Source organism: Microchirus variegatus (assembly GCF_963457635.1).
Source record: "Microchirus variegatus genome assembly, chromosome: 5".
NCBI classification, from domain to species: domain Eukaryota; kingdom Metazoa; phylum Chordata; class Actinopteri; order Pleuronectiformes; family Soleidae; genus Microchirus; species Microchirus variegatus.
In genome coordinates, this window is record NC_139806.1 from 32,756,819 (window position 1) to 32,900,997 (window position 144,179).

General features: G+C 41.8%; 10 protein-coding genes across 12 annotated transcripts in view; 8 read left to right on the forward strand and 2 right to left on the reverse strand.

Annotated features, from left to right (window-relative positions):
- The first annotated feature begins 13,186 nt into the window (after positions 1-13,186).
- On the forward strand, positions 13,187-108,342 carry LOC310927150 (collagen alpha-3(VI) chain-like). 3 transcript variants are annotated; one of them, XM_083889429.1, is made up of 44 exons: positions 13,187-13,410; positions 22,095-22,198; positions 27,400-27,993; positions 28,377-29,009; positions 29,095-29,685; positions 83,011-83,622; positions 83,806-84,423; positions 84,513-85,112; positions 85,476-86,081; positions 86,166-86,500; positions 87,243-87,321; positions 87,456-87,601; positions 87,688-87,780; positions 87,870-87,923; positions 88,102-88,173; positions 88,295-88,321; positions 88,421-88,465; positions 88,607-88,660; positions 88,764-88,826; positions 90,253-90,318; positions 90,463-90,516; positions 90,604-90,639; positions 90,741-90,803; positions 92,144-92,206; positions 92,303-92,365; positions 92,661-92,723; positions 93,116-93,166; positions 94,237-94,272; positions 94,406-94,468; positions 94,658-94,720; positions 95,396-95,428; positions 95,532-95,568; positions 95,678-95,689; positions 95,801-96,294; positions 96,469-96,571; positions 97,486-98,187; positions 98,292-98,394; positions 98,499-98,569; positions 99,076-99,336; positions 100,731-100,793; positions 101,912-102,097; positions 103,579-103,638; positions 106,020-106,205; positions 107,500-108,342. In XM_083889429.1, the coding sequence occupies exons 2-44, from the start codon at positions 22,108-22,110 to the stop codon at positions 107,538-107,540; spliced, it is 8,286 nt and encodes a 2,761-aa protein (XP_083745555.1). In that variant the 5' UTR covers positions 13,187-13,410; positions 22,095-22,107; the 3' UTR covers positions 107,541-108,342. The 3 variants fall into 3 exon arrangements, with proteins under 3 accessions (XP_083745555.1, XP_083745556.1, XP_083745557.1); XM_083889430.1 differs by lacking the exon at positions 101,912-102,097; XM_083889431.1 differs by lacking the exons at positions 13,187-13,410; positions 22,095-22,198; positions 27,400-27,993 and having other exon boundaries at positions 28,405-28,513; positions 28,884-29,009.
- Positions 22,617-23,375, forward strand: LOC310926674 (collagen alpha-3(VI) chain-like; the record flags this gene model as incomplete). The annotated part of the gene is made up of 1 exon (XM_083888857.1): positions 22,617-23,375. A coding segment is annotated over one exon (759 nt), but the record flags the coding sequence as incomplete, so codon positions are not given.
- LOC310926675 (collagen alpha-3(VI) chain-like) lies at positions 32,870-42,356 on the forward strand (the record flags this gene model as incomplete). The annotated part of the gene is made up of 8 exons (XM_083888858.1): positions 32,870-33,362; positions 36,707-37,306; positions 37,614-38,213; positions 38,384-38,977; positions 39,285-39,884; positions 40,055-40,648; positions 40,955-41,554; positions 41,725-42,356. The coding sequence occupies 8 exons, from the start codon at positions 32,870-32,872 to the stop codon at positions 42,354-42,356; spliced, it is 4,713 nt and encodes a 1,570-aa protein (XP_083744984.1).
- Positions 42,600-44,026, forward strand: LOC310926676 (collagen alpha-3(VI) chain-like; the record flags this gene model as incomplete). The annotated part of the gene is made up of 2 exons (XM_083888859.1): positions 42,600-43,224; positions 43,395-44,026. 2 exons carry the CDS (start codon positions 42,600-42,602, stop codon positions 44,024-44,026), a joined length of 1,257 nt encoding a protein of 418 aa, XP_083744985.1.
- Positions 44,271-45,697, forward strand: LOC310926677 (collagen alpha-3(VI) chain-like; the record flags this gene model as incomplete). Its single annotated transcript, XM_083888860.1, has 2 exons — positions 44,271-44,895; positions 45,066-45,697. The coding sequence occupies 2 exons, from the start codon at positions 44,271-44,273 to the stop codon at positions 45,695-45,697; spliced, it is 1,257 nt and encodes a 418-aa protein (XP_083744986.1).
- Positions 45,941-52,378, forward strand: LOC310926678 (collagen alpha-3(VI) chain-like; the record flags this gene model as incomplete). The annotated part of the gene is made up of 8 exons (XM_083888861.1): positions 45,941-46,565; positions 46,736-47,329; positions 47,636-48,235; positions 48,406-48,999; positions 49,307-49,906; positions 50,077-50,670; positions 50,977-51,576; positions 51,747-52,378. 8 exons carry the CDS (start codon positions 45,941-45,943, stop codon positions 52,376-52,378), a joined length of 4,839 nt encoding a protein of 1,612 aa, XP_083744987.1.
- Positions 52,724-55,718, forward strand: LOC310926679 (collagen alpha-3(VI) chain-like; the record flags this gene model as incomplete). Its single annotated transcript, XM_083888862.1, has 4 exons — positions 52,724-53,246; positions 53,417-54,010; positions 54,317-54,916; positions 55,087-55,718. The coding sequence occupies 4 exons, from the start codon at positions 52,724-52,726 to the stop codon at positions 55,716-55,718; spliced, it is 2,349 nt and encodes a 782-aa protein (XP_083744988.1).
- LOC310926680 (collagen alpha-3(VI) chain-like) lies at positions 74,433-81,914 on the forward strand (the record flags this gene model as incomplete). The annotated part of the gene is made up of 10 exons (XM_083888863.1): positions 74,433-74,955; positions 75,126-75,719; positions 76,026-76,625; positions 76,796-77,389; positions 77,696-78,295; positions 78,466-79,059; positions 79,366-79,965; positions 80,136-80,729; positions 81,039-81,638; positions 81,874-81,914. The coding sequence occupies 10 exons, from the start codon at positions 74,433-74,435 to the stop codon at positions 81,912-81,914; spliced, it is 5,340 nt and encodes a 1,779-aa protein (XP_083744989.1).
- A 28,841-nt stretch (positions 108,343-137,183) lies between the features above and the next one.
- The window catches only part of cops8 (COP9 signalosome subunit 8), a 14,480-nt gene continuing 7,484 nt past the window's right edge, over positions 137,184-144,179 (reverse strand). Inside the window, exons 5-7 of the mRNA XM_083890468.1 lie at positions 140,336-140,443; positions 138,979-139,041; positions 137,184-138,159 (exon numbers count right to left, since the gene is read on the reverse strand). Of these exons, the coding sequence (XP_083746594.1) occupies positions 138,080-138,159; positions 138,979-139,041; positions 140,336-140,443 (251 nt within the window). The 3' untranslated portion in view covers positions 137,184-138,079. The remainder of the gene's footprint in view (positions 138,160-138,978; positions 139,042-140,335; positions 140,444-144,179) is intronic.
- The window catches only part of trim63b (tripartite motif containing 63b), a 1,601-nt gene continuing 406 nt past the window's right edge, over positions 142,985-144,179 (reverse strand). Inside the window, exon 1 of the mRNA XM_083889022.1 lies at positions 142,985-144,179. This exon is cut by the window's right edge and continues 406 nt beyond it. Coding sequence (XP_083745148.1) covers positions 143,393-144,179 — 787 coding nt within the window. The 3' untranslated portion in view covers positions 142,985-143,392.

Here is a 144,179-nt window from a genome sequence, read left to right on the forward strand (position 1 = left end):
ATATTATCTGATAAAATAAGACAAAGTAAGATATATTACAGATACATTATACAGTATTCAAGTTACCTTACTTTGTAATATAATATATATATATAAATATATAATAATGCGATTTGAAAGTGGTTATTCATTTTCTGCTCCATTATATTATCAAAGAGACCATGGATTATACTGTAGTGCAAAAACTAAAACACTGCATGTTTCACAGTGGCATCATATTCTCATGAGTCATGAGGGTGGTACTGAAACAAAATCATTCAGAGTGGAAAGTACAACTCATGAGTCGGTAAGTATTATACCATGTGCATGACAGCAGAGGAATGTTACCATGGTGACTGTGAATGTATTTAAGTTAATCATGGACGCATATCAAACACCAAACAACTATTTTGTTGAAATAAAGCCAAACATCTCACCTCATTTCAAGGTTAACTGTAATGTTAGGCAATCAACCTAAAAAAAAGCACATCCCTTCACTGGAAATGTCACTGACTCAGGTTTAATTCAGGGGTGTGGAACTCAAACGACCAGGGGGCCAATGCGCATCTAGTGTGGTCAAGAGGGGGTCGGTCTGGAGGAAAAAAGTGGGGAAAAAAACAACAACTGCTCAGTAGCAAATGGGCATTATGTACTTAAAATTAAAACACAATATTCCATCATGATGTTGCAATAAAGATATTCATGTTGCTATTTTACAGAAAAAGTAAAAGTAAAAATGCTTGATTTGAAATTGAATGATGAATGGTGTTAAGTTTTGGTGGTAGGAGTAAATACATTTTTAATTCTTCCTACTCCCTTTCAAACTTGTCGGCAAGAAAGCTAACTTTTTTTCTTTCATTTTTTTGTTGAGAATTATTATATATCTTTAGCGCATTTTCTTTTTCTGTTACTGTTGGTTGTATTATTGCACATTTGTTCGAATAAATACATTTCATTCATTCATGTACGCTTAATGTATATATATTAATAATATTAAAGGGGAAATTAGGTATTTTTCAACCTGGACCTGGTACGTGAATAGTACTTGCAAAAAGTTTCATAATTGGTCCAGTAGATCGCTTCAGCAATGGCTGCAGTGTACAGGGAAATCAAGGCAGAGTTATATCTGAGTTATTATTGTAAGAGCCAGACATTGATCTATGGTGCTTACAAAAAAAGAGAAATAAGACAAAAGGATAAAAAAAAAAAAATAAAAAGTGAAAAAAAATAAGGCATCACAAAAAGGTCTATAAAAATAAGTTTTAAGAAGTGATTTAAAAGAAAACTGATTTAGCTTAGTCTTATCGCTCGAAAGGGCAACTCTGTTCTCTGGTTCACACAAATGGTGATGGCCATCGAATTTAGACTTTAAGTGATACTCTGGTAATAACAATCCGAGCCATTTATTTGTTATGTAATCTTATGGATACAACTCCGTAAGATTACTCCGCAGCCATTGTCGTAGCTGCAGAGTCTAATGGACCAATTCTGAAACTTTTTGTAGGTACTATTCACGTACACGCCCACATTTACAAATAAAAAAATATATCCGAAAAATATCGGAATTCCCCTTTAATATCAAATACAGAGAAATTAATCTAAAATTAAGTAAATAATCTAGGCAATGTAACTACGCACCAAACAAGCTCATATACAGTACATGTAATTTAATGTTGAATAAAATACATTTAATAATCACAACTAAATGTCTTGTTAGTACTAATATAAAAATCCATCCATCTTCTACCACTTTATGCTCCACATGAGGGTCAGGGTTAGGGTTCTCTTGCAATCTCAGCTGACATAGGGCACTGATAGGCAGGGTACACCGGTTCACTAGTCCATCGCAGGGCCACATAGAGACAAACATTCATTCACTCTCACACACAGGGAGAACATGCAAACTCCATGCGGCCCTTGGCAAGAGGGCTAACCACTACACCAACCGTGTGGCCCTGATATAAAAATATTACTAGCAAATATATTTACATTTATCTCCTCACATGGACTGTTTAAAGGAAAGAGGAGGTCGCAGGCCATGCTTTTATTACAACATGATATCAAGTGTTTTTAAGCCTGATGTTTTGTTGCATGTAATCGATTGGGGGGCTGCATTTTGCTTGCGGGCCACCAGTTTGACACATGTGGTTTAAATTATCTGTAGAACTTGTGTACTTTTGAATCGGGCCAAGACAACAATTTAATATTTGTCACCTGACCCCCTGAAGGGCCACCCTGAACTGTTTACTCATTCCTACTCACATTTCTCAATTGTGTACTCAAAACTTTGGTTCTGAATTTATGACAGTAGATCTTGCATAAAGGGTTTTTTTACCAGTCTGTCTAGACGACATTTGTATCGAACACTAACCTAAATATAAGTCCTTAAAATGTCAAATGAGTTCATACAATGCTGACCACAGTGCAGCAGAGTTTAGATCTTTAGACCCAGTGACATTCCCGTCCTGCATACAAATAGGAATTTGTTTTATACCAAAGCAGATGGAGGCAACAGTATGATTGAAAACACAAGGACGCAGCCACAGAACGTTTCAGAAGTTAATTCTGCTCCTCAAAAAAAAAACTCAGTTTTCAGGATAGTTTGACAGGATAAATGTACTACTCTGCAGCTGTATACATACATGATCCCTCAGCTAGGTCTGACGGTACCGTTTGAGTGTTGCCAACACCATGAGACAAAACCTTGTTCATCCTAAGGACAAAATCCACTTATGCAGTGCAATGTAATGAGGAGAGTCCTGATCTCTACATTTGGGAAAACCAAACAACCTCTGCATAAATGCATGTCACTTTTACATCTTGACTCAGGTGAAAACAAAATTCTGAAACTGGGTCAGGGGGGTGAGCGAGCTGCATTATTCAACTTAACAACTCTACAGGTTCCAGCTTCGGAGGCAAAATAACCGTTTTTTCACCAGTTAGTTCGAACTAAAGACGCCTCTTAGAAGAGAGGTGAAACATCTTCAACTTAATGGCAAGCCAGTCCCGTCGCCGACAGCGAACCACAGAAGATGCTTTACATAGCCAATTTTCTGATGAAGGACGAAGCATACAAATACAAAGTACAGTTTTTCTGTTAAACTCAAAATTATACCATAACACTTTCACAATGTACATAATTTCCCAGAGTTTTCCTCAATACAGTAGACATACTTTTATTTGCACACACAATTTGTGATGGCGAATTTGACCTCTGCATTTGACCCATGTGTTTTACACACCAGTAAAAAGGTAGAAGTGCTCCAGTACATTTCCAGTACATGCACAAACATAGACCAACAGCCTGTCTCTAGGTTGCCAGTGACTCAGCTTTTATAAGGATGGAGCAGAAATGCCCACCCAACAACTTAAACACAGTTCCAGCACACAGGGGACAAATCAGGGGACCATGACCACTGAGGTTTGATGATGATGATGATGATGATGTGTATTTTAGTGAAACAATTAAAAAAGCACTACAGGGATCAAAAGAACAAAAACAGATGACCCGGATCTTAGTGGTGGATGAAAAGAACAGACATCTTACCGGTAGTTACCGGAGTAAGATGTTTATATCCAGTTATCTACGCTCAGCTGTGGGCGGTCGTTGGGCGCTAATTGCTGCACCCCAGTATTTTCCTATCTTTTGTTTTTGGAGGGGGTGTCGCTCACTGAGCTCTCCCTGTAAAATGCAAATGCACAGGGGAACCAAACAAGACATTACCACTCATTACAACCCAAGATTTGCAGAAGACCATCCATCCATCCATCCATTATCTACCGCTTTATCCTGCACCAGAGGGTCGCGAGGTGTCTCAGCTGACATTGGGCGATAGGCGGGATACACCCTGGACAGTTCGCCAGTCCATCGCAGGGCCACATATAGAGACAAACAAACTCGCACTCTCACACCTACGGTCAATTTAGAGTGACCAATTCACCTAATCCCCCATATCGCCGGAGAACCTGTTGTCCCAAACGGAGCTCAAACCCAGGAACCCAGGTCTTCTTGCTGCAAAGGCAAGAGTGCTAACCACTACACCAACCATGGGCTGCAGAAGACCATCTCTGAGCAAATCAAACCTTGAAACATGTGGGCAACAGCAGCAGAAGACCACACTATGATTGACTCCTGCCTCTTTATTTACCTCAAGAGGGCATTTGTCGCCAGTGAGAATATGTAGCATGCTTGTGATATGCCTGAAGAGAGGCAGCTTTAAAATACTCATTAGAGCATTTCCTTCTGTTGAACATCTACTCTAACTATGAGGATTAAGACTTTCCCTCATCAGAAACGGCAGGAGTGAGCTAAGGCCATTCCACCTCCACCCTGTTATTCATTTATGCTCCAATGGAAATAAGTAGGCTAGTGGAATCAACATGAGCATTTTCCTAAAACTGACCAGTGAACAGTTTGTTCCAAATGGTAACGTCTTCACTGCCGAGAAAAGCAACTTCATGAAACCAGGTTGAATGCTTCAGTTGTGTGGAGGGTGGGAGTCAGAATAAAATAAACACTGAGTGTGTGTGTGTGTGTTCACAAGGCTTAAGGATACATTTCCTAAGCTTTTTCATAATTTCCACATGCGACATTAAAGCCACACCCAAAATATAATCAGCATTCTGAGGAGAAATGACTGTTTATTTCAGGTTTGGAGAATGGTTCTCATCTGTCCTGCATCACATACCAATTAGCGTTATGAAAGCTGGCAGTTATCAATGAGAGGAACAAAAGTCAGGTCAGCTTTAAAAAGAATCACAGGAAAACAATCAGCACTTTTAGTCACCCACATGAAGTCACCTTGTTGGCATGCATCAACAAATCCCTGTAGTGCACATGTGCCGCTTTGAACCTCAACAGCTCAGGTAATTGTGAAAAGCTGTAAACTTCATGTTTACGTCACCCAGCAGCTTTGATTGTGAATGCTGTGTTAGGCCAATGCTTAATTCGACTAAAATATATGCAAGACATATTTTATAATGATGAAACACTATGTGGATTTTGTGAATTAAGCTCTGTTTTAAGTCTTGTGGAATGGTAAACTTTCTGTCAAACATTTCACCCCTTAATTGCCCCTAGCACTTAGCCCTACCCCTCCATTTTGCACATATGTGTGTGGCCATATGTTGTAGGTCAATGGGCATTGTCAAGTGTAAAGGCCACATTATACTTCTCCGACTGCGTATGCGTTATCCGTCTGCGTCACCACGGAGACGCCTCGAGCATTTATACTTCTGCGTACACTCGCTGCAATTTCCCGCCCCGATCAGTAGGGGTCGCTGCGCAAGGTTGTTGTGCTTCTGGCTACAGTGAGCAATGGCGTCCGAGAGAGAAAGAGAGAGAAAGACTGTTGTTGTTGAAACAGTGGCCGTTTCTCACTTTTCTGTGTGACGGAACGCAGTTTTAAGATAATTTGAGGCGAGAAATTGGCCATTTAGGGTCTAAACATGTGCTGTGTGTGTTAAGATATGACGTATTTATAGTTCGGCAGCGGCGTTATCGGCGGGGATCAGCTCCGCCTCTGTCAGGACGCCCGGAGCGCACTGAGAGCCGGCACAGAGCAGCTTAGCTCGGCCTGTCCTGAGGACCAATCGCAGCTCTTGCCGTCTCCGTTGTCCCTTGACGGAGTGACGGACACTTAAAAAATATTTTGTGCAGACGGAGACGACGCAGAGGCTCTTCGACAGGCTCTGCGTCGACGCAGAGTCTCTACGTAGCCTACGCAGAGCACTTTACGCAGAAGTATAAATTGGGCTTAAGGGTGATTCTCTCCCTTGAAGATCTTTCAGGGGAACATTTCAAACAGGGGGGTTGTGAGATATGTTTTAGATTAGCCAGATTTTAGTAGGCTGAGAGCTGCGTGTAGGAGGGTAGGGAGGCAGGGAGTGTAGCACAGTGTGGGGGCACGCCGCTAGTAATGCAGTTTAGCGCCTTTATTAACATCACTGCACTAAACTGTGAACATTTGCACCGAGATAAGTAAGGGTACATTTACACTAGCTGGATATTTTCTTCCCTCCGTTTTCCAAAATAACTTTGTGCACACATCATCGTTTTCAAGAAAGTTTCTGTTTATATTAACCCGCTTAAAGGTACAATATGTAGTATTTATGGGTTTATATGACCCAAAATCCACTTTTTTATACATATTATGTGCTCCTGCATTGTCTAGTCGCTGTATAATAGTTTTTGTTTCATTTTCGTAGTGTTTAAAAAAGTCATGTTAAATAACATGACCGCGGACCGCCGTTCCATAGCCACTGTTAGCAGAGAGACGCCATGTTTCTACCGGAGCCTGTCAGGACAAACGCGAGAGAACAAAACAAGCGTCTCTTTACTTGTAGCGGAAGTCCCGCCTCCACTCTCTCCGCTTCGTCTGCTACGGCCGCGGTAGCTCCGCCCTCTCCCTCACCTCACGAACCTCATCTGCTGACACGGAGAAAGACGACGAGGACGACATTTGACCAGCTGCGGATACCGTAGCGCTCAGGGAAGGGAGGGGGTGAGCAGAGCAGCAGATCTTTGTTGTAAATTTCAGCCTCTCCTCTAGATGGCACGATAAACTACTTATTTCCCCTTTAAATATGCTGTCCAGAGCCATCATAACTACGCCAAGCCTGTGGGCGGCAGTAAAGGAAGAAGGAGAAAGCCATACAAGCCAATCAGAATCTTCATCAACAACAACGACTGACCTCTCACCCGTGATGTATGGACGTAACTATTCATGTGACAGAGTGACAGCAGCGATGGTCGCGACATCCTAAAATTGGCCAATTCCTTTCCTCTTGACCATGACCACAAATACCTAACATTTTTAGGCATTTTTGATGAAAATCTAAAAAAAACCCCAGAAAAACTGATAATTTAGGCCAAATGTTGCATCCCAAGAATTTTTTTCAAAATCCAGCCTGCACTTCTTCAGCTATGCTGCTCACAGATAAATGAAGCCAAACAATTTTGTAATCAGTCATTATTTTGAACCATTCAGCTGCTGATTAGATCTTCATCTCCTAAACATGAACAGGCAACAGCTTGAAACTCAATGGGACATTACACCAGCGGTTGCCTAGCACCATCATAACACTGCAGCAGTTCACAGGAAATGGTACTGGTGTAATGACCCACAGACAGCTGAACACGGATGCATTGTGACGAGTGATGTAAATACTTCCATATGGTCCCTGTCTGTCTTTTTTTTGCATTTGATGTGTTGAGAAATGATGTAAGCGCTGCAGGAAGTACAGAGACAACAAAAAATGTTCACCTTTATGCACAGACAGATGTGAAGGAGTGAAGTTCATCTCAATACACACGAATGACCTCTGGGAGCAAAGCGTGTTTTTCCTCTGTCACACAAAAATGCTGCAGAAATCCTCCTTCTGTGAGACATGGACTTCAGAGTTCAACAGCCAAGTGCTGCTTTCCATGAATCGTACAGTTCATTTTATATTTTATCCAACTTTCCAATTCTATACTAAAGATTTGAATTATAAACCGATGCAGTAATGTCGGCAGTGAAGGACGTTGTATGTAAATGTTACACATTATGAGCACAGCTGTTCCACCATGACTTTGGAAAACTGCGTAAGAAGGAATCGTTCTCTTTTTCCTGGCTGGACCAAGCTGACAACACATTGTCAACGCACGTTTTATTTTCTCCAACTGAAAGCCACTGGTCCATCATGTCTGACACAGCACATGATAAATCAAATAAGATCCCTGAATATTTACAAGCTATACTTCAGTGTGAATTCGTGAGGGCTCGTATACAATGATACCTGTTAGACTAGACACGGACTGTTCAGCGTAAACTTCATTTCAGACAAAAGAAGAAAAACAATTACAGAAAAAGTAAGAGTTATAACTATTACCATCTTACATAAGCATGACAAATTGATCCTGGTTTGCTAAGATGTAGCGGAGATATGCATCTGAATGTATTTGTGAAATGGGACTTCCCATGTTGAATTCAAATAATTGAATTGCCACAAAATCTGTAATCTGGATCAGATCCGGATTCATTTGATGGTAGAGTGTCTAATCCTGCATACACATACCAATTTCCATTTGAATCAGATGTGTTTTGACAGTTTTACCCATGATAAGAGATAAATAAGGATTTCTTGATTTTTTTTTTGTGACACCATCAGAGGGTAGATTCTGAGCAAAAGTTAATGGGAACATGCTTGGGTGATCACCTACCTATATCAAAATATTCATTCATATTGATCTGTCCAAAACTGAAGACAGGAAGTTGCTAAAATGACAAAGGGGTAACAAAATCTCATGGTTTTATTACTTATCTTCTTAAAATTCTGGATTCAAGACATTTTTGGTTCATTTAATTATTTTTTATTTAACATAGTTAAAAACTCATTTGTTTATATTTTAATGTCCACTCACGACCCAGCACTGTTCTGTGGTCCATACTTTGGGATTTGCTGGCCTATAATATTTGCTATTTATGCATTAACAGTTTGGACAGAAGCTTGTGCACAGAGCTGTTAACATTTTTTTGGCTTTTCTACTGCTACAAATTAAACTCTTGGCATAAGTTTTGTTTATGGTCACATTTTTCCTTGTCCTTGTCCTCTTGCCTTCTCTTTCTTTTATGACTCTGTGAATGTTACAGTGCGTCTCTGTGTCGATTATGTTACTCTTCCTTCCAACGAGAACTGCTTTCATGGCAACAGCAATGTCAGGAAAGATTGTTGATAGGCACCAAAATCCATCAAAAAAATACACAAAACCTTGAGGTTACATATTATGTACGTGAATCACCACCAAAACCTGGAAAATGTCATCATTATCTACGGTACACAACCAACAGACAAACAGACAACATCACAACCTCCTTAGGGGGATAAAAGAAGAAATACTGCTTAGTGCAGCTTAAAACCTTACTTTTTATGTCAAATTGCTTTGGTCTTACTTAAATCTTATCTGACTTATCTTACTTAAATGTAGCTGGGACAAAGCTAACATCTCTCATGAAATCCTTTAAGACGGAGCTGAGGCCTAACGCATAAGCAAACTAAGTGGCTGCTTATGGGTCGCCATGGCCAAAATGGGCCCCCCAACAGCACTTGATATAATATAATATATCAAGTGCCAGATATTGCAGATGACCAGATATTAAGCCCAATTTATACTTCTGCGTAAAGTGCTCTGCGAAGGTTACGCAGAGTCCTCTGCGTCGACGTAGAGCCTGTCGAAGAGCCTCTGCGTCGTCTCCGACTGCACGAAATATTTTTTAAGTGTCCGTCACTCCGTCAAGGGACAACGGAGACGGCAAGAGCTGCGATTGGTCCTCAGGACAGGCCGAGCGAAGCTGCTCTGTGCCGGCTCACAGTGAGCACCGAGCGTCCACAGACGCGGAGCTGATCCCCGCCGATAACGCCGCTGCCGAACTATAAATCCGTCATATCTTAACACACACAGCACATGTTTAGACTCTAAATGGCCAATTTCTCGCCTCAAATTATCTTAAAACTGCGTTCCGTCACACAGAAAAGTGAGAAACGGCCACTGTTTCAACAACAACAGTCTTTCTCTCTCTTTCTTTCTCGGACACCATTGCTCACTGTAGCCAGAAGCACAACAACCTTGCGCAGCGACCCCTACTGATCGGCTGGGAAATTGCAGCGCGTGTCCGTCACCACGACGCAGAAGTATAAAGGCTCGAGGCGTCTCCGTGGTGACGCAGACGGATAACGCATTACGCAGTCGGAGAAGTATAATGTGGGCTTTACATGATGTCAAAATCTCCAAATAATGCTTAAACAAACACTCATTCATTCCCTCTAGCAGCTGCCGTTCAATGTGTGAATGATCCATCATTAACGCTAAGTAATTTTTACGATCCAAAACTGGTAGCGTTCAAAAGCAGGCAATAGTAATAAAACAGCAGGTAAAAGGGCAACAATTGTGAAGCAAGCCACATATACAAATACAACAGGTGCTGAAGAAAACTGCTGTGAAAATGGCGGAACAGGTCAAAGATGAGCTAAACAGTACACAGGTGAACAAGACTCTGTTGTGGCATGTAATCAGTGAAGTGGGAAACCAGAACAGGAAGTAAAAGTGCCTGAGATGAGGAAAAAAAAAAGTGTCAGTACCAAAATAAAACAGGAAATGCTAAACAGTTTACTGAATGGCTACACAGCTTCTGCAACACACTTCGAAGGGAGGGGTGAGGTGAACAATATTGAGCTGCAACATGGAACTTGTTCATGTTGTCCAAATGAACAGGAAGTCCCACAGAGGCAGACACGTACACAGTAATGTGTGCTTTCTTATCTGCTGCATCTACAGTAATGTGGGCTTGTATTTTCTGCGCCTGTGTTCACATTTCCAAAATCTGTGCTGGAGCACACTGTCTTGCACATTCCTTCGAGGGAGATTTAAGAGTTTATTTCTGTTATTGGTGAGTCTTTTCTCCTAGACAACCCAATAGATGATCCATCAAATTTGTCAGCCAGCTTTAACAATCAATCACCTGAATGCTACATAATTTAAGCTGCAGATTTAAATTATTTTTCCTTTTCCCATTTTCATCCACTAGTGTTTTTTGAAAAGAAATTTGAAATTATGACCATTATGTGTTATTGTAACACATTAATTAACAATTACAACAAACAATCACCAACTATAGAGTCTTACAAAAAGACAAATAAAATAATATATTATAATTGTTTTCACTTAAGTTAAATCCTAATTAAGTAATTGGCCAGTGAATCTTAAAACAAGCCATGCAATGTTGGTCACATTTAAAAGTAAAATAAATCAATATAAATAAAAAAGTGGTCCCAGCTCATCTGGTGCAGACAGAAGGCCCTTTTTTTTTTCTGCGCACCCCCTCTGCGCTGTACTGTTCTCCCTCTTTTCCAGCATTTCAATATCCACTTCCACTGTTATGCTGACGACACCCAGCTTTACCTTTCTTCCAAACCCACCTCCACCTTCCCGCCCTCCTCCCTCTGTAACTGTCTACAAGAAATCAAAACCTGGTTCTCTTCCAATTTCCTGAAACTCAACAGTGATAAAACCGAGGCTCTCCTCATAGGTTCCAAATCCACTCTCGCCAACACTCAAAGTTTCACAATCCCCATCGATAACTCCTTTGTTTCCCCCTCCCTACAGGTTAAGAGTCTGGGTGTCGTCCTTGACGGCACTCTCTCATTCCAGACCCACATCAATAACACCACTCGGTCTGCCTATTACCACCTACGCAGCATCAACCGTCTCCGCCCATCCCTTACTCCCAACTCTACTGCTATCCTGGTCCACTCCCTGGTAACATCCCGCCTGGACTATTGTAACTCCCTTCTTATTGGTCTTCCCCACAAGTCCATTTATAAACTCCAATTGGCTCAGAACTCTGCTGCCCGGATCATCACCAGGATCCCTTCTATCAATCACATCACTCCTGTTCTGCAACAGCTTCACTGGCTTCCAGTTAAATTCCGCATCGATTTCAAAATTCTGCTTCTCACCTTCAAGGCCATCCACAACCTCTCTCCCCCATACCTCTCTGACCTCCTTCAGACCAACACCCCTTCTCGGACACTAAGATCTGGCTCATCTATCAGCCTCATTGTGCCTCCTGCCCGTCTGACCACCATGGGGGCCAGAGTGTTCAGCCGATCTGCCCCCCGCCTCTGGAACTCCCTCCCCCCCGGCATCAGGAACATTGTTTCATTTGCCATCTTCAAATCCCACCTGAAAACCCACCTTTTTAAACAGGCCTACTCCCTCTGACTCTTTAACCCTCTACCCGTTGCTCTTACCTTTTTTTGTTTTGTTTTTGTTTTGTTTTTGTACGGCGACCTTGAGTGTCTTGAAAGGCGCCTTAAATATAATGCATTATTATTATTATTATTATTTAATAGGTGCTGTTCCACAGTGTACTCACATCTTGTTGGAACCGGCTTATTGGTGGTGAATTATCGGCCAATATGTTTCGGCCGCCGAATTTTCGGTGCATCCGTAAATATAATATCTTTATCGACAAGAACAATGTAACTGTAATAATGACGTATTTGACAGTGTGACTCGGGGTTCAATCGGCACCTGGACAAGGGGGCGCCCGCCAGGCTCTGGGGGAAACCCTGGTGTAGTTATTTGCAGTTCAAGTAGGAATAACACCAAGATAACCAGCCCCTACTGTTCAATACTTGGGGCGCCCTTCCGTAAAATGGTACAGAAAGATCCACCCACTACAGACAGCTGATTGGGTGACTACATCACACAGACTATTCTCATACGAATCATTCATTGTCATTGCACCAGTACAATCATGCTACATATCTTAGCAATTGGGCACAGCCCACATCCCACCTACCAAGTAGGCTAATGTTCTCAGTCCAAATGCAAGCCTGACCCATTCCAAACCACACTTTACCATACCAAACAGAACCATATCATGATGGAAACAAAGCTAAAGTGATCACATTTGTGTTCAGCAATGTTAGCAAAAAACAATATTCATTATTATTAGTATTGATGTTGTTGTTGTTGTTGATAAAGGTAAAATAGACACTTTTTGTCTTAAACTTGTCATTATGATATTAGAATTAATTACACAATATAATTGGGAAAGACAATGAAACCAGCCTATTTACTAATGGTCCCCAATAGGTTTTTTGCTTCCATCACTTTGTCTCCAGGACAGGGTTTTCACAAGAAATAATAATAATAAAATAAACACCCATTAGTTCTCTTTAAAATTATATTATACATATTTTAACGTGAATGTTTTTGCAAAAAAGTGATTTTAATTAAATGACACAAACACAAAGTAACTTTTTTCTTCATAGAAATGTCAAATAATGTAGCTGGAAAATAGCCACACAGAGGTAGAGGGAGAAATCACATGATGTAGGAAAAGGTAAGGAATGATTTTGTCTCCAGTTTTGTGACATCATCCTCCCCACTGCTCACATCCAGACCAAACAGGGCTGTGTCTGGTTTTCATTTACTCCAATTCACCCTCCTGCTCACCCTCGCCTCCTCTTTCCCTCCTCATTTTTTCTTTTTTTTTCCCTTTGCTTCAGAGAAAGTGGGAGGAGGAATAGAGTGGTGGCAGAACTCCAGAACTTTGGAAGTTTCTCCCATCCTGGACTTGAACTCATCACCACAGCTCCTCTGGTTTGAGACCGGGAGGGTGTCTGTCTCTTTTCTCTCTCTCTCTCTCTGTCTGTCTCAACCATTTCTCCCTTCACCCAGGACCCCTTTCTCTGTTACACCTCTTATCAGGGACCTCTTAACTGCTTTGATCGGCCAACTTCCTTCGGGAGGTGCTGGAAAAAGCCAGCAAGAGGAATTTACCAGGAGGATAATGACCAAAAGTCCAGCTTGCAGTCACTTTATATAATTTTTTTCTCTCCAAAAGATAAAAACTCATTGGAACACAACAACTTCAGCTCAGGGTAAGTCTGCATTTTGCTATGTTGCAGGAAGATGTGGTCATGATTCTTGCATACTTCCATTTCTTCATTTTCTCAGATTTTCCTCCACATGTGAGCTTATGCTGGGTGTCACACGGCCACAGCATTGCACAGAATGTTTGTATTCTAGCTCATAAATATCAGAAAGCATTGCATTTAGCAGCGTGACTGAAGCCTATACTTTAGTGGTGAGTGGCCGCTGGGGCAAGAGGTGAGCCACAGTCAGGGTGAAGGAGGCGTCGTCCAGCATAGTCATGTTGTAATCTACTGCACATTGCATTTGAGTGGAGAGGCGCATGTGTTCTTTTCAAAAGTCTTTTTTTGCAGACCTAACCTTTCTGTTCCATGTGCATTATTCCTGCCAAGCCTGATTTATTGAAGTATGGAGAGAGGAATGAAAAAGGAAAATCCTTGAGATGCAACATCTGTTGTTTTTAGCTGTGAACACAAATCAGTCTTGGAGCTGTGAGCAATTAAGTCAAAGAGATTTTTTTTTAATTTTGATGTTTTGCATCAAAGGATGAGAGACGCCACAGGTTGAGCAGTTTTGTGCATTCGGAGTTTTGTCTTTCAGTAATTTGTTTAATATGAAAGTATTTCGTTCGTTAATTGCTCAGCATTCAAACTGATAAATCAACACACCAAAAAAAAATGAAAGCTCCAGAGGAGCAATTGGAGGGATGGATAGATGTTTCCACTGCAGCAATAGTCCAAAACCACACCCTTTGAAATGAGTGCAGGAGTGGAAAAGTGTGAAGAAAGTCTTTTCCATACTACTGGCCAGATGAACCAGAAGGGTTTTGGGTCCACTGGACAAAAGAGTTGGAGTGTGTGTGTGTGTGGAGGTGGTGGGCAGCAGCAGCAGCAGGGCTTAGTGAACCAGGTGTAGGTCATTAATCTTCCTTGTCTCCTGCAAAACTGCCCAAGTACAGACAGATGAATCCAGCCGTGCAGCACTTCTCCGTGTACATGTGGTAATCCGGTGCACAAATTAACTTATTATACTCTTCTGACTCACATCATAATGGAATTATGGTGGAAATTTGTCATAAATATTTATCAAGCGACCACTGCTCCCACATAGCTATGTTATGTTTGCATATAGACCATTGCTATGATACAGAGGGGAGAGCTTGGCCACTGTTCAAAAAGCAAAGAGGGGAAACTTGGTATGCGCTCCAGATTTGGCTTTATTTGTTTGAAGTACGTTCACATAATTTATGAGTGGCATTACGACAATGAAGCTCCCCTTGGAAGCTGAGCCGTTACTGGCAAAGATGCAGTAGAAGAACGCGCTGCAAAGCCTTTCAAGACATACAACATTAATCAGAAATCCTATGTTTTATGGCTAGTCTGCTCTCTCCAGCGTTTTTGCCTTCTCTGCGTGATGCGGTGCAGATGTCTGGAAGGCTGGAGGAGTTTTTTTAAGATCTAGTTTCAGAGAAGAGCTGGTCTTTTTTATTTTTGAAAGAAAACTGCCACCTTTTAAAGTCCCCGAAATTATCTGCTGCAAAATGGGTTTTGGAAATGAACTCACCTAACTGACTGATCATGCTCAGCTGTTGACAATGATTTCCTGGCTATGAGCTGATTTACCAACTGTTGCTCTAACCACTAATGCATGAGTGTTAAGCCGAACAGTTGAACTCAGCAAGTCTGCAGGTTCCTATTAGACATCGTGCTTGAACACACATCTGCTGTGTCTCAAATGGGGTAATACACATCAGCTGTGTGGAATTGCCTGCACAGACTGCACCACCCCTCATCCCCTTTAAGATCATTGATCCTTCGCTCATCTGTGCCACAGGCTGCATGTCGCATCCTTCCACCCGAGGGGTGGCTGGTGATCTCACTTATTACACACATGCCACAAGACATTTGCTGTCAAAGTCACACGCTGCTGCCTACTCACTCACTCACTGGCCTCTGCTTTATCTTCCACATGAGGGTTGCAGGGGAGCCAATCCCAGCTGACATTGGATGGAAGGTGGGGCACACTCTGACAGATTGCCAGTCCATCACAGGGTCCAATATACAGATATACAAGCATGCACTCTCACACAATTAACCTCTGCATGTTGTTGGACTGAGGGAGGAAGCTGGAGTATCCGGAGAACACCCATGCGCACAGGGGGCAGAACATGCAAACTCCATCTGTGGCCCCACACTGCTGCTGCAAGTGATATATCATAGGTGGCAGTCACTGCATGAGGCCAGTGAGTGGTAGTGTTGAGCTCTGTTACTCTCACAAGCAGCTTTGCAGCTTGTCTCACCCTCTAACAGTCTGTAGTGTAGGGTTTCAAACTGTATTTGGCTACTGCCTCTTTATAGAGGAAAACATTTTCCAATGACTATTACAATTTTACTACTTTATTATACTCACGGGGTTCCGCATGGTTTGTGTAGTTGTCAGCACTCTTGCCATTGCAGCAGGAAGACCTTGGTTGGAACAAGGGCCTTTCTGCATGTTCTTCCCGTGTGCACATGGGTTTTCTCTGGGTTCTTCGGATTCCTCTCACAGTGCAAAAACATGCAATATGAGGATTAGGTAAATTGGTCACTCTAAATTGACCATAGCTGTGAGAGTGTGAGTGAATGGGTGTTTGTCTCTATATGTGGCCCTGCAATGGATTGGCGAATTGTCCAGGTTGCACCCCGCCTATCCCCCAAAGGTCAGCTGAGATTGGCACAGCTCCTCCCACGACCCTCCTGTGGAGGATAAAGGGGTAGAAAATGGATTGATGGATAATACTAACTCAAGCATGTGCTAAATGCCACTCCAAAATGCCATAAAAACTGCAGAAAGTTTACGACGAGACACTCATCACACTTCAGAGTGATCGGTTAGTGTGTCATGTCTGCTACTCATACCCCCTGCAAAGTTGTCCAAACAAACATGATTGCTGTCACAGCTTTGTTCAAAGCAGAGTGAGTGATCTGCTAATGCAACACACCATGTGTAGCAATAACATTTGCAAACGTCCATCCATACTAACTCGTCTTGTTTCAGTCATGAAAAAAATCAGAAAACATTTTTTTTTTGTCCCCAAATCAAAGTTGTTCAGTTTTAATGATTTTCTTTTGTTATATAGAGCAAATGAATCAGGGAATAATTGCATTTAAGAAGCTGGGAAAAAGAAAAAAAAAAGCTTGTTATACTAGATTAGATGGATAGATTAGATTGCAAACTGAAAAAGAAACATAAGACAATACAAAATAAATAATTAATGAGTTAAATGAAACCCCAACCACATTTATGATGATCCCTTGAAGCCTTGCTTTCACTATGCTTTTCTCTTTGTTAATGGAAACAACTCCATTTGTTTCACAAATGGATTGAGTTTGTCAGTATTTTTTTTCCGTGGGGTGAAGAGGAAGGTCAAGCATTATTGCTATAAATGAGCTAAGTAAAGGCTAAATGTACAAAATCTGAATTGGATATGCATATACAGTACTTTGTATGTATGTATATATATACCCTGTTTCTTTCCCTAACTCTATCCGTCACATAATAGTAACCGTAACGCGAGGTAGAGACCTGAAAAATCTCCATAATAACTGAGAAACGGAAGATAATCCGATTAACCGAACACATGCGCAGTTGTGCTTCAAGCGCACTTCATATTTTTTTTCACCGAGGCGCAAGTGTGCATGCATGCGAATGCCCTCGTGTCAAAAAATATTCATTCATCAGTGCAGTAGTTGAACAGTGCAATTAATGACATCATCTGTCACTGCAGTCAACGGAACTGTGCACTGCTGTTTAACTAGGTCGAGGTTAGTGTGTGGTCTTTGCTATAAATGAGTGTGTGAGGTCCAGCTGCCATCATGCTTTACTTTGCTCGTGGGCAGAAACAAGATTCCCATTTTTTTTTTCTTATACAACTGTGATGTTACCCATAAACAACACCAGCGAGTTCAAGAGCAGCTTGTTCTGCACCGTGGAGAACATATACTGATCATGTTATAAATCAAACAATGCAGCTGAAGTGAAGCCTAGCTTAGTGAAACACATAATATGTGTGTGTCTGTTTGGGGAGGGGGGGCACTAATATAGTACCAGCACCAGCTATTACTTTGAATAATGACCATGGCAGTGTTCATACATGAAGATTAACATAGCAACATCACATTGCACATAGACTGACCCAAAGATTCCATGTTTGTTTGTAGCTCCCTTAAATCTTATATGTTCAACATTTCAGACTTTACCAATCCCTTGGTAATAGTGGTAACGCATCAGTGAGCCAAAGAACCTGCTGTTGCATCCCACCACTGTTTTTTTGCATTTTATATTACAAGTCCTATATCATAAATGTGATAAATCTCAAAAAGTAAAAGGCTAGAAAAAAATCTGCACATTTAAGAAGCTGAAAATAGCAAATGTTTGATGTCCTGCCAGTCGAATTCCAAGCTCCTTTCCTGCAGTGTTCTCTCAAACTTTTTGTTAAGTGAGTTTTTTCCCCTTCATCTTCCTTCTGTTCTCCGTGACTCTCTCTACCCCTTTCTCTCTATTGGGCTCCTCCAATTCTCTCTCACACTTCTATGTATCAAGTGATTCAAAACTCTTTGGGGCACAGCAAATCAGTGCCCTGAGAGATCCTCTCTCTTTTTCATAGAGAGGAGCAAACTGTGCATTAGTGTTGTGTCGGTCATGAGTGATTCGTTCGAAAGAACGCATCATTTGAGTGAACGAACTGACTGGGATCTTTTCATGAACTGATTCGTTCCTTTCTTAGTTCAGCTGAGCTCAGTAGCGATCGTGGCGGCCGGGAGTGGAACTGCCGCGTTCTGTGAATCACTCGTGAAGTCGTTTGCCGGCGCCGTCACTCACTCGTGAATCTTTGGCAAACGACGCCAGCCAACGTGATTCGCGAACGAACTGAGACACAGAGAACTGGAGAACTGTGGCTGACATGTGGACATGAATCTCGTTCACGCTTTCAACTCAATCTATGACCCACGGTGCGAACGTACTTCACTCAGGGAGGACATGTAGTTACGTAGCAGGGCACTGGGCTCCTGCTAAGCACTGAATGATTCAGTGAACGAATCATTTTAATGAACGGATTCTAGTGATTCAGTACACTCAAATGCACTGCCGATCCCATCACTACTGTGCATGCATCACCTCTCAACTTCAGCAACTTTACACAATATAGAACATTTTAAATCTATATTTTGCTGAAAATTATACTTACTCGTGTAGCATTTGTTTAAATCAATGATAATCTGTGATTATCCGTCATTGTATTTACAGTATTGACAAGTTGCCACAGTAATGCATGCTCATTTTTTCCTTTCCTCCTATGGATCCCATCCAGAGACAGTGAGAGATCTATCTATCTATCTATCTATCTATCTATCTATCTATCTATCTATCTATCTATCTATCTATCTATCTATCTATCTATCTATCTATCATTAACAATACATTGGAGATCCAAATGTTTACTAAAATAAAGAGACATAAATCATCCATTATTTATGCAATACTTTGAGGGTTGCAGTTGGAGCCAATCACAGCTGACCTAAAGCTGAAATTAAAAATGTAATTCCAAAACAATCCAGTTTCAAACAGGCAAAAGCCAAAATACCGTTACAGTTTAAAAAAAAAAAGAAAAGAAAAGAAAAAAACACTCTCACAAAAAGGTTGGCCAAAACACATAAAAAGTTGTCACTGCTACGATGACCAGAAAATGAATGAATGTGACCTGGCTTAAGTTCTGAACTTACTATATGATGGTGTTTTGGCTGCTGCGGAGAAAACAAGACTCCACTGTGCTACAATGTTTTCCTGTGTGGCGGTGAAGGGAAACCATAGTGTTGACACACTGCTTAGCCAGTCTGGCAACTGTGCATAGAAGTGGCTTCTGAGTGACCTGAAATCACATGAACATGAGAGAAGAAAAAGATCAATGTGGCTGCCAAAAATGAACAAACTGCACTTCAGTGAAGATAAAGCAGCAAACCTATTCTTCTTCCCGTCGCATGCAGCGACAAACACGTCATAAAAACAAAGGTCAGAAACTCTGCTAAAATCTCACATTCGTATGCTCACCAAACACAGTTTAAACACCAATTGATCAAACCAGCAGGAGCAGAAAACGTGTAGCGTAAACATTGAAAAGTGTGATTATGTGGCTGGTCAGCAGAGACACCACAGTTTCCAATGGTACCATTTTTTTTATTATCACTTTTACGAGCAAGATTCACGGAACCAGCTGCAAAATGAGAGCAAAACAACAACAGACTTTGAAGAAATGCAACCAGAAATGTATTAGCTTCGCTGTTTATCAAAATAGCTCAAAATATTTCCACCAGAACAAAAAAACTTCTAATGAAGAACTACACTTCCCAGCATGCTTTGGGAACTATTCCCGGTCCGATTGGTCATTCCAGAGCGACATTAGATGGTTCTGATTGAAGAAGGGCGAATGTCCATCAAATTGCAACATACGCATTATGCGTCCTTTTGACTAGCTAATGAAGTGATTCACAAACATTTGGAGACTCGAGCCCCGATTCTATTGGTTTAGAGGATTAAAACAAGCTGTCAATCACCCAAATTGACTAAGGTATGCCAGAGCTATGGCGCTGCGTAATTGAACATGCTGCAGAGTCATAGAGTTGTCTTTACGCTTTTCTTCCTTTTTTAAAAAAATAAATACATTCAAAACAGGTGTTTTTTTTTGTATGTAAATAAAATGAAATGTGTTTTCATAATTTGGCACCTAAGAAATCTCAAATGGCACAGATGGTGTCAAACTGTGCCAAAAGAGAGAACGCCTACACATTTCTTCACTAAAACCTCTGTAATTTTACTCTGCTTCACTTCAGAAGCATCAGACTTTGCACAGCTCATGTCCACCTTACATGACATCCACGAGTTTTCAAGCTCCTACTGCATATTTTTGAAGGTGATTTTTATTTTAAAATGCAGTAAAAGTAAAAGTATTTCATTTATGCGGAGTTCCATCTGCATTTACTCTGACACAGTCATTTGCTTTTTTTCAGACACAATAATTTCCTTTTTTTTTCCTATGAGTGCCCCATAAACTACCCTTGAATTGTCTTTTTAAAGTGGTTTTGGTAACTTTATCAGAGCAGAACTGTATGCTAAAATGTCATTACTGTGCACTTTTCTACAAATCACCAGTATGATGCTCTAGTTTCGGATGTGCCGCTGAACAACACCCAACTGCTCAATGGCCAAACATGTCACACCATTTTCCTTTATTAGCTGCTTATTAGTGGCAATATTTGTGAGCGTGTGTTGTTTAAGTTATTCACAAACATGATGCATTTGATGTCAGTTGTGCTGTGGGGACACACAAATCAGATCATTATCTGAACTAGAACTGAGAGGCAAACTCTCTGGAAAACATCGCAGAAGCTTCACAGACGCTTCACAGCAGACACACTTCCTGCATGAGACACAGCAGATCAGTGTTGCAGCCACCTTGAACCCAGCCTTTGTTCAATGACGCACTGGTGGACTGGTTGTGTTGTGTGTAGCATGTCAGAGAATTTTAGTTGTCAGGTTTGTGTTTGTTTACTGGTTTGTGGAAAATCCACCCAAATTGCACCACAGTGAATCTGCCAGATCACAGTTGGAGGTTCTGTGTAATTTGGGTGGTGTTAGTTTTTCTCACATTAGATTTTTACAATTAGAAGTTTGCGTCAGTGTGTTAATTGCTCTCCTGCTCTGGCAGCTTTTTTTGTACTGCTGGACTCACATTATCACCTCAGGGTGGTCTCCACTTCACTTGGTTAGGTGTGTGTGTGGGGGGGGGGGGGCCGAAATGGAAACTATTGTAGTGAATTTGTGGGTGAGATTTAGCTCTAGAGGACAGCACACTCCTCCATTGTTGTTTGGCTTTGCTGTGCTGCCTCTGCAGGTCACTGGTAATAATGGGTGGCAAAAAACTGCTTGGTTTCAGATAACACTTTTGTTACATGTTTTGGTTCTTGGACCACATTTACATCTGAATCTGAATTCCATCTGAATCACACCAGTAGAAAAACAAAACAGATATGGGTCACTTCAGCCTCGTAATATGAACACAGTATATCACTTAAGAACATATTATTCTGTGAGCCAAGCAGAGTTAATTACTAAAGCACACGGACTGGCAGTTTGAACAGGTGGTTTTGATCAGTGTCACTGCTGCGACTCTCACCAGTACTTTACCCAGGTGGTCATCCACAGTCTGCATATAAAACATTAAATAGTCATTTGTTTCCTTGTTAATTGTATCCAGTAAAACACATTTTATGTTTTCTGTTATTACTATATTATTGTTGTTGTCCTCTCATGAGAAGAGATGTGTTAACACTTTAACTTCTTAAAAAGCAAATGCAAAATATAGCTTTAAGTAGAAATAATAAGTAGAATGGTTAAAGGTTACTGACACAGCAACCTATAACTGGAGAGAAGGCACTTGCCACTGATGACAATTTGACCTCTCGTGTTCTTACATCGTTTAACAATTTTTAAAAATCTCTTGTGCGGTGTGTTGAAGATTAAATGTTCGACTCATGACTCAAGAACTGTATGATTTATGCTTAAATGCGTAAATGTTAAAATAAGATATAAAAACAGGCCCCCTTTGGGCAGGAATTTGATTATAAAAGATTAATTTTGTCATGTTTGGTTTTTGCAGGTGTCCCCTTCTTATGAAGATGAGGAGACATCGGTTGTTACCGCTCTGTGCCCTCCTGGGTGTCCTGTTTGCAGGACTCCTCCCAAAAGTTGATGCTCAGGAAGGTAAGTTAAAATAATAGATCATGTCAGCGGCAGTTAGTGGTGTATGCCAGTTGCAGAAGTTCTTACTGCTTGTAATCATTTTCCACTTTTCAGCAATGCTTAATGAGATATAATTTTTTTATTGTGTTTTTCTGTTACAAAATGAATTTAATGTCCATCTGTACTTGATGAAATATTTGTCAAAAACTGGAATTTTACTTAATCTAACAAAAACAAAACCACAAGTATATGAAATAGAATATGTTTCCATTAAAATGAACATTGTGGTTGAATTTAAAACTATTATTATCTAATCATTAAAATGTGCTTTTAAACAAAAATAGGTCTAGAATGCCAATCAGGGCCAGTAAGATGCTTTCAATAAGAAAATAATACTATGCAGTCCAAAATGTGAATCTAACCATCACAGTTGTATTAATGTCCTGGTACCAAAAGAAAACTTTGTTACCAAACGCGAAGCATCTTTTTCACTCGTTTCAATTCTCTCCTCCAAGCACTCTCTTTTGAAGATTGCACACATGGGTTGCCAGCTGATATATACTTTCTAGTGGATTCATCGAGGAGTATCGGACAGGAGAACTATGAGCATGTCAGACATTTTTTGTACAGCTTGATTGAATCGATGCACCAGCTTGGAGGGGACAGATTTAAATTTGCCCTTGTGCAGTACAATACAAGGCCTGAGACTGAGTTCCAGCTCAACAGCTATGCAACAACACAGGAAGTCCTGGCACACGTCAAGGCCATGTCCTATCGTGGTGGGGGCACCCGGACCGGCTTGGGTCTGGAATTCCTGATACGTACCCACTTGAACACTGCAGCTGGCAGCCGTGCTGCTGAAGGAGTGGCACAGGTGGTGGTGGTGTTAACAGATGGGCGATCCCAGGATGACGTGTCCGAGCCAGCGCAGGTGCTGCAGCTGGCAGGCGTGGATGTGTTTGCAGTTGGAGTTCGGGATGCGGTGGAATCGGAACTCAGGGAGATGGCTAGTGAACCACATGACATTCACGTGTTCAGTGTAGACTCTTTTCTCTCCTTGCGGAAAATAATCCAAGATTTAGTAGTGCGGCTTTGTGGCGCGGTGACCCGGTCATGGGGGGCTCCTGTGGCAAATGAGGCCCCTATGGCTGGAGGAGGGACAGGTAATGAAATGGGACCAGCATCACTACTTTACTAATATGTCTACATGTGCAAAAATATAAAACTGCACATGTGGTCATGTCTGGAGTTCACTATTAACACAGTCAAATGATTTTGTTTTAACCACAATAACCTTTCACCATCTACCTGCAAAATTAACATCACTTGTTTTGTCCTATCACATTTAATATTACCCCATTGCCTTAGAAATCATGTTAGAATGTGCATGATTGACACCCCCACTATATCTTTGTATTATTATTAGGGTGCTCAGTTTTTAATACAGTCACATACACTGTAGTTACTTGATCAAAGCAACATCAAATTTGGTAAAAGTTAAGGACAAAACATTACCATCCCATATATGCTTTTAAATATGGTCTTTATTTCAGTGCTGTTATGGCATTAGCAATAATCTGTCACAGATCACAGATTAAGACATGATGCCTGGGTATAATACAGCTGCAGGAGACAGAGGACAAGAAAACTAAGTCATTCACAAAACCTTTGAAGATAAACAAGGTCTCAAAGACACCCTGCCTTTAAGAAAGGTCACTCAAAATCAATGAGCTTTTAACAACAGCTAACCACGCACCACCGCTTTTGTGTCTTGCATATGTGTTTTCTTTTTATCAGTCACAATGTCTTTCTGTGTAAAAATGTGCAAATATTGTGTATTTAAAACGGTGATGAACCTGCCTGCAATCATCCTTGAACTGCAGAGGCACTAATTTGAGAATGTATTTTATGTCCAGATATTGCACATCTAACTTTTAAAAATTGTCCCGGAATCACTGCAATTGACGGAAATCCAAAGCAGCTTCACGTCACGTGATTTAACTAATTTTGATAAAGATTACATGCAATACATTCTCAAACAGTGCAAAAACTGTGTACGTCAAGGATGGGCCACAGGGTCATGACTGGTCAAGTTATTTGAGGTCTGTAACAAGAGTCTGCATGGAATGGCTGAACTCAGTGGAGATTTAACAAGGAACATATAGATCAATAGTTTACAGCATTTATAAATAACTGCAACTAGAGTTAAAAACAGGTTCTAATATCCACATTAAAAATATTGTCCCCATTTTCTCCTCCCCAGACTCAATGTTGCCAGGTTTAGGAAACAATCCATGAATCAACAATATCTAACTATTAGGAGCTACAAATTAAAATTTGAATTGTGAATAAACTGGCTGTACCATTGTTGTCATTGAAGGGTTAGGGTTTCCATAATGTCTGAGAACACATCATGGTGATTTTATGACATAATACAACACATTCATCATTTACTATTTATTTAGTTTATTTCAAAATTCAATCATGTATTATCAATTATTATTATTATTTTTTTAGATATCAGTTTATTATCATTCAAAGTCATTCTCAGCCCTAGTTTAGCCACATCTATAAATGCTTTAGTTTTCAGATATCAGTACTTATAGTATAAAATTAAATTACATCACTATAGGAAATCTCCTTGGTTCAGCATACATGCAGTATGATTTGTTTTTCACTGTTGTTGATAGATTGGTTTTCTCTGAATGTTACTTTGCAATGTCATGCTAGCACGAGTTCTTTACCTCTGTCTCACTATGTTAACGCTTTCACAAGTTCCATTTTGTTTTGTTCTCTCTCTCTCTCTCTCTCTCTCTCTCTCTCTCTCTCTGTCTCTCCCTAAAGCACAAGATTCAGCTGACCTAGTATTCTTAATTGATGGATCACAGAATGTTGGAGCAGCAAACTTCCCCATTGTGCGAGATTTGGTTTTGAGAATCATTCAGAACCTTGATGTGGGCAGGGACACTGTTCGTGTGGCCTTGGCCTTATACAACTCCTTTCCAGAGATAAAGTTCTATCTTAATAGCTATGACAGCAAATCGTCAGTCCTGGAAGCTGTGAAGGGCCTCACCTACTCAGGGGGCGACGATTCTAACCTGGGGGCTGCCTTGGAGGAAGTGGCCACTAGCCTTTTGAGCCAGACAGCTGGGGGAAGGGCAGATGAGGGTGTGCCCCAGATGCTGTTGGTTATCAGTGCCGGGCCATCCACTGATGATACCGGTGCTGGTGACCGGGCTCTTAAGAGGGCTGGTGTTATCACATTTGGCCTGGTGATTGGTGACACTGCCACTGAAGATCTTGAAGCAGTTGCTACAGACAAAAGTTTTGTCATGTCAGCCCGTGATTTCAGATCAATGGCAGACATGGGTGACCAACTGCTCCCATACATTAACGGGGTGGTCCAGCGCACCATTATTATTAACACTGAGTTCACAGAAGGTATGTAACTTCTCTGTAAATGTTGGCAAGACACTGTGGAAGGGCACTTATTTAATAAAAAGCTAACAATGTATGTAATATAATGCTCAAGGTAAGATACAGTATCATTATTGCTCAGTTTGAAATAACGACGGTACGTTCTTGCAATAAGACAAAATTGTATTACTACAGTAAAAGATACAAGTATTATCTCTAATGGTGCATTCCCACCATCAAAACATTATCATGAGGTTATTTTTCTCATTACGTTACTGGCAAAATTTGCATCACTGCATCATTAGTGTTTACTCATGTTACCTGTACAAGTAAGGGCCAAGTCATACTTTCCATGCTGCATGTCCCCACAACCCCCCTTTGCTATTTTTGCATGTAGGTACATGACCATGGGTCCGTTTACTCTAAAGAGTGGATGGATGAGACTGTACTCAGTCTCACATTCAATTCCATGAGTAAACATTTGCAATCAGGATGTTGGCCCCGTTTTTATGGGTTTGGGTTGTTTGAGCCCTGAATAGTCCATCTTTGAGCACATATGGGAATCCGTTTTAACATTTAATAGCTAGACTGGATATGTATTACAGATATCTGTAATTCAATTCTTCCTAGTCAAAAGAGCATTTCAGATATCCACAGTGACATTCTTCCTATCCACAATTGTCATTTCAGATATCCACGACATCATTCTTCCTAGGACAAATGACATCACTTTTGCCATTCATGTGTATTGGGTTTTCAATTTCAGATATCCACAACGTCATTCTGGATATCTGCAATAGAATTCTTACTAGGAGAAACTCCCGGTTCAGATATCTTCAATCCAATTGTTACTAGTCATAATTTTCATTTCAGATATCCAATATGAAAAACTTTTCCAGATATCAACAATACTTTTATGGATATCTGCAATTGTGTTGTTTCTATTAATAATTATTTTGCAGATATCCAGAATGTTCATTCTAGATATCCAGAATGCAAGTGAAATTGAAAGTCCAATACACATGGCAAAAGTGACGTTATTTGTCCTAGGAAGAATATTATTGCAGATATCTTTAATGACCATTCTGACTAGTGAGAATACAACTTTGACGGAGATTAATGCTATTATGGCTATCTAAAATGTAATTACAGATAGGAGTGTGGTTCGATTAAATGTTAAAACTGCTTGCCATAAGCACATGTGGTCCTCCTAAAGTAAGGGTCCAAGATTCTTCTTCGTTGCCTCTTCTGACCCAAACTAGAGCATGCTCCCAACTAGACTAGAAAGTCTTGTGATCCAGGGAGCATGTGCTGTTAATGTGGTCTCAAAATGTGGAGGTGCTTTGCTGTGCACGGTCGTGGACATGGGCATCACCCATACCTCTACAGACAGGTGGACGAGGAAAGCATGACCCAGGCCTAAACATAGACAAAAACAGCAGTGCCAAGAACAAACTTGAAGTGCATGGCTCCACTATATTTGTGAAATTAGAGGAATACAACATTTTTAGTGTTTGTGAGTTAAGAATGATTTAGTTTTAGGGGAATTATTTAAAACAAATATTCTATAAAGCAGCCAATATATACAGTATATAAATTACAGAATGATTAAGAAGGAATCCCTCCGTAGGTCATTATTAATGAACATAAATTCCAAATAAATAATTAAAAAATATATCACTCTAATTACAGGAAGAAAAGTTGGTGGGCTTTGTTAGCGTTTAACATTTAGAGATTTATTTTTAAAAAGATTATATGAAAAGCTTTAATTCTCTTACTAATGCCTTTTCCCTTTTTCGTTACAGTCTTGGCAGTTGGAAAACGAGACATCATTTTCCTCATTGATAGTACAATGGGCGCAACTCTCATCAACTCCATACGTGAATTCATCAAAAAGTTTGTTGACACCATGCCTATTGGTCCAGATGAAGTACAAGTGGGTATAGCCCAATTCAGCAGTTCCCCCCGACTTGAGATGGATCTCAACACCTATGGATCCAGGGAAGACTTGTTGGCAGCACTGGGCACCATCAAACCAAGACCCGGACAGACAGTCAATATTGGAGCAGCATTGGACTATGTACGCACAAATATGCTACGACCTGATAAGGGAAGTCGTCTTTCGCAGGGGGTACCCCAGGTTTTACTGTTGTTGACCAGTAAAAAATCCAGTGACAGTGTGATAGAACCTGCTAGGGCTCTGCAACAAATGGGAGTATTAACTATGGCTGCGGGCTCCAAATCAGCTGACGAGCAGGAGCTAAAACAGATTGCCTTTGCTGACAGTGTTGTGTTCATACTGAGGGACTTCCGTGGAATGGCTCGCAATCCAAAGCAAATTCTTACTGCACTCACCACTCTAGCTGGTGTCGTGGTTACTGAAATACCCACTGAGCCAGGTAATACTTTGTCTGCAAAACATATTTCATCTATCTATCTATCTTTCTATCTTTCTATCTATGAGAATCCAAATGCAAGTTTTAAATAATTTAAAATTAGGTCATTAAAATCCTATAGGAATATGATGTAAAAAAATGATTTTGATGAATGATTGTATTTGGAAATTACTTAAATGTTTGGTGAAATTGAAACTATGTCTAATGGCAAAAGTAAGGGATTTTCCAGAAGTACAAAGCAAAGACAACACAAGAGATTGGGACTAAACATGTATAGGATTAAAAAATAATCAATTTTCATCTGGACAGAAATATAAACTTTTTTGCCTGGGTAGTGTACATTCATGTTTTTACAAATGGCATTTTTTTTCTCTGCTTCCCCTTAGTGGTGGAGATAACTACAGTGGAGGCCCAAAAAGTGGTCCGAGACTTTGTCTTCCTTGTCGATGGCTCGAACTACATTGGCAGTGCTAACTGGCCCTATGTGAGAGACTTCATCATCAACGTGGTCAACCAGCTAGATGTACGTCCTGAGAGGGTCCAGATTGGTCTTGTACAGTTTGCTCAAGATCCAAGAATTGAATTTTATTTGAACAGCTACAACAATAGGCAAGATGTTGTGAACAAAATCTCTCAACTCAGGCTGACTGGAGGTTCAGTTTTGAATACAGGAGCAGCCATGAGACATACCCTTTCCAAAATGTTCCAGCCATCAACTGGGTCACGTAGAAGGCAGGGAGTCCAGCAGGTGTTGGTTCTGATCACAGGGGGTCCTCCCAATGATGAGATTAAAAGTGTAGCTGATCAGTTGGCTCTGGGTGGCGTTTTGACCTTTACAGTCAGCTCTGGGCAAGCAGATAGCGACCTTCTTAAAACGGTTGCCTTTGTTCCAGATCTGGCTTTCCATGAAAGCAGCTTCTCTCAAATACCAGCTATGGCTGAAATCATCATGCCAAAATTAACATCAGTGGTTGGTGATACAGATATATCATACATCCCAGAGGAAACTGAAGAAACTGGTGAGTTGCCATTTGTGTTATTTAAAATGTATTTATAATAAACATGTAGAACACCCTGGTAACAATAACTTTTGTGTTCTCTCAGTTGTTTCAGGAAATGAGAGGGATGTTGCCTTCCTTATAGATGGAACAGACAATGTGCGAGCATATTTTCCCTATGTCCGGGATTTTATCACCAAAGTAATCGAACCACTTGACGTTGGGATCGACAAAGTACGGGTTTCAGTGGTTCAACACAGTGAGAGGCCAGTACCAAATTTCTACCTTAACACCTTTCAAACCAAAGATGAGGTGTTGAGAGCTGTCAATGCAATGACACCTGCTGGGGGACGTAGTCTAAATACAGGATCTGCTCTAAGATTCATGAAGGACACAATCTTGGCTGGACAGCGTGGTAGCCGGGCTGCAGTAAATGTCCCACAATATCTGATTGTTTTGACTGGAGGCAAATCCAGGGATAGTGTGAAGGAACCTGCTGGTGCACTGAAGACAGGCGGAGTCGTACCATTTGGTGTTGGTGTCAGGGATGCAGACCCAAAGCAGATTGAGGCCATTTCACACAACCCTTCCTTTGCCTTCAATGTGAAAGAATTCAGTGAGCTTAACACTGTACCATCAAAGCTCAATACCTATGTGAGTCTTCCAAAGGAACAGCTAGCTATTGTGCTTCAGCAAGGTAAGGAAACTCGCATGAGCATGTTAAAAATGCTGTTCTTCTACTGCTTGGTGCACAACAACTGATTATTATGTGTTATATCTCAGAACAAGGTGATGCTGTTAAAAGAGATTTTGTGTTCCTACTGGATGGCTCTGATAACACAATAAATGGATTCCAAGAGATAAAACTCTTTGTCAAGAGAATAGTGGAGAACCTCTCTGTCAGCATGGGTCAGGACAGAGTATCTGTGGTTCAGTTTGCTGATAATCCTGAAGTCAGCTTTTATCTAAATTCTCATAAGACAAATAATGACCTTGTGAATGCCATCCAAAATTTGAGGCACAAGGGAGGAAAGCATCATAATATTGGGGAAGCTCTCCGATTTGTGAGACACAGTGTCTTCACTTCTTCCTTGGGAAGTAGAAGACTAGAAGGAGTTCCCCAGATTTTAATTCTTCTAAGTAGCAAACCATCTACTGATAATGTACGAAGCCAAGCAGTTGCTCTCAAAGAGCATGGAATCATGTCAGTGGGAGTTGGAGTGGGTGATGCCAGCCTTTCAGAGTTGGAAATGATTGCCTTCAAACCTGGTTTCGTGTACAAGGTTGCAGATTTCTCCAACTTGTCCTCAGTCCTGTCACAGCTTGTTATTACAGTGAACATGAACGAAAAAACTGAGAAAACAGTGACTGAAACCTCTGATTTACTAGGTAAGAACTGCACATACATTTATAATGATTGATGATGGCAAATGTTGGTACATCATTCTATTGCTCAATTATGAATACTGCTATCTATCTATCTATCTATCTATCTATCTATCTATCTATCTATCTATCTATCTATCTATCTATCTATCTATCTATCTATCTATGCATTTTTATACTTATCTCCACTTGTCACTTTGATATTTTGGCAAAGATTAATAGTCACACACTTCACTTTATATTTCTTTAAACTATTTTTAAGCAATTGTTTTTCAAAAAGCAGCTTCACAGGTCATTTGTGTTCTTGCATTGCATTTTGTCTGAGATTCTCATTGGTCATGCCAATGAGACACAAGTGTACACAAGTCTTCAATGTGCAGTCCATAAAATGTCTTTCTGTCTATACATGTATCACCTTGATAATGCAGAGAGCAAAAAGAGGGACATAGTGTTTCTCCTTGATGGATCAGATAACTCCAGAAATGCACTCCCTGCTATTCGTGAGTTTATCAGAAGAATGGCAGAAGAGCTCGTCACTGATGAAGATGAGATTCGAATAGCAGTTGTGCTGTATAGTGATGATACCACAGTTTACTTCAACTTGACAACTCACAGATCCAAAAAGGCTGTCATCTATGCAGTCAGAAGTCTTCGTCATAAAGGAGGAAGACGTCGGAACACTGGGGCTGCTCTTCAGTATGTGCGAAACCGTGTTTTTACAGACTCATCTGGGAGTAGACGACTAGAGGGTGTCCCTCAGATCCTGATTTTACTGACTGGCGGCAAATCTAATGATGATGTTAGAAGAGCTGCTTTAGCGCTTAAACAAATCAGTGTTCTCACTATTGCCATTGGAATGAAAAATGCAAAACAGGAGGAGCTTCAACAAATTGCCCTCTCCTCCACATTCCTTTTCAATCTGCCTGTCTTTGGTGAACTTCTGTCCATTCAGCCAGACGTAGCTGCAATTGTCCAGTCAGAAACACAAATTGAACCACGTACCGTTGTAGGTAAGATGTGTTTCTAATTCGTAGTTGAATCACACTCCTATTTACCTCTTCAGGTCTTTCATATTATCTTTCATATTTTGAAGTGCTGCAAAGAAACTGCATCATCCTCTGAAGAATGTCGATCAGTTTCATGAACTGCAATGAAACTGGATCATCCTGTGTGGAATGCCAATACATTTCATGTTCTTCAAAATGTCTCCGCTGGGTAGACAATTTCCTTTATACTTTTTCCGTTACACCTTTTCTTGTTGGGCTCTTATCCCATTTCTTCATGTACTTTGGACAGTCGGATGTGGAGTCAGTTGGAGTTCCTTGTCTTCCTTTTATTCTTATGCTCTTTCTTGAGCCAATGATAACTACATCATTGCCTGAATTTTCAGAATTAAAGAACACAAGAAAAGTCCTTTTCAGCCTCTGCCATCTTTTCTTTGTGAACAGGGACTGTGCACCTTTTGATTTAACTTTCTTTGTTAGTTATTGCTTTAGTCTTCAATTTTTTTCACATTTTGTCATTCAAACACCTCGCTTGTTGCAATAGCTTAAACTATAATTTCAGTATAAAAGTATAATGATTGCACTGCTGTTTGATGGTCTGTGATTATTAAACAACATTTTCCGATTCTTTTCTAGTTGAATTAGTGTCCCCCCAAAGGGACATAGTGTTTCTATTGGATGGGTCAAATGAAACACGGGCAGGCTTCCGAGCAATGAAAAGCTTTGTCCAAAAAGTGGTAGAAGCACTCAGCATTGCTGAAAACAAAGACCGTGTTTCTGTGGTCCAGGTCAGCAGAGATCCACAGACACATTTCAATTTGAACACCCACATGGAAAAACAAGATGTTCTTGATGCTATCGAGCAGTTGAACCATAAAGGGGGAAGTCCCCGCCACACTGGGGCAGCTCTGGACTATGTGAGAGAGAATGCCTTTGCTGACACCTCAGGGAGTCGGCACCAAGAAGGTATCCCACAAATATTGATTCTATTGAGTGGCGGAAAATCTGAGGATGATGTTGAAAGTGCAGCTGTGGCTCTAAAACAGGACAAGGTTGTTGCATTCTGTGTAGGTACAAGACATGCAGACATACTTGAGCTCCAAATGATAGCACATAATCCTTCCTATGCTTTTACTGTGCTTCAATTTGATGATATTGGGAGCATCCATCAACAACTTATGTCATTCGTGAAACGGGTGCCTCGACAGCAGCCAAGACTAAAATTCCATAGTGCATTAGGTAAGACTATCTATCTATCTATCTATCTATCTATCTATCTATCTATCTATCTATCTATCTATCTATCTATCTATCTATCTATCTATCTATCTATCTGATAATTCAGTGTGTAATTAACTGAGCACCAATTCTTTGTCTATTAATGGTTCTCAAGGTCAAACTGGATCCATTCAGCGCGATGTTGTATTCTTGCTGGATTCCTCAGATGAAATGCAAATTGAATTTCAAGGAATGCTTGGCTTTGTTGAGAGAATGGTAGAGAAGCTCAACGTGGATGATGGCAATGACCGTGTTTCAGTGGTGCAGTACAGCAGGATCCCCTCTGCAGATGTATTTCTCAACACATACAAAACACAACAGAATGTTGTGGACAATGTGCGACGTCTCAGGCATAAAGGAGGCAGACCTCTCAATACTGGTGCAGCCCTCCAGTACGTCAAGGACAATATTCTTACAGCCTCTTCTGGAAGTAGGCATGAACAGGGAGTTCCTCAGTTTTTGGTTCTCATAACTGGTGGTCGGTCCAATGATGATGTCAGAAATGCTGCGGAAAACCTAAAAGAAATTGGTGTGATCGTGTTTGTCATTGGGATAAAGAGTGCAGATATCCTTGAGGCTCAGACAATTTCACAGGAATCAAGTCGAGCTTTCTTTGCAGCCGATTCCGGTGATCTTTCACAGATTGAACCATTATTGACCGACACCAAGAATGGTGAAACCCCAGCTCTCAAACCAACATCATATGGTAAGATTGTAATGACAAGATCTTACACATCACATAACACATATAAAGCATTAATAATGGAACCCTTGGTAGTAGTGCATATAGGATTAGTGAACATTTGCAACACATAAAGACTTTTCACCACAAATGTAATCATTGTAAATTTCTTTACATATCTGTCTGATTCCAGATTCCAGCAGAAGAGATGTTGTATTCTTGCTTGATGGTTCTGATGATTCTCAACAAAGATTCCCAGATATTCAAGACTTTGTGGAGAGAATAGTGACAGATCTAAACATCAATGCAAACAATGATCATGTGGCTGTGGTTCAGTACAGTAACACGGCAGAAATAAATTTTGATCTGGGACGTTATTTGACAGAGGATGATGTGCTCAAAGCAGTCAGAGATCTAAGTCATAAAGGTGGCTATCCTCACAACACTGGAGCAGCTCTTCAATATGTGAGGGACCATGTATTTACTTCTGAGTCAGGTAGTAGAATCCAAGAAGGAGTTCCGCAGATACTTGTACTGCTGAGTGGTGGAAGATCTGGAGATGACATAAGAACCCCAGTCAAAATGCTGAAAGACATTGGCATCATCTCAATCGCCATTGGAACAATTCATGCTGACACCTTAGAGCTTCAGACAATATCTCGTGAACCCACATATGCACTCTCAATTACTGATTATGAGGAACTTCCCTCTGCTACACGGGATGTGTTGTCTTTGATGAGAGAGGCATCCCACCGTATAGAAGAAAGGGTTTCCACAAATGGTTTTGGTAATATAACATCATTTTATCTTTTCACTATTGTTTTTCTTTACAATTAAAAGAGGAAAATGGGCAATTGTGGTTATCTGTCATTGTAGCTGTTTACTTGTCAGAAGCAGAAAAGTTAATCTCCACTTTCTTTTCTGTTTTTTTGTTTTTTTGTTGTGTTTTTGCAGATTCTAAGAAAAATGATGTAGTGTTTCTTATCGATGGATCATATGACTCTAGGAATGGCTTTGAAGACATACGAGGATTTGTAGAAAAAGTTGTTGAAAATTTAAATATAGGTGAAAATCGAGACCAAGTGGCTGTTGTTCAATATAACCGTGATGCCACAGTGAATTTCTACTTGAATTCCTATTCATCCAAGAATGATGTGCTGAGTTCTATTAGAACAATGCGGCACAAGTTGGGACGGCCCCTCAATATTGGCAAAGCACTGGCATTTGTCAGAGAGAATGTCTTTGCTGCTTCTGTTGGTGGCAGACGTGAAGATTCAGTCCCTCAGTATCTGTATGTTTTCAGTGGTGGCCGATCGGGGGATGATGTCAGAGGACCAGCACAGTCACTCAAAGAAAATGGAATAAAGACTTTTAGTATTGGAACAAAGAATGCTGATACCTTGGAAATGCAAACCATCTCTTTGACACCTGCACACTATTTTCATGTCACAAACTTCAACAATCTCCAAAGTTTACATCCATCTTTGGAAACAGCACTGAAGGGCACTCAAGAAACCATGCACATTCCAAGTGTTATTGGTAAGAACAATAATGCTCGCTTAAACCTCACATAAAAAGTCAATGATTATGTATGAGATATTTTTTTAAATGTTTCTGTATGCTGCAAAGACATTACTATTGTAAATATGTTTGTATCCATTTCAGACAGAATTGCAGAATTAGAACTTCAGAGTGCTGATATTGTTTTCCTATTGGATGCATCTGATGAAACACAAGCAAGTGAAGTACTTATATTGGATTTCGTCAGAGATTTTGTCAAGCAAACAGAAATTGGTCCAAACAAAGTACAAGTTGCTTTGGTTCAGTACAGTACAGAACCCACAATTAATTTCCTACTGAACACATACTCACTGAGAGATACCATCATGAGTCATTTGAGCAATGTGAAACTGAAAGGAGGTTCCAGTTTGAACACTGGACTAGCCCTGGATTATGTGAAGAACAACGTGTTGACTGTTTCATCTGGAAGCAGAGCCCAGCAGGGAGTCCCACAGATATTAATCCTTTTAAGCGGTAGAAAATCAGAAGATGATGTCTTGGCTCCTGTTGACCGGCTGAGAAAGGCTGGGATTGTCCTTTTCAATATTGGGGTTAATAATGCAGACAGAATGGAGATGGAGCAATTAGCTCAGAGTCCTCAGAGTAGCTCAAAGGCACTGTTCTTTATCAAGGAGAAGTCTGACTTTCCTCTTCTGAAAGAACATTTGCTCTCAACCATTGCCTCTCTCAAAGGCACATTCATTCCTGGTGTAGGTGAGTAAAAATATGCATTCATGTTGTGTGCACGTCTGTATGTTTTTCAGTTAAATTGTAATCATATTCCTGTTAAATTAATACAAATAATATCATTGTATGTTTGTGGGCTTTTCCAGGATCAAGCTCAGGAATGAATAGAGATATTGTGTTTCTCATTGACGGATCTGATGATGTCAGGAGTAGATTCTCTGCTATACGAGAATTTGTTGCAAAAATGGTTGACAACTTTGACCTGGATCAAGGAAAAGATAAAGTTGCTGTTGTACAGTATAGCAACAATGCTGAACTCAGTTTTAATCTGAATACTTACAACACAAAAGAAGATGTTCTTAAGCATGTCACAAATCTGAAACTAAAAGGTGGGAGGCCACATAATATTGGAGCAGCACTCCATTTTGTGAAGGATCATGTCTTTGTTTCAAATGCTGGAGGTCGACATCATGAAGGTGCAAAGCAAGTACTTGTCATGTTAGCTGGTGGAAGATCTAGAGATTCTCCACAAGGACCAGCAAGTATGCTAAAGGATGCAGGAGTTGTCACATTTGCAGTTGGATCAAGAATGTCGAATTTAGCCGAAATGCAAGTCATTTCCTCAAACAGAAATTATACGTATTCAGTTCCAGACTTTGGTAATCTCCCTCATATTCATCAACGTTTAATGAATCATCTAATGCAAGTGGGAGTTGAGGAAGAAACAAAAAATGGTAAGAATTAAGATTATTTAAAGAATGAATTAAATCAATCACCTTAGCTAATGATGGTTGAATACATCTAATGTGTCATTAAACAAACTGATATTTTAAATTGGCCTAAACAAAGATTTGATTAAATTGAGCAATTCCACAATGGCTGACTTATTTTTGAATGAATGCTCTTTATTATGTACACCAACAAGTGACACTGTAGATTTATGATGTACCAAAGCAAGACATGATACATGGAAAATGCCACGACAAAATTAATTTAGCTATTGACATCTTCTGCATATGTAATACAAATATGTTTAATGAAAGAATATTTTTAAAATCAAATAATTGAAAATGTCACCATCATAATGTACCTGAACATGTTTGTAATTTCATGTTTCATAGTGGAGATTAAACCAGCTGGGCGGGATGTTGTGTTCTTGTTGGATGGATCTGATGGTACTAGAACTGGATTCCCAGCTATGCGAGACTTTGTGCAAAGAGTAGTAGAGACACTCAGTGTGGGTGACAACAAAGACCGAGTCTCAGTGGTTCAGTACAGCAGAGAACCAGCCGTCCAGTTCTATCTGAACACATACAAAACAAAAGGCGAGATCCTTGACACTGTCAGAGGCTTGAGGCACAAAGGTGGACGACCCCTCAACACTGGGGCAGCCCTCCAGTATGTCAGGGACAATGTCTTTACAAACTCCTCCGGGAGTAGACAACTGCAAGGTGTCCCACAGATGTTGATCCTGCTCAATGGAGGAAGGTCTTTTGACAGTGTCGATGCCCCAGCCTCTGCTCTTAAACAGCAGGGCATCTTTGTGATTGGCATTGGAACAAGGGGCTCTGATGTTGGGGAGCTGCAGAAGATATCATATGACCCTAGTGTTGCTCTAAAAGTGTCTGAGTTCACCGACCTCCCCAGTGTCCAAGAACAGCTCTCCTCTGTAATGAACACAGTGCTAGTAAGGGCCACGGCCATGACACCAACAGTAACTGGTAAGAAAGTGACTCATTTATTCAAAGAAGTAAAGTGAAGATAATTGCAATCCATCCATCCATTGTCTCCCTCTTTATCATCCACATGAGGGTTGCGGGACTGCTAGTGCCAATCCCATCTAACATATACAATGTTTTTAACACTATAAAAAACAACCAGTAACACCTTGTCAAAAGATGTTTTTTTTTACCAACTTAGCTATAGAAGGGTTGTATGAACCTTGAGGTAAACATTTACCATCATACTTTCACTTTGGAAAAGTTTAAGATAAGAACCTAATCATGTCTGAAATCTTATGTTTCTTAGTGGAGAAAAAACCAGCTGGGAGGGATGTTGTGTTCTTGTTGGATGGATCTGATGGTACTAGAACTGGATTCCCAGCTATGCGAGACTTTGTGCAAAGAGTAGTAGAGACACTCAGTGTGGATGACAACAAAGACCGAGTCTCAGTGGTTCAGTACAGCAGAGATCCAGCCGTCCAGTTCTATCTGAACACATACACAACAAAAGGCGAGATCCTTGACACTGTCAGAGGCTTGAGGCACAAAGGTGGACGACCCCTCAACACTGGAGCAGCTCTCCAGTACTTGAGAGATAATGTCTTCACGGCCTCTGCTGGAAGCAGGCGCCTGGACGGAGTTCCACAGGTGCTAATTCTGCTAAGCGGTGGAAGGTCTTTTGACAGTGTCGATGCCCCAGCCTCTGCTCTCAAAAATCTGGGTGTCTTGACCTTTGCAATTGGAACCAGGAGCTCTGAAATCAGAGAACTGCAGAAGATAGCTGATGATCCCAATCGCGCTATGTCTGTGTCTGAATTCACTGACCTTCCCAGTGTCCAACAGCAGCTTCAGTCCTCCTTGGAGACTGCAGTTATTGACGTCAGCCCAGAATCACCAACAGTACTTGGTATGTTAACTAGCAAGACCGCTTTCCAACAGTGTCAGGTTTCACCTACACTTAGGGAGATAAATAAAAAAAAGAAAGAGAATATAGCCCATTCCTTAACAATGATTAGGTCACAAACATAGTCTTTTAAATGGTTGTTTCATTCGTTTGCTCTTTTGATCTTTTCTCAGTTGACACTACCAAAAAGGACATCGTATTCCTTCTGGATGGTTCTGATGGCACAAGGAATGCCTTCCCTGCCATGCGTGATTTTGTTGAGAAAGTGGTGGAGAAACTGAAAGTGGGAGAAAACAAAGACCGTGTGTCTGTGGCCCAGTACAGCAGAGATGCAGAGGTCCATTTCTATCTGAACACATACAGCACAAAAGAGGATATTGTGGATTCAGTCAGGGGGCTCAGACACAGAGGAGGTAGACCCCTCAACACTGGGGCAGCCCTCCAGTACGTCAGGGACAATGTCTTTACAAACTCCTCCGGGAGTAGACGGCTGCAAGGTGTCCCACAGATGTTGATCCTGCTCAATGGAGGAAGGTCTTTTGACAGTGTCGATGCCCCAGCCTCTGCTCTTAAACAGCAAGGCATCTTTGTGATTGGCATTGGAACAAGGGGCTCTGATGTTGGGGAGCTGCAGAAGATATCATATGACCCTAGTGTTGCTCTAAAAGTGTCTGAGTTCACCGACCTCCCCAGTGTCCAAGAACAGCTCTCCTCTGTAATGAACACAGTGCTAGTAAGGGCCACGGCCATGACACCAACAGTAACTGGTAAGAAAGTGACTCATTTATTCAAAGATGTAAAGTGAAGATAATTGCAATCCATCCATCCATTATCTCCCTCTTTATCATCCACATGAGGGTTGCGGGACTGCTAGTGCCAATCCCATCTAACATATACAATGTTTTTAACACTATAAAAAACAACCAGTAACACCTTGTCAAAAGATGTTTTTTTTTACCAACTTAGCTATAGAAGGGTTGTATGAACCTTGAGGTAAACATTTACCATCATACTTTCACTTTGGAAAAGTTTAAGATAAGAACCTAATCATGTCTGAAATCTTATGTTTCTTAGTGGAGAAAAAACCAGCTGGGAGGGATGTTGTGTTCTTGTTGGATGGATCTGATGGTACTAGAACTGGATTCCCAGCTATGCGAGACTTTGTGCAAAGAGTAGTAGAGACACTCAGTGTGGATGACAACAAAGACCGAGTCTCAGTGGTTCAGTACAGCAGAGATCCAGCCGTCCAGTTCTATCTGAACACATACACAACAAAAGGCGAGATCCTTGACACTGTCAGAGGCTTGAGGCACAAAGGTGGACGACCCCTCAACACTGGAGCAGCTCTCCAGTACTTGAGAGATAATGTCTTCACGGCCTCTGCTGGAAGCAGGCGCCTGGACGGAGTTCCACAGGTGCTAATTCTGCTAAGCGGTGGAAGGTCTTTTGACAGTGTCGATGCCCCAGCCTCTGCTCTCAAAAATCTGGGTGTCTTGACCTTTGCAATTGGAACCAGGAGCTCTGAAATCAGAGAACTGCAGAAGATAGCTGATGATCCCAATCGCACTATGTCTGTGTCTGAATTCACTGACCTTCCCAGTGTCCAACAGCAGCTTCAGTCCTCCTTGGAGACTGCAGTTATTGACGTCAGCCCAGAATCACCAACAGTACTTGGTATGTTAACTAGCAAGACCGCTTTCCAACAGTGACAGGTTTCACCTACACTTAGGGAGATAAATAAAAAAAAGAAAGAGAATATATCCCATTCCTTAACAATGATTAGGTCACAAACATAGTCTTTTAAATGGTTGTTTCATTCGTTTGCTCTTTTGATCTTTTCTCAGTTGACACTACCAAAAAGGACATCGTATTCCTTCTGGATGGTTCTGATGGCACAAGGAATGCCTTCCCTGCCATGCGTGATTTTGTTGAGAAAGTGGTGGAGAAACTGAAAGTGGGAGAAAACAAAGACCGTGTGTCTGTGGCCCAGTACAGCAGAGATGCAGAGGTCCATTTCTATCTGAACACATACAGCACAAAAGAGGATATTGTGGATTCAGTCAGGGGGCTCAGACACAGAGGAGGTAGACCCCTCAACACTGGGGCAGCCCTCCAGTACGTCAGGGACAATGTCTTTACAAACTCCTCTGGGAGTAGACGGCTGCAAGGTGTCCCACAGATGTTGATCCTGCTCAATGGAGGAAGGTCTTTTGACAGTGTCGATGCCCCAGCCTCTGCTCTTAAACAGCAAGGCATCTTTGTGATTGGCATTGGAACAAGGGGCTCTGATGTTGGGGAGCTGCAGAAGATATCATATGACCCTAGTGTTGCTCTAAAAGTGTCTGAGTTCACCGACCTCCCCAGTGTCCAAGAACAGCTCTCCTCTGTAATGAACACAGTGCTAGTAAGGGCCACGGCCATGACACCAACAGTAACTGGTAAGAAAATGACTCATTTATTCAAAGATGTAAACTGAAGATAATTGCAATCCATCCATCCATTGTCTCCCTCTTTATCATCCACATGAGAGTTGCGGGACTGCTAGTGCCAATCCCATCTAACAAATACAATGTTTTTAACACTATAAAAAACAACCAGTAACACCTTGTCAAAAGATGTTTATTTTACCAGCTTAGCTATAGAAGGGTTGTATGAACCTTGAGGTAAACATTTACCATCATACTTTCACTTTGGAAAAGCTTAAGATAAGAACCTAATCATGTCTGAAATCTTATGTTTCTTAGTGGAGAAAAAACCAGCTGGGAGGGATGTTGTGTTCTTGTTGGATGGATCTGATGGTACTAGAACTGGATTCCCAGCTATGCGAGACTTTGTGCAAAGAGTAGTAGAGACACTCAGTGTGGATGACAACAAAGACAGAGTCTCAGTGGTTCAGTACAGCAGAGATCCAGCCATCCAGTTCTATCTGAACACATACACAACAAAAGGCGAGATCCTTGACACTGTCAGAGGCTTGAGGCACAAAGGTGGACGACCCCTCAACACTGGAGCAGCTCTCCAGTACTTGAGAGATAATGTCTTCACGGCCTCTGCTGGAAGCAGGCGCCTGGACGGAGTTCCACAGGTGCTAATTCTGCTAAGCGGTGGAAGGTCTTTTGACAGTGTCGATGCCCCAGCCTCTGCTCTCAAAAATCTGGGTGTCTTGACCTTTGCAATTGGAACCAGGAGCTCTGAAATCAGAGAACTGCAGAAGATAGCTGATGATCCCAATCGCGCTATGTCTGTGTCTGAATTCACTGACCTTCCCAGTGTCCAACAGCAGCTTCAGTCCTCCTTGGAGACTGCAGTTATTGACGTCAGCCCAGAATCACCAACAGTACTTGGTATGTTAACTAGCAAGACCACTTTCCAACAGTGACAGGTTTCACCTACACTTAGGGAGATAAATAAAAAAAAGAAACATAATATAGCCCATTCCTTAACAATGATTAGGTCACAAACATAGTCTTTTAAATGGTTGTTTCATTCGTTTGCTCTTTTGATCTTTTCTCAGTTGACACTACCAAAAAGGACATCGTATTCCTTCTGGATGGTTCTGATGGCACAAGGAATGCCTTCCCTGCCATGCGTGATTTTGTTGAGAAAGTGGTGGAGAAACTGAAAGTGGGAGAAAACAAAGACCGTGTGTCTGTGGCCCAGTACAGCAGAGATGCAGAGGTCCATTTCTATCTGAACACATACAGCACAAAAGAGGATATTGTGGATTCAGTCAGGGGGCTCAGACACAGAGGAGGTAGACCCCTCAACACTGGGGCAGCCCTCCAGTACGTCAGGGACAATGTCTTTACAAACTCCTCCGGGAGTAGACGGCTGCAAGGTGTCCCACAAATGTTGATCCTGCTCAATGGAGGAAGGTCTTTTGACAGTGTCGATGCCCCAGCCTCTGCTCTTAAACAGCAGGGCATCTTTGTGATTGGCATTGGAACAAGGGGCTCTGATGTTGGGGAGCTGCAGAAGATATCATATGACCCTAGTGTTGCTCTAAAAGTGTCTGAGTTCACCGACCTCCCCAGTGTCCAAGAACAGCTCTCCTCTGTAATGAACACAGTGCTAGTAAGGGCCACGGCCATGACACCAACAGTAACTGGTAAGAAAGTGACTCATTTATTCAAAGATGTAAACTGAACATAATTGCAATCCATCCATCCATTGTCTCCCTCTTTATCATCCACATGAGACTTGCGGGACTGCTAGTGCCAATCCCATCTAACATATACAATGTTTTTAACACTATAAAAAACAACCAGTAACACCTTGTCAAAAGATGTTTATTTTACCAGCTTAGCTATAGAAGGGTTGTATGAACCTTGAGGTAAACATTTACCATCATACTTTCACTTTGGAAAAGCTTAAGATAAGAACCTAATCATGTCTGAAATCTTATGTTTCTTAGTGGAGAAAAAACCAGCTGGGAGGGATGTTGTGTTCTTGTTGGATGGATCTGATGGTACTAGAACTGGATTCCCAGCTATGCGAGACTTTGTGCAAAGAGTAGTAGAGACACTCAGTGTGGATGACAACAAAGACCGAGTCTCAGTGGTTCAGTACAGCAGAGATCCAGCCGTCCAGTTCTATCTGAACACATACACAACAAAAGGCGAGATCCTTGACACTGTCAGAGGCTTGAGGCACAAAGGTGGACGACCCCTCAACACTGGAGCAGCTCTCCAGTACTTGAGAGATAATGTCTTCACGGCCTCTGCTGGAAGCAGGCGCCTGGACGGAGTTCCACAGGTGCTAATTCTGCTAAGCGGTGGAAGGTCTTTTGACAGTGTCGATGCCCCAGCCTCTGCTCTCAAAAATCTGGGTGTCTTGACCTTTGCAATTGGAACCATGAGCTCTGAAATCAGAGAACTGCAGAAGATAGCTGATGATCCCAATCGCGCTATGTCTGTGTCTGAATTCACTGACCTTCCCAGTGTCCAACAGCAGCTTCAGTCCTCCTTGGAGACTGCAGTTATTGACGTCAGCCCAGAATCACCAACAGTACTTGGTATGTTAACTAGCAAGACCGCTTTCCAACAGTGTCAGGTTTCACCTACACTTAGGGAGATAAATAAAAAAAAGAAAGAGAATATATCCCATTCCTTAACAATGATTAGGTCACAAACATCGTCTTTTAAATGGTTGTTTCATTCGTTTGCTCTTTTGATCTTTTCTCAGTTGACACTACCAAAAAGGACATCGTATTCCTTCTGGATGGTTCTGATGGCACAAGGAATGCCTTCCCTGCCATGCGTGATTTTGTTGAGAAAGTGGTGGAGAAACTGAAAGTGGGAGAAAACAAAGACCGTGTGTCTGTGGCCCAGTACAGCAGAGATGCAGAGGTCCATTTCTATCTGAACACATACAGCACAAAAGAGGATATTGTGGATTCAGTCAGGGGGCTCAGACACAGAGGAGGTAGACCCCTCAACACTGGGGCAGCCCTCCAGTACGTCAGGGACAATGTCTTTACAAACTCCTCCGGGAGTAGACGGCTGCAAGGTGTCCCACAGATGTTGATCCTGCTCAATGGAGGAAGGTCTTTTGACAGTGTCGATGCCCCAGCCTCTGCTCTTAAACAGCAGGGCATCTTTGTGATTGGCATTGGAACAAGGGGCTCTGATGTTGGGGAGCTGCAGAAGATATCATATGACCCTAGTGTTGCTCTAAAAGTGTCTGAGTTCACCGACCTCCCCAGTGTCCAAGAACAGCTCTCCTCTGTAATGAACACAGTGCTAGTAAGGGCCACGGCCATGACACCAACAGTAACTGGTAAGAAAGTGACTCATTTATTCAAAGATGTAAACTGAAGATAATTGCAATCCATCCATCCATTGTCTCCCTCTTTATCATCCACATGAGACTTGCGGGACTGCTAGTGCCAATCCCATCTAACATATACAATGTTTTTTAACACTATAAAAAACAACCAGTAACACCTTGTCAAAAGATGTTTATTTTACCAGCTTAGCTATAGAAGGGTTGTATGAACCTTGAGGTAAACATTTACCATCATACTTTCACTTTGGAAAAGCTTAAGATAAGAACCTAATCATGTCTGAAATCTTATGTTTCTTAGTGGAGAAAAAACCAGCTGGGAGGGATGTTGTGTTCTTGTTGGATGGATCTGATGGTACTAGAACTGGATTCCCAGCTATGCGAGACTTTGTGCAAAGAGTAGTAGAGACACTCAGTGTGGATGACAACAAAGACCGAGTCTCAGTGGTTCAGTACAGCAGAGATCCAGCCGTCCAGTTCTATCTGAACACATACACAACAAAAGGCGAGATCCTTGACACTGTCAGAGGCTTGAGGCACAAAGGTGGACGACCCCTCAACACTGGAGCAGCTCTCCAGTACTTGAGAGATAATGTCTTCACGGCCTCTGCTGGAAGCAGGCGCCTGGACGGAGTTCCACAGGTGCTAATTCTGCTAAGCGGTGGAAGGTCTTTTGACAGTGTCGATGCCCCAGCCTCTGCTCTCAAAAATCTGGGTGTCTTGACCTTTGCAATTGGAACCAGGAGCTCTGAAATCAGAGAACTGCAGAAGATAGCTGATGATCCCAATCGCGCTATGTCTGTGTCTGAATTCACTGACCTTCCCAGTGTCCAACAGCAGCTTCAGTCCTCCTTGGAGACTGCAGTTATTGACGTCAGCCCAGAATCACCAACAGTACTTGGTATGTTAACTAGCAAGACCGCTTTCCAACAGTGACAGGTTTCACCTAAACTTAGGGAGATAAATAAAAAAAAGAAAGAGAATATAGCCCATTCCTTAACAATGATTAGGTCACAAACATAGTCTTTTAAATGGTTGTTTCATTCGTTTGCTCTTTTGATCTTTTCTCAGTTGACACTACCAAAAAGGACATCGTATTCCTTCTGGATGGTTCTGATGGCACAAGGAATGCCTTCCCTGCCATGCGTGATTTTGTTGAGAAAGTGGTGGAGAAACTGAAAGTGGGAGAAAACAAAGACCGTGTGTCTGTGGCCCAGTACAGCAGAGATGCAGAGGTCCATTTCTATCTGAACACATACAGCACAAAAGAGGATATTGTGGATTCAGTCAGGGGGCTCAGACACAGAGGAGGTAGACCCCTCAACACTGGGGCAGCCCTCCAGTACGTCAGGGACAATGTCTTTACAAACTCCTCCGGGAGTAGACGGCTGCAAGGTGTCCCACAGATGTTGATCCTGCTCAATGGAGGAAGGTCTTTTGACAGTGTCGATGCCCCAGCCTCTGCTCTTAAACAGCAGGGCATCTTTGTGATTGGCATTGGAACAAGGGGCTCTGATGTTGGGGAGCTGCAGAAGATATCATATGACCCTAGTGTTGCTCTCAAAGTGTCTGAGTTCACCGACCTCCCCAGTGTCCAAGAACAGCTCTCCTCTGTAATGAACACAGTGCTAGTAAGGGCCACGGCCATGACACCAACAGTAACTGGTAAGAAAGTGACTCATTTATTCAAAGATGTAAAGTGAAGATTATTGCAATCCATCCATCCATTGTCTCCCTCTTTATCATCCACATGAGGGTTGCGAGACTGCTAGTGCCAATCCCATCTAACATATACAATGTTTTTAACACTATAAAAAACAACCAGTAACACCTTGTCAAAAGATGTTTTTTTTACCAGCTTAGCTATAGAAGGGTTGTATGAACCTTGAGGTAAACATTTACCATCATACTTTCACTTTGGAAAAGCTTAAGATAAGAACCTAATCATGTCTGAAATCTTATGTTTCTTAGTGGAGAAAAAACCAGCTGGGAGGGATGTTGTGTTCTTGTTGGATGGATCTGATGGTACTAGAACTGGATTCCCAGCTATGCGAGACTTTGTGCAAAGAGTAGTAGAGACACTCAGTGTGGATGACAACAAAGACCGAGTCTCAGTGGTTCAGTACAGCAGAGATCCAGCCGTCCAGTTCTATCTGAACACATACACAACAAAAGGCGAGATCCTTGACACTGTCAGAGGCTTGAGGCACAAAGGTGGACGACCCCTCAACACTGGAGCAGCTCTCCAGTACTTGAGAGATAATGTCTTCACGGCCTCTGCTGGAAGCAGGCGCCTGGACGGAGTTCCACAGGTGCTAATTCTGCTAAGCGGTGGAAGGTCTTTTGACAGTGTCGATGCCCCAGCCTCTGCTCTCAAAAATCTGGGTGTCTTGACCTTTGCAATTGGAACCAGGAGCTCTGAAATCAGAGAACTGCAGAAGATAGCTGATGATCCCAATCGCGCTATGTCTGTGTCTGAATTCACTGACCTTCCCAGTGTCCAACAGCAGCTTCAGTCCTCCTTGGAGACTGCAGTTATTGACGTCAGCCCAGAATCACCAACAGTACTTGGTATGTTAACTAGCAAGACCGCTTTCCAACAGTGTCAGGTTTCACCTACACTTAGGGAGATAAATAAAAAAAAGAAAGAGAATATATCCCATTCCTTAACAATGATTAGGTCACAAACATAGTCTTTTAAATGGTTGTTTCATTCGTTTGCTCTTTTGATCTTTTCTCAGTTGACACTACCAAAAAGGACATCGTATTCCTTCTGGATGGTTCTGATGGCACAAGGAATGCCTTCCCTGCCATGCGTGATTTTGTTGAGAAAGTGGTGGAGAAACTGAAAGTGGGAGAAAACAAAGACCGTGTGTCTGTGGCCCAGTACAGCAGAGATGCAGAGGTCCATTTCTATCTGAACACATACAGCACAAAAGAGGATATTGTGGATTCAGTCAGGGGGCTCAGACACAGAGGAGGTAGACCCCTCAACACTGGGGCAGCCCTCCAGTACGTCAGGGACAATGTCTTTACAAACTCCTCCGGGAGTAGACGGCTGCAAGGTGTCCCACAGATGTTGATCCTGCTCAATGGAGGAAGGTCTTTTGACAGTGTCGATGCCCCAGCCTCTGCTCTTAAACAGCAGGGCATCTTTGTGATTGGCATTGGAACAAGGGGCTCTGATGTTGGGGAGCTGCAGAAGATATCATATGACCCTAGTGTTGCTCTCAAAGTGTCTGAGTTCACCGACCTCCCCAGTGTCCAAGAACAGCTCTCCTCTGTAATGAACACAGTGCTAGTAAGGGCCACGGCCATGACACCAACAGTAACTGGTAAGAAAGTGACTCATTTATTCAAAGATGTAAAGTGAAGATTATTGCAATCCATCCATCCATTGTCTCCCTCTTTATCATCCACATGAGGGTTGCGAGACTGCTAGTGCCAATCCCATCTAACATATACAATGTTTTTAACACTATAAAAAACAACCAGTAACACCTTGTCAAAAGATGTTTTTTTTACCAGCTTAGCTATAGAAGGGTTGTATGAACCTTGAGGTAAACATTTACCATCATACTTTCACTTTGGAAAAGCTTAAGATAAGAACCTAATCATGTCTGAAATCTTATGTTTCTTAGTGGAGAAAAAACCAGCTGGGAGGGATGTTGTGTTCTTGTTGGATGGATCTGATGGTACTAGAACTGGATTCCCAGCTATGCGAGACTTTGTGCAAAGAGTAGTAGAGACACTCAGTGTGGATGACAACAAAGACCGAGTCTCAGTGGTTCAGTACAGCAGAGATCCAGCCGTCCAGTTCTATCTGAACACATACACAACAAAAGGCGAGATCCTTGACACTGTCAGAGGCTTGAGGCACAAAGGTGGACGACCCCTCAACACTGGAGCAGCTCTCCAGTACTTGAGAGATAATGTCTTCACGGCCTCTGCTGGAAGCAGGCGCCTGGACGGAGTTCCACAGGTGCTAATTCTGCTAAGCGGTGGAAGGTCTTTTGACAGTGTCGATGCCCCAGCCTCTGCTCTCAAAAATCTGGGTGTCTTGACCTTTGCAATTGGAACCAGGAGCTCTGAAATCAGAGAACTGCAGAAGATAGCTGATGATCCCAATCGCGCTATGTCTGTGTCTGAATTCACTGACCTTCCCAGTGTCCAACAGCAGCTTCAGTCCTCCTTGGAGACTGCAGTTATTGACGTCAGCCCAGAATCACCAACAGTACTTGGTATGTTAACTAGCAAGACCGCTTTCCAACAGTGTCAGGTTTCACCTACACTTAGGGAGATAAATAAAAAAAAGAAAGAGAATATATCCCATTCCTTAACAATGATTAGGTCACAAACATAGTCTTTTAAATGGTTGTTTCATTCGTTTGCTCTTTTGATCTTTTCTCAGTTGACACTACCAAAAAGGACATCGTATTCCTTCTGGATGGTTCTGATGGCACAAGGAATGCCTTCCCTGCCATGCGTGATTTTGTTGAGAAAGTGGTGGAGAAACTGAAAGTGGGAGAAAACAAAGACCGTGTGTCTGTGGCCCAGTACAGCAGAGATGCAGAGGTCCATTTCTATCTGAACAAATACAGCACAAAAGAGGATATTGTGGATTCAGTCAGGGGGCTCAGACACAGAGGAGGTAGACCCCTCAACACTGGGGCAGCCCTCCAGTACGTCAGGGACAATGTCTTTACAAACTCCTCCGGGAGTAGACGGCTGCAAGGTGTCCCACAGATGTTGATCCTGCTCAATGGAGGAAGGTCTTTTGACAGTGTCGATGCCCCAGCCTCTGCTCTTAAACAGCAGGGCATCTTTGTGATTGGCATTGGAACAAGGGGCTCTGATGTTGGGGAGCTGCAGAAGATATCATATGACCCTAGTGTTGCTCTAAAAGTGTCTGAGTTCACCGACCTCCCCAGTGTCCAAGAACAGCTCTCCTCTGTAATGAACACAGTGCTAGTAAGGGCCACGGCCATGACACCAACAGTAACTGGTAAGAAAGTGACTCATTTATTCAAAGATGTAAAGTGAAGATTATTGCAATCCATCCATCCATTGTCTCCCTCTTTATCATCCACATGAGGGTTGCGGGACTGCTAGTGCCAATCCCATCTAACATATACAATGTTTTTAACACTATAAAAAACAACCAGTAACACCTTGTCAAAAGATGTTTTTTTTTACCAGCTTAGCTATAGAAGGGTTGTATGAAACTTGAGGTAAACATTTACCATCATACTTTCACTTTGGAAAAGCTTAAGATAAGAACCTAATCATGTCTGAAATCTTATGTTTCTTAGTGGAGAAAAAACCAGCTGGGAGGGATGTTGTGTTCTTGTTGGATGGATCTGATGGTACTAGAACTGGATTCCCAGCTATGCGAGACTTTGTGCAAAGAGTAGTAGAGACACTCAATGTGGATGACAACAAAGACCGAGTCTCAGTGGTTCAGTACAGCAGAGATCCAGCCGTCCAGTTCTATCTGAACACATACACAACAAAAGGCGAGATCCTTGACACTGTCAGAGGCTTGAGGCACAAAGGTGGACGACCCCTCAACACTGGAGCAGCTCTCCAGTACTTGAGAGATAATGTCTTCACGGCCTCTGCTGGAAGCAGGCGCCTGGACGGAGTTCCACAGGTGCTAATTCTGCTAAGCGGTGGAAGGTCTTTTGACAGTGTCGATGCCCCAGCCTCTGCTCTCAAAAATCTGGGTGTCTTGACCTTTGCAATTGGAACCAGGAGCTCTGAAATCAGAGAACTGCAGAAGATAGCTGATGATCCCAATCGCGCTATGTCTGTGTCTGAATTCACTGACCTTCCCAGTGTCCAACAGCAGCTTCAGTCCTCCTTGGAGACTGCAGTTATTGACGTCAGCCCAGAATCACCAACAGTACTTGGTATGTTAACTAGTAAGACCGCTTTCCAACAGTGACAGGTTTCACCTACACTTAGGGAGATAAATAAAAAAAAGAAAGAGAATATAGCCCATTCCTTAACAATGATTAGGTCACAAACATAGTCTTTTAAATGGTTGTTTCATTCGTTTGCTCTTTTGATCTTTTCTCAGTTGACACTACCAAAAAGGACATCGTATTCCTTCTGGATGGTTCTGATGGCACAAGGAATGCCTTCCCAGCCATGCGTGATTTTGTTGAGAAAGTGGTGGAGAAACTGAAAGTGGGAGAAAACAAAGACCGTGTGTCTGTGGCCCAGTACAGCAGAGATGCAGAGGTCCATTTCTATCTGAACACATACAGCACAAAAGAGGATATTGTGGATTCAGTCAGGGGGCTCAGACACAGAGGAGGTAGACCCCTCAACACTGGGGCAGCCCTCCAGTACGTCAGGGACAATGTCTTTACAAACTCCTCCGGGAGTAGACGGCTGCAAGGTGTCCCACAGATGTTGATCCTGCTCAATGGAGGAAGGTCTTTTGACAGTGTCGATGCCCCAGCCTCTGCTCTTAAACAGCAGGGCATCTTTGTGATTGGCATTGGAACAAGGGGCTCTGATGTTGGGGAGCTGCAGAAGATATCATATGACCCTAGTGTTGCTCTAAAAGTGTCTGAGTTCACCGACCTTCCCAGTGTCCAAGAACAGCTCTCCTCTGTAATGAACACAGTGCTAGTAAGGGCCACGGCCATGACACCAACAGTAACTGGTAAGAAAGTGACTCATTTATTCAAAGATGTAAACTGAAGATAATTGCAATCCATCCATCCATTGTCTCCCTCTTTATCATCCACATGAGACTTGCGGGACTGCTAGTGCCAATCCCATCTAACATATACAATGTTTTTAACACTATAAAAAACAACCAGTAACACCTTGTCAAAAGATGTTTTTTTTACCAGCTTAGCTATAGAAGGGTTGTATGAACCTTGAGGTAAACATTTACCATCATACTTTCACTTTGGAAAAGCTTAAGATAAGAACCTAATCATGTCTGAAATCTTATGTTTCTTAGTGGAGAAAAAACCAGCTGGGAGGGATGTTGTGTTCTTGTTGGATGGATCTGATGGTACTAGAACTGGATTCCCAGCTATGCGAGACTTTGTGCAAAGAGTAGTAGAGACACTCAGTGTGGATGACAACAAAGACCGAGTCTCAGTGGTTCAGTACAGCAGAGATCCAGCCGTCCAGTTCTATCTGAACACATACACAACAAAAGGCGAGATCCTTGACACTGTCAGAGGCTTGAGGCACAAAGGTGGACGACCCCTCAACACTGGAGCAGCTCTCCAGTACTTGAGAGATAATGTCTTCACGGCCTCTGCTGGAAGCAGGCGCCTGGACGGAGTTCCACAGGTGCTAATTCTGCTAAGCGGTGGAAGGTCTTTTGACAGTGTCGATGCCCCAGCCTCTGCTCTCAAAAATCTGGGTGTCTTGACCTTTGCAATTGGAACCAGGAGCTCTGAAATCAGAGAACTGCAGAAGATAGCTGATGATCCCAATCGCGCTATGTCTGTGTCTGAATTCACTGACCTTCCCAGTGTCCAACAGCAGCTTCAGTCCTCCTTGGAGACTGCAGTTATTGACGTCAGCCCAGAATCACCAACAGTACTTGGTATGTTAACTAGCAAGACCGCTTTCCAACAGTGTCAGGTTTCACCTACACTTAGGGAGATAAATAAAAAAAAGAAAGAGAATATATCCCATTCCTTAACAATGATTAGGTCACAAACATAGTCTTTTAAATGGTTGTTTCATTCGTTTGCTCTTTTGATCTTTTCTCAGTTGACACTACCAAAAAGGACATCGTATTCCTTCTGGATGGTTCTGATGGCACAAGGAATGCCTTCCCTGCAATGCGTGATTTTGTTGAGAAAGTGGTGGAGAAACTGAAAGTGGGAGAAAACAAAGACCGTGTGTCTGTGGCCCAGTACAGCAGAGATGCAGAGGTCCATTTCTATCTGAACACATACAGCACAAAAGAGGATATTGTGGATTCAGTCAGGGGGCTCAGACACAGAGGAGGTAGACCCCTCAACACTGGGGCAGCCCTCCAGTACGTCAGGGACAATGTCTTTTCAAACTCCTCCGGAAGTAGACGGCTGCAAGGTGTCCCACAGATGTTGATCCTGCTCAATGGAGGAAGGTCTTTTGACAGTGTCGATGCCCCAGCCTCTGCTCTTAAACAGCAGGGCATCTTTGTGATTGGCATTGGAACAAGGGGCTCTGATGTTGGGGAGCTGCAGAAGATATCATATGACCCTAGTGTTGCTCTAAAAGTGTCTGAGTTCACCGACCTCCCCAGTGTCCAAGAACAGCTCTCCTCTGTAATGAACACAGTGCTAGTAAGGGCCACGGCCATGACACCAACAGTAACTGGTAAGAAAGTGACTCATTTATTCAAAGATGTAAACTGAAGATAATTGCAATCCATCCATCCATTGTCTCCCTCTTTATCATCCACATGAGACTTGCGGGACTGCTAGTGCCAATCCCATCTAACATATACAATGTTTTTAACACTATAAAAAACAACCAGTAACACCTTGTCAAAAGATTTTTATTTAACCAGCTTAGCTATAGAAGGGTTGTATGAACCTTGAGGTAAACATTTACCATCATACTTTCACTTTGGAAAAGCTTAAGATAAGAACCTAATCATGTCTGAAATCTTATGTTTCTTAGTGGAGAAAAAACCAGCTGGGAGGGATGTTGTGTTCTTGTTGGATGGATCTGATGGTACTAGAACTGGATTCCCAGCTATGCGAGACTTTGTGCAAAGAGTAGTAGAGACACTCAGTGTGGATGACAACAAAGACCGAGTCTCAGTGGTTCAGTACAGCAGAGATCCAGCCGTCCAGTTCTATCTGAACACATACACAACAAAAGGCGAGATCCTTGACACTGTCAGAGGCTTGAGGCACAAAGGTGGACGACCCCTCAACACTGGAGCAGCTCTCCAGTACTTGAGAGATAATGTCTTCACGGCCTCTGCTGGAAGCAGGCGCCTGGACGGAGTTCCACAGGTGCTAATTCTGCTAAGCGGTGGAAGGTCTTTTGACAGTGTCGATGCCCCAGCCTCTGCTCTCAAAAATCTGGGTGTCTTGACCTTTGCAATTGGAACCAGGAGCTCTGAAATCAGAGAACTGCAGAAGATAGCTGATGATCCCAATCGCGCTATGTCTGTGTCTGAATTCACTGACCTTCCCAGTGTCCAACAGCAGCTTCAGTCCTCCTTGGAGACTGCAGTTATTGACGTCAGCCCAGAATCACCAACAGTACTTGGTATGTTAACTAGCAAGACCGCTTTCCAACAGTGTCAGGTTTCACCTACACTTAGGGAGATAAATAAAAAAAAGAAAGAGAATATATCCCATTCCTTAACAATGATTAGGTCACAAACATAGTCTTTTAAATTGTTGTTTCATTCGTTTGCTCTTTTGATCTTTTCTCAGTTGACACTACCAAAAAGGACATCGTATTCCTTCTGGATGGTTCTGATGGCACAAGGAATGCCTTCCCTGCCATGCGTGATTTTGTTGAGAAAGTGGTGGAGAAACTGAAAGTGGGAGAAAACAAAGACCGTGTGTCTGTGGCCCAGTACAGCAGAGATGCAGAGGTCCATTTCTATCTGAACACATACAGCACAAAAGAGGATATTGTGGATTCAGTCAGGGGGCTCAGACACAGAGGAGGTAGACCCCTCAACACTGGGGCAGCCCTCCAGTACGTCAGGGACAATGTCTTTACAAACTCCTCCGGGAGTAGACGGCTGCAAGGTGTCCCACAGATGTTGATCCTGCTCAATGGAGGAAGGTCTTTTGACAGTGTCGATGCCCCAGCCTCTGCTCTTAAACAGCAGGGCATCTTTGTGATTGGCATTGGAACAAGGGGCTCTGATGTTGGGGAGCTGCAGAAGATATCATATGACCCTAGTGTTGCTCTAAAAGTGTCTGAGTTCACCGACCTCCCCAGTGTCCAAGAACAGCTCTCCTCTGTAATGAACACAGTGCTAGTAAGGGCCACGGCCATGACACCAACAGTAACTGGTAAGAAAGTGACTCATTTATTCAAAGATGTAAACTGAAGATAATTGCAATCCATCCATCCATTGTCTCCCTCTTTATCATCCACATGAGACTTGCGGGACTGCTAGTGCCAATCCCATCTAACATATACAATGTTTTTAACACTATAAAAAACAACCAGTAACACCTTGTCAAAAGATTTTTATTTAACCAGCTTAGCTATAGAAGGGTTGTATGAACCTTGAGGTAAACATTTACCATCATACTTTCACTTTGGAAAAGCTTAAGATAAGAACCTAATCATGTCTGAAATCTTATGTTTCTTAGTGGAGAAAAAACCAGCTGGGAGGGATGTTGTGTTCTTGTTGGATGGATCTGATGGTACTAGAACTGGATTCCCAGCTATGCGAGACTTTGTGCAAAGAGTAGTAGAGACACTCAGTGTGGATGACAACAAAGACCGAGTCTCAGTGGTTCAGTACAGCAGAGATCCAGCCGTCCAGTTCTATCTGAACACATACACAACAAAAGGCGAGATCCTTGACACTGTCAGAGGCTTGAGGCACAAAGGTGGACGACCCCTCAACACTGGAGCAGCTCTCCAGTACTTGAGAGATAATGTCTTCACGGCCTCTGCTGGAAGCAGGCGCCTGGACGGAGTTCCACAGGTGCTAATTCTGCTAAGCGGTGGAAGGTCTTTTGACAGTGTCGATGCCCCAGCCTCTGCTCTCAAAAATCTGGGTGTCTTGACCTTTGCAATTGGAACCAGGAGCTCTGAAATCAGAGAACTGCAGAAGATAGCTGATGATCCCAATCGCGCTATGTCTGTGTCTGAATTCACTGACCTTCCCAGTGTCCAACAGCAGCTTCAGTCCTCCTTGGAGACTGCAGTTATTGACGTCAGCCCAGAATCACCAACAGTACTTGGTATGTTAACTAGCAAGACCGCTTTCCAACAGTGTCAGGTTTCACCTACACTTAGGGAGATAAATAAAAAAAAGAAAGAGAATATATCCCATTCCTTAACAATGATTAGGTCACAAACATAGTCTTTTAAATGGTTGTTTCATTCGTTTGCTCTTTTGATCTTTTCTCAGTTGACACTACCAAAAAGGACATCGTATTCCTTCTGGATGGTTCTGATGGCACAAGGAATGCCTTCCCTGCCATGCGTGATTTTGTTGAGAAAGTGGTGGAGAAACTGAAAGTGGGAGAAAACAAAGACCGTGTGTCTGTGGCCCAGTACAGCAGAGATGCAGAGGTCCATTTCTATCTGAACACATACAGCACAAAAGAGGATATTGTGGATTCAGTCAGGGGGCTCAGACACAGAGGAGGTAGACCCCTCAACACTGGGGCAGCCCTCCAGTACGTCAGGGACAATGTCTTTACAAACTCCTCCGGGAGTAGACGGCTGCAAGGTGTCCCACAGATGTTGATCCTGCTCAATGGAGGAAGGTCTTTTGACAGTGTCGATGCCCCAGCCTCTGCTCTTAAACAGCAGGGCATCTTTGTGATTGGCATTGGAACAAGGGGCTCTGATGTTGGGGAGCTGCAGAAGATATCATATGACCCTAGTGTTGCTCTAAAAGTGTCTGAGTTCACCGACCTCCCCAGTGTCCAAGAACAGCTCTCCTCTGTAATGAACACAGTGCTAGTAAGGGCCACGGCCATGACACCAACAGTAACTGGTAAGAAAGTGACTCATTTATTCAAAGATGTAAACTGAAGATAATTGCAATCCATCCATCCATTGTCTCCCTCTTTATCATCCACATGAGACTTGCGGGACTGCTAGTGCCAATCCCATCTAACATATACAATGTTTTTAACACTATAAAAAACAACCAGTAACACCTTGTCAAAAGATTTTTATTTAACCAGCTTAGCTATAGAAGGGTTGTATGAACCTTGAGGTAAACATTTACCATCATACTTTCACTTTGGAAAAGCTTAAGATAAGAACCTAATCATGTCTGAAATCTTATGTTTCTTAGTGGAGAAAAAACCAGCTGGGAGGGATGTTGTGTTCTTGTTGGATGGATCTGATGGTACTAGAACTGGATTCCCAGCTATGCGAGACTTTGTGCAAAGAGTAGTAGAGACACTCAGTGTGGATGACAACAAAGACCGAGTCTCAGTGGTTCAGTACAGCAGAGATCCAGCCGTCCAGTTCTATCTGAACACATACACAACAAAAGGCGAGATCCTTGACACTGTCAGAGGCTTGAGGCACAAAGGTGGACGACCCCTCAACACTGGAGCAGCTCTCCAGTACTTGAGAGATAATGTCTTCACGGCCTCTGCTGGAAGCAGGCGCCTGGACGGAGTTCCACAGGTGCTAATTCTGCTAAGCGGTGGAAGGTCTTTTGACAGTGTCGATGCCCCAGCCTCTGCTCTCAAAAATCTGGGTGTCTTGACCTTTGCAATTGGAACCAGGAGCTCTGAAATCAGAGAACTGCAGAAGATAGCTGATGATCCCAATCGCGCTATGTCTGTGTCTGAATTCACTGACCTTCCCAGTGTCCAACAGCAGCTTCAGTCCTCCTTGGAGACTGCAGTTATTGACGTCAGCCCAGAATCACCAACAGTACTTGGTATGTTAACTAGCAAGACCGCTTTCCAACAGTGTCAGGTTTCACCTACACTTAGGGAGATAAATAAAAAAAAGAAAGAGAATATATCCCATTCCTTAACAATGATTAGGTCACAAACATAGTCTTTTAAATGGTTGTTTCATTCGTTTGCTCTTTTGATCTTTTCTCAGTTGACACTACCAAAAAGGACATCGTATTCCTTCTGGATGGTTCTGATGGCACAAGGAATGCCTTCCCTGCCATGCGTGATTTTGTTGAGAAAGTGGTGGAGAAACTGAAAGTGGGAGAAAACAAAGACCGTGTGTCTGTGGCCCAGTACAGCAGAGATGCAGAGGTCCATTTCTATCTGAACACATACAGCACAAAAGAGGATATTGTGGATTCAGTCAGGGGGCTCAGACACAGAGGAGGTAGACCCCTCAACACTGGGGCAGCCCTCCAGTACGTCAGGGACAATGTCTTTACAAACTCCTCCGGGAGTAGACGGCTGCAAGGTGTCCCACAGATGTTGATCCTGCTCAATGGAGGAAGGTCTTTTGACAGTGTCGATGCCCCAGCCTCTGCTCTTAAACAGCAGGGCATCTTTGTGATTGGCATTGGAACAAGGGGCTCTGATGTTGGGGAGCTGCAGAAGATATCATATGACCCTAGTGTTGCTCTAAAAGTGTCTGAGTTCACCGACCTCCCCAGTGTCCAAGAACAGCTCTCCTCTGTAATGAACACAGTGCTAGTAAGGGCCACGGCCATGACACCAACAGTAACTGGTAAGAAAGTGACTCATTTATTCAAAGATGTAAACTGAAGATAATTGCAATCCATCCATCCATTGTCTCCCTCTTTATCATCCACATGAGACTTGCGGGACTGCTAGTGCCAATCCCATCTAACATATACAATGTTTTTAACACTATAAAAAACAACCAGTAACACCTTGTCAAAAGATTTTTATTTAACCAGCTTAGCTATAGAAGGGTTGTATGAACCTTGAGGTAAACATTTACCATCATACTTTCACTTTGGAAAAGCTTAAGATAAGAACCTAATCATGTCTGAAATCTTATGTTTCTTAGTGGAGAAAAAACCAGCTGGGAGGGATGTTGTGTTCTTGTTGGATGGATCTGATGGTACTAGAACTGGATTCCCAGCTATGCGAGACTTTGTGCAAAGAGTAGTAGAGACACTCAGTGTGGATGACAACAAAGACCGAGTCTCAGTGGTTCAGTACAGCAGAGATCCAGCCGTCCAGTTCTATCTGAACACATACACAACAAAAGGCGAGATCCTTGACACTGTCAGAGGCTTGAGGCACAAAGGTGGACGACCCCTCAACACTGGAGCAGCTCTCCAGTACTTGAGAGATAATGTCTTCACGGCCTCTGCTGGAAGCAGGCGCCTGGACGGAGTTCCACAGGTGCTAATTCTGCTAAGCGGTGGAAGGTCTTTTGACAGTGTCGATGCCCCAGCCTCTGCTCTCAAAAATCTGGGTGTCTTGACCTTTGCAATTGGAACCAGGAGCTCTGAAATCAGAGAACTGCAGAAGATAGCTGATGATCCCAATCGCGCTATGTCTGTGTCTGAATTCACTGACCTTCCCAGTGTCCAACAGCAGCTTCAGTCCTCCTTGGAGACTGCAGTTATTGACGTCAGCCCAGAATCACCAACAGTACTTGGTATGTTAACTAGCAAGACCGCTTTCCAACAGTGTCAGGTTTCACCTACACTTAGGGAGATAAATAAAAAAAAGAAAGAGAATATATCCCATTCCTTAACAATGATTAGGTCACAAACATAGTCTTTTAAATGGTTGTTTCATTCGTTTGCTCTTTTGATCTTTTCTCAGTTGACACTACCAAAAAGGACATCGTATTCCTTCTGGATGGTTCTGATGGCACAAGGAATGCCTTCCCTGCCATGCGTGATTTTGTTGAGAAAATGGTGGAGAAACTGAAAGTGGGAGAAAACAAAGACCGTGTGTCTGTGGCCCAGTACAGCAGAGATGCAGAGGTCCATTTCTATCTGAACACATACAGCACAAAAGAGGATATTGTGGATTCAGTCAGGGGGCTCAGACACAGAGGAGGTAGACCCCTCAACACTGGGGCAGCCCTCCAGTACGTCAGGGACAATGTCTTTACAAACTCCTCCGGGAGTAGACGGCTGCAAGGTGTCCCACAGATGTTGATCCTGCTCAATGGAGGAAGGTCTTTTGACAGTGTCGATGCCCCAGCCTCTGCTCTTAAACAGCAGGGCATCTTTGTGATTGGCATTGGAACAAGGGGCTCTGATTTTGGGGAGCTGCAGAAGATATCATATGACCCTAGTGTTGCTCTAAAAGTGTCTGAGTTCACCGACCTCCCCAGTGTCCAAGAACAGCTCTCCTCTGTAATGAACACAGTGCTAGTAAGGGCCACGGCCATGACACCAACAGTAACTGGTAAGAAAGTGACTCATTTATTCAAAGATGTAAACTGAAGATAATTGCAATCCATCCATCCATTGTCTCCCTCTTTATCATCCACATGAGACTTGCGGGACTGCTAGTGCCAATCCCATCTAACATATACAATGTTTTTAACACTATAAAAAACAACCAGTAACACCTTGTCAAAAGATGTTTATTTTACCAGCTTAGCTATAGAAGGGTTGTATGAACCTTGAGGTAAACATTTACCATCATACTTTCACTTTGGAAAAGCTTAAGATAAGAACCTAATCATGTCTGAAATCTTATGTTTCTTAGTGGAGAAAAAACCAGCTGGGAGGGATGTTGTGTTCTTGTTGGATGGATCTGATGGTACTAGAACTGGATTCCCAGCTATGCGAGACTTTGTGCAAAGAGTAGTAGAGACACTCAGTGTGGATGACAACAAAGACCGAGTCTCAGTGGTTCAGTACAGCAGAGATCCAGCCGTCCAGTTCTATCTGAACACATACACAACAAAAGGCGAGATCCTTGACACTGTCAGAGGCTTGAGGCACAAAGGTGGACGACCCCTCAACACTGGAGCAGCTCTCCAGTACTTGAGAGATAATGTCTTCACGGCCTCTGCTGGAAGCAGGCGCCTGGACGGAGTTCCACAGGTGCTAATTCTGCTAAGCGGTGGAAGGTCTTTTGACAGTGTCGATGCCCCAGCCTCTGCTCTCAAAAATCTGGGTGTCTTGACCTTTGCAATTGGAACCAGGAGCTCTGAAATCAGAGAACTGCAGAAGATAGCTGATGATCCCAATCGCGCTATGTCTGTGTCTGAATTCACTGACCTTCCCAGTGTCCAACAGCAGCTTCAGTCCTCCTTGGAGACTGCAGTTATTGACGTCAGCCCAGAATCACCAACAGTACTTGGTATGTTAACTAGCAAGACCGCTTTCCAACAGTGTCAGGTTTCACCTACACTAGGGAGATAAATAAAAAAAAGAAAGAGAATATATCCCATTCCTTAACAATGATTAGGTCACAAACATAGTCTTTTAAATGGTTGTTTCATTCGTTTGCTCTTTTGATCTTTTCTCAGTTGACACTACCAAAAAGGACATCGTATTCCTTCTGGATGGTTCTGATGGCACAAGGAATGCCTTCCCTGCCATGCGTGATTTTGTTGAGAAAGTGGTGGAGAAACTGAAAGTGGGAGAAAACAAAGACCGTGTGTCTGTGGCCCAGTACAGCAGAGATGCAGAGGTCCATTTCTATCTGAACACATACAGCACAAAAGAGGATATTGTGGAATCAGTCAGGGGGCTCAGACACAGAGGAGGTAGACCCCTCAACACTGGGGCAGCCCTCCAGTACGTCAGGGACAATGTCTTTACAAACTCCTCCGGGAGTAGACGGCTGCAAGGTGTCCCACAGATGTTGATCCTGCTCAATGGAGGAAGGTCTTTTGACAGTGTCGATGCCCCAGCCTCTGCTCTTAAACAGCAGGGCATCTTTGTGATTGGCATTGGAACAAGGGGCTCTGATTTTGGGGAGCTGCAGAAGATATCATATGACCCTAGTGTTGCTCTAAAAGTGTCTGAGTTCACCGACCTCCCCAGTGTCCAAGAACAGCTCTCCTCTGTAATGAACACAGTGCTAGTAAGGGCCACGGCCATGACACCAACAGTAACTGGTAAGAAAGTGACTCATTTATTCAAAGATGTAAACTGAAGATAATTGCAATCCATCCATCCATTGTCTCCCTCTTTATCATCCACATGAGACTTGCGGGACTGCTAGTGCCAATCCCATCTAACATATACAATGTTTTTAACACTATAAAAAACAACCAGTAACACCTTGTCAAAAGATGTTTATTTTACCAGCTTAGCTATAGAAGGGTTGTATGAACCTTGAGGTAAACATTTACCATCATACTTTCACTTTGGAAAAGCTTAAGATAAGAACCTAATCATGTCTGAAATCTTATGTTTCTTAGTGGAGAAAAAACCAGCTGGGAGGGATGTTGTGTTCTTGTTGGATGGATCTGATGGTACTAGAACTGGATTCCCAGCTATGCGAGACTTTGTGCAAAGAGTAGTAGAGACACTCAGTGTGGATGACAACAAAGACCGAGTCTCAGTGGTTCAGTACAGCAGAGATCCAGCCGTCCAGTTCTATCTGAACACATACACAACAAAAGGCGAGATCCTTGACACTGTCAGAGGCTTGAGGCACAAAGGTGGACGACCCCTCAACACTGGAGCAGCTCTCCAGTACTTGAGAGATAATGTCTTCACGGCCTCTGCTGGAAGCAGGCGCCTGGACGGAGTTCCACAGGTGCTAATTCTGCTAAGCGGTGGAAGGTCTTTTGACAGTGTCGATGCCCCAGCCTCTGCTCTCAAAAATCTGGGTGTCTTGACCTTTGCAATTGGAACCAGGAGCTCTGAAATCAGAGAACTGCAGAAGATAGCTGATGATCCCAATCGCGCTATGTCTGTGTCTGAATTCACTGACCTTCCCAGTGTCCAACAGCAGCTTCAGTCCTCCTTGGAGACTGCAGTTATTGACGTCAGCCCAGAATCACCAACAGTACTTGGTATGTTAACTAGCAAGACCGCTTTCCAACAGTGTCAGGTTTCACCTACACTTAGGGAGATAAATAAAAAAAAGAAAGAGAATATAGCCCATTCCTTAACAATGATTAGGTCACAAACATAGTCTTTTAAATGGTTGTTTCATTCGTTTGCTCTTTTGATCTTTTCTCAGTTGACACTACCAAAAAGGACATCGTATTCCTTCTGGATGGTTCTGATGGCACAAGGAATGCCTTCCCTGCCATGCGTGATTTTGTTGAGAAAATGGTGGAGAAACTGAAAGTGGGAGAAAACAAAGACCGTGTGTCTGTGGCCCAGTACAGCAGAGATGCAGAGGTCCATTTCTATCTGAACACATACAGCACAAAAGAGGATATTGTGGAATCAGTCAGGGGGCTCAGACACAGAGGAGGTAGACCCCTCAACACTGGGGCAGCCCTCCAGTACGTCAGGGACAATGTCTTTACAAACTCCTCCGGGAGTAGACGGCTGCAAGGTGTCCCACAGATGTTGATCCTGCTCAATAGAGGAAGGTCTTTTGACAGTGTCGATGCCCCAGCCTCTGCTCTTAAACAGCAGGGCATCTTTGTGATTGGCATTGGAACAAGGGGCTCTGATGTTGGGGAGCTGCAGAAGATATCATATGACCCTAGTGTTGCTCTAAAAGTGTCTGAGTTCACCGACCTCCCCAGTGTCCAAGAACAGCTCTCCTCTGTAATGAACACAGTGCTAGTAAGGGCCACGGCCATGACACCAACAGTAACTGGTAAGAAAGTGACTCATTTATTCAAAGATGTAAACTGAAGATAATTGCAATCCATCCATCCATTGTCTCCCTCTTTATCATCCACATGAGACTTGCGGGACTGCTAGTGCCAATCCCATCTAACATATACAATGTTTTTAACACTATAAAAAACAACCAGTAACACCTTGTCAAAAGATGTTTATTTTACCAGCATAGCTATAGAAGGGTTGTATGAACCTTGAGGTAAACATTTACCATCATACTTTCACTTTGGAAAAGCTTAAGATAAGAACCTAATCATGTCTGAAATCTTATGTTTCTTAGTGGAGAAAAAACCAGCTGGGAGGGATGTTGTGTTCTTGTTGGATGGATCTGATGGTACTAGAACTGGATTCCCAGCTATGCGAGACTTTGTGCAAAGAGTAGTAGAGACACTCAGTGTGGATGACAACAAAGACCGAGTCTCAGTGGTTCAGTACAGCAGAGATCCAGTCGTCCAGTTCTATCTGAACACATACACAACAAAAGGCGAGATCCTTGACACTGTCAGAGGCTTGAGGCACAAAGGTGGACGACCCCTCAACACTGGAGCAGCTCTCCAGTACTTGAGAGATAATGTCTTCACGGCCTCTGCTGGAAGCAGGCGCCTGGATGGAGTTCCACAGGTGCTAATACTGCTAAGCGGTGGAAGGTCTTTTGACAGTGTCGATGCCCCAGCCTCTGCTCTCAAAAATCTGGGTGTCTTGACCTTTGCAATTGGAACCAGGAGCTCTGAAATCAGAGAACTGCAGAAGATAGCTGATGATCCCAATCGCGCTATGTCTGTGTCTGAATTCACTGACCTTCCCAGTGTCCAACAGCAGCTTCAGTCCTCCTTGGAGACTGCAGTTATTGACGTCAGCCCAGAATCACCAACAGTACTTGGTATGTTAACTAGCAAGACCGCTTTCCAACAGTGTCAGGTTTCACCTACACTTAGGGAGATAAATAAAAAAAAGAAAGAGAATATATCCCATTCCTTAACAATGATTAGGTCACAAACATAGTCTTTTAAATGGTTGTTTCATTCGTTTGCTCTTTTGATCTTTTCTCAGTTGACACTACCAAAAAGGACATCGTATTCCTTCTGGATGGTTCTGATGGCACAAGGAATGCCTTCCCTGCCATGCGTGATTTTGTTGAGAAAGTGGTGGAGAAACTGAAAGTGGGAGAAAACAAAGACCGTGTGTCTGTGGCCCAGTACAGCAGAGATGCAGAGGTCCATTTCTATCTGAACACATACAGCACAAAAGAGGATATTGTGGAATCAGTCAGGGGGCTCAGACACAGAGGAGGTAGACCCCTCAACACTGGGGCAGCCCTCCAGTACGTCAGGGACAATGTCTTTACAAACTCCTCCGGGAGTAGACGGCTGCAAGGTGTCCCACAGATGTTGATCCTGCTCAATGGAGGAAGGTCTTTTGACAGTGTCGATGCCCCAGCCTCTGCTCTTAAACAGCAGGGCATCTTTGTGATTGGCATTGGAACAAGGGGCTCTGATGTTGGGGAGCTGCAGAAGATATCATATGACCCTAGTGTTGCTCTAAAAGTGTCTGAGTTCACCGACCTCCCCAGTGTCCAAGAACAGCTCTCCTCTGTAATGAACACAGTGCTAGTAAGGGCCACGGCCATGACACCAACAGTAACTGGTAAGAAAGTGACTCATTTATTCAAAGATGTAAACTGAAGATAATTGCAATCCATCCATCCATTGTCTCCCTCTTTATCATCCACATGAGACTTGCGGGACTGCTAGTGCCAATCCCATCTAACATATACAATGTTTTTAACACTATAAAAAACAACCAGTAACACCTTGTCAAAAGATGTTTATTTTACCAGCTTAGCTATAGAAGGGTTGTATGAACCTTGAGGTAAACATTTACCATCATACTTTCACTTTGGAAAAGCTTAAGATAAGAACCTAATCATGTCTGAAATCTTATGTTTCTTAGTGGAGAAAAAACCAGCTGGGAGGGATGTTGTGTTCTTGTTGGATGGATCTGATGGTACTAGAACTGGATTCCCAGCTATGCGAGACTTTGTGCAAAGAGTAGTAGAGACACTCAGTGTGGATGACAACAAAGACCGAGTCTCAGTGGTTCAGTACAGCAGAGATCCAGCCGTCCAGTTCTATCTGAACACATACACAACAAAAGGCGAGATCCTTGACACTGTCAGAGGCTTGAGGCACAAAGGTGGACGACCCCTCAACACTGGAGCAGCTCTCCAGTACTTGAGAGATAATGTCTTCACGGCCTCTGCTGGAAGCAGGCGCCTGGACGGAGTTCCACAGGTGCTAATTCTGCTAAGCGGTGGAAGGTCTTTTGACAGTGTCGATGCCCCAGCCTCTGCTCTCAAAAATCTGGGTGTCTTGACCTTTGCAATTGGAACCAGGAGCTCTGAAATCAGAGAACTGCAGAAGATAGCTGATGATCCCAATCGCGCTATGTCTGTGTCTGAATTCACTGACCTTCCCAGTGTCCAACAGCAGCTTCAGTCCTCCTTGGAGACTGCAGTTATTGACGTCAGCCCAGAATCACCAACAGTACTTGGTATGTTAACTAGCAAGACCGCTTTCCAACAGTGTCAGGTTTCACCTACACTTAGGGAGATAAATAAAAAAAAGAAAGAGAATATAGCCCATTCCTTAACAATGATTAGGTCACAAACATAGTCTTTTAAATGGTTGTTTCATTCGTTTGCTCTTTTGATCTTTTCTCAGTTGACACTACCAAAAAGGACATCGTATTCCTTCTGGATGGTTCTGATGGCACAAGGAATGCCTTCCCTGCCATGCGTGATTTTGTTGAGAAAGTGGTGGAGAAACTGAAAGTGGGAGAAAACAAAGACCGTGTGTCTGTGGCCCAGTACAGCAGAGATGCAGAGGTCCATTTCTATCTGAACACATACAGCACAAAAGAGGATATTGTGGAATCAGTCAGGGGGCTCAGACACAGAGGAGGTAGACCCCTCAACACTGGGGCAGCCCTCCAGTACGTCAGGGACAATGTCTTTACAAACTCCTCCGGGAGTAGACGGCTGCAAGGTGTCCCACAGATGTTGATCCTGCTCAATGGAGGAAGGTCTTTTGACAGTGTCGATGCCCCAGCCTCTGCTCTTAAACAGCAGGGCATCTTTGTGATTGGCATTGGAACAAGGGGCTCTGATTTTGGGGAGCTGCAGAAGATATCATATGACCCTAGTGTTGCTCTAAAAGTGTCTGAGTTCACCGACCTCCCCAGTGTCCAAGAACAGCTCTCCTCTGTAATGAACACAGTGCTAGTAAGGGCCACGGCCATGACACCAACAGTAACTGGTAAGAAAGTGACTCATTTATTCAAAGATGTAAACTGAAGATAATTGCAATCCATCCATCCATTGTCTCCCTCTTTATCATCCACATGAGACTTGCGGGACTGCTAGTGCCAATCCCATCTAACATATACAATGTTTTTAACACTATAAAAAACAACCAGTAACACCTTGTCAAAAGATGTTTATTTTACCAGCTTAGCTATAGAAGGGTTGTATGAACCTTGAGGTAAACATTTACCATCATACTTTCACTTTGGAAAAGCTTAAGATAAGAACCTAATCATGTCTGAAATCTTATGTTTCTTAGTGGAGAAAAAACCAGCTGGGAGGGATGTTGTGTTCTTGTTGGATGGATCTGATGGTACTAGAACTGGATTCCCAGCTATGCGAGACTTTGTGCAAAGAGTAGTAGAGACACTCAGTGTGGATGACAACAAAGACCGAGTCTCAGTGGTTCAGTACAGCAGAGATCCAGCCGTCCAGTTCTATCTGAACACATACACAACAAAAGGCGAGATCCTTGACACTGTCAGAGGCTTGAGGCACAAAGGTGGACGACCCCTCAACACTGGAGCAGCTCTCCAGTACTTGAGAGATAATGTCTTCACGGCCTCTGCTGGAAGCAGGCGCCTGGACGGAGTTCCACAGGTGCTAATTCTGCTAAGCGGTGGAAGGTCTTTTGACAGTGTCGATGCCCCAGCCTCTGCTCTCAAAAATCTGGGTGTCTTGACCTTTGCAATTGGAACCAGGAGCTCTGAAATCAGAGAACTGCAGAAGATAGCTGATGATCCCAATCGCGCTATGTCTGTGTCTGAATTCACTGACCTTCCCAGTGTCCAACAGCAGCTTCAGTCCTCCTTGGAGACTGCAGTTATTGACGTCAGCCCAGAATCACCAACAGTACTTGGTATGTTAACTAGCAAGACCGCTTTCCAACAGTGTCAGGTTTCACCTACACTTAGGGAGATAAATAAAAAAAAGAAAGAGAATATAGCCCATTCCTTAACAATGATTAGGTCACAAACATAGTCTTTTAAATGGTTGTTTCATTCGTTTGCTCTTTTGATCTTTTCTCAGTTGACACTACCAAAAAGGACATCGTATTCCTTCTGGATGGTTCTGATGGCACAAGGAATGCCTTCCCTGCCATGCGTGATTTTGTTGAGAAAATGGTGGAGAAACTGAAAGTGGGAGAAAACAAAGACCGTGTGTCTGTGGCCCAGTACAGCAGAGATGCAGAGGTCCATTTCTATCTGAACACATACAGCACAAAAGAGGATATTGTGGAATCAGTCAGGGGGCTCAGACACAGAGGAGGTAGACCCCTCAACACTGGGGCAGCCCTCCAGTACGTCAGGGACAATGTCTTTACAAACTCCTCCGGGAGTAGACGGCTGCAAGGTGTCCCACAGATGTTGATCCTGCTCAATGGAGGAAGGTCTTTTGACAGTGTCGATGCCCCAGCCTCTGCTCTTAAACAGCAGGGCATCTTTGTGATTGGCATTGGAACAAGGGGCTCTGATGTTGGGGAGCTGCAGAAGATATCATATGACCCTAGTGTTGCTCTAAAAGTGTCTGAGTTCACCGACCTCCCCAGTGTCCAAGAACAGCTCTCCTCTGTAATGAACACAGTGCTAGTAAGGGCCACGGCCATGACACCAACAGTAACTGGTAAGAAAGTGACTCATTTATTCAAAGATGTAAACTGAAGATAATTGCAATCCATCCATCCATTGTCTCCCTCTTTATCATCCACATGAGACTTGCGGGACTGCTAGTGCCAATCCCATCTAACATATACAATGTTTTTAACACTATAAAAAACAACCAGTAACACCTTGTCAAAAGATGTTTATTTTACCAGCATAGCTATAGAAGGGTTGTATGAACCTTGAGGTAAACATTTACCATCATACTTTCACTTTGGAAAAGCTTAAGATAAGAACCTAATCATGTCTGAAATCTTATGTTTCTTAGTGGAGAAAAAACCAGCTGGGAGGGATGTTGTGTTCTTGTTGGATGGATCTGATGGTACTAGAACTGGATTCCCAGCTATGCGAGACTTTGTGCAAAGAGTAGTAGAGACACTCAGTGTGGATGACAACAAAGACCGAGTCTCAGTGGTTCAGTACAGCAGAGATCCAGTCGTCCAGTTCTATCTGAACACATACACAACAAAAGGCGAGATCCTTGACACTGTCAGAGGCTTGAGGCACAAAGGTGGACGACCCCTCAACACTGGAGCAGCTCTCCAGTACTTGAGAGATAATGTCTTCACGGCCTCTGCTGGAAGCAGGCGCCTGGATGGAGTTCCACAGGTGCTAATACTGCTAAGCGGTGGAAGGTCTTTTGACAGTGTCGATGCCCCAGCCTCTGCTCTCAAAAATCTGGGTGTCTTGACCTTTGCAATTGGAACCAGGAGCTCTGAAATCAGAGAACTGCAGAAGATAGCTGATGATCCCAATCGCGCTATGTCTGTGTCTGAATTCACTGACCTTCCCAGTGTCCAACAGCAGCTTCAGTCCTCCTTGGAGACTGCAGTTATTGACGTCAGCCCAGAATCACCAACAGTACTTGGTATGTTAACTAGCAAGACCGCTTTCCAACAGTGTCAGGTTTCACCTACACTTAGGGAGATAAATAAAAAAAAGAAAGAGAATATATCCCATTCCTTAACAATGATTAGGTCACAAACATAGTCTTTTAAATGGTTGTTTCATTCGTTTGCTCTTTTGATCTTTTCTCAGTTGACACTACCAAAAAGGACATCGTATTCCTTCTGGATGGTTCTGATGGCACAAGGAATGCCTTCCCTGCCATGCGTGATTTTGTTGAGAAAGTGGTGGAGAAACTGAAAGTGGGAGAAAACAAAGACCGTGTGTCTGTGGCCCAGTACAGCAGAGATGCAGAGGTCCATTTCTATCTGAACACATACAGCACAAAAGAGGATATTGTGGAATCAGTCAGGGGGCTCAGACACAGAGGAGGTAGACCCCTCAACACTGGGGCAGCCCTCCAGTACGTCAGGGACAATGTCTTTACAAACTCCTCCGGGAGTAGACGGCTGCAAGGTGTCCCACAGATGTTGATCCTGCTCAATGGAGGAAGGTCTTTTGACAGTGTCGATGCCCCAGCCTCTGCTCTTAAACAGCAGGGCATCTTTGTGATTGGCATTGGAACAAGGGGCTCTGATGTTGGGGAGCTGCAGAAGATATCATATGACCCTAGTGTTGCTCTAAAAGTGTCTGAGTTCACCGACCTCCCCAGTGTCCAAGAACAGCTCTCCTCTGTAATGAACACAGTGCTAGTAAGGGCCACGGCCATGACACCAACAGTAACTGGTAAGAAAGTGACTCATTTATTCAAAGATGTAAACTGAAGATAATTGCAATCCATCCATCCATTGTCTCCCTCTTTATCATCCACATGAGACTTGCGGGACTGCTAGTGCCAATCCCATCTAACATATACAATGTTTTTAACACTATAAAAAACAACCAGTAACACCTTGTCAAAAGATGTTTTTTTTACCAGCTTAGCTATAGAAGGGTTGTATGAACCTTGAGGTAAACATTTACCATCATACTTTCACTTTGGAAAAGCTTAAGATAAGAACCTAATCATGTCTGAAATCTTATGTTTCTTAGTGGAGAAAAAACCAGCTGGGAGGGATGTTGTGTTCTTGTTGGATGGATCTGATGGTACTAGAACTGGATTCCCAGCTATGCGAGACTTTGTGCAAAGAGTAGTAGAGACACTCAGTGTGGATGACAACAAAGACCGAGTCTCAGTGGTTCAGTACAGCAGAGATCCAGCCGTCCAGTTCTATCTGAACACATACACAACAAAAGGCGAGATCCTTGACACTGTCAGAGGCTTGAGGCACAAAGGTGGACGACCCCTCAACACTGGAGCAGCTCTCCAGTACTTGAGAGATAATGTCTTCACGGCCTCTGCTGGAAGCAGGCGCCTGGACGGAGTTCCACAGGTGCTAATTCTGCTAAGCGGTGGAAGGTCTTTTGACAGTGTCGATGCCCCAGCCTCTGCTCTCAAAAATCTGGGTGTCTTGACCTTTGCAATTGGAACCAGGAGCTCTGAAATCAGAGAACTGCAGAAGATAGCTGATGATCCCAATCGCGCTATGTCTGTGTCTGAATTCACTGACCTTCCCAGTGTCCAACAGCAGCTTCAGTCCTCCTTGGAGACTGCAGTTATTGACGTCAGCCCAGAATCACCAACAGTACTTGGTATGTTAACTAGCAAGACCGCTTTCCAACAGTGTCAGGTTTCACCTACACTTAGGGAGATAAATAAAAAAAAGAAAGAGAATATATCCCATTCCTTAACAATGATTAGGTCACAAACATAGTCTTTTAAATTGTTGTTTCATTCGTTTGCTCTTTTGATCTTTTCTCAGTTGACACTACCAAAAAGGACATCGTATTCCTTCTGGATGGTTCTGATGGCACAAGGAATGCCTTCCCTGCCATGCGTGATTTTGTTGAGAAAGTGGTGGAGAAACTGAAAGTGGGAGAAAACAAAGACCGTGTGTCTGTGGCCCAGTACAGCAGAGATGCAGAGGTCCATTTCTATCTGAACACATACAGCACAAAAGAGGATATTGTGGATTCAGTCAGGGGGCTCAGACACAGAGGAGGTAGACCCCTCAACACTGGGGCAGCCCTCCAGTACGTCAGGGACAATGTCTTTACAAACTCCTCCGGGAGTAGACGGCTGCAAGGTGTCCCACAGATGTTGATCCTGCTCAATGGAGGAAGGTCTTTTGACAGTGTCGATGCCCCAGCCTCTGCTCTTAAACAGCAGGGCATCTTTGTGATTGGCATTGGAACAAGGGGCTCTGATGTTGGGGAGCTGCAGAAGATATCATATGACCCTAGTGTTGCTCTAAAAGTGTCTGAGTTCACCGACCTCCCCAGTGTCCAAGAACAGCTCTCCTCTGTAATGAACACAGCGCTAGTAAGGGCCACGGCCATGACACCAACAGTAACTGGTAAGAAAGTGACTCATTTATTCAAAGATGTAAAGTGAAGATTATTGCAATCCATCCATCCATTGTCTCCCTCTTTATCATCCACATGAGGGTTGCGGGACTGCTATTGCCAATCCCATCTAACATATACAATGTTTTTAACACTATAAAAAACAACCAGTAACACCTTGTCAAAAGATGTTTTTTTTACCAGCTTAGCTATAGAAGGGTTGTATGAACCTTGAGGTAAACATTTACCATCATACTTTCACTTTGGAAAAGCTTAAGATAAGAACCTAATCATGTCTGAAATCTTATGTTTCTTAGTGGAGAAAAAACCAGCTGGGAGGGATGTTGTGTTCTTGTTGGATGGATCTGATGGTACTAGAACTGGATTCCCAGCTATGCGAGACTTTGTGCAAAGAGTAGTAGAGACACTCAGTGTGGATGACAACAAAGACCGAGTCTCAGTGGTTCAGTACAGCAGAGATCCAGTCGTCCAGTTCTATCTGAACACATACACAACAAAAGGCGAGATCCTTGACACTGTCAGAGGCTTGAGGCACAAAGGTGGACGACCCCTCAACACTGGAGCAGCTCTCCAGTACTTGAGAGATAATGTCTTCACGGCCTCTGCTGGAAGCAGGCGCCTGGATGGAGTTCCACAGGTGCTAATACTGCTAAGCGGTGGAAGGTCTTTTGACAGTGTCGATGCCCCAGCCTCTGCTCTCAAAAATCTGGGTGTCTTGACCTTTGCAATTGGAACCAGGAGCTCTGAAATCAGAGAACTGCAGAAGATAGCTGATGATCCCAATCGCGCTATGTCTGTGTCTGAATTCACTGACCTTCCCAGTGTCCAACAGCAGCTTCAGTCCTCCTTGGAGACTGCAGTTATTGACGTCAGCCCAGAATCACCAACAGTACTTGGTATGTTAACTAGCAAGACCGCTTTCCAACAGTGTCAGGTTTCACCTACACTTAGGGAGATAAATAAAAAAAAGAAAGAGAATATATCCCATTCCTTAACAATGATTAGGTCACAAACATAGTCTTTTAAATGGTTGTTTCATTCGTTTGCTCTTTTGATCTTTTCTCAGTTGACACTACCAAAAAGGACATCGTATTCCTTCTGGATGGTTCTGATGGCACAAGGAATGCCTTCCCTGCCATGCGTGATTTTGTTGAGAAAGTGGTGGAGAAACTGAAAGTGGGAGAAAACAAAGACCGTGTGTCTGTGGCCCAGTACAGCAGAGATGCAGAGGTCCATTTCTATCTGAACACATACAGCACAAAAGAGGATATTGTGGAATCAGTCAGGGGGCTCAGACACAGAGGAGGTAGACCCCTCAACACTGGGGCAGCCCTCCAGTACGTCAGGGACAATGTCTTTACAAACTCCTCCGGGAGTAGACGGCTGCAAGGTGTCCCACAGATGTTGATCCTGCTCAATGGAGGAAGGTCTTTTGACAGTGTCGATGCCCCAGCCTCTGCTCTTAAACAGCAGGGCATCTTTGTGATTGGCATTGGAACAAGGGGCTCTGATGTTGGGGAGCTGCAGAAGATATCATATGACCCTAGTGTTGCTCTAAAAGTGTCTGAGTTCACCGACCTCCCCAGTGTCCAAGAACAGCTCTCCTCTGTAATGAACACAGTGCTAGTAAGGGCCACGGCCATGACACCAACAGTAACTGGTAAGAAAGTGACTCATTTATTCAAAGATGTAAACTGAAGATAATTGCAATCCATCCATCCATTGTCTCCCTCTTTATCATCCACATGAGACTTGCGGGACTGCTAGTGCCAATCCCATCTAACATATACAATGTTTTTAACACTATAAAAAACAACCAGTAACACCTTGTCAAAAGATGTTTATTTTACCAGCTTAGCTATAGAAGGGTTGTATGAACCTTGAGGTAAACATTTACCATCATACTTTCACTTTGGAAAAGCTTAAGATAAGAACCTAATCATGTCTGAAATCTTATGTTTCTTAGTGGAGAAAAAACCAGCTGGGAGGGATGTTGTGTTCTTGTTGGATGGATCTGATGGTACTAGAACTGGATTCCCAGCTATGCGAGACTTTGTGCAAAGAGTAGTAGAGACACTCAGTGTGGATGACAACAAAGACCGAGTCTCAGTGGTTCAGTACAGCAGAGATCCAGCCGTCCAGTTCTATCTGAACACATACACAACAAAAGGCGAGATCCTTGACACTGTCAGAGGCTTGAGGCACAAAGGTGGACGACCCCTCAACACTGGAGCAGCTCTCCAGTACTTGAGAGATAATGTCTTCACGGCCTCTGCTGGAAGCAGGCGCCTGGACGGAGTTCCACAGGTGCTAATTCTGCTAAGCGGTGGAAGGTCTTTTGACAGTGTCGATGCCCCAGCCTCTGCTCTCAAAAATCTGGGTGTCTTGACCTTTGCAATTGGAACCAGGAGCTCTGAAATCAGAGAACTGCAGAAGATAGCTGATGATCCCAATCGCGCTATGTCTGTGTCTGAATTCACTGACCTTCCCAGTGTCCAACAGCAGCTTCAGTCCTCCTTGGAGACTGCAGTTATTGACGTCAGCCCAGAATCACCAACAGTACTTGGTATGTTAACTAGCAAGACCGCTTTCCAACAGTGTCAGGTTTCACCTACACTTAGGGAGATAAATAAAAAAAAGAAAGAGAATATATCCCATTCCTTAACAATGATTAGGTCACAAACATAGTCTTTTAAATTGTTGTTTCATTCGTTTGCTCTTTTGATCTTTTCTCAGTTGACACTACCAAAAAGGACATCGTATTCCTTCTGGATGGTTCTGATGGCACAAGGAATGCCTTCCCTGCCATGCGTGATTTTGTTGAGAAAGTGGTGGAGAAACTGAAAGTGGGAGAAAACAAAGACCGTGTGTCTGTGGCCCAGTACAGCAGAGATGCAGAGGTCCATTTCTATCTGAACACATACAGCACAAAAGAGGATATTGTGGATTCAGTCAGGGGGCTCAGACACAGAGGAGGTAGACCCCTCAACACTGGGGCAGCCCTCCAGTACGTCAGGGACAATGTCTTTACAAACTCCTCCGGGAGTAGACGGCTGCAAGGTGTCCCACAGATGTTGATCCTGCTCAATGGAGGAAGGTCTTTTGACAGTGTCGATGCCCCAGCCTCTGCTCTTAAACAGCAGGGCATCTTTGTGATTGGCATTGGAACAAGGGGCTCTGATGTTGGGGAGTTGCAGAAGATATCATATGACCCTAGTGTTGCTCTAAAAGTGTCTGAGTTCACCGACCTCCCCAGTGTCCAAGAACAGCTCTCCTCTGTAATGAACACAGCGCTAGTAAGGGCCACGGCCATGACACCAACAGTAACTGGTAAGAAAGTGACTCATTTATTCAAAGATGTAAAGTGAAGATTATTGCAATCCATCCATCCATTGTCTCCCTCTTTATCATCCACATGAGGGTTGCGGGACTGCTATTGCCAATCCCATCTAACATATACAATGTTTTTAACACTATAAAAAACAACCAGTAACACCTTGTCAAAAGATGTTTTTTTTACCAGCTTAGCTATAGAAGGGTTGTATGAACCTTGAGGTAAACATTTACCATCATACTTTCACTTTGGAAAAGCTTAAGATAAGAACCTAATCATGTCTGAAATCTTATGTTTCTTAGTGGAGAAAAAACCAGCTGGGAGGGATGTTGTGTTCTTGTTGGATGGATCTGATGGTACTAGAACTGGATTCCCAGCTATGCGAGACTTTGTGCAAAGAGTAGTAGAGACACTCAGTGTGGATGACAACAAAGACCGAGTCTCAGTGGTTCAGTACAGCAGAGATCCAGTCGTCCAGTTCTATCTGAACACATACACAACAAAAGGCGAGATCCTTGACACTGTCAGAGGCTTGAGGCACAAAGGTGGACGACCCCTCAACACTGGAGCAGCTCTCCAGTACTTGAGAGATAATGTCTTCACGGCCTCTGCTGGAAGCAGGCGCCTGGATGGAGTTCCACAGGTGCTAATACTGCTAAGCGGTGGAAGGTCTTTTGACAGTGTCGATGCCCCAGCCTCTGCTCTCAAAAATCTGGGTGTCTTGACCTTTGCAATTGGAACCAGGAGCTCTGAAATCAGAGAACTGCAGAAGATAGCTGATGATCCCAATCGCGCTATGTCTGTGTCTGAATTCACTGACCTTCCCAGTGTCCAACAGCAGCTTCAGTCCTCCTTGGAGACTGCAGTTATTGACGTCAGCCCAGAATCACCAACAGTACTTGGTATGTTAACTAGCAAGACCGCTTTCCAACAGTGTCAGGTTTCACCTACACTTAGGGAGATAAATAAAAAAAAGAAAGAGAATATATCCCATTCCTTAACAATGATTAGGTCACAAACATAGTCTTTTAAATGGTTGTTTCATTCGTTTGCTCTTTTGATCTTTTCTCAGTTGACACTACCAAAAAGGACATCGTATTCCTTCTGGATGGTTCTGATGGCACAAGGAATGCCTTCCCTGCCATGCGTGATTTTGTTGAGAAAGTGGTGGAGAAACTGAAAGTGGGAGAAAACAAAGACCGTGTGTCTGTGGCCCAGTACAGCAGAGATGCAGAGGTCCATTTCTATCTGAACACATACAGCACAAAAGAGGATATTGTGGAATCAGTCAGGGGGCTCAGACACAGAGGAGGTAGACCCCTCAACACTGGGGCAGCCCTCCAGTACGTCAGGGACAATGTCTTTACAAACTCCTCCGGGAGTAGACGGCTGCAAGGTGTCCCACAGATGTTGATCCTGCTCAATGGAGGAAGGTCTTTTGACAGTGTCGATGCCCCAGCCTCTGCTCTTAAACAGCAGGGCATCTTTGTGATTGGCATTGGAACAAGGGGCTCTGATGTTGGGGAGCTGCAGAAGATATCATATGACCCTAGTGTTGCTCTAAAAGTGTCTGAGTTCACCGACCTCCCCAGTGTCCAAGAACAGCTCTCCTCTGTAATGAACACAGTGCTAGTAAGGGCCACGGCCATGACACCAACAGTAACTGGTAAGAAAGTGACTCATTTATTCAAAGATGTAAACTGAAGATAATTGCAATCCATCCATCCATTGTCTCCCTCTTTATCATCCACATGAGACTTGCGGGACTGCTAGTGCCAATCCCATCTAACATATACAATGTTTTTAACACTATAAAAAACAACCAGTAACACCTTGTCAAAAGATGTTTATTTTACCAGCTTAGCTATAGAAGGGTTGTATGAACCTTGAGGTAAACATTTACCATCATACTTTCACTTTGGAAAAGCTTAAGATAAGAACCTAATCATGTCTGAAATCTTATGTTTCTTAGTGGAGAAAAAACCAGCTGGGAGGGATGTTGTGTTCTTGTTGGATGGATCTGATGGTACTAGAACTGGATTCCCAGCTATGCGAGACTTTGTGCAAAGAGTAGTAGAGACACTCAGTGTGGATGACAACAAAGACCGAGTCTCAGTGGTTCAGTACAGCAGAGATCCAGCCGTCCAGTTCTATCTGAACACATACACAACAAAAGGCGAGATCCTTGACACTGTCAGAGGCTTGAGGCACAAAGGTGGACGACCCCTCAACACTGGAGCAGCTCTCCAGTACTTGAGAGATAATGTCTTCACGGCCTCTGCTGGAAGCAGGCGCCTGGACGGAGTTCCACAGGTGCTAATTCTGGTAAGCGGTGGAAGGTCTTTTGACAGTGTTGATGCCCCAGCCTCTGCTCTCAAAAATCTGGGTGTCTTGACCTTTGCAATTGGAACCAGGAGCTCTGAAATCAGAGAACTGCAGAAGATAGCTGATGATCCCAATCGCGCTATGTCTGTGTCTGAATTCACTGACCTTCCCAGTGTCCAACAGCAGCTTCAGTCCTCCTTGGAGACTGCAGTTATTGACGTCAGCCCAGAATCACCAACAGTACTTGGTATGTTAACTAGCAAGACCGCTTTCCAACAGTGTCAGGTTTCACCTACACTTAGGGAGATAAATAAAAAAAAGAAAGAGAATATATCCCATTCCTTAACAATGATTAGGTCACAAACATAGTCTTTTAAATGGTTGTTTCATTCGTTTGCTCTTTTGATCTTTTCTCAGTTGACACTACCAAAAAGGACATCGTATTCCTTCTGGATGGTTCTGATGGCACAAGGAATGCCTTCCCTGCCATGCGTGATTTTGTTGAGAAAGTGGTGGAGAAACTGAAAGTGGGAGAAAACAAAGACCGTGTGTCTGTGGCCCAGTACAGCAGAGATGCAGAGGTCCATTTCTATCTGAACACATACAGCACAAAAGAGGATATTGTGGAATCAGTCAGGGGGCTCAGACACAGAGGAGGTAGACCCCTCAACACTGGGGCAGCCCTCCAGTACGTCAGGGACAATGTCTTTACAAACTCCTCCGGGAGTAGACGGCTGCAAGGTGTCCCACAGATGTTGATCCTGCTCAATGGAGGAAGGTCTTTTGACAGTGTCGATGCCCCAGCCTCTGCTCTTAAACAGCAGGGCATCTTTGTGATTGGCATTGGAACAAGGGGCTCTGATGTTGGGGAGCTGCAGAAGATATCATATGACCCTAGTGTTGCTCTAAAAGTGTCTGAGTTCACCGACCTCCCCAGTGTCCAAGAACAGCTCTCCTCTGTAATGAACACAGTGCTAGTAAGGGCCACGGCCATGACACCAACAGTAACTGGTAAGAAAGTGACTCATTTATTCAAAGATGTAAACTGAAGATAATTGCAATCCATCCATCCATTGTCTCCCTCTTTATCATCCACATGAGACTTGCGGGACTGCTAGTGCCAATCCCATCTAACATATACAATGTTTTTAACACTATAAAAAACAACCAGTAACACCTTGTCAAAAGATGTTTATTTTACCAGCTTAGCTATAGAAGGGTTGTATGAACCTTGAGGTAAACATTTACCATCATACTTTCACTTTGGAAAAGCTTAAGATAAGAACCTAATCATGTCTGAAATCTTATGTTTCTTAGTGGAGAAAAAACCAGCTGGGAGGGATGTTGTGTTCTTGTTGGATGGATCTGATGGTACTAGAACTGGATTCCCAGCTATGCGAGACTTTGTGCAAAGAGTAGTAGAGACACTCAGTGTGGATGACAACAAAGACCGAGTCTCAGTGGTTCAGTACAGCAGAGATCCAGCCGTCCAGTTCTATCTGAACACAAACACAACAAAAGGCGAGATCCTTGACACTGTCAGAGGCTTGCGGCACAAAGGTGGACGACCCCTCAACACTGGAGCAGCTCTCCAGTACTTGAGAGATAATGTCTTCACGGCCTCTGCTGGAAGCAGGCGCCTGGACGGAGTTCCACAGGTGCTAATTCTGCTAAGCGGTGGAAGGTCTTTTGACAGTGTTGATGCCCCAGCCTCTGCTCTCAAAAACCTGGGTGTCTTGACCTTTGCAATTGGAACCAGGAGCTCTGAAATCAGAGAACTGCAGAAGATAGCTGATGATCCCAATCGCGCTATGTCTGTGTCTGAATTCACTGACCTTCCCAGTGTCCAACAGCAGCTTCAGTCCTCCTTGGAGACTGCAGTTATTGACGTCAGCCCAGAATCACCAACAGTACTTGGTATGTTAACTAGCAAGACCGCTTTCCAACAGTGTCAGGTTTCACCTACACTTAGGGAGATAAATAAAAAAAAGAAAGAGAATATATCCCATTCCTTAACAATGATTAGGTCACAAACATAGTCTTTTAAATGGTTGTTTCATTCGTTTGCTCTTTTGATCTTTTCTCAGTTGACACTACCAAAAAGGACATCGTATTCCTTCTGGATGGTTCTGATGGCACAAGGAATGCCTTCCCTGCCATGCGTGATTTTGTTGAGAAAGTGGTGGAGAAACTGAAAGTGGGAGAAAACAAAGACCGTGTGTCTGTGGCCCAGTACAGCAGAGATGCAGAGGTCCATTTCTATCTGAACACATACAGCACAAAAGAGGATATTGTGGAATCAGTCAGGGGGCTCAGACACAGAGGAGGTAGACCCCTCAACACTGGGGCAGCCCTCCAGTACGTCAGGGACAATGTCTTTACAAACTCCTCCGGGAGTAGACGGCTGCAAGGTGTCCCACAGATGTTGATCCTGCTCAATGGAGGAAGGTCTTTTGACAGTGTCGATGCCCCAGCCTCTGCTCTTAAACAGCAGGGCATCTTTGTGATTGGCATTGGAACAAGGGGCTCTGATGTTGGGGAGCTGCAGAAGATATCATATGACCCTAGTGTTGCTCTAAAAGTGTCTGAGTTCACCGACCTCCCCAGTGTCCAAGAACAGCTCTCCTCTGTAATGAACACAGTGCTAGTAAGGGCCACGGCCATGACACCAACAGTAACTGGTAAGAAAGTGACTCATTTATTCAAAGATGTAAACTGAAGATAATTGCAATCCATCCATCCATTGTCTCCCTCTTTATCATCCACATGAGACTTGCGGGACTGCTAGTGCCAATCCCATCTAACATATACAATGTTTTTAACACTATAAAAAACAACCAGTAACACCTTGTCAAAAGATGTTTATTTTACCAGCTTAGCTATAGAAGGGTTGTATGAACCTTGAGGTAAACATTTACCATCATACTTTCACTTTGGAAAAGCTTAAGATAAGAACCTAATCATGTCTGAAATCTTATGTTTCTTAGTGGAGAAAAAACCAGCTGGGAGGGATGTTGTGTTCTTGTTGGATGGATCTGATGGTACTAGAACTGGATTCCCAGCTATGCGAGACTTTGTGCAAAGAGTAGTAGAGACACTCAGTGTGGATGACAACAAAGACCGAGTCTCAGTGGTTCAGTACAGCAGAGATCCAGCCGTCCAGTTCTATCTGAACACATACACAACAAAAGGCGAGATCCTTGACACTGTCAGAGGCTTGAGGCACAAAGGTGGACGACCCCTCAACACTGGAGCAGCTCTCCAGTACTTGAGAGATAATGTCTTCACGGCCTCTGCTGGAAGCAGGCGCCTGGACGGAGTTCCACAGGTGCTAATTCTGCTAAGCGGTGGAAGGTCTTTTGACAGTGTCGATGCCCCAGCCTCTGCTCTCAAAAATCTGGGTGTCTTGACCTTTGCAATTGGAACCAGGAGCTCTGAAATCAGAGAACTGCAGAAGATAGCTGATGATCCCAATCGCGCTATGTCTGTGTCTGAATTCACTGACCTTCCCAGTGTCCAACAGCAGCTTCAGTCCTCCTTGGAGACTGCAGTTATTGACGTCAGCCCAGAATCACCAACAGTACTTGGTATGTTAACTAGCAAGACCGCTTTCCAACAGTGTCAGGTTTCACCTACACTTAGGGAGATAAATAAAAAAAAGAAAGAGAATATATCCCATTCCTTAACAATGATTAGGTCACAAACATAGTCTTTTAAATGGTTGTTTCATTCGTTTGCTCTTTTGATCTTTTCTCAGTTGACACTGCCAAAAAGGACATTGTATTCCTTCTGGATGGTTCTGATGGCACAAGGAATGCTTTCCCTGCCATGCGTGATTTTGTTGAGAAAGTGGTGGAGAAACTGAAAGTGGGAGAAAACAAAGACCGTGTGTCTGTGGCCCAGTACAGCAGAGATGCAGAGGTCCATTTCTATCTGAACAAATACAGCACAAAAGAGGATATTGTGGATTCAGTCAGGGGGCTCAGACACAGAGGAGGTAGATCCCTCAACACTGGGGCAGCCCTCCAGTACGTCAGGGACAATGTCTTTACAAACTCCTCCGGGAGTAGACAGCTGCAAGGTGTTCCACAGATGTTGATCCTGCTCAATGGAGGAAGGTCTTTTGACAGTGTCGATGCCCCAGCCTCTGCTCTTAAACAGCAGGGCATCTTTGTGATTGGCATTGGAACAAGGGACTCTGATGTTGGGGAGCTGCAGAAGATATCATATGACCCTAGTGTTGCTCTAAAAGTGTCTGAGTTCAACGACCTCCCCAGTGTCCAAGAACAGCTCTCCTCTGTAATGAACACAGTGCTAGTAAGGGCCACGGCCATGACACCAACAGTAACTGGTAAGAAAGTGACTCATTTATTCAAAGATGTAAAGTGAAGATAATTGCAATCCATCCATCCATTGTCTCCCTCTTAATCATCCACATGAGGCTTGCGGGACTGCTAGTGCCAATCCCATCTAACATATACAATGTTTTTAACACTATAAAAAACAACCAGTAACACCTTGTCAAAAGATGTTTTTTTTTTTACCAGCTTAGCTATAGAAGGGTTGTATGAACCTTGAGGTAAACATTTACCATCATACTTTCACTTTGGAAAAGCTTAAGATAAGAACCTAATCATGTCTGAAATCTTATGTTTCTTAGTGGAGAAAAAACCAGCTGGGAGGGATGTTGTGTTCTTGTTGGATGGATCTGATGGTACTAGAACTGGATTCCCAGCTATGCGAAACTTTGTGCAAAGAGTAGTAGAGAAACTCAGTGTGGATGACAACAAAGACCGAGTCTCAGTGGTTCAGTACAGCAGAGATCCAGCCGTCCAGTTCTATCTGAACACATACACAACAAAAGGCGAGATCATTGACACCGTCAGAGGCTTGAGGCACAAAGGTGGACGACCCCTCAACACTGGAGCAGCTCTCCAGTACTTGAGAGATAATGTCTTCACGGCCTCTGCTGGAAGCAGGCGCCTGGACGGAGTTCCACAGGTTCTAATTCTGCTAAGCGGTGGAAGGTCTTTTGACAGTGTTGATGCACCAGCCTCTGCTCTTAAACAGCAGGGCATCTTTGTGATTGGTATTGGAACAAGGGGCTCTGATGTTGCGGAGCTGCAGAAGATATCACATGACCCTAGTGTTGCTCTAAAAGTGTCTGAGTTCACCGACCTCCCCAGTGTCCAAGAACAGCTCTCCTCTGTAATGAACACAGTGCTAGTAAGGGCCACGGCCATGACACCAACAGTAACTGGTAAGAAAGTGGCTCATTTATTCAACGATGCAAAGTTAAGAAAATTAAAATCCATCCATCCATTGTCTCCCTCTTTATCATCCACATGAGGGTTGCGGGACTGCTACCGCCAATCCTATCTGACATATACAATGTTTTTGACAATGTCAAAATCAGATAGTATCTGATAAAAAAATATTTGCATTGAAGTGTTGTATGAACCTTGAGGTAGACATTTACCATCATGCTGTTTAAGATAAGAACCTAGCCAGCTATGTGAGACTCTTCAAAGAGTAATAGAGACACTCTACTACTGTTTTTCTCTATAGTAACTCTATTTAACGTATCACTAGTGGCAGAGTTATGGTTTGTTTTATATATGAAATGGCTATTACAAGGAAAGCAATCCATGCCAAAGCATGTTCATCACTTCACAACTCTGATGAATCCACACTTTCTATTTTTCCCCTGTTAAGTGTTATTGTTAATTGAGTCCTTGAAGTATAACCATCCAGCGATTATTTTTTAAAATAATAGTTTTTCACTCTTTAGATTACACGTGCTTACTTTTCTTGTTTTTTTTCCTCTTGCAACAAATCTAATTTGTTTTATTCCGTTTCATCTGTCGTCATTCCTTAGTCTTTCTTTCAGTGTTACATTTATCGATTCTTTTCTTTTGAAGCTATATATTTTTCAGCAATACTTTGTATTATCTTTGAGCAGAGGAACACGTCTTCTGTTGATGGAAAGTTGAAACACTTTCTTTTTAAAGATCTGAACTTTTCACAGTGTAATATCGAGCCCAAGGATGTTCTTGCTTCTCTATTTTCCTCTCAACCAGCATTATTTCCATTTCCAGCAAACGGTTCTCTTTATTCAGCACATTTATATACCCTGTAAATATTTTTAAACAATATTCATATTAATTTACTTAACAACAAAATTAACAAAATATTTTTTTCTGACATGTTTAAATTCAAAACAGCAATCTTATTTGGATCAATTATATTTATTTTTGCTTTGCCATGTCTGTTTTTCTCTATTGAAGCAGTATTAGTTTTGAATGATGTACCAATTTACAGAACACTTGTTAAACCATGGATTGGTTAACATACATGTTTGCCAGCTTTTGTCAAGAAATATGTCTAATGTGCAGCTCTTACCTTGTCTAAAACAAGTAAATATTAACATTTTACAAAATGGTGTATGAGAAATGTCATCATCAAGACTACTTGCCGTAACTGGTTGGCTTTCCAGAGTTGTGTGTTGCCACAAATGTACCACAACAAAATAGATTATATGTAAGACGGAATCCAATGGACTTGTTTAAGTTTTTCAAACTTACAACTTTGCTCTGATAGAAAGTAAGATTACCTTTTTTTTTATCTTTCAGCTGAGTCACAAGGCCCCCGCAAGGATATTGTTTTCATTGTTGATGGATCTGATGGTGTTGGACGGGAATTTCCTATCATTCAAGAATTCATCCGCAGGATTGTGGAGAGTCTCAATGTTGGCGAGAATAAAATCCGAATTGGTGTAGTGCAGTATGGTGACTACGCTCAGGCTGACATGTATCTGAATTCACATACAACCAAAGAAGAGGTTTTGAATGCAGTAAGGGGAATGAGGCAGCGAGGAGGGAGACAACGTAACCTGGGTCAGGCCTTGCAGTTTGTTAGTCAGGATGTTCTTACAGCAGCACGTGGAAGCAGGAAGCAAGAGGGTGTACCACAGTTTGCCATTGTTGTCTCCAGTGGGTCTTCTACAGATGACATCAATCGCCCAGCATCATCCCTCAAACAATCCAGAGTTCTTCCCTTCAGCATTGGGACCAGGGATGTTGACCGTAAAGAGCTGCAAGTGGTCTCATATGTACCCAACTTTGCTCATACAGTAGATGATATCCCTGGCTTGTCCACAGTACAAGAAACATTAATCACCACGATCACTGAATTGTCCGATGAGGACATTGCCAGGATGCATCCAGTATTCCCAACCTATGAAGGTAATTTTACTCAATTAGTTTATGTTCAGAGTTAAGTTGTAATAAAATTCACACATGCTTTACGTTGCTTGATTTATTTATGTTACATGGGAATTATTATGTACATCATATATTGCATCACTTTACTGTATATTGTCTATTAGGAACTGTGTGGTTGGCACTCACACCTTGTAACTTTTTTAGAGGTAATACCAGCAACCACGGGAGGAGAAAGGAGGGATGTCGTTTTTCTAATTGATGGCACAACGGCAGTACGTTCTGAGTTCCCTGCCATCCGTGAAATGATCAGAAGAGTCGTGGAGAAGCTTGATGTTGGACTGGACAAGGTCCGAGTTTCAGTGGCGCAGTACAGTGACGAACCTAAGTTAGAATTTCTTCTGAAGGAATTCTCCAGCAAAGATGAAGTACGCCAGGCTGTATCAAGACTTCGAAGCAAAGGTGGAAACCGCTTAAACACGGGTCGCGCTCTTGAGTGGGTATCCAGAAACATCTTCCAGAGGTCTGCAGGAAGCCGTATTGAAGAGGGTGTACCTCAGTTCCTCATTCTAGTTACTGGTGGCAAGTCTACAGATGATGTTTACGCTCCAGCTGACCAGCTTAAGAGAAACCAGATAGCACCTCTCGCCATTGGTTCAAGGAATGCAGACCCTGATGAACTAAAACAGATTTCCCTGAAGCCTGAACTTGTATATACAGTTGACAGTTTTCAGCAGCTTCCAAGAGTAGAGTCACAGCTCATCGACTCTGTTAAAACAATATCCACTGCTGATATCGTCAGTAGCTATGTTCCTGTTGTTGATGGTAAGACATCTCCCACACTGAAAGTTTACATTCAGTTTAAGTTGATAATTGTTTCAATAGTATATTGTTTTCTTTGTTGCATTTCACAGAATCCCTTAATCTTGGGAGAAAGGACATAATCTTCCTCATTGATGGCTCAGACACTACAGGTGCTTCTGGCATTGCTCATATCCGTGACTTCATTCTCAACATTGTCCGTCAGCTCGATGTACAGCCTGATCAAGTGCGGGTGGCTGTTGTCCAGTATGCAGACAAAGTGAAAACAGAGTTCTCACTCAACTCACACAACAACAAGCAATCTGTGGTCTCTGCTATCAAAAGGCTTCGTCAGATGGGTGGCCGATCATCAGACTTGGCTGATGCTATCAACTATGTAATACAGAATGAGTTAATACAGCCTGCTGGTGTCCGTTTGGCTGAGGCCTCCCAGCATCTTGTGGTTCTCACAGGTGGACATTCCCCTCAAGATGTTTCCATCTATGGACCACTCCTGAAGGGCTCCAGGGTAAACTGCATTGGTGTTGGAGCTGGTCCTGGTGCTGACACAAGGCAACTAGCCCAAATTACCAGCACACCAGAAGATGTTCTTCAGGTTCCTTCTTTCCCTGGTCTGCCAGGAATTAAGGAAAAGTTTATTGCCAGGTTGAGTGGTACTATCACAGAGGAAATACCCACCATCGGTGATCCCAGTAAGTTGTGCAAAAATGTACAGATACTTAAATGACATGCCTCTCATGAATCCAGTTATATGGTCAATGGATGTTAGAGTCCTATGAGTATCGTCAACTTAAATGTTATTGTGTATTCAAATAAAAAAAATATCATGCATATTAAGTGAAAACATTTAGAATGTTGCAGGGACAATGACAAATCTTCATCTTAAGCAGTAAAAGGAAGTATAACTGAGTATAACAGACTGTTCTTCAATCAATTGATAAATATAGGCAACCTTTGAAAGGGAGCTCTGAGTTGTGCAGATCTTGACCTTCCTTTTATTTTTGTCTGTTTTCTAACCTTATTCAATATCTCATTTTATTTTATTTTGATAAAAGGCCAGCCTTCTAAAAAGGCTGATATCGTGTTCCTGGTGGATGGCTCCATGAACGTGGGCCGGGAAAACTTCCAAGAAGTCATGTCCTTTATCATCAACTTAATTGACTTGTTCTTCACTGAAAGAGACAAACTGCGGTTTGGACTGGCCCATTACACCACAGATGTGACTGATGTGTTCTACCTCAATGACTACAAGAACAAGGATGACATTGTAAGTGCCATTGGACGAGCAGAGTATAAAGGTGGACGGACAATCAACACCGGTGCAGCCATTCGCCATGTTCAAGATGTTCACTTTACCAAAGATAAAGGCAGTCGGGTGGATGAAGGCACACCTCAGATTCTGATGGTTATTACTGGAGGAGATTCAGCTGATGACAGTAAAACAGCAGCCCTTGGTCTAAAGAAAAAGGGTGTGAGAGTCTTTGCTGTAGGAGTAGGCGCTACTGAGAATGAGTTAGAAAACATCGCAAGTGAGTCTTCCACTGTGGCTAGAGCGAGCAAATTCACCGAACTGTCAGAGCTCAATGAGCAAATATTGGAGACGCTGGTTGATGAAGTGAAAGGAAAAGGGCTGTGTGTCGGTGTGCAAGACATTCCTACAAGTGAGACACATACGATTTTCTTCTTACATTTGTTTTCTGAGGGTTACAAAATAAGCCTGAAATAAATCAATGTTTACTTTATAGCCTGCAGTGTGGAGGTGTTGGTGGGCTTTGATGTGAATGCCCAGAACATATTCAGTGCTCAGACCAACCTCCAGAGCAAGATGGGTGCCATTCTACAGCGGATTTCCAAAATGGCAGCAATCAGTTGCTCATCTGGGCAGATTCCTTCCGTGCAAGTGGGCATGCTGGCCATGGACTCTGGCTCTGAGCCTGTCCAGCTCGACTTCACAACCAATGCTGATGAGCTCCTTGAGGCCTTTAGAGCACTACGCAGTCGTGGTCCCTTTGTCCTCAATGGGAAGACCATCTCAGCTTACACAAATAGATTCAAAACCAGACAGGACGATGCTGTCAAGGTTGGTACATCAGTCAAATTGTAGCTTATATATTGTACTCTTTACTGTGAAGCCTAGTGTTATGGTGTTTGTTTCTATTCACACTTGCATTTTCCCTGCTAGTAAAAAGTGTGTTTGTGCCAAAATGTATTTTATGTGCTAGTGACTGACTTTTTGAGGGGCAAATATACACAGTATATAACAGTATATTCACCATTTTACAGAAACTGCACACTTGGCCCATTCCAAGCCTGTAGTATATTGCGTAATTAGCACACTCTAGCTATAAACTGTTGGCAGTTGTATAAATCCTAAATTTAGTTAGTTTCCCATATTTCCATTGTGGAACCAAAAATGAAACAAAGTAGGACAGTGGCAACAGAAATAAAAGAGCAAACAGAAACTCTATCATGGAGCCACCTTTTTCTAGAACAAAACTGTTTTGTACATGCCATGCCATGTTTTTGGAAATAGAATGTGACAAAATGTCTAAAACATGCCTTAGCATGTTGGCATATCTGCCCCTGAGTTCTGACACCTGAAAATGCAGAAACATTATTTGCTAATCTCAGGCTCTAAAAAAGTCTAATTTAGTCAAACTGCTCAATCCAAGCTGAAAATGATCATGTTCAAATAAGAAGTCTAATTTTGCCAGTTACATAAATCAACAGAAAATAATTAGCATCAAACAACTGATAGGTAGCCGCTGATTTAAATTTACAATAAAATGACAAGAATCATGAATTAATATTTTTCTTTGAAGGTTGTTGTTCATTTGACTGACGGTCTTGATGCACCATATGATGAAATGAAAAGAAGAGTGGAGGAGCTTCGGCAGTCAGGTAAAAAAATAATAATACAGAATGAACTGCCTTTAATGGCTATCTATTCGAATTAAACCTATTATCATAGCAACATCACACACATTATTACAGAACATTACAGATCCTTTGGAACTTTTGTGTGTGCTTTTAAGGAGTGGCCAGTTTCATTCTGGTTGGACTGGAGCGGGTTCCTAAATTTGAGGAAGCTTTACTGTTGGAATATGGCCGTGGCTTCAGATACACCAGACCCTTACGAGTCAATATCATGGACTTGGACTATGAGCTTGTGGAAGAGCTAGTGAGTATTAATCATTCACATCTAACGTTTAGATTTTCTTTTAATCCCACAAATGACTACATATTCATACTCGATTTGTCATTTAGGACAATATTGCAGAAAGGCATTGCTGTGGAGTTCCTTGCAAATGTACTGGCACCAGAGGAGACAGAGGAGCAGTTGGAACCCCAGGGTCTAAGGTAAAAAAAAAGAAAGAAAATGCATATTCTGCATACTTTAAAATATCCAAAGATGTTGCTTTTCAAAACTGTAATTACATGTTTTCCAGGGAAGTTCAGGATCACCAGGAAGCCAAGGACATCCTGGAGATGAGGGTGGACCAGTAAGTTCCAGCACCTGGCTTATACATCATCTTTCAGATTTTTTTTTTTTTTTTTTTTTCAGAAAACAATGTCTTCAATTTGAATAATTACTTTTGCATCTTTGTGTTACTTCATTTTTCATACTAAGTGTATTCTTGTTGACATATTTTATTCAATGTCTGAATTTTGCAATTACAGGGAGAGCGAGGTCCCCCTGGTGTCAATGGGACACAGGGTTACAAGGGATGTCCTGGACAGAGAGGTGTCAAGGTAAAGGGCTTTGATCTCAACATTAACATTCATGTTATCCTAAATTCCTTTGATACATTGGGAGTATTGTTTTAAATTGATGTATTATGATTTGTAAAGACTGTTTCTCTCTTCTGTTTAGGGTTCTCGTGGATACTCAGGAGAAAAGGTGAGTGTTTTCCTTTTAATTTAGGTCTTCATGATGAGATGATTCAGCCAGACAGGAAAGCTTCATGCACTGATTAAACTATCTGCTACTATTTTGCAGGGTGAATTTGGAGAAATTGGACTTGATGGCATCAATGGCGAGGAGGTAAGACTGTTAAGTGGGATTTCCTCATCCATCAATTTCTTTATATTGAGTCATATATGGATTGCCTGTGTGACTGAGTTGAATGATATTTGCTTTATGTATGACTGATGTAATTAACTGGGATCTGTTGAATATCTTCAGGGCAAAAGTGGAGTTGCTGGACCACCAGGAGAGAGAGGAAACCCTGGCAGAAGAGTAAGTGGCTACATGCAATTTTAGTTTAAATGTTTTTTTCAATGCTACCATATAATCTGAGCTGTGCTGATAACTGATTAATAAGCATATTATTTTTTTAAAGGGCCCCAAAGGTGCTAAAGGACAAGCAGGAGACAAAGGGGAATTGGGAATCAGAGGAGACCCTGTGAGTATTGTAGAAATTATTTGTGGTGAGAATTACTGTCCAAGTAATTCTTCACACCTTGGATATCTAGAGTGATGCATAGACTAACTATTATAGAGTTTTATATTATTTTATTCACACAGTAGTAAATTATCAGTCACTTGTTTGAACAACCAACACTTTTGTGTTAAATGTGTAATGTGTGTGTTTGTTTTAATGAAAGGACATCATTTTTTTTATTAATAATAATAATAATAATAATAATAATAATAATAATAAAAAAAGATTGAATGCTGCGTTGGGTTACAATATAACAATGGACATTAGATGCCCATCAGGAATAAAGTTTGTATATAAGTTTGTTTAGAGCATCTGAGGCAGTAATGACTCAATTTGTTTTCCCCCTGGCATGTGTGTGTCTAAATGCATGGTTTTTATGTTGTTGTTTTTTTTAAACACTTTGAAGACGTCAATATATTAATAAGGGCTTTTTCCAATCCCCCTTTCCCAGAAGTTTCTCAAAATTCAATAAAAACTGAAATATGTGATTTGATTAATCACTTGAGCCCTTATGTAACTGTAATAAAAGTTCACAGGAAAGATGTTCAGCATTTTCACTGACACATCCAATTCTATTTCTCATAAAAGATAATTTGCAAGACTGAAGAGGTTACACAAGTAACACTGTTCTGGAAGGTCCCTCGATTAGCAGGTTGACTGGTAAAAGGTGAGGGTATGAACATTGGAAAGGAGTGTTAGTCTGTACAAGGAGGAGTCATGGCTCATTTTGGGCCAAACTTAAACAGTTAGCTCAAAAATAAAGAATGTAGGTCTCTCACAATACAGCCTAAAATAGGATTATGCAAAGAAAAAGCCATTTATATATTGTATGCAGAAATGTTTTAACTCTGAGCCCAAACTTCTGCTTCTGCGTGCCAAAGGTGAACACATATATTGGGTGTCTTTTCAGCAGAACAAGGCCAGGTCTCATTCTGCACAAGTTACAACTGCATGGCTTCTTAAATATAGTGTGTGCAGCATGACCGTCCAGTCTGCAGTCCTGATCTGTCAACTGTATGGCCCCCATATGAAAAGGAGCTTTAGACAACAAACAATCACAATCAAGACTGTTGAGCAGCTCAAGTCTTCTGTTATTTCCAAATGATAAAGTGTGATTAAAAAAAAAGGTGATGTGGGAAACTTGGACTCAAGCATTCATTTCTAAATGTGTTTATGTTTAGCAAAAATATTTAAATCAGACCCTCTCATCAGTGAAAACTGAAATATTTCCTTTGTCCATTTGTGTGTTACATAAAGAAAGTGACGCATTTATTTTTCTTTTTTTTTCTATTTTCTGCATTGGAATACAATCCTCTACAATGTTAAAGATGCTCATATTATTCTAATCACATGTTGTTGAAACTGAAACATGATATTCCTTCAATAGGGTACGAGTGGAAAAGACAACAACCAAGCAGGACCTAAAGGAGACCCTGGTGATGCTGGACCAGCGGTACTGAGCCCATTATAATTTCAATGGAAATATTATGAATGTATTTTCAATATTACTCGTGCCAACAGCAGTTATAGCTGCTTAACATTGTATTTGCTGTATGTATGGGTTTGATTTACTAGGATATATGTTCTAAAATTATAGGGAGAACCTGGTGTTGATGGAAAGAGGGGAGGACCCGGTGAAGCTGGAAGAAGGGTAAACTCTTTTGTCACATTCATGCCATCATCATTATCAGGATAGTTTAGTGAATAATAATATTTATTTCCTCTCTTACTTCATTAGGGAGCTGATGGCAGAAGAGGGGCACCTGGATTGTCTGTAAGACCTTCTTGGTGACAACATTCATTGTTTAGTATTAACCGCAGTAACTCTTTCTGTGGCAGTAATCGGTATATTATGTTGCTTGCATGTCATTTAAGGGAAGTGCAGGAAAACCAGGAGGTGATGGCGTGCAGGGAGAACCTGGCATTGGAGGATCTAGAGTAAGTTTGTCTTCTTTACGCTTGTTCTTACAGATCATTCAGTCTATAAATACCTGTTGTTTCTGAGATGATTATCACTTTGACAAATTTTACGTTCCCAGACTTATAATGTACATTTTACATTCGATGACATCATTATCAATTCACAGTTATAACAGTGAAAACTTAAAATTTGGTACCTTATGTATGTGTTTTGTTGTGCAATTACTGTTGGTGTGCTTAAAGTTCCCATATTATGCAAAATTACCTTTTTAATAATTTTAATCCTTATATTTTGGACTCTGGAGGCCCTACCAGTCGCCAAAGTGTGAAAAAAGATGACTCACTCATGTTTTTGTGGTACTCCTCAGTCTAAGTACAGGAGATAAAAATAAAATCTTGCCTTCTGCGCTCCTTGGGACGTCACAGGACGCTAAATTCCTGGAATTGTTGTCTCACGGAGCTCCGCTTTGTCTATAAAACGAGCGAGAGTGCTGGTGAGGGCAATGGCATCTGAAAACTGGAAGTCCGTAAAAAGTTCTATTCTTGGCTCCACAGTGCAGCACAGAGTCCTACACAAACTTCCAGCCTCAGAAGATATGTTTGTCCAGTGGATTAATGTTATATATCAGCAATGTGCCTGCTAATGATCACCTTTCCAAATGCTAACTGCTGTTAGCGCCCAGTAGCCTCTGTGGCTACTCTGTGGCTTTTTAAGAGATACTACTAAACAAGAGCATTCTGAACAGGGCTGTTTTGTGGTGCTTCATCCTTATGGTATTTTGACCAAAGCATGTCACAGACATGTTCATTAGGACACCAGGGATCTAGGTTAACTTTGAGAAATAGGGTATAATATGGGACCTTTAATACAAGAAACTCATCTCAACTAATGTTTTGTTGTTTTTTTTATGAATGAGTTTTAGTTAATACAGAGTATTTGTAAATGCAAATACTGTTAAAATAGATTAACATGATAACTTGATTGCGTAATTGTTGGAAAGTTCTCCTATCATGGGCTAAACCCGACTTAACTGCAGTTTGTAATGCATACTCCCTCTGCTTCATTTATTACAGTATAATACTGTATTTATAAAGTATAACATACTGTTAAATCTCAGCAATATTTGGAATAACTGAAGTTACAATAAAAAAAAAACAGCTGGAATAATTTACTATAACATGATGCCAACTGTGAAATTGCACTAGGAAACAGTAATTTAGTAACGTAATGTAAGTAGTAGCCAGAAATTAACTGTGAATGCACATGTCAGATATTTCACAGTGTGTGTTCACTCTTCACTCATGGGTTGCTTTATGGGAAAATAAAAACATCCATGTATGTTTTATTCTCTTTTAAGGGTACACCTGGTCCAAATGGTGCTCCAGGACACAGAGGAGAAGATGGAAATCCTGGACCCAGGGTGAGTGACTCTGTTGAATCCTTTTTTATGAAATAAAGTCTTCAATTAGGGTCTGTAAACACATGCTTCTAACATCTGTGTGATTTATTTTTTTAGGGTCCTGGAGGTGAACCAGGTCCCATCGGAGAAAAGGGCCGAAGGGGAGCTCTTGGTCGCAAGGTACTGAGTGGACCATGAGTTTTGAGAGGCTTATGTGCCTTGTTTCATTTCAAAATACACCACACTAAGCCAGACACTCTCAGATTCCTGTACACACATGTGTAGTCTGTAAGAGCAAACAATAGAGCCCCATAAGAAAACATCAAGGCCAAAACCCTCCCAAAATGTTGCTTAATTAAAACTATAACAACTGACTCAGCAGCTTAAAATTATATTTTACTTCTGACATTCTCCTTGAATTTTTGAGTATTTTCGTCTCATTTTGTACATCTGTCTTTCTCTGTGCCTTTTGTAGGGAGAGCCAGGAGATCCAGGAATCAAGGGTGGCATTGGACCTCTTGGCCCTCGTGGAGAGCCTGTAAGTGTGAAGCTACATCCTCTTTGCGTGCTACTTTTATGTGAAACATACGAAAAATTAACAAAATGATCAAAATGTAGTGTCATTATAATACAGTAGATGATTGCCAGACCATTATCGTTATAGTGTAGTTCCTCGTGTGGAATATTACAGCAGTAGAAAGCATGCATGATTTAATATAATAGACTGTAATAGGCAATAATGTAAACATGGCACCCAAGTGAACTGATTTTGTCTGATTTTTTTTTTCTAGTATGACATTATTATGTGAACTGTTCAGGCAACACTTTAAAATCACTCAGCCACTGCTGACATTGCAAGAGGGGCTTCGTTGTAATACTGTAATATCCATATTTGTGGATTGTTAAAGTTACTTTTTTTTTTTGTCATAGGGTGAAGATGGTAGGGATGGTTTTGGTGTTGAAGGGCCCAATGGAAGAAAGGTAAGTTCCCAAACACACAATTAGCAGTGATAGATACAATATTGTTAACATACAAAGTCTAATCATCACTTGGCTCAAAATATTAAAATGAATCATAGAATAATGTGCAAAACTGTGTATGGCAAGAACATTATCAACATACCACATGTCCAATAGTGGTTAAAATCACTTGCCCAGATATCGGAAAAAGACTTAACATTCATAAACATAAAAACAACGTATGTAGACAGCAGCAGCTGGGTCATGTTATCAACTGCTGAGCAACTCAAACCCCAGATATATATAATTGTATATAAGGTTTTTTCACTCATTCTCATTGTCGCTACATCTTTATGCTCCACATGAGGTTCATGGGAGGCTGGAGTCAGCACCTGGCATAGGGTGTCAGGCAGTACACCCTGGACAGGTCACCAGTCCAGGGTGTAGGGTGACAGTCATACCTACAGTCAAGTAGTGTCAAATTAACCTTTGCATGTTTTTGAACTATGGAAGAAAGCTGGAGTATGCAAAGGAAACCCATGTGCATATGGGGAGAACATGCAAACTCCACACAGAAAGGATTTTTAACCAGTGACCCTCTTGCTGTGGGGCAACAAAGCAAGCCACCTGTCTGTCGTGTGTCCCTATTTTTTTCAGGCACTAATCAAAATAGATTCATGAAATTCTGCAGCTGACTCGTTTCACCTGACATCACATTGTGATGTCACAATCTAAACATTAGAACCATTGAAATTATTACTAAATAATTTCATAAAATAAAGGGAACATACAACATAAATACTTAGACCTAAACATACTGTGCAGAGCAAACTAAACCAGTTACTAAGAACACAAGGCCAGATGCAGTGACCACAGTCCGGAACATGCAGACCTGATTGCCTACAGTGGATAATGTGATGAAGTAGATTTTATTTCTCCTGTTTGTGCATTGGTGTTGTTAATTTGATGATGTTTTGGCATATGACTGTCAATCCAGTGAACTCTCACTCACAGAAATTGCACAGAATATGAACTTACACACTTATTCATTCAATAATACTTAATAAATGAAAACGTTTTTTTCTCTCCAGGGTGATATAGGCTTCCCTGGATTCCCAGGACTCAAGGTAATGGAGCACAATGTTTCTTAAAATGACATTTCAACAGAGAATGCAGAATATGGAGTCGGATCGTAGACTCACGCATTGTCTTTGGGCCTCCCTGTTGTAGTTGGTCATTTGCTGTGTTTCATTACTTTAGGGAGCAGCTGGTGACAGTGGCAACAAAGGTGGACCTGGACCCAGAGGGAATCGTGGACAGAGAGTATGTTTTTTTTAACCCAGTTACACTTGGCCGACAGTATTGTCAATGGTCACATAAGGAATATTTGGGATTAACAATTAATATTAACATTAGCAAATGCATTATTGTTGAATGTTTTTCTTGTTATTGATTGATAAATAACTTTACGTGGATCATATGTATTTATTTCTTACTGTGAATTCTTCCTAGGGTGTGTCTGGAAACATTGGTTCACTTGGACAGACAGGAGAGGTTGGATATCCTGGGCCATATGTAAGCAACATCTAACTTCTACAGTTTGCTTGGAGACCGTGTACATTTTGTATTAATGACAGTGCACAGACCACAAATTCACAGCATCTATTATTTGAAGGTGTGTTTGTTGCTATTGTTAGCGGCTCAACTGTAGCTACTCTGTATACTGGTCCCTTCAGTGGAATGATTGCTAGTCCAGCAACAACAAAAACTGCCTACGCTGCAAAAAAACCCAAAAGAGGAAAGCGTCTAAAAGAGAGTTGGACAATAAACACAATAAATCGTATGTCAGTATAACCATAGCCTTTTAGAGATTGCTTCTGGTCATCTGTTTGTGCAAAACATTAGTATGTTTATCTTCTGCAGATGAAACTCAACAATAATCTATTAGTGATCCTGTCTCATCATATATATATATATATATATAACCCAGACATCCAAATACAAATCATCAGAGATCTTTGTGAAAAATTAATGCTACTGTGGATTGAAATAAATGTTGTGACATTTCATAAGCTTATCAAAACAATGTCACGGTGAAAGCTAATGTAGAACAAGTATTGTGTTTGAATCTTAACATGGTTTTATACAAATCATTTAGATAACTGAGCAGTTCAAAAAAATAAAGTGTCTTTTGGTGATGGATGTGTTTCCAGCTGTGAAAATGTTTTTTTTTTTTTTTTGTTTCAACAGGGTCAGAAAGGACCAAGAGGACCAGGTGTTGTGGTCAGTATTTGCTCATGTATTTATATAACTTGATAAATTGTCAAATGCAAAAAATTGGAAATTTAGTGTCAACATATTCAACATTTTGTCTCTGTTCCCTCAGCAATGTGACCTTGTGAAGAAGATAAGAGACAACTGTCGTGAGTATAAGTTAATAATGATCTGCAAAGGCATTTCATATAATTGAAAATTAATAATGGTCATGTTTTTTTTTTTTATTTCCACGCTATATTTCTCTTCTACTACCAGCTTGCTGTTATGGTAAGTGCCAGAAATTAGTTTTAATTTACGTACGAACAGTTTAGTTAGTTTGTAACTAATGTATTTACTGCTATACAGTAAAATAACATCTTCTGTGTTTTACACCGTTAGGTAATCAAGAATGTCCATTGTTCCCCACTGAGCTGGCCTTTGCCTTGGACGCTTCTCAGAATGTCGACGATCGAGTTTTCAAGGGCATGCGTGACACGGTGCTGCGCCTGATCGGAAACATCACCATCTCTGAGAGCAACTGCCCAAGAGGCGCCCGTGTTGCTTTGACCCTGTACAACAACGAAGTTACCACCGAGGTTCGCTTTGCCGATGCGATGAAGAAACGCGCTCTTCTGCAGCGCATCGAGGGACTGCGGACGCTGCAGAATCGTAAAGAGCGGAACTTACCTACAACCATGAGCTTTGTGGCCCAGAACACCTTCAAGAGGGTGCGTAGCGGCTTCCTGATCAGGAAAGTGGCCATCTTCTTTGTCGGTGGGTCACTCGGTCAGGCACAAGGAATCACTGCTGCAGCTCTCCGCCTCCATGACGCCGGAATCGCCACTCTGTTCTTGGTCAATCGTGAGGAGAGAGCGCTCACCAGAGCACTGCAGGTAAACAACAAAACACAACTCAGATAAGAAAATGTTACATTGCCTCCATTTGGGAGCTTTATTTTTTTTATCTACCACTATTTAACTATTGAAGATGACTACATCCAGAATGACCAAACCTGAACCTTCACAGACAATCGCATTGTACATTTTGTGTCTCCTTTTGTACACCAGGTCAATAACACAGCACTGGCCCAGGTAATTGTCCTTCCCAGCCCTGGAAGTGCACAATATAACTCAGTCATCCAAAAGGTTTTGAACTGCCATGTCTGCTTTGGTAAGTGCACACAACTATTTATAATACAACTACGGCTGCAACTAACGGTTGTTATAATAAATAATTGCTCAAGAAAAATGACAGGAAAGGTTGTCAAAGGGTCTCGAAGACAGTATTTCCCAAACCTCAAATAATGTGGTACTTAAATCTCTTGCTTTGTCCTCAAAACCAAAGATATTTAGTTTCCTATCATAGGGGAGCAAAAAACCCAGATCTATTACATTATTATTCTGATCATTTAACAAGCTGATAATCCACTTTTACAATATAAAAGCATGAAATCAGATTCCATCCAAAAAAACCTAAATATCACATCCAAGATAAACAACATGCTTCAGAACTGACTGTACAACAAGTGATCAGAATGTGACGAACATGTGAATTTCTGCTCACACTGAAGTGATCATGTGTGCTATTTTGATATATTTTAAGATAAAAGAAGGACAAAATGCCAAACAGATGAGTGTGCTTTTGTAATAAGTCTGTACTGGACCGATATTGGCAGATTGTCAAGATTGCGACTGTGGCAGTTTTGCACATTTTCACTGAACAATATTACGTTTTTATAGATTGTCTTGAAGTATTGATTAGGTTTCTGTTCAGACAATATGTGCACATTGATATAAAAGTAGGGATTTGGGGACAAATTATAATACTATGGTCACACGGTCAGATTCGCTTGCAAAACGTGACAAAAAAAGACACTGAGACAGATCACAGGAGATTGTGAGTCTGTACTTTGTAGCACTTCATTGTCTGTGTAGACAGAAAGATTACATTAATGTCCTCACATGTCCACCGTGTCCCAACCATTATTATTAAACCTATGAGACATAACCATGGTACAATGAAATCTAAGGGGTAGATGGACAACAGATTAAGGAAAATTCCGTTATTTTTTTCCTTTTTTTCAGACATCTGCGGTCCTGATCAAATGTGCGACTATGTGCCCCCACTGATCAATCGAGATCGGAGGTCTTCCATCACAGATGGGGACATCGACATGGCTTTCATCTTGGACAGCTCTGAGTCCACCTATCCAACTGTCTTTACCGAGATTAAACGATACATAGCACAGATAGTAGAACAGGTGGAAGTGTCTTCAGAACCCACAGCATCACTTCACCAGGCCCGGGTGTCTGTGATCCAGCAGGCACCTTATGAGTTCGTCTACAACAAAACTGGCTCTCCCATCCACGTGGACATCGGCTTGACTGAGCACAACTCGGCTCAGGACATTGCCCGATTTCTGCTGCACAAGACACCGCAGTTAGAGGGCGGCCGGGCACTGGCGGCAGCTATCGAGTCAACGGTGGAGCTGGTGTTTGACAAGGCACCTCTTCAGCGTGACAGGAAAGTGCTGATGCTCTTTGTGACGGGACGTGTGGAGGAAGACGAGGAGCAGCTGGTGCGCATTGCCACTGAGGTCAAGTGCAGAGGATTCTTCCTGGTCATCATGGGTGTGGGAGAGAAGCTGACGGCTGGAGATTCTCGTGTCTTGTCGCGCATGGCCAGCGAGCCCTCGGACGTCTTCTTCAAACGTCTGGAGAGCACCTCGCAGTTTTACGACAAACACATCCAGACTTTCAGCCAGCTGATGCCAAAGTATATCTCCAGTAAGTGAAGGGCAGATATTAGTGTCGTTTGCTAATTTCGACTTAATGTCAAGTCCTTTTTAAATACTGTATATCACTTTTTTAATTGTTGCTTCTCCTTTTAGTTGAGAATGCTTTCTACATGTCACCTGAAGTCTCCAAAAACTGCAAGTGGTTCCAAAGTGACCAGCCTCTGAAAAACCCCTTTACTTCACCACATAAACAGGAGTAAGTTTAGGTCATTGATCACCGTAAAGCCACTGAAAATGATAACTGAATTATTATTATATTGTTAAATAATATTATTGTACAATTTATTGGTTTATTAACAGGAAACCACATGAGAATCACCAAGCAGCCCATCACGAGAATCACCAAGCTGTCCATCCAAGGAAACACAAAGGTAAGATGGTGGACGGACTAAAGTGCCAAGTTCTACTGCCCTCAAAGACTCTCAGCCTTTGAGGCATGTTTACGATAAAAGAATCTAAAGATTCTGTCCCAAGCTCTGTTCCCACAGTGAAATTGTTAAGTGTTTGAGGCCTCTCTTCATGCACACTTTCCATTAGTCGGGAAGGGAATTACGCACAACCTGCTAGAGCTCAAAGAGCCATGTGATGTGGACTTTAACTGCTGTATCTTGCCTTTTACAGACTTTTACCCAGACTTTTACAAGCTAAACTAAAGTAAACTTTAAGTTTGTGGCAGTGAGAGTCAGCCTTTGAACAATTTCTAATCTGAACTTGAGCGATTACTGTTTTCTCCACTGGAGGTGAGTCAATTATTAGTAAAGCGCAAACACTGCCTGACCATAAATCCTGGTGACATGAACATGAAAAGTTAGACGCTGTTTTCACATCTACTGCAGCTACCAACCTACCCCTTGTTTTCTCTATCTTGATCACTCAGAAGCAGATGAGCTACACGTCTCAAACGTCACCTCCAGCAGCTTGAAACTGCGTTGGAGCAGTCCGGATCCTAAACTCTTTGTCTACTTCGAGGTAGTGGTGACGCGGTTATCCGACCACAGCCTGGTGCTGAAGACCAACGTCTCAGGCACTGAGCTTTCAGTGGACAACCTGCAAAGTGCTCAGACGTATCACGCCGTGGTCTCTGCACACACTGCAGAGGGTCAAGTCGTGTCCACCCGCAAAGGCATTGTCACTACCAGTAAGTCAGAAAGAAAACTCACACGTTATTTTCTTAGCACTGAGTTATTCCGAATCTACGGAAGCGTATTGCATTCACTTGAAAAAAAAAAAAAATCCTGTTTTTCTCACTAATTAATTTTCGGTTTGATTTTTTGAATAATCTTTTTTCTGTTTTTCTGACTAATATTTTTTTCCCCTGTTTTTCTGTCTAATTATTTTCCTGTTTTTCGGAGTATTTTTTTTTTCTGTTTTTCGTGCAAATCTTTTTTCCCTGTTTTTCAGAGTAATTTTTTTTCTGAATTATCGAGAACTCTCGCGAGAACCTCCAACCTGCAAGTGACTCCCATACACCCATGAATATACATCCATGCATACACATATGGTGACTCCTTCCCGCACATACATGCCTCATAAATGATCTACCGTAGCGGGTCAATTAAAACAACCGCAAAGTTCCCAGGTGCCTGCGTAAAGTCGACAAACTAATGATAATACCATCTATGTGACTTAAAGACAGGACTATCTCCCAGTGTCTTAAACCCAGATCAAAGTAAAACTTGATTAAACTAAACAAGCCATCCATGTTGTTATAAATCGAACTCTCAATAAAGGAGTGAATGTGTTTATTATTTCAAATGCTCTCTAAACTCAGAAAGAAATTACTCTGTAAAACAGGGGAAAAAAATTTGCACGAAAAACAGAAAAAAAAATTACTCCGAAAAACAGAAAAAAAATTACTCCGAAAAACAGGAAAATAATTAGACAGAAAAACAGGGGAAAAAAATATTAGTCAGAAAAACAGAAAAAAGATTATTCAAAAAATCAAACCGAAAATTAATTAGTGAGAAAAACAGGATTTTTTTTTTTTCAAGTGAATGCAATACGCTTCCGTACGAATCATATGGAATGAATTTATTCAAAATATATTTAATTTTGTAGAGTTCACTGTTTTGGAAAATCCAGCAAAGCAACTATCAATGTGGTTGAGTTAAGATGTGCAATTTTATCCATTGTTGTGTTTACTTTTTATAATAATGTCGAGGAGTTAATAAGTAGCATGTTAATCCAATTTCCATGGTACCACCACAACAAAAGTGGTTGCACTGAATGGCAGGTACACAAATTGAGCATTGGATTTGTCTCTATTTAGCCTGTAGGCTCTTACACTGTAATCTGACTCAAGAATGGTAACTGACAATATTGGAAACATTTTGATGTCGGTGGTATCTGCATTTGTGTTTCTCAATTATTTATCCAACTGCTATTAAGTCCCATTTTGACATCTTAATATCTCTTGATATCTCTTTTTTTACTCCATATACTGCCATTAACGGATATAATTGTAACAGTTAGTTAGCATACTGTATGTTTCTGCATTATTAAAGCTGCATCATGACTGTTTCACTTTGACAGAAACAGCAGAGCACAGGCCAGCCAGTACTGTAATAACCACACCACTGAGCAAACCTGAAGTTGGTGAGTGACTCCGTGTTTATATATGTATGTGTGTGTGCGAGTGAATGTATCGTGGGAGTGTGTGTGTGTGTGTGTGTGTGTGTGTGATGGCTCATTATTTCCTGGTTTGTTTATCTTTGAAACCTAAGCCCAGATATATTTTTCTCTATAAGTGGGGTATTTATATTAATAGACTAGAGTTGTGTTTGGCTGTCATACAGAGACACGGAGTCTTGGTTTGGAACCTAAATCTTTTGTTCAGAGTGTTTTTTTTATATAAACAGGCAGCTGAGGATCCAGCGCCTTTGTCGCTTTGTTTGGACATATAGAAAAGAAGCAGTGCAGAGGTTTTACCACGCACATATTTATATTAGGGATAAATAGTTACAGCTGCTCCCTCTTGTTTAAGTTAGTCATAACTGAGACATGAAAACGGTACATTTAGGAGGATCTGGCCAGATTATCATTCCAACAGTAATGCAGTGGCGGTTGCTGGTCTTTGAAACAGGGTAAGTTAATTTCAGGCAAAGTTATTTATACATAAATTCAGCACCGATTCTGAACAAAGTAGCCATACAGTTGATCACGTTGCATTGCACTTTTAGAAATTAAATGTATCTACAACAGTACATATTTGACCATTTATTTTGTGGCATTTTAGAAGCAGAGCTTTCCTTGCAGTGGGAGAAACAACTGAATAAGAGTAAATAAATACAGTAGCTGTACACAATATTTGTGGGGTATTTAGTATTTCTGAGGTTGAATTGTGAGCACGCAACTATGCAGATGACTAAAACGAACTAACATTTAACAGTAACTAACGTTTTAGTTCACCTGAAAAAAACCTGATAATCCTTCATTCTACTGAAAATCTTTAATTTCCAAAAGTAATAACTCTAATAATGCCTCTCTATAGATTGCCAATGTGAATGCCATTTCTTTTCCTCTGCGAGAATAAACAATAGCAGCACTGTGACTCATTTGACCCCCATTAGCACATCTGTTATGAGCAACCTTTTAACATCAAAGAATAACATTTGTATGCCTAATGTAGTTCTATATAACCCTAACACAAACTCATCATCTCTCTCTTTCTCCGTCCCCTAATCACTGCTGTTGTGTCTTTTTGCATGTTGTAGTTAATGAGTTTGCAGACCCGTGCTCACTTGACTATGACGCTGGAATGCCGTGCAAAGAGTATCAGGCTAAGTGGTTCTTTGACAGAAAGAACGGGATCTGTGCTCAGTTCTGGTATGGAGGTTGTGCCGGCAATGAGAATAGGTTCGACACTGAGACACTCTGCTTGAAAAACTGCATGGGGTCAGGTAAGTGGTTGTTGCTGCCAGGAGGGAGAGTGCGCCTCTAGTGAGACGTATTATGAGCTTCAGCCCCAGATACAAAACCTACCATTGACCAGTTGTTAAACCCCCAGAACAGTGACTGTCCAATCTCATGTTACCAACCAGTGTAGGCCTGCTAAGATCTGCTACAGGGCTCATATAAGATTAATACTAGCAGAAATGGCGGCCACCTTTTTTAATAACCATTCCAAAATAACAAATGTATGTAAGAAATTGAACTGTGTTTTTGTCCGTACTAAAGTGGGCTTAAACATTACGCTTACGCAAGGAGGAATGTCATCAAAATAGCAAAAATGATTGTTTTGGAGGTTACGGTGAAGGAAGGCCGGATCACAAAGACGCATTACAACAGATGTGTATGCTTCAAAATACCTTGTTAAATTCAATAAAGTATAGATGTATTTACCACTATCTCGCTAATTATACAGTTCCTCTTGAGAAAAAAAATGCAAAATGTAATATGTTCTTTGTATTTGCCACTGTCTTGCCGATCAGGCTTCAAAACAGAAAGTGGCTTGATTTGATTGGCTGTCTGGGCCAAAAGTGACACTGAAAAAGTGGACAGTGTTTAAATTGAGTTGCACGGCTAAAAAGCACACACCAGACACAGCAAACCATAGGAAAACTACAGAAAGCACTGAGATTGAGAATCTCCACCAAGGCAGCTCAGTTTCCAACAATTTCCACTATCTTGTAAATGTAACAATTTTTTTTAAATGCCTAATCTGGATCCCTATACAGATCATCACCAAATAGTTGGACTGTAACCAACAACGCAACAGCAATGCTGCTCAAAAACAGATAGACAAACACAATCAAAATGGCACCAAATATTTTGCTGACTACACTTTTCTACTAACACTTTATCAGTTAGGTCAGAGCATTCAATGTATCACTAAGTTTGTAATGTTTAGAATCACAATTAGAATGAGAACAACTTTGTCATGAAAGGGAAATTATTTTTGGTTGGCCCTGCACATGGCGTTACAGTCTCTAAAACGCACAAAAACCGAGTGAAATACACAGGATAAAACTAATAACATTAGTAAATTAGTAGTAAAGTAGTAAAATATAAAATTACAGTGCATGTTTGAGTGTTCTTAATTGCTTATTGTTTGTTTAAGCTATTTATAGCAGGTTTCCAAATTCCAAAAATGTGCCTCCATCATTGTAAACTGCATACTTGCAGTGTAAGAATGGCAACAGTAACGCTGAGGGTGGGACTTAGCAAGTGGTCAATTAACAGCTAAAGTGAAGTTTCCATATACTCCTGATAAGTTGTATGTATAAAATCATCATGCAGTCTCACTAATCACGTGTGGGGGCTTGCTTGGAATTATATTACTCTTCTTACTCCCCTTTTGAAAGTCTGATATATTTTTTAACTACTGCAGTAAAACCCTGGCTCCTTTAATAACTTTTATATTGTCATGTCATTTCAACAGTCCCAGAGTCCCAGCCAAACGTACAGCAGAGTGAACAGGTGGAGATCCTGCCGGTTCCTGGTGAGATCTGATGCACACTCGGTGACACTTATATGCCTTGAATAACATGAAAAGTTTTCTTTAGGCATATTTTGTTACGGTTCACTTCCTTCCAACTCTGTTTGAATGATAAAACCTGACTTTGATGTGGTTATGCTTGCCAAATAAAGGCAGCAGGGCAGTTCCTCAAAACATGCCTAGGATTAGACCCTTTGAAACCGCCCATAATCTTGGCCATACAGTAAATCTGGACATCAAGTCAACAGTGATGCACGCATCATGTCTTACGTAATCCGGTTTCCACAAACTGTGCTCACTTAACAACAAGCCCTTTGTATTTCCACTTGGATCCCACCCACCTCTTCCACTGCCCGTCCAATGATCCAAACGATGGATGGAACAAGTAAAAAAAGCCGTGCATGGAAAACTGGGAAGGTTATGCTTTTGTCACAGGAGCGAGCCAAGTCATAACCACAAATTAAATGAATGGAAAGCATTGTTCACAGTTTTATTGTTTTGTATTTCGTGGTAGTGCTGCTGGTTGGGGACTTAAAAGAGAACAAGTTCAATTTGTGATCTCCTCATCAGCACTTGAGTAAATACAGTCTGCTCTAAATAAAAAAAAAAAAAAAAAAAACAATATACCACATATTAATTATTAGTAATTATGGAAGAAGAAGAATCTCTGATGAAGGAGATTCTGTTCTTTCTTTTAAGATTAAAACGCTATATACCAATTTCATTCCAAAACAGAAAAAGGTAAAAAGAAAAACATTAAGTATTTATTCAGGGTTTTCCCTGGTTGTCTAAGGCAAAGGCAGGTGCTTCTGGGTGATGATTATGGCCGTCGCCTTGTTTGGGGCAGAAAACGATGTTTCTAAAGATTTTGACACAACAGAAATACGAGCATTGTAGTGCCTCTATAGCACGGGCGGGGAACCGCGCGAACCTCGCATGTCATATGTCGCAAGCTGTATGGTGGCACCCATACAAATATAGCTACTTTTACCATTCATAGCATGATTCTAATACAACATAAGCTGTTGTATTAGTTTCACAGTAAATCAGTCGCTGTTTGTGCGCACAGAATACCATGTAGGGCATTGTTATTGACTGGCATTGCTGACAATGGCTAGCCAAAAATAAGTTTGTGCCAATGTTTTTTTCTGACTTATCAACTGGAGTGCAGTCAATTCAGGGTTGAAGTTCCCACTTTTGAGTTCCAACGTCAGTGGAACCACAATCCGAAAAAAACTCAGATTTTTAAAACCTGCATATCAGTGTTGTTTTTGACAACCATCTTAGATTTAGTCTTAGTCTTAGTCTTTTGGACGAAAATGCTTATTAGTTTTAGTCACATTTTAGTCACTTCTATATGTGAGGGTTTTAGTCTAGTTTTAGTCGACGAAAACTCAAAAGGGTTTTAGTCTAGTTTTAGTCGACGAAAACTCAAAAGGGTTTTAGTCTAGTTTTAGTCGACGAAAACTCAAAAAGGATTTAGTCTAGTTTTAGTCGAAAAAAGAAGTATAGTCTTTTAACAAATGTATTTAGGTCAATAAGTATTGGAGATTGTTGTTGGGCAGTGTCGCACATAAGTTGTGAAAATAGCAGCAGATCTATAAGTTCAACACACTGTGCGCTTGCAGATTGGCTATTATTACACACAAAGAGATCACCACACTGTCACTGAATGTAAACATGGCTAAACATGCTGCTAAAGAAACACACACACATAATGAATTGACGTTAGCGTAACAAAAGCTAACTTTAGCCACTACTCCTTGTTTGCTAACACGTTAGCATAAAGATCGCTAGCTTAAAATGCTAACGACTCCACTTACATAAGTGTCGGGTTAGAAGAAGACGTCCCTCTGTGGGATTCCTTATCCATCCTCATTCAACGGTGAACACACACACACACACACACACACACACACACACACACACACACACACACACACACACACACACACACACACACACACACACACACACACACTGCAGAAGCAGTAGCGGGGGACGTGCATATTAAGTAGCCATGTGCTTTCTCCGTGACCGTCAGGTGATTGGCCGAAAGAACGAAATGTCATGCGTTTCAAACGTCTGACAGACCACACCCACTGACATTTTCGTCCATTGTCGTCTCGTCAACGAAAACTCACACACGTCTCGTCATGTTTTCGTCATCAAAAATCTGATATTTTAAAATCAGCCATTTCTATCGCAATCCTCCCTAAAATTTTTTTTTTTTTTTTTTTTTTTTTTAGATAAAATCAGTTTTGCATTTAAATGTAAATGTTTCAAAGTACACAGCCCTGTCTGATACTTTTCTCTAACGGACTTCTACCTGCACGTTCGCATACTTTCACTGATTGTAAATCATTGTCATTCCCCCCTCGCAGCGGCTTCTACAGCTGTGGACATTTGCCAGCTTCCCAAAGAGGAAGGTCCGTGTGCCAAATTTGTCCTCAAGTGGCACTATGATGCCCCGAGCAAGAGCTGTGCACGTTTCTGGTACGGAGGCTGCGGTGGAAACCAGAATCGCTTCAACGCATACGAGGAGTGTGTCAAGGCTTGTGGAAAACCAGGTACATGTCACCAATTATCTTCATATCATGATTGTGAGTCTGACCTTGTTACGACCCCAGGTCATTCTTTCTGCTTTTGCATGTTCGCAGAGGACCACTAGGGTCCACATAATGGAAATATGTCATCCGTCCAGAGACGCTTTTATCCAAAGCGACGAGGGGAAATGAGCACAACATGCCGGGGGTGTAGGTACCAGGGTACCAGTGTTAACCACTGAAGCTACTCCACCCCTAGAATGTTAATATCATTATAAACTCACTGTCTTGAAAAGTGAAAAGTGTGCGCATCACTTGCGGGAAATAGACAAGATGCTGAAACTCAAAAGTTGCAGTTTCATGCATACAGTGTGAATATTCTGCTCTGTTAACATACAAGGGTGCCACAATTTAAAACATGATGACACATGATGTGAGCAGTATTAATTAGGTTTAAAACAAACAAAGCAGGGTGACCTCCTGGTGAGAAATGACCATTACTGGAATTGCCTTGTTGGATAGAGAATGCATGTGTGGACCCTCATTTATTAAGCCCAATTTATACTCCTGCATAAAGTGCTCTGCGTAGGCTACGCAGAGGACTCTGCGTCGACGCAGAACCTGTCGAAGAGCCTCTGCGTCGTCTCCGGGTGCACGGAATATTTTTTAAGTGTCCGTCACTCCGTCAAGGGACAACGGAGACGGCAAGAGCTGCGATTGGTCCTCAGGACAGGCCGAGCGAAGCTGCTCTGTGCCGGCACACAGTGAGCACCGAGCGTCCACAGAAGGCGGAGCTAAACACCGCCGACTACGTCGCTGCCGAACTATAAATACGTCATATCTTAACACACACAGCACATGTTTAGAATCTAAATGGCCAATTTCTCGCCTCAAATTATCTTAAAACTGCGTTCCGGGACACAGAAAAGTGAGAAACGGCCACTGTTTCAACAACAACAGTCTTTCTCCCTCGGACGCCATTGCTCACTGTAGCCAAATGCAGAACAACCTTGCGCAGCGACCCCTACTGATCGGGCGGGAAATTGCAGCGCGTATCCGTCACCACGACGCAATAGTATAAAGGCTCGAGTGGTCTACGTGGTGACGCAGACGGATAACGCATTACGCAGTCGGAGAAGTATAATGTGGCCTTTAGTGTGAGCTGAATCACAGACATGCATGCACATTTGGAAATGCAAAGCAGCCATCTGCCGACATGGAACCAAGTCCTGAGATGAGTACAGCACTAAATCAGTGGAGTACCCTCTTACGATGTTCAAGCATAATCATGTTTTGTTTGTTTTCCATTCATCCCCAGCACCCATCAAACAAGGAGTCATTGCTGCAATAAGAACATAGGACCAAAGTGACAAAACATGGCCAGCTTTTACCTCTGTGTAGGGGATTCTGAGAAGAACCATCCAACATGGCCATACTTTAAGGATGTAAAAACCAAAGCAATGGTGGCTGCACTGGATCCACAAAAAATGGACTTAATACCCACAATTCTTGAAGTAGTCTTTTTCACAGCAAGAAGGAAGGCAACACAATTTGCTGCATGATTTGTTTTTTACTGGTGCTACTTTAGTATACATAGTTTTTTGTTTTTTTTCTACAGACGGAGTTCAATGCAATACGTTTTGTAAAGTCGAGTCTGGAACATCATATGGGGTTTTCAAATTTTTTTATTTTTTTTTTAAATGTATATGAATATCTTGGACAGAGATTAGCAACAAATCCATACATTCAGGACTGGCATTATTCACTGCAGTAATCTTTTCTTTTTTTTTTTATATTGTGTTTTTTGACATTCCACATTCACATAGCATCACATTCATTGATTTATATTGTTTCCAAACTCACATGATTCCCACTGAATGATTCCTTCACTATTTTCACAAAATTCACAGCAGTGTTTACAGTCTAATAAGTCTAATAAGTCTTAATGGTGGTTTATGTTTTATAAATGACAGTGACTAACTGCTCGGATATAAAAACAAAATAAAATACTAATGTAAAGTAAAAAAGTGCACTTCTGGCCTCATGTTCCAGCTTTCGAGAATGGAATGTACTTGTCAAGCTGTTTGTATTTTTGTTTTTTATTTGGTTTGACTGAAATCTGTGTTTCATCTGGGTTTTGGGGAAATAAAAATGAATTAGACTTTCTGATAAACTTGAGCAACTGATTTTTTTTATCTTTCTCTTTTTGAATTATGTCCATCTAATAAATATTGTGGTGACAGTGACTGACCTGAGCACTAAATAATCAGTGTTTCGCAGCGAGATTCTTAGGCACAGTTGAAATCTTGTACAATGAGTCCAAGCCAATGTCAGTACTGGCTAGACTGTGAAACACATAGTTGTTACGTAGTATTTAAAGGGGAAATAAGTAGTTTATAGTGCCATCTAGAGGAGAGGCTGAAATTTACAACAAAGCCCTGCTGCTCTGCTCACCCCCTCCCTTCCCTGAGCGCTACGGTATCCGCAGCCGGTCAAATGTCGTCCTCGTCGTCTTTCTCCGTGTCAGCAGATGAGGTTCGTGAGGCGAGGGAGAGGGCGAGCTACCGCGGCCGTAGCAGACGAAGCGGAGAGAGAGGAGGCGGGACTTCCTGCTACAAGTAAAGAGACGCTTGTTTTGTTCTCTCGCGTTTGTCCTTACAGGCTCCGGTAGAAACATGGCTTCTCGCTGCTAACAGTGGCTATGCAACCGCGGCCCGCGGTCATGTTATTTAACATGACTTTTTGAAACACTACGAAAATGAAACAAAAACTATTATACAGCGACTAGACAATGCAGGAGCACATAATATGTATAAAAAAGTGGATTTTGGGTAATATAAACCCATAAATACTACACATTGTACCTTTAAGCTCATGGCAAAATGGAAGGGAATTGGGTAATTGCAATGAAGATGAGTTGGCTAACAGAAGTGAAAAGGAGCAGCTGACAACTTTGTGCAAAACTCACAACCTTCCCTCAACAACCCTTTTTAATGCGCATTTGCACCTTCAAATAACTGAATGGAATCGTGGAAAAAAAAATTAAAAAATGTGTAAAATATTGTTTTAAGCTTGATGGAGGTAGAAATGTTGCAAATAAGTGGAAACAGATTCAAACACATTTACAACATTTAACCCGACTGAAATGTGTTACCACATTTCACTGCACGAGGAAGTGGCTGATGGCAGGATGTGTGGACTGATGAGGAAACCACAACATTCCTTGACTTTTTACCACAACAATAAATAGTAGCAATGGACTGCTCTTTGATCACACACTTTCTGATCATGCTTGGATGCTTTACTTATGTCATCACAGTCTTATCCGTCTGTGGTGACCTGTGCTTTGTGCCACCCACTGCTTATCTTGATGAACAAAGTCCCAATCTTCAGAACATTTGTGATTTAAATTGAAACCGTGCTACTGAAAAAAAAACCAAAAAAACAATAGCATAGACCTCGGGGAAGTCAAATTATCTTCCACTGATAATTCATGGATCTGCTGCTGAACCATTATACAGCACCAGTGTCCTTGGGCAACAAGGAATAAGTCACTCTGGTGATCTGTCACTCCTATAAACATGTACACAGAATGTTAAGAGATTAATTACAATAATCCAGCCATCATTAAGTTACATTGGGGAAGATTATTTGACGTTATTGTTCAGTAATTCCATAATAACCTTTTGGCAATAATACAAATTCAAGTGATCTAAGAGACAACAACACTTCTGGACCTCATTTGTGCTCTCTTTATATCCTTAAAACCAAATCGGTAGCATCATGGGAGGCATTAGCTAATCACAGCACAGTTGAGAGAGAGAAATAGGATTGGTTTTATCACTACTATACATACCGGTCCCTTTTGGCAGCAAGCAATTGCTCCACTAAAAAGGGGCCCAAGGGGCAGAGATCCAAGGATTTTTGTGTAAATTTGTTTAACTTAAAGGTACAATATGTAGTATTTATGGGTTTATATAACCCAAAATCCACTTTTTTATACATATTATGTGCTCCTGCATTGTCTAGTCGCTGTATAATAGTTTTTGTTTCATTTTCGTAGTGTTTCAAAAAGTCATGTAAAATAACATGGTCGCGGGCCGCGGTTGCATAGCCACTGTTAGCAGCGAGACGCCATGTTTCTACCGGAGCCTGTAAGGACAAACGCGAGAGAACAAATCAAGCATCTCTTTACTTGTAGCGGAAGTCCCGCCTCCTCTCTCTCCGCTTCGTCTGCTACGGCCGCGGTAGCTCCGCCCTCTCCCTCGCCTCACGAACCTCATCTGCTGACACGGAGAAAGACGACGAGGACGACATTTGACCAGCTGAGGATACCGTAGCGCTCAGGGAAGGGAGGGGGTGAGCAGAGCAGCAGGTCTTTGTTGTAAATTTCAGCCTCTCCTCTAGATGGCACTATAAACTACTTATTTCCCCTTTAACTTGTTCTTATTGTCTAGTGTTTTAACATTCCAGTATTAACATTACAAAGTATACATTTGAAGTCTTTAGTTGTCTGGTGTTTTTGAGCAAACCATAGCTTTTAAGTATGGAAGTGCATTAAAATGAGTATTAAGGAAATCTATTTTATCTTCACCTAAATCATAACATGGCCAAAAGTGTGTGGTCACCACACACTTTATGCCGCAACGTAAAGTTAACTGAGAACCTCTAACTTTGTGGTGAGCGTATGTATTTGGCTGTTAGAACATCCTTATGCCCCTATGCACAAAGTCATGAGAAGTTATTTTCTCTTCTCTGTGTGGAAGCAACTGATCGGCCTGCACTGGGGTATGGATGAACTATGCCAAATGTGAGCCAGAAATCTCATTGACGACTTCCCAGTTCACAGAAGTCGGCAGAGGTTTTGTGACCTTGCAAACTGTATACAGCATATGTGCTTCCTCTATGTAGGAAGTCTAATCGGTGCCTCAAGGGATATGAGGACATACACATGGGGTAAAAAATAAATAAATAAATAAAGCGCAGGTAAAGGAATTCTATATGATAATGGATATGCATGCTTGGAATTCTAGATTGTTGCAGACTCTCATTTTAGTATAGGAATGGACCTGTGCCATGTGTGCACAGGTGGAAGTGCATAGCAACTCTCAGCAGACACAGAACGTGGAAAGTATGAAAGGGCCCTAATGTTCTTGTTGTTCTGCAGCCAGGTTCCACATCTGGTGGAAAGAACATGTAAAAGCTGTTTCAACTATAAAATATGGATGTGATGATGTCATAATGCCCCCCCTTATGTTTGACATACAGTGCATTCAAATAGCCATAACAGTAAATTAAAATAGCCGTAGCCACATTTACAGTCATTATGTATGATTAGAGGAAATTGTGATTTGGTTATTTTGGGTCTTGCTCACTCTGTCTGTTAATCTCACATCACAGACATCTTAAATCTTGTTAGCGTATCTCAAAATTACACGAGAGGATAGTTACTCACATCCATAACACCAACTGAAAACAAATGCTCACAATTAGTGGCTTGATACAGTTACATCAGTGCTGTTTTCCTCTGTGTGGGTGGGAATTTTAACTTTTGGACAGATGTAACTCCAAGTTCAAAAAGCTGTACAGCTGCACATTTGCAAGCCCTTGAAATTCTCTCGTTATACACATGCACTGTACAGCATGTTTCCAGCATATCCAGTGACACTTTTCTACGAACGTTTTTCCTCTCAACAAAATCATCTTTGAGATCACTGTGAGCAATGGCACCATACTGGGTGCCATACGTGAGCCTGACGTTGCTGAAATGTATTTTCAGAGAACTTTCCTTGGCATTATGGGCAGAAGTAGGTCATTAAACACCACGCAAAAAGAGACCAAAACACATCCCCTACCCCCCAGAAACATATGATACCAAACCTTTATCCTTTTCATTGTTTAAAGGTACAATATGTAGTATTTATGGGTTTATCTGACCCAACATCCACTTTTTTATACATATTATGTGCTCCTGCATTGTCTAGTCGCTGTATAATAGTTTTTGTTTCATTTTCGTAGTGTTTCAAAAAGTCATGTTAAATAACATGACCGCGGACCGCGGTTGCATAGCCACTGTTAGCAGCGAGACGCCATGTTTCTACCGGAGCCTGTAAGGACAAACGCGAGAGAACAAATCAAGCGTCTCTTTACTCGTAGCTTAAGTCCCGCCTCCTCTCTCTCCGCTTCGTCTGCTACGGCCGCGGTAGCTCCGCCCTCTCCCTCGCCTCACGAACCTCATCTGCTGACACGGAGAAAGACGACGAGGACGACATTTGACCAGCTGAGGATACCGTAGCGCTCAGGGAAGGGAGGGGGTGAGCAGAGGAGCAGTTCTTTGTTGTAAATTTCAGCCTCTCCTCTAGATGGCACTATGAACTACTTATTTCCCCTTTAAGGGGATGTAAAATATTGTTATTCCGTATAACCATGCTGCATTCATTGCTCTCTCACTGTGATACTGTGTATTGTTCTGCAGCTGCTGTAGCACCTTTGCTCAAGAACATTTTCCCTCATGGGACAATGAAGCATTTTTTAATTTGACTGATCTGTCACCTGGTAACAGTTGATGAAGAATAATATTCTCTGCACTCTGCACATTATGTGCTCAGCCATGGAAAAACCAGGAACAAGTAGCAGTTCCTACACATTTTCCATTTCAAAATGACACACTTTTCCAGACTCAAATTTTCTGACTTCTCTGAGGATTTTTCAGTCAATATAGTCGATAGTTAGATGCTTATTATGTAAATACATAGTTTTAAAATCCAACTTTTAACATGAGAGGCTAGATGCTTAGATGAGACAACTTTTTTTGCCTTAAAATTGCTACCTGCCCCATGTTGCAGATGTCGTAAGATTTATAGCTTTATTTTTCCACTTTGTATCCTTTATCAACCATCTTTTATATTTTTCTTCATGAACCCAGCCCTCGGAAAACATTGCATTGGGTCATTGCAGTGACCCATGACACTGTTGTTGCCGACAAAAGGTGACGACACATTTACAAAAATTTACATAATTTTAAATGAATTAATAATATTTAAATAAATGAGGAGGAGGTCTACATTAACTTGTTTTTTATGGTCAATAACCTAAGAGTTGCTACAAACGAGCTGATCGAAATCTCTCCTCACTGAAGCTCTCGTTAGCCGCGTTTCAGACCAAAATCTCACCTCCAGAAGACAGAACTGTGTTGTGATTGGCCAGGTACATGGAAGTGACGTAATTAGCCCACCAGCTCTCAGAAGCACAGCTCCTGTGTGCAGATACACACCAAAAAAACAGTGTTAATCGGAGCCTCCGGTCTATGGGAGCTTTAATATATTTTATTTTAGAAAATGAGATAATAGTCTGGAAACAACACAAACATGAAGTAGGCCGAGGGGCATTTTGAGTTATTTACATATTCTGAAAGTGTGATTTCTAAGCTTTCCATTAATTAAATGAAAATATTTGAAGAAACTGTGTCATTCACACATTATTCAAGCACATCAGGTTGGTTTGTTAATAACAATGTTACAATGTCACATTCTGAAACACACAGTGGATGTGTGTTGTGGCTGTATGTGACTTCGAATGAACACTAACCTAAAGTGTATAAGCTCTGGAGAAAGTTTGCTTAAATGCTAACGCATTAGCCATAAACTCCACTGTCTTAAATGCTAACGTGTTAGTGATAAAGTCCGCTAGACATAGCAGAAGTGAGATCGGCGTCAGGATAAGCAGAAGCCTCTGTCTTCGTGAAGAAGTACAGCCAAAGAATTGCGCTGTAACAACTTCTCAGCAGCAGCAGCTGCATGTTAAGAAGCCATGTGTTTCCTCTTCCCTAAGTAGGAATCGATTCACAGCGATCAAACAACCCAAATTCAAATACAAGTTTATGGTTTTAAGACGCACAATACTGTGATTTGAAGCATGTAGTGGCTTCTTCGAAACTTGCAACTTGCATAATTAAAATGTTGTCCTTGTCAACTATTGTCTATGTAGGCTGTAAAATTCCTAAGTTAATGCATGTTTAATATCTGCAGTCACACGTCTCCAATGTCTTGGAATACTGGTGGACCAGTTTATGGTTTGTACAAGAGACTCAAAATAAATGTGTTTTAGGTTGTGCAGCTACACAGCATGCTGACCAATATCAGCTTTATGACAGTAACATGTTTGAAGTGTGCCTCTAAAAATACTCAGTTTGAAGTAAGTTAGTAAGCTCTTACACTTCACCCGAACACTCTGTCTCTGCAATAATCTGGACTCATTACACCTTCATGCACTAAATAGACGGATAGTACTCAGTGGTCGGAGAATGAGTAAAATGGGATTGAGCCAAACAGAATGTTTGAGCCTCATTTTGAAAGGATTCCACCATGAAAAAAAAAAAAGACAGACCACAGCAACTGGCACTTCTGTGTCAGAATTTCCACAGTGAACAGTGAGTGACTAACAGCAGCTCACTGTGGTGCTTTGCTAAGGCATTCAGCTCTGGCCAATGCAAACCACCCTCCCTCTTCCAACATGCAACCACACACGGCAGAGTATGAATTAAAACAAATAATCCGAGCACCATTAAACACTGCAAATCGTTGTTTTGGTGATGGATGGCGGTTGATGAGCGAGTCATAAAGAACATGTGAAATAATGGGAATCCTTCCTTCACTCATTTTCCTATCCCAGACTCGTCATACTATCCTTTCACTGGTGTCTTTGTTCTCAGATTAAGACCTTTTTATTTTACTTGTTCTATTCTTGTCACTGTTTCAACATTTTAGAGGACATTCTTGATCAACAGAATATACATTGGAGAAAATGTTGAAAGGTCACATAGAGTGGTCCTGTTGCACATAAATGTTAGTTATGGAGGTCTACTTACATATATTAACTTGTTTTTATGGTCAAAAACCTCCTAGTTGCTGTAAAATAGCCGATAGAAATCCTCTTTTCTGACACTGTATTTCTGCTGCGAGATTTCAGAGTGAACTTTCACCCCCAGAAGACAGAGTCTTGTGATTGGCCAGTACTATCCAGCTCATCCGTTCTCAGAAGCGCAGCGCCCCCCTCTGGAACGGCGGATGCACTGCTCCTCATTATCAAAACATTGTTTTAACAGTGTTTAAAAATAGCTTCTTCACGACTCCCCGCCGCAGTCCCTTTTATGACTTTAAACCGGAGTCAGACCCAGAGTCAGAAGACACTGTTGCTCGTGAAACACCTCCACAACAGACGTTATTCTTCTTCTGCGGTTCAATGTACGTAACCGGATGTGCCCGGACTTCCGCCCGGAGCAGGACGATCGGTTGTTCAGGAGAACCTCTGCTTACGTAACTATTACGGGATTTTCAGTGATCTCGTTGAGTCCCGAGATTACAATAAAACACAACGTTCTCAGCAATGGCTGAACTGTTTGTTTCGAACCGTCAGAGCTTCATAAACAAGGTAATGACGCAGATACACACCAAAAAAAACAGCGATAATAGGAAATTCCGGTCTAGTTCCGCTTTAACAGGTTCTAACCCCCAAATACCCATATGCATTTTGAAAAATTCGCAATAAAGTCTCTCCATTTACAATTTCAGCTTTATGACCTTGTGAGCAACATTTTTTCTTTAATCCACTTACTGACAGCATAATATTATCGGGAGTCCTCGTGACCAGCGAGGCTCTCATCACTTCAAGCTCCCTGAGGTTCCTCTGGTTCTACCATATGGAGCCTTCACTTAAGCAGTGGTCGTGTGGTCATTTCCACAAGCCGATGAATCATATGTCGCCGTGGCAGTGCCAGAGTAAACATTGTTGGAGGCCATTTGGCTATTTCGTGCCATAAACTGAAGCTACTTCAAAGCCATCACAGAATAATGTGTGGTTTCTCCTTCTCTGGAGAAACTTTGAACACCAAAGACCGCCGGGTTTCATGTGAATGGATTATTTTGAATATGAGTGAAATAATAATTGGTGTTTTCATAATCGGAAATTCAGGGGAAAAGAGCATTAAACGAGGCCTTGAAGATGAAGTGATCCCTCTTGGTGAACAACCATGTAGTTGTGGTTTTTTTGCTCAGCTACTTTCCAATTGATGAACTTGGCAAGGTTAAACTACGAGCGTGGGAGCTCTGCCTCTTCCCTGGTGGCTATATACAGTTAGTGGCCAAAAGAACGGAGGGGAAAAAAGAGTTTTTTACTGCTGTGTTGTCGTCCCACCGATGACTCACACTGCTGGCTCTGCATCTTTCCACAAGAGCCATAAAAGTCAGGGCCCTGTAATGACTTTCACATTGAGCAGCAGAGCCTGGAAATGCCCACCCTCTATCTGCAGCTCCTGAGTCACAGCCTAAAAACCACCGGCAGGCTCATCTTTCCCTCCTACCCACTGTTTCATTTGCCTCTCTTGGCACAAACTGGACATTCTGTGGTATCCCCCAACATGCTTGTCAGCTTTTGCCCATTCATGGTTAGGCTTAATGCTGACCATGCAGTCTGAAGATCCCTCCACACTAGTGACTGTGCCTGTATCCTGCCAAGCTTGGAAAATCAAAGCAGTTTATGAAAATAATGAGCAAAAAGCTAATTCATTTCCAGTGGAGAAACACACGTCTTGTTTGTGAGCCAGGGAACAATTTGTGACATGAAGGAAATGCAGCTTCTGTGCCTTTCAGCAAGAACTATACATATACCACTTGCAGAAATGTGTAAATACACATACAATTGTTCGAAACTCAGGGTTGGTAAGCATTTCAGAAGGATATGAAATGCCAGAAGCAAATGTTCCCACATATTTATTGTTCCCCAAAGCGCACAGTATTTCCAGGAAGTGGGCTATTGCTGTGGCTGCAGAACAACCGATTCCCAGTGAAATTTTGGAATTGGCTCAGCTTTCCAGAGCTGTGTTGGATCATGTTAATCGCATGATGCAGCGGCAGAAAAACCTAAACAAATCTGCTTTATAACGCTTCTGCAAACTCCACGGTCCTGCAGATGTTAGTTTGAAGGAGGAGGAAAGATTGGACGCCAGTTAAAAACAACCTCATTTTAACTGTCAGGCTTTTAAACGGACGGTAAATCGAGAGGAAACTTCTCCTGTATGCCACAACACTTCATCCAATCGGGAGCCAGAACTCCACAAAGAGGTGGTCCTCTCCGTTCATACGATTAGGCTGCTTGATAAAACTTTGATTACCCTGACATACAGAGGAGTTATAGTTTGTAACAAATGTATGTTACTTTCAAAACATTGACAAATTAGTTCACATAAAGTGGATCAGCTCCACAGATGCTTTGTCAGTTTTATTTGTGTCTGTGGCAACATTCCCACGCTTACGTTATGCCACAACTGAGTAAGCAAGGTGGAAGAAACACACAGTGAGAGTAAAGTGTGACAGTTTCCTACAGCAGTACAATACAGTTGTATTTTAATCTTTCCCCGAGCCTTAAAAATGCCATTTATAATTAGGTACAGGTCTTGCTTACAGAGGCTGTAGCCACCGTGTTTCTACAGCAACCTAAGTGGACAAACCAGGCAAAGTGTGGATTTTGTCAGGATTAGTTCACGGTTGGACCCGGAAGCAGACGGAGACGTAGGTATATTTCAAAACAAAAGTATATTTATTAAAGCGGAACTAGACCGGAAGTTCCTATTATCGCTGTTTTTTTTGGTGTGTATCTGCGTCATTACCTTGTTTATGAAGCCCTGACGGTTCGAAACAAACAGTTCAGCCATTGCTGAGAACGTTGTGTTTTATTGTAATCTCGGGGCTCAACGAGATCACTGACAATCCCGTAATAGTTACCTAAGCAGCGGTTCTCCTGAACAACCGATCGTCCTGCTCCGGGCACTAGTCCGGGCACATCCGGTTACGTTAATTGAACCGCAGAAGAAGAATAACGTCCGTTGTGGAGGTGTTTCACGAGCGACAGTGTCTTCTGACTCTGGGTCTGACTCCGGTTTAAAGTCATAATTGACTGCGGCGGGGAGTCGTGAAGAAGCTATTTTTAAACACTGTTAAAACAATGTTTTGATAATGAGGAGCAGTGCATCCACCGCTCCAGAGGGGGGAGCTGCGCTTCTGAGAGCTGACGTGATAGATTACGTCACTTCCAGATACCTGGCCAATCACAACACAGGTGGGAAGGCTCTACGCTGGCTGGCCTATCACAACACACTCTGTCTTCTCGGGCGAGATTTATGGCTGAAATAGCGCGACTGACAAGCGCTTCGAAAAGGACAGATTTCAATCGGCTCGTTTACATCAACTAGGAGGATTTTGACCATAAAAACAAGTTAATATATGTAAGTAGACCTCCATAACTCACATATATGTGCAACAGGACCACTCTATGTGACCTTTAACAAAAACGAGATAACAAAAAGCGACTTCCAAAACTAAGGAAGCGATAGTGGATAGAGAGGGTGACGGGAGGAAAAATGTCCTTGCAGCTACTGCGGGGGTGGCTCGGCAGGATGGCAGTGTTCCAGCGAGGAACGAACTCACAGGTTTGGAGACGAGGATCCCAGGAGCGTAGGGAAACACGAACACAACCAGTGAGTACGTGGAGCGGCAGGAGACGTGGCAACCTGGAGCGAAGGTCGGGCGGGTGAGTATCCGGAGCAGGTAAGTTTCAGCGAGAGAACGATTAGCATGTCTGTCACCATGTATGTGAGTAAAACGATCTGACGCCGGTGACGAGGAAAGGCTCCGCTTTTAAGCCCCGTTGATTGCTACATCTGGAGCAGGTGAGGCGGAGCCGCGCAGGTGTAGACAATCACCGGCGTCTTGGAGGAAGTAGGTTAACCACGCCCCCCTGCAGAGTCAGAGTGAGGAGGAAACAGCAGCAGCACAACAATAATACAAATAATGACAAAATAGTGAGGAAGGTGCAGGTGAGATCGTGACAGATTTCATGTTATGACGTGGATGGTTACTACACAAAGAAGGCCACTGTCACTTCCTGATGGACTTGATGGAAAAGGTAGGGGGTGAGCGGGGGTGAGTCCTCCATTTGTTAGAATCTGCAGCCTTACCATTAGATGAATGAATGAATGAATGAATGAATGAATGAATCGTTTATTTCGGGCATGACAAGTAATCAACATCTGCATACATCATCATTTATATTTATACACATGACCGAAAGGGACAGCGGGAGAAGCAAAGCTTATCTAGTCCCGCCCCCATTACCCATACAATTTTATTACTTCTTTTTTTTTTTTTTTTTTTTTTTTTTTTTTTCATGTTAACTTTCGACATTTTGGACGTCGCAGCAACAATAGCATAAGGCTGCAGTTCATCTCAAGGCAGTCAACAGGCTACATGCACGGCCGTACATGTGTCCCTGTCGAACCATCACGAGCGATCACAGTCTCAAGTTGTTGCCTCGGTTCCGCCGATTAATTCATCCCTCTCTCGCATAGCTCTCACCACGCTTAGTTTCACCAGCTCATCTCGTTTGGCTGCATCCACTCCCATCTGTACCACGCAGTCTCGCAACAGACATTTGACCATGACTTCATCCACAGTCTGGTTGGGACGCCCTGTACCCAGCCACAATCATGTTTACATACTTTTTTTTAAACATTCTCAGTGTAGCTGAGGTTTTGACCTCATCATCAAGATTGTTCCACAGCTTAACCCCAGAGACCGACATTGTGAAGGACCTTAGCGTTGTCCGCACTTTTTTCTGTCTGAAAACTAAGTTCCCCCTTAGGTGGAGTTCCCTCTCCCTGGTTTGGAGATGTCACCATTTTTCTACAGACTACCTATCTTCTCTTCTTCTTCCATGGCAGCTAGCATCTGTAATCGTGCATCGCTGCCTTGTTCTCCTCTTTCCTCTGCACACCCAAACTACGGCGTTCCTCTTCGCGAAGGCCGTTTTCCTTCCTTCTCCTCTTCTTTGTATTTTACAGCACTTGGCACCCTTAATGTTGCGTTACTCCCTCCTTCTGGATTTAATGTCCATTATTCGTAACTCGTAACAGCTTCCAACATTAAACACAGAACAGAGCTCACTTTAGTCTGAGCCAGTTACGCTGACGATCATGCACGTGTTTGTCGCTTTAAAACCAACCTCTCACGGTTCACTACAAGGTCTGAACGATGAGGTGCAAGAGGTTCCTGTCTATATTCACGGTGGCTCTGACACCTTGGGGTCCTTGACCTCCAGTTAAGGATACATCACCACTGCGAGAGGGAGGGGAATCTTCTCAGTGAGTGAGACACTGAGATAAAACACTTTATGATAAGAGAAGTTTGCATTCCTCACAGTCCCTCAAGGCCAACACATGTTTTCAATCACACGTCTTCAAAGTGTGTTTAGAGTTTTCTGAAGGTCATATCCTGATTTAAGAAAAGAGAAAAACTAAATACTATAATTTAGCGATTTTACCCTCAGATGGGTTTCAATCGTGGATTGTTACATGCTCATTCAGTTCCACCTATTGACTTATTTACAATCCGTGTAATCGCTGCCTTAGTTGCAGTGATATCATCGAGTTCCCAGACTTCACCAACTGTAATGCGAAGAGTGACGAGTTTATCCAGCTGCAGCTGTGATCGGTGCACATATAAAGAAAAAAAAAAGTTGAATTGGGGTAGTTTGTAGAATAATGACTGCTTCCAGTGATGGCAGGTGCAGCTGGACTCTTCTCAAATAACTGTGCAAACAGTAAAAATAATTAATTCATGACATCAGACGACGTTTGGCAAGTCAGCAAGAAAATCCCTTTGACTGTATGTCATGTTGTTCAAGAACACTGTGTTATGTCCAGAGTCCAAGTTCAATGAGCATAAAGCTACACCAGAGAGAGGAATGTTGTTAAAGTTATACACAGAATGAATGGGGATTTCTAGTAAAAAAAAATGCTATTTGAATATACGGTGGTATCATTTGTCAAATATTCTAAACTCCAGTGCATGAGAGACAGTAATACAGGGTTTACAGCAGCATGTTGAGCTAACAGGAGCAGCTAATGGGTTATTCATATGAGTCATATATGTCTGTTTGCCAATGTTTTGAATCCTAACATACATTTGTTACAAACTATATCTCCTCTGTATGTCAGGGTTATCAAAGTTTTATCAAGCAGCCTAATCTTATGAACAGAGAGGACGACCTCTTTGTGGAGTTCTGGCTCCTGATTGGACGAAGTGTTGTGGCATACAGGAGAAGCTTCCTCTCGATTTACTGTCCGTTAAAAGCCTGACGGTTAAAAGAGGTTGTTTTTAACTAGCGTCCAATCTTTCCTCCTCTTTCAAACAAACATACTGAAATTTAAAAAGATTTCTTTGTTGTTTTTAAAAAAAATATCCCTTAAAGGTACAATATGTAGTATTTATGGGTTTATATAACCCAAAATCCACTTTTTTATACATATTATGCGCTCCTGCATTGTCTAGTCGCTGTATAATAGTTTTTGTTTCATTTTCGTAGTGTTTCAAAAAGTCATGTTAAATAACATGACCGCGGACCGCGGTTGCATAGCCACTGTTAGCAGCGAGACGCCATGTTTCTACCGGAGCCTGTAAGGACAAACGCGAGAGAACAAAACAAGCGTCTCTTTACTTGTAGCAGAAGTCCCGCCTCCTCTCTCTCCGCTTCGTCTGCTACAGCTGCGGTAGCTCCGCCCTCTCCCTCGCCTCACGAACCTCATCTGCTGACACGGAGAAAGACGACGAGGACGACATTTGACCAGCTGAGGATACCGTAGCGCTCAGGGAAGGGAGGGGGTGAGCAGAGCAGCAGGTCTTTGTTGTAAATTTCAGCCTCTCCTCTAGATGGCACTATAAACTACTTATTTCCCCTTTAAGTACTGCATTGTTTTAGGAAATGTCCACACAAACCCACCCAAAAAATAGTACATATGCCAGGCCTGTAAGTGTTGTATTTATTGTCAAGAGAATGCAAGGGTGGCATTTTGAGATCCCTCTCTGGGACCCATTTCCAAAAAATACCATATCAGGTCTTCCAAGAGTTGTTTCCATGTGTCTTCACCTATACCCCACGACCCCAAAACCACCTACACTCCACTCATTTCTGTGGGGTCAGGGCCTAAATCTATGCTATTTTGAGAACACTACATATTCTTCTTTCGGTTTCACCCATAAGAGGTCGCCGCAGCGGATGATCTGCCTCCTTAAAATCTTGCCCTATCTCTCGTGTCCTCTGTTACATCAACAGTCCACATATCCTCCTCAACAACATCTATGAACCCTCTCTGTGGTCATCTTTTGCTCTTGCCCGGCAGCTCCATTTTCTACAATCCTTTGTCCAATACAGTGGTATGAGACGTGTGGGCACCCCTGTAAATGTTCATAGCCTTATGCTATTGTTGCTGCGACGTCCAAAATGTCGAAAGTTAACATGAAAAAAAAAAAAAAAAGGAAGAAAAAAAAAAAAAAGAAGTAATAAAATTGTATGGGTAATGGGGGCGGGACTAGATAAGCTTTGCTTCTCCCGCTGTCCCTTTCGGTCATGTGTATGAATATAAATGATGATGTATGCAGATGTTGATTACTTGTCATGCCCGAAATAAACGATTCATTCATTCATTCATTCATTCATAGTTTTCCTTTATAGATCATTGGTTGTTTGGATAAGAACTGCAGAAAGTGTGATAAAAATATCAAAATAGTTTCAGAGACACAAGCTCCTGGTCTACTGCTGCCTCGTTTGTGTCAGCTATGGTAAAACTAAATGAAGGATGTAAAACACTGCAGTCACAATATGACACAGTTGCACTGTGGATCAGCGTCTCCTGTGTGCTGTGATGTAGAATCATTGATTTTCTCTCAGCACATTTTGTGAGGGAGTCAGCGGTTTACAAAGCAACACAAACTTCAGTTTACAGTCATGGCGACTTAATTTTAGCTGATGTGAAGGAACAACTGGCACTATCTAAATCAATTTCCTTTCTTTCTTAGTTTGATGCAACATATAATTAATTGAAACTGCAGCAACTTCCTTCAACTATCTCTGCAGCTCCCATGTTTTGGTTGCTTAGTAATGACAGGCATGACAGAAGCCCCTTGAATAAAAAACACTTTTGGTTTCTTCATGTGTTTGTTTTTCCCCCCTGACATTTTTAGATGCTGCTTTACTATAGAGAAAAACGGTCATTAGATATTAATTCCCTCCAACCAAATGAGAACAGATTGCAGCTATCACATACAACAGACAGCTCTCTCAACTCAACTCGGTTAATCCCTCCATCTCCAAAAGACTCAGTCCCATGTTATTGCATTACTTGTCTGACTCGTTTTACTTGCAATGCAGCTTAAAGCGTAGCACACAACAGAAGAGCCCGCTCTTTTGTACCTGAACTGTTTCAAGTTTCAAGTTTCAAGTTTTTTATTTGCCATTTATGCTCTAACAAACAGTCCAGGCACATTGGAAATATTTTGCGGGTTCCACGAGTCAGTTTTCTTTTTTTTTTTTTTTTCTTTTCTTTTCTTTTTTCCAAAAAGGAACACACTTTTATATATAAATAAATATATAGCTCAAATCTATACATAGTATAAAACATGTTTTGTTTTTTTAAAAATGTAAAAGGAGATGTAGAAAATGTAAAAGCAAATAAAAATATACAAATATTCAGCATCTATATATATATATATATATATATATACATATACACACATACACACACATACACCTACATACATATGTATATATACATACATATACACATACATACACATATACATACATACATACATACATACAGCACCTGAGCAAGATCTCTCACACAAATAACCTGTAGGGCAAACTGAGCACAGAAACAATTGAATACTGATTTGTCTGGTTTGATACAACATGTTAAATGAATAAAATGTAATGACCCAGTGCCTGCTAATGAATTCAACACGCTTGTGACAAATATCAGCATAAAACAAACAAACAGCACATTAAAATAAGATGGTTTAAAGGAATCTGTCACCACATTGTGGATATTATTGTAATCGGAAAGCAGTCGAAGTGAAGTTAATTTCCTGCCTGACAGAACATTCTTTCCGTCCTGAGTCAGCTGTGTGAGAAGTGCTCACATAGCAGAAGAAAAGATTAAGATATAATAAACAAAAAAAATGTGGATCTTCTTTCGACAAAGATAACAAAAAGGAATGTTATAAAATAAAAAAGGGTGGAAAAAGTGTTTTTGTATCACAGCTTATGTACATAATATAGTTTGTACTTGTTTACCATCACTATTAGTCTGGGATGGTGTAGCCTTCCCAAATGTGGGAGAAAAATCATTCTTACTAAAATAGGAATTGGCTCAGGACAAGCGTCTTTTGAGCTGCTCCCTTTGTCAGGTTTGGGACTCTGAAAAAAATAATTCTGGTTGCCAAAAAATTAGTGAGACTGCAGACCTTCTGGAAGTAATTTTGTTGAATCTCATAATTTCATAATAATTCACAGGCTACATCTTAGCTAGATTAGATTTTTTTGTTTTGTTTTGCAAATTTAACAGAAGATCAGCCAAGGCTTTCCTAGCATACATTTAGTACAAATTTCAGTTTTAAATTTAAATATTTATTGACTTATATGTATATATATATGTATATATATATACATATATATATACATTATTAAAATTCCCCTCAAAGTATCCTCTGAATAGGCACTGAATAATGTTATGTTAAAATTACCCTGACCAAAATGATTTAATACTGCAATAATTGTATATATTGTATGGAATTTATATTTATGTAATTACAACTGGCTCTAAAACATTATCAGAATCACCGTACCTTATAGTGTGGTACAAAACAGTTGTTTCTGTAAAACCACTGCACTGTATGCATGCTGTTTTCAAATGACCCTGATTAAATAAATAAATAAATATATGAAATATTTCTCTCTTAGCTTGAATTATGTGTCAGCCAGCATACTATGGAAAAAACGTTATCTCACCGTGCACTCATAAGCCAATAAAGTGCTCTGATTTAAAATAGCACACAGATTAGTCTAATAGCATTGGAGTCAGTTTCCTGCAGTTGGGTTTGTGCCACTTAAACTCATGAACAGTTTTAAATTTCCACATTAACCAGGGGGAGTAGAGAGAGAGAGAGAGAGAGAGAGTAGAAACCTTCAGAGTATTGTACTTAATGTGTGAAAACATTCCAAAGTGTTTGTTTTTCAGTGTTGTTGTTTTTTTCACATCCACACGCTTTGCTGCTCGACTCATACCTTTGAGAATTCAGAGAATTTGGAGAGAGTGAAAAATAATAATATGGTAGCGGGAACAGTGGCTCCCTTAGAACCACAATGACATGTTGGGATTCATGCTTTGGGAGCTCAGGCACAAGCGTTGCATGACGGAGAGTTAAAAGACACTCCGAGTGCATTGGCAAATGCACGGCAGTGAACTGGAGAGTTATTCTGATAATTTAGTTAGAGCTTCATTTATTAAGTTCATTGTTGTATATGTATATATTTGTTTATTAATTTCAACAAATGATGCCAGCAAAAAATGTATAATCACAACTTTTTTGATAGGTTTGCAAAAAGTTAGCATAAAGTCGCTAACGCTAACGAGTCCGCTCACATAGCAGAAGTGAGATCTGTGTCAGCCTCTGTCTTTGTTAAGAAGTACAGCCACGATTTAGTTCTTCTGCAAATTTTCCTTGTCCATTTTCATTCAACGGTGAACACACAGCTCCACAGCAGCAGTGCGGAGCCTCCACTGCATATTAAGTAGCCACGTGTTTTCTCCAGTGTTGCCAACTCAGTAAGGAAAACCGCCATTGGCTGTCCTAAAACTCGCTCGAAGTCGCTAAATGAAGTCATCGCCTAATTTGAATAATTATCCATTTGCCTGATATAACCGCATGTGCGACGTGACACAGTACAGATATCAGTACCGAAACATATCAGACATATATATATATATACTATTGTTGTCAAACGATGAAAATATTTAATCGCAATTAATCGCACATTTTTTATCTATTCTAAATGTCACTTGATTTCTTTTTGTACCATTATATTTCATCATTTTAATACTCTTATCAACATAGAAAAGTGGATCAGCTTGCTTTGTGTAATAATTGTTTGCAGGTGAATATCTCTATCACCCCGCATATTTTTGAGTAATAATAAGAGAGGCTGTGTATCACCCCGCAGTTCTGTGAATAAAGTGCTCGTTCTTCAATGCAAACGAAGTCCCGTGGTTTAATGTGTTGTTGCCGTAACAAGCTAATCCGAGGTGAAGGAGCTAGCGGTCTTTGGAGGTCTCCTTATTTAACTGCATACATCATGACTGGGATGTGGGGAGTGCGTCGAGAAATGGCTGCGTTGGCAACGGAAAGACGTTTTTGAGTGACACATCCCCTGTGTCACTCGAAACGTAAAGTTCGCCGACTACTCTTTGACCGGCTCACAAGCCCAAACAAGTGAGCACAGCGTGTCTGTTGTTTTGTTTTCCGGTCTAGCTATTATCCGGTGTGGTGTTGTAGTTGTTCTAACGTTACCGATTGCTTCAACAGCATGTGAAAAAGCGTTAAGGCCACATTATACTTCTCCGACTGCGTAATGCGTTATCCGTCTGCGTCACCACGTAAACCACTCAAGCCTTTATACTTCTGCGTCGTGGTGACGGACAGGCGTTGCAATTTCCCGCCCGATCAGTAGGGGTCGATGCGCAAGGTTGTTGTGCTTTTGGCTACAGTGAGCAATGGCGTCCGAGGGAGAAAGACTGTTGTTGTTGAAACAGTGGCCGTTTCTCACTTTTCTGTGTCCCGGAACGCAGTTTTAAGATAATTTGAGGCGAGAAATTGGCCATTTAGAGTCTAAACATGTGCTGTGTGTGTTAAGATATGACGTATTTATAGTTCGGCAGCGACGAAGTCGGCGGTGTTCAGCTCCGCCCTCTGTGGACGCTCGCTGCTCACTGTGAGCCGGCACAGAGCAGCTTCGCTCGGCCTGTCCTGAGGACCAATCGCAGCTCTTGCCGTCTCCGTTGTCCCTTGACGGAGTGACGGACACTTAAAAAATATTTTCGTGCAGTCGGAGACGACGCAGAGGCTCTTCGACAGGCTCTGCGTCGACGCAGAGGACTCTGCGTAGCCTACGCAGAGCACTTTACGCAGGAGTATAAATTGGGCTTTAATCGCACGATAAAAAAAAATCGACGCCATTCAAATGGGTTTGCGTTAACGCTGTTCATAACACATTTAACTGACAGCACTTTTGTGTGAAGCTGAGTGAAGAAACATTTTCATTTTTGTAAGCCAGGGCTGGAACGGCGGCGGCCATGTGTGTTTCATTAGCAGCTTGGACGCTCTCCTCTCTGCTCTGACTTCAGGCTGGGACTGCTGCTGAAAAAAAACTAAAATCCCCAATTTTAAACAAATTGAATCTTTGTTCTTTGCGGTGTTCATGCGGTGCTAAGGATGTGCTAAATACAGAATTAAACTTCACGTCTTAGATTCATTTTCAGTAAACATTTTGGGACAGAATTGCTTGTACTACTTTGTTAAATTGTGGCTTGTTTGCCCCCGTTTTAAAGCACATTACAGCCTCAAAAGTGGCTGCAGATTTACAGGCTAGTTTTTCCTAAAATAATATTTTGCTCATTTCTGGAAGGGCTGTTTTTGCAGTGTACTCTAACCCGGTTTGCAGTCGTCTCGCTTTACTAGCACAATGTTGCTGTTGCCTCTGTCTGTCTTGACTTAAAAACTAATCACTTGTGTGCAGTGTGTGAATGTCACTTGGCAACGCGGGATCTAAACACAGACAGAGTCTCGTGGAGCTCATAGGCTGAATCAGCATTGTCTAATCTAATTTGAGCACTACAGCTTTAATATGCCATAGATTTTATTAGTTGAGCCTGTTTGTCTTCAGTCACATGTCTGTGCCTTCTGCAACCACACTTAAAAAAAAAAAACGATCCTATTTAACTTGAGTAAGTTGAGCTTTCATTCACATTTGCCTCTTTTGGTGAGTTTGTTTGTGGGACTGAGTCACACACACACACACACTGCGATCATGGTAACAAAAGTTGTTTAATCACAAAAAAAAAAATGGTGGAGAAGAGAGATGTGGATATTCCAGCTGGCCGAGGCTTATTGCTGGAGCTGCCTCGCTGCTGTATTCCGACATTCTCATCTTCCTCTTCTTCTCCTTTGGGCTTCTCCCTTAAGGGGTTGCCACAGCAGATCATCGGCCTCCATCTTGCCCTCATCCCCTGTGTTCTCTCTCTTCTGTTACACCGACTGTTCTCACGTCCTCCTTAACAGCACCCGTGATTCCTTCTCTCTCGCCTGCATCTAAACCCACATGAGGAATTGCCTGGCAGTTCCCACATTGTAATGCTTTCCCAAAAATATTAACAAGTCTTAATAGGAAAAAAGCCGATTAATTCAGTATTAAAGGTCACATAGAGTGGTCCTGTTGCACATAAATGTTAGTTATGGAGGTCTACTTACATATATTAACTTGTTTTTATGGTCAAAAACCTCCTAGTTGCTGCGAACTAGCCGATAGAAATCCTCTTTTCTGACAGTGTTTTTCTGCTGAGAGATTTCAGAGTGAACTTTCACCCCCAGAAGACAGAGTCTTGTGATTGGCCAGTACTATCCAGCACATCCGTTCTCAGAAGCGCAGCGCCCCCCTCTGGAACGGCGGATGCACTGCTCCTCATTATCAAAACATTGTTTAAACAGTGTTTAAAAATAGCTTCTTCACGACTCCCCGCCGCAGTCCCTTTATGACTTTAAACCGGAGTCAGACCCAGAGTCAGAAGACACTGTTGCTCGTGAAACACCTCCACAACGGACGTTATTCTTCTTCTGCGGTTCAATGTACGCAACCGGATGTGCCCGGACTAGTGCCCGGAGCAGGACGATCGGTTGTTCAGGAGAACCGCTGCTTACGTAACTATTACGGGATTTTCAGTGATCTCGTTGAGCCCCGAGATTACAATAAAACACAACGTTCTCAGCAGTGGCTGAACTGTTTGTTTCGAACCGTCAGGGCTTCATAAACAAGGTAATGACGCAGATACACACCAAAAAAACAGCGATAATAGGAACTTCCGGTCTAGTTCCGCTTTAAATGAAAACATTCTTCTGTATGCCCTTACTGTGCCCTGTGAGTGATCTCTATTATTGTTCCTCGCCTAATTTCCTCTACTATTAATCTATGTCTAAAGGTGACAGGATGTGGACAGGATGTGGCACATAGTGAATGTATAAAAGAGCCTATTCACTGCATGCATGCAGGACCCTTGAAGCCAAACCAAGTGCTGCTGGAAATCTTAACTTCATAGCAAATTTAGGAAATCCTCCTGGATCAGAGATGTGAGGACAAGAACTGAATGGTCATTATCTGGAAAGCCTGACTGATGTCACACGGCCTGCACAACAGCTGCACAAAGCTGCATTACATTATCTTTTGCGAGAATTAGTTCTTCATGTTTTGTTGGTTCTCATGCTTTTTTTTGGGGAGTGAACACATGTGTAAAATTTGAGACTTGGCAAAAACTCAAGTTTTATTTATTTATTTTATTTCATCTCTTTTTTTGGCTGTTTACATGGAAAATATTAGCACTTTTGTCTTTGGAAAACAAGGGATAGTTCAAGTTTTATTGGAGTATAGTGGTATGAGGTACAGACACACAGTCAGCACTGAAAGCTCTGTGCACGGCCCTGGCTTCTTCTCTTGGGACACGGACGTTTGCACTTCAGAAAACGTTGCTGCCAGCAGGGACACAAGAAAATTACAGATTTTAACCACATAACAAAAAAAACAACAACACAAAAATACCATCTTGGTTATTAGACAGTCTCTTAAAATTGTGTGGTTTAAAAACCTCAGTTCCCAATCAGAAAAGGCCGTAGCACTGTAGGATAATGTGGAAATCATTTGGCGAGGTTTTTCGTCAAATGTCTAATTAGTGATATTTAATGGTTAGATTCAGATTGTGTCCAGGGTGGACCCCGTCTATCACCCTATGTCAGCTGAGATGGGCACAGCACACCTCCCGCGACCCTCTGGTGGAGGATAAAGTGGTAGATAATGGATGGATGGATGGATTCAGATTCTAGGACTGCTACTACAACAACCCCCCCTTTTTTTTTCAAGCTTGCCCAGTTATGGAACTTCAGTGTCCTACCCTAAACGGATGCCATTCTTCCACATTAAAGCGGAACTAGACCGGAAGTTCCTATTATTGCTGTTTTTTTGGTGTGTATCTGCGTCATTACCTTGTTTATGAAGCCCTGACGGTTCGAAACAAACAGTTCAGCCATTGCTGAGAACGTTGTGTATTATTGTAATCTCGGGGCTCAACGATATCACTGAAAATCCCGTAATAGTTACGTAAGCAGCGGTTCTCCTGAACAACCGATCGTCCTGCTCCGGGCACTAGTCCGGGCACATCCGGTTACCTACATTGAACCGCAGAAGAAGAATAACGTCCGTTGTGGAGGTGTTTCACGAGCAACAGTGTCTTCTGACTCTGGGTCTGACTCCGGTTTAAAGTCATAAAAGGGACTGCGGCGGGGAGTCGTGAAGAAGCTATTTTTAAACACTGTTAAAACAATGTTTTGATAATGAGGAGCAGTGCATCCGCCGTTCCAGAGGGGGGCGCTGCGCTTCTGAGAACGGATGTGCTGGATAGTACTGGCCAATCACAAGACTCTGTCTTCTGGGGGTGAAAGTTCACTCTGAAATCTCGCAGCAGAAAAACACCGTCAGAAAAGAGGATTTCTATCGGCTCGTTTACAGCAACTAGGAGGTTTTTGACCATAAAAACAAGTTAATATATGTAAGTAGACCTCCATAACTAACATTTATGTGCAACAGGACCACTCTATGTCACCTTTAATGTTACATACTCAAATCTAAAATGGAAAAAAAAAAAATCTGTTGTTCCCCCTGTCCAGAGCAAGCCTCCATGTTTTTGGCTTCCCAGGCACAGTTTAGTACTGAATTGAACAATGCCTTTAAAAGGCTTCCAAAAAGTACACATTTCTAATTTTGTTAAAAACATCATTATTTTCCGTTACTGTGCAATAAAAACCTCAGTAACCCTAACCTCAGTGGGACACTGCTGGAAAACTCACTTTTGAGCTGTATTCACTTTCCCAGTCTTAGCCTATCGTCTTTACAGCAGATATCTGTGCACTTGGCAATTTGCTTCGCTCTCCTCCTCCTCACATCCTCCCTCCATTCCCCTCCTGACACTCTCCCTCCTCTCTGATCCCCCTCTCCCTACTCCCTCCATTTTTCTCATCACTGTCCGTTCATTCTCCCACATCCTCTTGGAGTCCTCACTCGGTCTCATGCTCATGAGTCACCGTCCCACATGGAAACATTTTCTCTGTGGACGTGAGGCAGCTTTTACTGATGTTAAACAACTCCCCTTCCCCATGTTGGACCAAAAAAACAAAAAGTGGGACAAAAAAAAAAAAAAAATCAGCTTTTCCTCTCCAGAAATCCAAAATGTTGCTGCTTTTGATGAAAGCTTTGAAGCATTTGTCTACGTTGCATTTCAGTGTTTGGTGTGTTTATTCATGGCAAACACCATGTGTCTTATCAGGAAACTGTTCACTATATGGTAGTGAAGACTGACCCCTACTGGCAAATCCCATCTTTTCATAACTTTTGCCAGATCCTAACCTCCACCAAATTCAAACACTGACAAAACGGCCGATTTGTCTACATTCAAACTTCACAAAGCACATTTATTTGACTTCAAGTTCATGTTTTTTCCACCACCTCAAAGATGACAGTTTGTTTCTTTAATTGATGTGTTAAGCATTGATTGACACGTCAATATTTCTATATTATTACTCTTCTGTCTTGACATTCACACAAGGACAGACTGCTGTGGAAAGACATGTTTTTTTCCCTGGACCTGAGAGTATTAAGGCCATACAATCGAAAGAAAACATTTATTTAATGTAATTATGTATTTCAAGATTCAAGATTCAAAGTGTTTATTGTCATATGCACAGTAAAGAAACACGTTTCCCTGTACAATGAAATTCTAACTTTGCTGTCCACTCAAAAACACCAGCATAAAGTAGTAATAAATGTTTTAAAAAGTGTAATATACATAAGAAAAAAATAGTAAATAAATATTACCAAAAAACTAAAATAATATATATGCACGAAATAAGTATAAACATGTGCATGAGCAAGAAGAACTGTACATAAAGTGCACACTGGTTGTGCAAGATGTTGTGCAACAGATTTAAAGCTTTTAAAAAATAATGATGTAATATTACAAGAAAAAGTTTGGACTGCAACAAGGTGAGGCATTGTGTGAAGTTAGGTTTTTGGTTTGGGCATCACAGGAAATACTTCATTTTTTGGCACATTATCATCAGTTTCAGAACTTGGAAACGATTGTGCAAGCAACTAAATCCATTCCAAAGAAACGATCACACATATTTGGAGGAAAATCCTGTCTTATGTGGAGGAGGAAATGGCTGGTAGTGGCCACTGCTGGTTACATCTGTGTACTTTTCAAAGTGTGAAAAGGTTCCTCCCTACCTTTTCACCTATCCAAACTCCCTTGAGCAATCAGGCAAAGTGAAGCCACATGCTGTGTAATTAGCTGAGCTCAGAGTCCACCTGAGGTGTTTGTGATTAAATACTAAGGCCCGATTCACACAGAAACGAAACATTAGGCCTAAATAGTGTGGACACATTAGAGATGGAGACGTTCTGTCAGAAAAACGTTTAAAAAAAAACAATTTTGACTTTTCTGCAAACTAGAGAAAATGTTAATTTGGACACTGTACAGAAAAAAGTCTAAATGCTGAATTTGAAAATTAATAGATTTTCCAAAGACACATTATCATCACCCACGTTTCTGCAAAAAAGCATTAAAAACAATAAAACACCATCATATTGATACACACATCAAGGAATATCATTTTGTTTCAGAAACATGAGCTCAAACATACACTGACTCACTTGGTTTTGGGAGAGAAACGGAGACAAAGTAAGACAATGTTCATTATTCGTATATGTTTTTACAGCAGGGGAAGTTTTACTGAAATAAATACTTTCATTTCATTAAACTGTAGCAGGTCGGAGGAGTCGGCTGAGTAGGTGGTCTGTCACTGAGGCCCAGGGACACATTTCAGTTCATGCAGCTAAAAGAATGTTGACACATGCATCCCAGACAACCTATGAACCTATGAACCACATATGGGTGTGTTCAAATGTGTACACATCATAGGGATGGCACAAGATCACTTTTTAATGACCAATACTCATATCACAAACTTGAGTATCTACCGATATCTGTCCGATACAGTCATTTTAGACCTTTCAAATTCTGAACACATTTGGGCTGATGTATTTACCACTGAAAATACAGAATTCTCCAACTGTGTGACAAATATTCTTCTCTTATACTTACTTAGAGATATGTAAACTGTATTTCTTTTAGCCAGAAGCATATGTTTTTCATTTGAATTTAGACTTGATTTTATTTGATAAAGAACATACTCATACCAATTAATCTGCAGTATGTAGGACATCAAAGTTCAGCAAATTTTTGGGGGACCCCCCAAAAAACTCCGAAGCTCAAGGTCCCAACCCAGTCTTTAGGAAACTTTAGTTTTCTTTAAAGGGGAAATAAGTAGTTTATAGTGCCATCTAAAGGAGAGGCTGAAATTTACAACAAAGACCTATTGCTCTGCTCACCCCCTCCCTTCCCTGAGCGCTACGGTATCCGCAGCTGGTCAAATGTCGTCCTCGTCGTCTTTCTCCGTGTCAGCAGATGACGTTCGTGAGGCGAGGGAGAGGGCGGAGCTACCGCGGCCGTAGCAGACGAAGCGGAGAGAGTGGAGGCGGGACTTCCGCTACAAGTAAAGAGACGCTTGATTTGTTTTCTCGCGTTTGTCCTTACAGGCTCCGGTAGAAACATGGCGTCTCGCTGCTAACAGTGGCTATGCAACCGCGGCCCGCGACCATGTTATTTTAAATTACTTTTTGAAACACTACGAAAATGAAACAAAAACTATTATACAGCGACTAGACAATGCAGGAGCACATAATATGTATAAAAAAGTGGATTTTGGGTTATATAAATCCATAAATACTACATATTGTACCTTTAAATTATTTTCTAAATAATAATTAAAAAAAACTTTTTAAGGATCTGCAGGAACCCAGAGACTGTAAAACAGTGCCATGGGCGACTTCACTGCAGAGCCTTGCAGTTCTGCGTAACATCACGTCATTGGCATGTTCTGCGATGCAAGGCAGAGGTGACCTTTGACCCCCTGGAAAAGTGACCTCACCGACAAGAAACTTGTGAAGTGAACATCTGGGCAAAAGACACACAGAGCTAAAATCCTGTCACTGGGACAATAACAAAAATATGAGAAGAACCTTTTTTTAAAACTGTTTGTTTTCTGTCTCCTGTGTTCATAGTATCTTTTTTCCACAATCCATCTCCTCCCTGGAGGCTCGCTGTAAACAAAAAGAAGTGGAATTACTACCACGTAGCCAAAACAGAGACCTCAGCCAGTTCAGAGAGGACATGTTGAACTGCAGACATTTGTATGTGATTTATGATAAATCCCAACAAGGAAACAGTGATTATTCAGCTATTGACTATTCATTAATTTCATTTATTTATTTATTTATTTGTGCAAAACTTTATTTATTATGGAACACTTTGTGTCCAAAATCACTTTCTTGATTTACAAGGTACGAAGCAGTTTTAGAGCTGGAACTCGGCTTTAAGTCGTGAACTTTAACCCTTCACTGAGGTGAGTAGCTACTGCTGTCTGGAATACTAGGTCACGCACACATGGGGGGAAAAAACCCAAATAGAATCACTGTTGTTAAATATAAATACATTGGAGTTTAAATCCTAAATGCCATTCTTAATTGAACCAATGTGTGACCATTAAACCCTGCTGCTGGTCTCACAGTGGTAAAACTCCAAAAAAGTCTATTCTGGAAACACAGTATGACCCCATGTCCTCCACTTCAAAGAGCTGCCCAAGCTGTTTCACAAATCTGCCCTGACATAATATTCTGTATCATATGAATCAGTAAACCTGTCCTCTTAAAACACACGCATCAAGTAGCTCAGCAATAATGGTCTGAAAGGGTTTTAAAGAGCGACAGACCGATGTAATGAAGTCTACATTTGATGTGCTAATGCAGCCTGGCCTCTTTATGAGGTGTCTCTCAGTCGTGCACGGACTGGAGCTTCTTTGCAGAGGAATTCAGTCTCAAATCTTTTGGAACACCCACATTTTCCAGTTTGCCGCGACGTGTGACCAGTTCAAGTGCATCGCGTGACCCAGCACGGGGCTGAATTTAGGTACGAATACGTCATTTGTGAGAAGTACAATATTTCCTTATTTAAACACAAAGGAGCTGAGGTATCATTAGATTAAATGTGACTTCACTGAAGTTACAGTTAAAACAGTAATCGTTATTAAAGGTGAAGTAAGTAGTTTATAGTGCCATCTAGAGGAGAGGCTGAAATTTACAACAAAGAACTGCTTCTCTGCTCACCCCCTCCCTTACCTGAGCGCTACGGTATCCTCAGCCGGTCAAATGTCGTCCTCGTCGTCTTTCTCTGTGTCAGCAGATGAGGTTCGTGAGGCGAGGGAGAGGGCGGAGCTACCGCGGCCGTAGCAGACGAAGCGGAGAGAGAGGAGGCGGGACTTCCGCTACAAGTAAAGAGACGCTTGTTTTGTTCTCTCGCGTTTGTCCTTACAGGCTCCGGTAGAAACACGGCGTCTCGCTGCTAACAGTGGCTATGCAACCGCGGTCCGCGGTCATGTTATTTAACATGACTTTTTGAAACACTACGAAAAAGGGGACGAAAACTATTATACAGCGACTAGACAATGCAGGAGCACATAATATGTATAAAAAAGTGGATTTTGGGTTATATAAACCTATAAATACTACACAGTGTTCCTTTAAATATTGATGAGAGCATTACGTAATGTTCATTTTATTGTAAAGTGTTAACAACTGAGCCAACTATTGTTTCCAAAAACACTATTAAATGTCAAAGTGACAACAACAACACAGTGAAGTTTCACTTTAAGCTTCTTATCTGTGCAGTGGAGTCAGGTCAACATTAGTGTTTCTAACCACATCAATCCAACAATCAAAACATCCACAGTGAATGGTCCTTTTTGTTCAGCTTCACACTAAATCACTTCTGAGGTCCGCCACTTCCTTTTATTGCCAGGCTACAGTTACAGTAAAGCTCGAACATCTTTTGTGTGAAAAAGTTTAATGTGTTTCAAATTCTTCCTCAAGCCATGATGTAAAAATCTCCCACAAAAATCTTTTATTTTTTAGGGTTCAAGAGCATATGGCGGATATGCCTAACCAAAATAAAACGTCCATCGATAGACGATATATGTATTTATTTTTTTTAAATGTTCTTTGTTCTGGTCACTTTGGCAGCAAAGAAACAAACATACATTCATATAAAGCTGGAATATGCAACTTACTGGTTCAAAGTTGTTATTATGATGTTAATGCTGCATGAACATGAACAGTGTAACAGTGACAGAAAAACACCATCTGTGTTTATATTGATCCACTGTGAGTCTTTTCGTGGAAAAAACTGCACATTGATTTCCGACACACGATTAATCAATTATCAACAGAGTTAGACATCAGAGAGTATTTAATTACATGTTGCAGCTGTAATAATAAAACAGCGACGTAAAGTAGTTCTTTGAAGCAGAGGTGAAACATCTTATTTTATTCTCCGCACACTGACGGTGAAGTTAATCTGCACATCACAGTAACGCAGGTGTGCGAGTAGTTGCATAACGGACCTGAAATTTGGAGGTTTTGAAAAATGATGAATGATCCTTTTGAAGAAACTGAAACAACCTATGCAGTGACACAGTTTTACGTCTGATTATTTACGCGGCAGTCTAATATGACTATAACACTCGTTTTGTGAGAAAAATACAGATTGCTCTGTAAATCAACCTAAAAAGACTCTAGATTTAAATAAATGGAAACCACTTTAGAAACAGCAAAGTATTTATTAACCAGTCAATACATAAACTTCAAAAATTCAAATGAGGTCTGAAGAATGAACTCAACACGGGGACATAATGTGTATGCTGAGAGACTCCCGTTACCTGAAGGCAACCTGCAAGTGCTTAAACGCAACGGATGTTCTGTACATACTGGTGTGTATTTCTATTGCATGATTATCAAATTAAAAAAATAAAGTAAAATGTGAAGTGAAAGATACTTCCTGATATATACTCAGACCAAAAGTATACATCTGATGGCGATGCAAAAGCCACAACAAATAAAGTGAAAATAATAACATTTAAAGTGACAGTTCAAGTTTGGTTGTACGAAATACACAATCGGTGCCGACTACTAAAATGTGCGTGCACCAGCAGACGGGCTCTCGGGGCTGCTGGTGCGTTTTTCGCCTCTTTGTATCACTGTTAGAAAGCCCTTTCAGACTGGAAACTGAAGTTTGTGTCACTTTGTAAACAGCTCACTGTTATGTGCCAAAGTCCAAAGAGAAAATCTGCGTTCGTAGGCAAGGACATGGGAGTCCACTTACAACTTTACCACTTCAATTTCCAGATGGAAAAGGCTGTCAACAACAAGATTTAGTGATGAACAGGGGATACACACAGTGCAGTCGAATCTGATAATGTTACTACCTCATACAACCAAAAAAAAAAAGACGTGAACCACCCCTTTGAGGAAATGAAGCAGGGAAAACTATCATAGTCAATGAATATAAATAGGTAAGTCTTACAGAAGAGCTGGCCGCAGTCATGCAAGATGACGAGGGTGTTTTAGTACATCTTTATCGGGGAGTGGGATTTCGAAGGGGAAGTAGAATGAGGGGAAAAGTGTGTCCAAACGTTAATTCTCCCTCGGTACCAAGTGGGTGAAACAGGGTGGCAGTGGTTTGTGGGTTATCAGTTCTCGAGGAAAGCCACGTAGTCAGTGAGTCTGGCCAACTGCTGCTCGTTTGGAACCAGTGAGACTGGGGGAGGATCTGTAGAGAGAGAGAGGAGAGAAACATGGAGCAGGAGAAGTTTAGTCAGAGGGGGGATTCCTCACTGTGCCAAACACTATCAGTCTTCTTACATCGCTCCAGTTTTAACTCTTCAGTCCACGTGTCATTGAGGGGGAAGACACTCGGCACAGGACGGGTTTCAAATTCATCTGGACACGAGTGCACCGCTGTCCCCCTGACATGTTTACAGACTGTGACATACAATACTTTGCAGTGATCCCAAGAACCCTGGAAGAATTTCTGTGTGGGATGGATCCACACTCCAAAGCAACAATGGAAATGTGCTTTCAGACACAGTGGTGCTGTGGTAGAGGGGGGGGTCCCCACACATGTGGGGGGACTTGTGGTGAGTGGGTTAGTGCTTCTGTGCCGGACACGTGCGCGGCACATGCTTCGGCAGTGAAGCCTGAAGATGAGGATAGACCACAATCTCCTCCTCATTGGTCTGTATTCAATCACTAGATTTCTCACACGTGATGCATCAATCGGTGACCTTCTTATTTGAGGACATGTAGTGTGGTAGTATAATATTAATTTAAAAAAAAGAAACATTTAGCAGGGAATGTTTGGAAACATGGACACTGTTCAGGGGAGATTCAGCGATTTGGAAACATCCACAGGTTCTAGGAAAAAAAAAACTTAAGGTAACATAAACTTTCCTGTGGGATGAAAAGAGACGACAAAATCCATGTGTAAAATAAAGAGTAGGAGGAAGAGGAGCAGGGAATTGGACTGAGTTGCTCATGAAGAGAAAACCGTTTGAGAGGCACACTTTAGAAGAGCAATACTGCCACCTACCGGGCTTTTTGGGCATCACCATCCTGGTTGAGGGGTCTGCTTGCCAGCCTTGGCTCACCACACCTACGGCCAAAGACGAATGTAAGACGGGCGAAGAAAATGGTCTCAACAGCAAATGTATCAACTTTGACATGCATTAGGGCAACACAATATTGAAGGAAAAAACACTTTCAGGCTTACTTTGCAATACAGTATTGTATTGTTTAAGCAATGCTATAATGACCTTAAATAATTATTTCTTGATAATTTTATTTGAATACATCAGGGAAATAAAAGAAATGTAGATGTGGTATCAAAATAACTAATTTCCTCTTCCAAAAAAAAAATTGCTCCAGGCTCAAATGTCAAGTATTTCATGTGAAGTCCCCTTAAACCTGAACAATAGCAGGACTCTGGTGAAACTAAATGGAATGGAAACCGAATGAATTGATTGGCAACACCTGTGTTTATCTATAAAGCGTGGATCAGACTTGAAATTATTGTTGGGCTCATGTTGAGTTCTGTCACGCAAAGTTAATTTCAAGGTAAAATAAGGTGAATTCAAATGTAGCATTTTTATTGCTTTATATAAAATACATAAACTTAAAAAAAAACTCATGTCACTGTCCTAGTGTTTCTATTTACAACCGGTAGATACTATTTACGACAGGACAGTGAATGCAACACACAGCCACTGATGTCATTCATGCTGGACATTATCATTTTCCTCCTCAACAACTCAAAACAAACCATTATAGTTGGATGATGTAAATGTCCATCAGCAGTTGAAGAGTTAATTAAGAAGAACTGAAGGCCATTTTAGTAAACTCATAAGTGCTGCTGGTAACTCTATAATAGGAGTATCCAACTAAATTCACTTTATTATTATAGTAGGGAATGTTTAGTTACTCTGAAGAAGAAAGAACATTGGTTGGTGGACTAAGCACTGAACCTGAGGTGACGGAGCTTCTTCCATGGCTGACACCTCCCTCTGGAACTCCCTCCCTTAAACACATGCTTGTCTGTAGAGGACTGTCATCTTTCAAAATCCACTTTTCATGCATGATTTCTATTAATTTTAATGGTGTCCAACTGTGTATATATTTTTTATGTTGTCAAATGTCTTTGAGCGTTTGATTAAAGCACTATATAAACAATATATATATATATATACAGTATATATATACAAGTATATATATATATATTTTTTTTTTAAATTAGAAACTCAACTTTTAAGGTGGAGTTTATTGGAGTTAAATTATGTTGTTGACTTTTTTGTAGATAATAATGGAAGTGAGGAAGAAAAAAAAACATTAAAAAGCTCTTAATGTTTTTAATAACATATCCAACAAAGGAAGCTGTGTAGATTTAATCTTACCCTTTACTGCCTCCTCCACAGAATAACCGACAAAAGCTGCAAAGTCATCCGCTGCGAGGGAAGTATAGGCCTGGGCCACTAGTCCATATGCTCTCTGCCGTGTGCCCTCTGTAAAGGAACCGTCAACAGCACTGACATTACTATCACAATGCTACATACAGTAGATCACAGGTACTTAAAATAATGCTCTGCTTTTAATACATGAGCAACAGCGACATACATTGAACTGCACGGTATGTCAATAGAACATGGTATATATATAGTCTTGTTTCTTGTAAACAAAGCTGCTCGCTAGCAGCAGCAATGGAGGCTTTGTGTGTGTGGCAGGTGCTTCAAGTCTGATACATACTCTGCTTTGATCATTAGCAGTCACAGATGTGAATGTTTGCGTAAAATGTCAAGTAAATATTCACATTTGTTTGTAATTCTGTAAGTTTGCAGTGAAGTTGTTTCTTTATTTTATTTTTAACAGTAATAAACTCAAGTCACTCACACAACCACATCTACATAGTTGGTCAGGGATCTACAATAAAAGAGTTTGTTGAAACAAAAACTTTTGCACACCCTCAATGGCATTCAACTCTTCATTATCTGAATTCTGCATATCTGAATATCTGAATTTTACATAACTTTTTGAAACACTATGAAAATGGAACTAAAACGTTATACAGCGACTAGACAATGCAGGAGCAGATAATATGTATAAAAAGGTGGATTTTGGGTCATATAAACCCATAAATACTACACAGTGTCCCTTTAAGGCCCGAAGTGGAACCTGAGATAAGCAGAGGGCCAAGGATGGTGAGAACAGTCACAGTCAACCCACAGACTAGCTCTTAAGACCTACAATATCATCTTGCTGCAGATGGTGTCACTGTGCATCGTTCAACTATTCAGCACCGCTCAAAATCTACTAAGGCATTCATGCAGAGGAACAAATACAACGTTCTGGAATGGCCATCTCAGTCCTGAAGACCGGAATATTATTGAAAATGTGTGGTGTGATTTTAAAGCAGGCTGTCCATGCTCAGAAACCATCACACCTGACTGAACTGGAGATGTTTTGTAAAGAAGAATGGTCCAAAATACCTTCAGCCAGAATCCAGACTCTAATCGGAAGCTATAGAAAGTGTCCGAAGAGGCCGTTATTTCTGCAAAAGGAGGATGAACAAAATGTTTCTTTTGTGGTGCCTAAATTTATGCACATGCCTAATTTTGTTTAAATAATTCTTGCACGCTTTCTGTAACATAATATTTCATACAAACCTTATTTCACTTCTCAATTATCACCGTGTCTGTCTCCTATATGATATATTTAACTGAAATTTCTTATCCAAACAACCAATAATTTACAAAGGAATATCATGAAAATGTACAGGGGTGCCCAAACATTTGCATACCACTGTATATAATAATGTTTTTTTTTTTTTGACAAGGAACATTTGACTTAACTGTGAATTACTTGTGAGCTCAAATATATTTTTAAAAATCCATTACACCGAACAATGGATCTTGTAACAGAGCATGTGGTGGACATGGACACTATGTGCTCTGCTTACATTCCTGTACCACTTATCTAGCCCACTGTAGTTTGCAGTGATAACAGTGAGTATGACTGGCTACTCGCAACAGCTTGGATCTGCTGCTGTGTTTTATAGCCTAGCAACTGTTTATGAGTATCAACAAGTCAGCTCCCAGTCTGCTGCAGCAGTAACAATAATAAGTGGTGTGGATGAGAAGAGACAGCTGCTGGAGATTAGTCAGGACTGCTTTCCCATGCTTCTGTCCAGCAGACTTCCTGTTACCCCCCATTATTGTCCACAAAGTTAGTACAAACTAACTGACTTTTGTTGTCATTTTGACCAAAAGTTATGAATGTACAGTAATCTAACCCATAAAAAGACAGACAGTTTAAACAGACTAGAAAAATAATGTGGTTTAACAGAAACATGGAATTATTCTGAAGGAAAATGAATGTTTCTTCGCTACAGTTAACATAAAACTACTTTCAATTAAAAGTGAACCAAGACTCACTTGTAACACATGAAGATAAACAATAAAAACATGTTGATTTTTGTGTTGGAGCAACTTTGTTGCATCCGACTGGCTGCATATTGGAAAACAAATTAGGACACAGCTAATGCTTGTCACAGAGCCAAGCAGGTCATGTCAAGTGGCATGTTGAAACCCAGCCACCGTGTATTTATACCACGGCCTCTTGACCGTTACAAAATGGCTCACGTGGCAACTGCACCAGCTTTTTCTTTAGTTTGCCCTTCTGACACTTCAGAGTTGGGTTGAAGCTGCTGAGCAAGAAGTCCATGAGTGGGAGGAGGATGGGGGGTTTTTTATGGAGGAGAAACAGGACCTGATCTGTCGTCCTCACAGTCTATTCCAGGGCTGCTATCATTTCTCGCCCCCTCACCTCTTAAAAATAGCCTCCACTTTTAACCAGCAAAGGCAAAGCAGACAGGACATGGCAAGGGCTTTTATTTTTAAATGTAGTCTATTGCCAAGTTGCCAACAACAGACATGCTTGATGGAGGCGCGCAAGAGAAAAATGTTTAGAACCTTCATGTGTCTTCTTGTGTGTGCGCGCCGTCTTTATTTAAGTATATTGTGGATTAAGCAATAAAAGAAAACAGATGATTAACTTCATGCAGCTTTATTCCAACATTCAAATGAAGACAGGTGTATTAACCAGTTCAACACAAACTTGGAGAAAATGAGAAATATTACTAAAACTATTTTATAAACCACATACAACAAAAAAAAGGTGTAAACCAGTCTACATTTACATTTATTTACCCTATTTTGCCATTTCATTAGCTTTGAGGTACAAAAGTATAAAAAGAAATTAAGAAAAAAAATAATCAACACAACACGGAAATTAAATATTGCACTGAAAATTAGGGCGAGCCATTTAGCTCACACCCACTGTAGCCCTATATTCTGTTCAACATTAAATGCAGTTCCTGCTGTCAACACAATCCTTCCAGCACCACATTACAGTACAGTATTTCTAAGTCCATAAACTTGGAGTTTTCATTACTCCTCCTACTCTTCTTCTTCTTCTTCTTCCTCCTCCTCCTCTTCTGCATCTTCAAAGTCATCATCTTCACACACCCCAAAATGCATCTTTGATAGGACTGTTACCACGTGGTCTGTTGACAATGTGAAGTGGTCCATCTTCTCAAATCCTGGTTCTGGCCTCTCTTCCCCAAGTGAAGATTTAGCCGCGTCTTTGGTCTGTGCGATTAGACCCTTCGAGGCCACCAAGAACTCGGCGGCTCCATTCTGCTCCAGTGCTCTCACAGCTGAATCTGTGAGCTCTGTGCTGGATTGCAGTCGCTCTCCGTAACGTTGGGCCAGAGCCCGAAGGGCTGCAACCTTTTCGTCTTGCTCTTTGGTGATTTGCTCTAGTAGAATGGCCTTGCGGTCTTCAAGGACAGCGTACAGTAGGTCAAAGCTTTCGGCTAACCTTTGCTTAGCAGTCTGGGAATTATCCTGAACAGCGCGACAGGCATCGTCCATCTGGTTGAGCAGAGCTTGCAGGCGGCCATTGCTAGCCACCAGGGTATCAATAGCATTACTCAGTTCACCTTTCTGAACCTGGTAAACACTTGCTAAAGTTGCCACCTCACAGTCCTTATGTTGCCCAAACACTTTGCACATGGAGCAGGTGGGCACTTGGCAGGTCTTACAATAGATGTTGATTTTCTCATCCTCATGTTCTTGGCACATTGGTTCTTTGGATTCTTTCGGCTTCAGGCTGGTTTCTGTATTTCCACTGCCACTCCCTTCTTGCTGCTGCTTATAGAGGTCGATGATATTTTCAACCAAC

Excerpts from the sequence above, each read along its gene's own strand:
- LOC310927150 (XM_083889429.1), top strand. The coding sequence starts at position 22,108 with ATGAAGATGAGGAGACATCGGTTGTTACCGCTCTGTGCCCTCCTGGGT. Across the intron at positions 87,781-87,869 it reads TTGGAACCCCAGGGTCTAAG|GGAAGTTCAGGATCACCAGG; the intron begins GTAAAAAAAAAG and ends CATGTTTTCCAG. Across the intron at positions 90,804-92,143 it reads CTGGCATTGGAGGATCTAGA|GGTACACCTGGTCCAAATGG; the intron begins GTAAGTTTGTCT and ends TTCTCTTTTAAG.